Source organism: Malaclemys terrapin, chromosome 11, assembly GCF_027887155.1.
Source record: "Malaclemys terrapin pileata isolate rMalTer1 chromosome 11, rMalTer1.hap1, whole genome shotgun sequence".
Lineage (NCBI taxonomy): Eukaryota > Metazoa > Chordata > Testudines > Emydidae > Malaclemys > Malaclemys terrapin.
This window is the reverse complement of record NC_071515.1, coordinates 66616048-66737943: the sequence shown is the minus strand read 5'-3', so window position 1 is coordinate 66737943 and position 121896 is coordinate 66616048. Positions and strand designations below refer to the sequence as shown.

The following is a 121896-nucleotide window of genomic DNA, read 5'->3' as shown; positions in this document are numbered from 1 at the left end:
CCCACTTGGGTCATTTCTTTGAGATCCTCACAAAGCATGCTATGTAGATGATTATACTGTGAGGGATGGAAGGCTTTCTAATGGCTTAAATCAAGCATGCTTGGGTAAAGGGCACTAGCCATAGCAGAGTCAGTGTAGAAATCCATATTAGTAGGAATATGGAGAATGTTTTTTAACATTAGCTTTAATAATTTTTTTAAATCTGTAGTCTTAAGGTTAGCTAGTTTATCATGGACTATTGTAGCACACTTCCACGTATTCTAGCCTATAGTAATTGCAAGTTACCCATCAAGTGTCTCCTCTACACCAGAGATAGTAATTGTGGCCACAATTACTGTTTAATTTTGATGAAGCCAGTGTTACTTATTGCATTATGAAAGGTTATTAGAGCCCTCTAGTGGGCAGGACAGTTCTGGAAACAGATAGCTAGCAGCTTCAGTTTTGTAATGACAAACAAGAAGTACAAGAAACTTTTAAAGTGTTGCATCATAGCTATTCTTTGGGCAAAGAACTATCACTGTCAGTTATCAGGTGGAGATGAGCAAATGGTAGCCAAATCCCTGTATTAAAGTGGCCACCACAAATAAGTAACAAATGTACTTTAATGATTCACAGGGTAAAGCTACCCAATTCATTAGGTGTAATTTACAATTAGAAGTTTAATCTGAATTGCAGAACTCAAACTACAGTACACTACACATTCTAGTCACCCCCAGTAATCAGTTATCCCGTGTATTAAGAAATAAGGCACATTTCAGGTCCACAAGTGGGGAGTGGATGCAATTCTCATATGCCATATTTGCCCTTTAATTCTTCCACTTTTGCTATGTAAGCTTTCATTGCCTCTTCTTTGGCCATTCCTGAAATCAGAAGACATGCATCAGATGAAGACAAAATGTTCTAGTCATATTCCTCAGAGTACTTGTAATAGCCACTTGTTACACTTAAACCACCAAGTTCTCCCCACTTCAGTTGTCTAGTAAGATCTATGTTGCACTAGAAACCATGGGCAAACCAGTTTAAAGCAGCTAGAGGATACACGGCTGCTTCCTGGAAGTTCCTTCATGTCCATTACTTTGTATTAACTGAAGTGAATTGTGAAGTTACAGGGCTGGTGAGTAAGCCAGCCCTGTAAGCCTTGTACTGCAGTAGAGTAGTAAGAACTCAACTGGAACAGTAAAATATTACCAAGTAGTCAGAATACTTTGAGTATGCCACAGAATCATGAGATTAGTGGAGGCCGTAACCCATTCATAGCAAGCAATTCAGGGGAGACATTCTAATTTGCATGCTATGGCACTTTCAGTGAATGAAAGTGGGCCACTCACCTTGTAGCTGCAATTCCTCCTAGGGATTCATTTGTTTGCCCAGCCTGTGTGCTGGAATCTTTAAACCTATGTTCAACTACTTGGCTATTTAGTAGAAGCAACCTAAATGGTCACAAAATTAAAATATATTACACTCCTGCTTGATCTAGTGCAGTGGTTTTTAACCTGTGGTCTGCAGACCTGTGTGGGTCCACATATTAGGTTTAAGATTTCCAAAGGGGTCCACACCTCAATTTGAAATGTAAGGGTCTGCGAATAAAAACAAAGGTTGAAAACCACTGATCTGGTGAGACCATCTTATTCATAAGGTTAGCGCTATAGGCACAACCATGATGGGGGTAACCCCTGCAGAACACAAGTTGCTCCCTGAGTGTCACCCATCCTGTACCCTGCCCTTTCCCAGCAGCAGTCATTACCTGCCTCTCTCACCTCCACCTACAAAAGGGCCCTGGGGTTAGAAGTGGAGTTGTTACTCTTCCCCACCAAGTTGGCCCCAAGCAACATCAGCTGTAATTCCTTGCATCACAGGAAGTGTAGGTTGGCCTCATTCCTGACAGGGCCCTGGACTACTTCCAGGTGACAGGGCTTTCCCAAGCAGGGGTGGGGTTAAATTGTAACTGGAGAACAAAGCAGCTGCAGGACAGGAAATATTTAAAAAAAAACCCTAAATTTCAGTATATGTAGAAGTGGGATTTATATCCTTGGTTGGACAGTTTACAACACTTTTGTAGGTTATCATTTGGTATCACATGTGATCTGGTGTTGCCTTCTAGAGAAGGAGCCTACATTCCTTTCAGGTTTCCCCTGGAAGGTACTTTGATAAAGCATGCAGCTTTGTTCAGTTACAAGCCCGTTTACTGTGTCTACAAGACATCTTAATGCCAAGTTACAATTCCTTGTTGTGTGACTAGGTGGGCATGCAGTCTTGTAAGGAAGTTATGAGGGACACTCCAGGCTGTTTGGATCTAATATTAGACCTGCTCTGATTTGTTTTTAGGGGCATCTGTCATTCTTTCTGCAATGACTGTTGAGCAATGACTTGAGACACAAGCTTACTCTCCAAAGCAACATTTGGATATAGTGCAAATAGCAGCAATACATGTACCCCTCGCTGTGTTAGGAGAGGGTGGCTCAGCAGAGCAGTTTGCATTTTAGGTATAATGCAACCTTAGTCTGGGGGACTTCACATCTGTGAAGTGATGAGGTGAACTCAGGGCTCAAGGATAATCCCTCTTGATTGGAAGAGGAATTTAGTTAATGCAATGGAACATAGTAACTGCATCAACAGTATATGAGGGGAAGAATGATCCAGTTGTTTGTGTGCTGGTCTACCAAGTGCCAGGCTAAGATCAATTTCTTGTCCAAGCTTACACAAGAAGTCTGTTGCAGAGCAAGTCAGTCTGTGCCTCAGTTCTCCATATGCAGAGAGGGCTAACAGTACTTCCCCACCTCAGAAGGATGGGTGAGGAAAGGTTAAAGACTGAAGTGATCAGATACTATGGTGATGGCTATATAAAGATCTAAAATAGACATGTATAAATAACCTGGGGCACTTTTGTAGTTAGGTATTGATTGGAACAGTTCAATGCCAACACAGAAGTACCACATTAGAAGTGTTAAGTCTGTTGTCCTACAGTGTTAACTATCCATTAATTACATCAGAGTATTTAAGTGAGCCTGAACCTGCCAGCAGCAACTCCTAATGCTCTTGGACATGTAGTCATAGGGCTTGGCTACACTTGCGAGTTACAGTGCAATAAAGGAGCTCCAGGCACACTAGCTCACTACCCGTCCACATTGGCAAGGCATGTAGAGCGCTCTGACTCCACAGCTACAGCACTGCTGGTATGCCACCTCAGCAAGTAGAATAATGTTTGCTGCGTCCCTACTGGAGCGCCACGGCGCCAGTGTGAACAAGGTACATTACTGCGCTCTGATTTACCTCTGGAAATGTTCCATAATCTCCTGAAGTCAAGTGGCCACTCTTGTCATTGTTTTGAACTCGCTGTAGGAATGTGGATATGCCCTTTCAAAGCTCCGTTTGTGACCGCTGACTGCTTATCTGCTCTGGGACAAAGCAAGGCTGCTTGCTTTGAGTGAGAGAGGTGGGGGGGATAGGGAGGTCTGCTGCTGCCTGAACTTACAAGACAGCATGCTGACATGCTCTCAGCCCCCCTAAAAACCCACTCTCTCTCCCTCCACATACACACAGTCCATACACCCCGTGCATTTGAAAAGCACGTTGCAGCCACTTGCATGCCAGGATAGCTATCACAATGCATGGCTCTTTGTGGCATTGCAAGAGCTGCTAATGTGGGCACACCAGTGCGCTTCCAGCTAAGAGTGTAAACACTCGGCAGCATTTTCCCTGCTGCCGTCTCCGAAGGCTGGTTTAACTCCCAGCACTCTACAACTACAAGTGTAGCCATGCCCATAGAAGACTTCTACTCATTCATTAAGTAGCAAGTATTAGGATTTGTGACCAACCCTGCTGTTTTCATGTCATCTTTATTAAAAACTTACCTTTTAATGCATCCCAGGCATCCCACTTCGCTTTGCCTTTGAAGTCAAGAAAACCAGGGCGCTCTACGACAGACAATATTATTAGCCACAGAAGAGACAGTCAGTGGATACAAACCACACTGTTGGGAATCTCTCATGTCCTTTCAGGAGATTGCACTTGATGTGATGGTTCTGTGTAACATGGTCTCTCATTTCAGACATCATACTTCCTGAATTAGAGTGTACTCAAGAAAGAGCTATTTTGTTCAGATGCTGGAGAAAGCACATTATAACTTTCTATTGTTAGCAGCACTCCACATGGTCATCTCTGCTAGGTTTATTATCTATTGTTGGTGAGAACTCGTTTACTATAAATTTACAGCCTTCAGTTTATTTTGTGAACTTGACAGCACTGTCAGTTTAGTCATCTTATGATGTCAGTTTCCCTATTCCCTAGAGTTTTCTGCTACATCAGCAGAGGTGCTGAACTGTATCTTTCTTAAGAGATGTGAAAGATATTGTAGCAAAGATGGCATAATAGACAAGAGAAAGGTGATATGAACCTCTTCCCAGTCTCAAGAATAACTTCCAGCTTTTGGTCTTCTCAAAAGAGGCAGAGTTCTCAATTAAATGTAATATGGGTAAATTTAATATGCAGTCATGGGTAAGTGCTATGAGACCAGTGGCTAGATGTAGAGGTGGAGCATTAAACTCATGCCAGCCTTACAGCAGGGGAGTGACTTATAGCATTAGTTGGTAGTTCCACCCCTGTAACAAAATGGGAAACTAGGTTATTGCTCCACATGAACTGATGCTTCATAATAACACCACTAAAAACCATGCACGTTGTAATGGCATGCCAGGACACTTCAAGACCACTAATTTGACTTGGAACAAAAGTAATTTTGCATTCCAAGCTGTGCCAGAAGCCTAAGCTTAGAAAACTGCTTGGCTCTTTTCCCCTCTGCTCCTTTGCAGAGTCAGGCCTACAGTGCAGTGCAAGTTGGTCTATAAAAACATTCTGTGTGCACACTTAAAGCTACAGTGTGCCAACTCCAGGCAGCTTGGAACCAGACCCATGTCTGATAGCCCTCACCACTAACTGGTTCAGTAGGCCAGTGCTTCAGCTGGTATTTTTCCATTTCTAGATTTAATTCACTTCAGATGTTACGCAAGACCACTAAGACCATTTGCATCATTAGACTGGGAAACGATGAAAGTCTGCATCGCAAGGTAAGTAAAGCTGTGGAACAGGCTTAGCACTTTACCTCTCATCTGTGGGAGGATTTGTTTCTCATCCAATCCCACAGCCAGCTCTGACTGAAGTTTCTCGTTTCAGTACACACCTGCTTTAATTTTTATGGCTTCTGCTGCCTTTGGTTTTCTTTAGTTAGGCCTTATCTACACTATTTTCATACCAGTACAGTTATGTAAATGCAGATGTCCACTGTATGTTGCAATTTACCCTGGTAAACCACACCAGTTCAAGCCCCATTTCCATAGATGCAGCATCTACATCAGTGCTATTCTAGTCTAGATAGCCTCTTAGTCACAACTGCCCCAAAACTGAAAATTAATGCAGTTTCACACAGCAGCTGTATAAAGGATGCAGGATTCTTAGGGTTTTCTATAGTCACAAGTTGCACTGATTTAACCTCAGCCAGTGCAACTTCTGTGGTTTAACTAGTATTTGTTCAAAACTGGTTATCAGTTGAGTTAATGCTTAGCATACTCCTCTACATCTACAGGCAAGTATAGGCCAGATTTAAGTCAAAAGTGTCATTAAATTGCACTAGTCTAAACCAAACTAGTGAAAAACCTTTAATTACAACTTGTACTTGGCCTTAAAGGATCAGAAATAAGTTTACTTGCTTTTCACCTATTAGCTACCCTACTGCTAGTGCCAGACTATGTTGCTTTTCCCTACATCAGTCTACTAGGGGCAGCTACTTTAAGTTTTGAGAATAAGGACAATCAGTTATTTGCTTAGGAAAGCATTTACATAGCTATCAATACCCTATTTATTTGAATGAGGCATTGCTTAATCGAGTGCAATACAATTTACTGGCCAAATACATCTACATAAAGGGTTGAAACAGTACTGCTCCAGCATATAAAAATGGGAGGACCTGTGGTCAGGAGTAGTTAAGAATGCCAAGTGGAAAAAGTACATGATAAAGAGAATGAAATGCAGGGTAAGAAAACACCATTATTTTTATCAGCAAAAACAACGAAGAGTCCTTGTGGCACCTTAGAGACTAACAAAAGCCCACAAAAGCTTATGCCCAAATAAGTTTGTTAGTCTCTAAGGTGCCACAAGGACTCCTCGTTTTTGCTGATACAGACTAACATGGCTACCACTCTGAAACCGGTCATTTTTATGTTGTTCAAGCAGCTCTCAGCTGAATAGTAGAGGGTTGGGTCATGTCATTTTGTACATTTCTATGTAAAGGTTATGCCAAAGCAGTAGCACTCCCAAACTTTCAGAAACCCACTCTTTGCCCACACCAGAGAGATTTTGGCTCAAAAAAGCAGGAGCATAGTTGTTTATGGTCAGTGACTTGGGAGCTAGAGGTCAGGGTCATGTTGCATTACACGCCACTCAGTTTCACTACTTAAAAGTAATTTACAGAAAGCCTGACGTACATCTAAAGCCATTAGGAGCTAGTGTTAATTGAGCACCTCTCTTTATTGAGAAAAGTGTTTGAGCATTTTTTATTCCTCAAGCCTAGAACTCCTTTCCAATACATACCTGTGTTTATATCTCCAACTGTAGCTTGTTTGAAGTGACTGTAGATGTACAGCATTTCTTCATCTGTCGGTTGAGACTTCAGTTGCTTAACTTCTTCAGCAGCTTTATCAAACTCAGCCTAAACGAAAAGATCAAAAGTTTTCTATGTTGGTTTTCACTCTTGCCAGTAGATATTAGTTTAAATCTTGAACTGACAAATCTAAGGTCTGCTTGAAGATGACAAAATAGCAGGAAGAACACAAAAATTAAAGTTGAAACCAAGTCTCATGACTGGAGTTTACATGAAGGTGAAACAAGAGATTATAAACATTGCATTCTGTGTAGCTAGAAATGCTAATAATTGTAACACTTACATTAAAAGTCAATTGAACTATGTTACTAACCAGTTTGTGCTCTGTAGGATTAGGAGTGAAAGTCTACTATTGTGAAAGCAGGATCAGAGATGTTTGCTACAAATATTGCATGGGAAAAGAAGTTGAGAAATCTGCAGTGAGGATTTGGCAGAAAGGAGGCCTTGAACACAGCCCTAAAATGTTAAGCTTCCCCACCCCTTAACTCCTCCAATTAAGAAAGTTCACTTGGTGATTCTGAGATTATGTAGTCAGACAGCTGGCACCTACCATTTTTGGTGGTAATTACTGGCCATTTCCCACCCTATCCATCAAGCGAATGGCCCCTTTCCTGCATAGTCTCTCCACCCCCATCAGTTTATTGTCTCGACATGTTACACAGCAGATGTTTATACAAGTGTTTTATGGGCCACTTGTGTAAGGGAAATGCTATCCCTTATTTTATAAAGCTGCACCTGCACACAAACTTAAAGTAGTTAGCATGTCCTCATACTCTTTAGCAAGCTACTAACTCCACAACTTGTGTCCGAGTAGTTACCAAGCCATCAGAGCTCTTGGATGTGTTAAGAGAAAGACTGCAGCCTCCGGGAAAGAGTCTTCTTTCCCTTGACACCAGCATAACGCCACTGGCTTCAGCAGTGCTTCTTTCAGTTACACTGGTGTGAATCTTGATAATCAGGCCACTTGTTCTTCACCATGGCATCTTCACACCATGCCCTTACTAGCCCTACGGACATTGGGCTCGCTCAGTCTCCACTACCACCCAGGACGCCCTTATGCGACCCTCTGCACCCATACAAACGCCTTTCCCCCTATAAGGCTAATACCACCCCCCATAACTACTTGCAATAGCAGCACTACACAGGCCTCGGGTTAGTGGGAGGTGGAGAACAAGAAGGATGCAGCAGACGTGACCTACACCGTCTATAACCTCCGTGCTGGGCATGCGTCCCCTCCCCACGAGCCCCCCAGGGGGGCGCTCCACCCAGTTTCAGAGTGGACGCTCGTCGGAGTAGGGTCCTGCCCAAGCGCACGGCCGCCTGCAGACCCAGGGCTTAGCGCTGCAGCGGCTGCGGGGAAGCGGCAGCTCCCACTTGGCGCGCTCCAGCCCCAGCAGGGCCTCCGAGGAGCAGGGGGCGGCGGGAGAAGCCGCCTGGGTTCGGGCTCGGCTCGCTATCGCGCCCCAGGCCCCTCGCCCTGGGAACGGGGAGGCGGGCGGAGGGCGGGAGCCCCGGGAGAAGGGCGGAAAGGGGAGGGGGCGTCGCTAGCGCCGAGCCAGAGCCGCCCCCTGAGCCGGGGGGAGGGGAAGGAAAATGGAGGGGCTCCCAGCTACCAGGGGCGAGACCACGCCAGTGAAGCGACCCCCCCCTTGCTGAGGGGAAGGGAACGGGGAGGGGGCGCGGACAGCTCCCCCCGCCTTAGCCCCCCCAGCGCGGGCGCCCCGTACCTGAGACATAGCAGCGGCCGGCAGCAGCGAGTCGTTCGTTGTGTGGCTGATTGACTGGCTCGGACCCTCCTGCCAACGTGCAGCAGCGTTTCCGCCTCCGCCCACCGCACCCCTACTTCAGCCCGCCCCAGAGCGCCCGCCGCCCAATCACAGAGCCCGGCGGGATAGGGGCGGGGACGCGGCGTCCAGCGACCAATCACGGTTCCACCGGGGCGGGAAGGCAGGACGAAACCGAGCTCGGCCCACACCAATCCCCCCGCGCGGGAGGCGGGCTCAGGGGCGCCTCACGGCCAATCACTAAAGGAGGCTCGTGGTCAGATCGCCTGACGCCAATCCAGGAACAGCGAGGGGCGAGGCAGAGCGAGACCTGCGCCCAATCACACGGAGCAGTGAAGGCAGGCGCGAGGAGGGGGTGGGATAGAGTCTCGTGCGGCCAATCGCGGAGCCTTGCGCGTTGAGAGAGGCCCCGCCCTTACGTCGGAAAGGGCGGAGGCAAGGGAGTCACGTGACACTGTCGGATGGCGTGAGGGCGGTGAAGCCGGAAGTGCCCGGGCAGAGCGTCGCAGTAAGAGTTGAGGGGGGTAGCGTCTGCTTGATGGGCGGGGCCGGGCCAGGGGGCGAGGGAGCGCGAGCTCAGGGGAGTGTGGCGGTTGGCGGGCCTGTGGTGGGGGTGGGGAAGAGGGAGCAGTGGGGGTGGCTGTAGTATAACCTCCAGCCCCTAGGGGGTGCTGTGTGTCACATGGCCCGCCGTGGGGGCGGGCCAAACACGTCTCTCCAGGGGAGCGCGGGGGCCAGTCTGAGTCTGGAGTAGACGCCTGAGGTGCTTGCAGCGTCGCCGCAGCTTGCCGGTGGGAGGAGTACAGGCCGTGGGGCCAGCCCCACTGGTGCCACAGGTGGGCAGCAAAGGTTGCAGGCTCGATGGCATGAGGCTTTTCAGTGCCCCCGGAAGCTCAGCTGTGCCAGGGCTGGCAGACGACAAGACACTGCTGCGAACACCACCCGGAGCCTGGAGACGTCCCGATGTCGTCTTTCATGTCTGCTCCGGGGAAGGCCGGCAGAGCATAACGTTAAATCTATTGCCTTTAATGACCACAGTCACAAAGATAATGGTGAAAGAGTTCTGGCAGTGCTTGACGCCTACTTTATACCTCGGAGAATTGCGGGCTATGAAAGGGCGCGTTTTTGCCAAAGAAGTCAAGAACGAGGGAAATCTGTTGAATCTTTTATAGCAGTTTTGCATGCCTTGACAGAAAGCTCTGATTTGAAGGCTATAAAACGTGAAAATATCAGCAGTAGACTGGTTATTGGTCTTATAGATAAAAGCATCTCACAGCCGCTATAATTAACGACCGATTTGACCTTATACACAGGCTAACTACAAAACCTTTCAGACTAAATGCACAACATATGGAAAAAGCATAGCCCATGAGATGTGTGTTCAGCCAAAGGTGCAAGGTATAACAAATACACAAAATAGGGACATTTTGCCGGCGTTTGCTGCACTGGGGCAGTCAAGAGGCATTGTTTCTGGGATCTATCAAGTGTGATGACAGAGCCTGCCTAGAGAGTGAAACTGAATATTCATGGAAAGACCATTGAGTTTAAAATTGACTTAGGAGCAAATGTGAAAGTCATACCAGAAGGGATGTATAATCACCTTGAAGTCCTCCCAGAGCTGAAATCGCTTGACACAATCCTGACTAGCCCTGGAGGTATTGTGAAGTGCATGGACCAGTTCACCATAGAAACAACTTACAAAGACAAAAGCTTTGCATTCAGAATGTATATGATCAAAGACCAAACACCAACAACCTTCTCAGCTGCAGCATAGAAGCCATGATGGGCCTAATTAGAAAAGTGGCAGAACTTCTTGGAGTATTTGGTATTGGAGTTTTGGTAGGCGTCTGAGTATAAATAACCTTAAGAGGCAGTGTTGAAACATATATTGTATGTACACCTCTGAGGATTCCTATCGTGTTGTTTAATAAAGGGGAAACTGAGTTAAAGAGAATAGAATAGATTGGCTTAATCAAGAAAATCTTTGAGTCAACATCATGATGTGCCCAGTGGTACCAATTATAAAGAGAAATGGAAAAATACAAAACTTTGTGTAGGGCCTTATGAAATCTGCATTAATGAGAACATGGATGGAATCATGAAATTAAAACATAACATGAAATCTGGGCTCTTACTGGCATTAGGACCACAGTGGCAGGCAGGCAGGCAGGGCGGGCTGCATGGCTGAGCTACGTGCAGCCACTGGAGGTAAGAGAGCAGTGGTGTGGGGAGGAGGTGCAGGTGGCTAGGGCCACAAGGGATTGCAGGGGTTAGGGGAGAAGGGTCAGCATCTGGGATTTAAGGGCAGCTTCTGAGAACTCAGTTCCTTGCTGTGTCAGTTCCTCTGGGACATTGGCATCACATTAGGGAGAAGCCGAAATACTCTCAAGACGCTCTGTCAATAAAAGTATCCATTGCGCAAGTGAAGATAGGTTCATTTGAAAGAACCTCTTCATGCTCCTTTACAGAGGCAACATGTAGCTGTGGCTAGTGAGGGGACACAAATGAAAGGTTCTCAGGAAGCCCAGCAGTGAGGAGGCAGTAGAACTCTCCCTATGTCCCTGCATTGTGGGGAGGAAGGAAACAGCAGGGTGGCTGGCTGCCGGCTGAGCAGCAAGGACATAAAGAATAAGTATCTCCATGTGAATGTTGCAGAATTAACAACACAAAGTATCTTTAATAACAACACCTCTACCAGGCAGATGTTGGAAGAGACTAGTTGCAGATTTATGCAAATTCAGAAGACATAAATTACCTGATCATAGTGGACTATTTTCTTAACTACATATAAATAAGGTACTTGAAAAACCTGACCTCTTGCAGTGTTGTCAAGAAACTGAGGGTACGTCTATACTTACCTCCAGGTCTGGCGGTAAGCAATCGATCTTCTGGGGTCGATCCCGGAAGTGCTTGCCGTCGACGCTGGTACTCCTGCTCTGCGAGAGGAGTACGCGGAGTCGACGGGGGAGCTTGCCTGCCACGTGTGGACCCGCAGTAAGTTCGAACTAAGATAATTCGACTTCAGCTACTTGAATAACGTAGCTGAAGTTGCGTATCTTAGTTCGAAGTGGGGGGTTAGTGTGGACCAGCCCTGAAGTGCGCTTTTGCTCATTTCAGTTTTCCAGAACAACTAGTGATGGACAATGGACCACAGTTCGCTGCAGTGGAATTCAAGTAATTCCAAATGAAATATAATTTTGACCATATTACTCGCAGTCCACATTACCCACAAGTGAATGGAGAGGCTGAGAGGGCTAACAGACATCCAGGAAAATCCTACAACAGGAAGGTTCATTTGTTGATCTTCTGAGCTACAGATCAATATCAATAGCAGTCACTGGTACAGCACAACTCCTGATGGAAAGACAACCCAGAACTACTGTTCCAACTTTGGAAAAGAATCTACAGTAGAACCTCAGAGTTATGAACACCAGAGTTATGTACTGACCCGTCAACCACACACCTCATTTGGAACCGAAAGTACACAATCAGGCGTAGCAGAGACAAACAAACAAAAAAGTAAATACAGTACAGTATTAAATGTAAACTACTAAAAAATTAAAGGGAAAGCAGCATTTTTCTTCTGCATAGTAAAGTTTCAAAGCTTTATTGAGTCAATGCTCAGTTGTAAACTTTTGAAAGAACAACCATAATGTTTTGTTCAGAGTTAGTTATAAACAACCTCCATTCCCGAGGTGTTCGTAAGTCTGAGGTTCTACTGTATCTCCAAAGTGACCAGATGTGAAGATAGTAGCCAAACTGGATAAAAAGACAAAAGGAGTTTATGAACGCTTTTATAGCAGATGTCATTCAGAGAACTGCCAGATCTGGAACCTGGTGACTGTGTTTGTGTCAAACTGGATGGAGAAAAAGGATTGGCAACTCCAGCTGTTGTAAAGAAAAAGAATTTGTTGTCCAGACCATATGTGATTGAGACGGACAATGGAGAGTTCAACAGAAACTGTCGACATTTCAGTTTGTTCCTCAGAAGGAACAATCAGCAGAGCAAACTCTACAGATGGTTCATGCAGAACAAGAAGATGACCACTCAAAAATTCTAAACTGATCAAATACAATCACTGCAACTAATAGACAACCAGATGACCAAGTTGTTACTTGTTAGTGTTGTGTAATTAGAAAACCAGTATGACTCGGAGAGACTGAACTTTAGAGATAGTATGATAGTGTAATTTTATAAATGGTAGGAATGTAAAACTTAAAATGGGAGATGTTAATGGAATGTTAAACTGTATTATACTATTCAGCCACTACGTGGCACTGTGTGTAAAATGCCTTTCCTGAGATGCTAACAGTAATACGAAGAAGTGCTTTAAAGCAGTGTTTCTCAAGGACTGGTCTGTGAACTGGTGCCAGTCCTTGAGCTCTCCCTGACACAGTTTAGGAAGGCAGCAAGCCAGTCCCTGATATCAAAGAGTTTGAGAAACACTGCATTTAAATATCTTTAAGAGAACATATTACTTTGCTTGTATCTCCATGATGGAAGTTCTGTAGCCAGGGGGAGAGCTTTCCTGGCGATAAAAAAAATCCCACCCGAACAAGTGGTGGTAGCTTTGCTCCCGGCGATAAAGCGCTGTCTATACTGGCGCTTTTCAGCACTAAAACTTCTGTCGCTTGGGGGGGTGTTTTTTCACACCTCTGAATGATTAAATTTTTAGCGCTGAAAGTGGCAGTGTAGACGTAGCCTTAATCTGGTATAGAAGCCTGACCTACTAGTAGCAGCCCTACAACCTACTGTGTACAAGGAGTACATAACAGTGACAAAGCAGGTCGGGGGGTGAAGGATGGGAGGCTGCCTGTAGCAAATTGGAGGCTGCCTGTAGTGGGCGTGCGGGAGGGATGAACGGCAGTTGAGGTGTGTGTGAGGGGTAGGGGGCTGCCTATGGCAGGTATGGAGGGGTGAGGGGCAGGGGACTGTCCGTAGTGGGGAGGATGAAGGACAGGGGGCTATCTGTAGCGGACACCTGGGTGTGAGGCAGGGGGATGCAGTATGAGGGAATTTTCGGTGAACTGTCACTTGGAGTCCTCATCCATTCTTGGGCTCTTTGATGAGAAACAGAAAAGGGATTCCCTGACTTTTGGTTTCCTTTACGCTGTGGGGCAGGGCTTTAGTGCAAAGCTCTTTAGTTAGCCTTGGTGATCTTATATCTGTCTTGGATATGGAAGAAATATCTAAGCTCAAGTCCAGGAATGATTTGGTTAACACAGAGAATAATTGACCATCAGTATGTCTGCATTGGACAGTTTGCTGGTTTTCTGGGCTGCACTTTCTGTGTCATGCCTCCTGAAAAGTGCAGCACAGAATCTGGCCCATCTCACTATTAGATCAGTCTAAGATATCAGCATTTCCTCATCTAGGTGCTGAATGCTAAACTCTGTGGCTTCTCTTCCTCTCCATCTTAGAATCTGCTTCCCCCAAGATGATCTTACGTAGTTCTGGGGGCAGTGGTTCCCAAACTTTAACAGCCCGCGAACCCCTTTCACTAAATTGTGAAATCTCGTGAACTCCCTCCTAAAAATGAATATTTTCAGGGATTTAAGTGTAAATTTCCTCAGTGTGAATTTCCTCGGGCTTGGGCTAGTGTTCGGGCTGCCGGCTCCCCCGCTGACGGGGACAGGGCTCGGGCTGCCAGCCCCAACTGCCCGGCCCTGCTCTCCCTGGGGCTTGGGCTGCCGGCTCCCGCGCTGACCGCCGGGACTCAGGCTGCCAACCCCAACTGCCTGGCCCCACTCTCCCTGGGGCTTGGGGTGTCTGCCCTGCAACCGGGTCCCACCTGCTGTCTCCAGTGCCCGGGGTCCTCTGTCCGCCATTAGTGAAATTTTTCTGGCGAACCCCCTGTAACGTTCTGCGAACCCCAGTTTGGGAACCACTGTTCTGGGGGTAGAGTGCGTTCAGAACCCAGCAGGGTCCTTCTCTGTGCTAAGGGTCTTTCAACTTTCGGTCCTGTGTGGAGAAGGACCAGGATAATGTTCACCTCTTTTTAGCATAATTAAAAAAAACCCTCTTTTCAGATACAAAAGAATGTGATTTTGTATGTACATGTTATATAAATGAGATACTGATGTACTGTGTTTTAACTTGATTACTGTGCTTCAGGCATAGAACTTGTGTCAAAAACTTTAAATGTGACCCCTCCCCCCACCTGCAAAAGTTAGGTAGGGTTACCATATTTCAGCAAGCAAAAAAGAGGACGGGAGGAGCCCCGCCCTAGCCCTGCCCCTGCCCCTCCCACTTCCCGCCCCCCCAGAACCCCCAACCTTCCCCCCGTTCCTTGTCCCCTGATTTCCCCCTCCTGGGACCCCTGCCCCTAACTGCCCCCCAGGACTCCACTCCCTACCTAAGTCTCCCTGCCTCTTGTCCCCTGACTGCCCCAACCCTTATCCACACCCCCACCCCCAGACAGACCCCTGGGACTCCCACGCCCCATCCAACCACTCCCCACCCCCTGACAGCCCCCCCCCAGAACTCCCAACCCATCTAAACCCCTCTGCTCCCTGTCCCCTGACTGCTCCGATCCCTCTCCCCACTCCTGCCCCCTGACAGCTCCCCCCCAGAACTCCCAGCCCCCCACCCCCCGCTCCTTGTCCCCTGACTGCCCCCTCCTGGGACCCCTGCTCCTAACTGCCCTCCAGAACCCCACCCCCTACCTAAGACTCCCTGTTCCTTGTCCCCTAACTGCCCCCTCCTAAGACCCCCCCCTCAACTGCCCCCCAGGACCCTACCCCCTACCTGTACCCTGACTGCCCAAAACTTTCTCCACTCCCCCCAAAAAGCCCGCTCTGAACTCCCGACCCCCCCCCCCCCCGTTTCTTGACTGCCCCCTCCAGAACCTCCCTGCCCCTTCTCCTGCCCCCTGGCCCCCTTACCCTGCTGCTCAGAACAGGGTGTTGGGCTCTGTGCGAGCCGGACACGTGGCTGCGCTCCCCAGCACAACAAAACCCGGTCCCTGGCTCTGCACAGTGCTGCCAGAGCCGGGCTGCAGGGGAGAGCTGCCGGCTCAGAATGCAGGGCAGAGCTCCTCTACAGCTGCTCTGGAGTCCAGCCTGTGACTTTCCTGCAGCCCTCCCAGCCGCTCGCTCTGCTCTGCCGGGGGAGGGGGGAAATCCCGGACATTTTGAGTTATTTACAAATTCCCCCCGGACGCTATTTTTAGCACAAAAAGGAGGACATGTCCGGGTAAATCCGGACGAATGGTAACCCTAAGTTAGGTAAAGTCAGGGAACAGAAGGATCCCCCTCCAAACAAAAATGGAAGTGAAGCCCTGTGAATGACTTAAAAGAAGGATCGCTCAGGAGTTTAGTACACTAGCTTGGGACTTGGGAGATTTGTGCCTCAGTTCCCCATTGGATAAATAGCACTTTCCTACCTCATAGGAGTGTGAGCATAAATGCATTAAAGATTGTGAGGTGCTCAGATACTACGGTAATCGGGATCATATAAGTACAATTGATTGATAAAGACTAAATAAACAATTTAAAACCTTTCAGATACACAAGTCTCTTAGTTATTGCAGAGCAACAAATACATAAGGAATCAGTACGTAAGAGACAAATAGAATGAGCAAGAGAGAGCGAAAATATTGTGCAGATAGTTGGAGATAACTGCAAAGGCAGCTGAAATGTAGCTCTGTGCTAAAGACAAACTTCCTGGCACTGAAGCTGTGGCCCAGTGTCATTGTTGCAGAAAGCTAATGAACTAACGGAAATGGAGGAAGTGGAAGAGCATCTACCACTGAAAACTGGGGATATTATCAGTGGTAGGAAACAGCTCTGCTGGCTAGAGACACAGGAAATTGACTATGAAGGTGCTGAACTAAAATCTCTGTCTTCCTTTGCTTAAAGGGGAAGAAGGGGAGAAAAGCAGACTTAAGCCAAAAAAAACCCAAACTCCCACCTACCAGATCATATTCTGCTTTCGGTTACAGAGGTGTAAACCCAGAGGGGGTTACTCTGGATTTACACTAGTGTAGAGGAGAATTTTGCCCCCTAATTCCTACAAAAATGACGTTATCTCCATCACCATTATTTTGTTGGATTTAATTTGAATTTGTTATACAATGTAAAGACGAGCCTTAGGTGGTAGCACAGGCATTTTTCTACCTGGTGTGTCTGTGCGATACTGATGTATTATAAATAAGCTTTTATTTTTGTTTATGGTGTCCAATTCTATCTTTGGCTCATAGAGGACGGGCAGACTTTTCAGTGACTTGGACTTACAAATAAATTAAAAGCAAAACATGTCTCACACAGCTTTAAACCATTTTTCTGCCATCTTTTTTTTCTTCTTAATATAGGGCCTGACCCTGTGGCTCGTTCCTGGAGCTGCTGCTGTTCTCAGTGGGAGTTCTGTACATGGAACAACTGCAGAACTGGGCCATCTGACAGATAGAGTCAAATTCTACCCTTAAATTCTGGACAATCCTATGTCAGTGAGGAGGCTATGGTTCTGCTCTTGCTCCCATTGTAGTCATGGCGAAAGGGGTACAGAATTGGGCCTAAAGTGAGGGCACAGTATGTTTAAAAGTTTGTACATTTTTAACTCTTTGGGACTGTCAGACTAATGCACCTGCACCTAGTTCTTTTAGCTGTTATATTTGTACAAAGCGAGAACTCAGTAATTACTCTCTTTAATATCTTCTAGGGTGCTTGCAGTTAATTCACATGTCATCAGAAAACTCAACCATTACTGTTCGCCTGGTTCGCTCCTTTGAGCACCGTAATTTCAGACCTGTGGTGTATCATGGAGTTAATTTGGACCAGACTGTAAAGCAATTCATTACATTTGTAAAGAATGGTAAGGCACTGTTATTCTTACACACTTATTTGGTCCCTGTACTTTGCTGTCTGTGCGTAAGCAGGTGTAGAGGAGCAAATTAATGGGAAAACTCTTGTGGCTCCATTAAAGCTGCCAGCTCCACATGTTCCCCCTTTGGGCTGCTGGGGGTGGAGGGGGCTGGGGAGCCAAGGATTCATGGGGGATTTGGCCCTTGATCCCACAGAGGATGTCCAACTACATGTAGGCATTACCTCCCTCTGCCCTGCACTGGAAATCCCCATGATCAGTCATGGCAGTGCTGTGCTGCAGTTCGCTCACTGCCCCAAGCTGCATGGGCTGCATTGTTGGGCAGCTACTCAAAAAGCATTAGGGACGTATGCCATCTAGCGAATCTTTGGTCACTGTTTCTACATGACTTGGGGCTACACCAATATTTGGCAGAGAAGGAAAGCAAAGCGGGTCTCAATTGAATGGGGAGGAAGTGTTCCGCATAGTTATTTTCAATGATAGAAGGTACCACTATATGAGTGTGTTCTCTGGGATTTGTTTTCTTCCAGGCTGAGTATTGTCAGCCAGAAATGCACACAGACACTCAGCATCTCTTGGAGTTGCTCAACACCAAGCCCATAAAGGGGCTAATTTTCAGCAGTGTGGTTTTCTTTTGGGAGCTGGTTAGCAGACTAGTCTTCCACATCCAATTCATTTGTGTGTCAATTGTTTGGGTGCAATTTGCAAATGGGGATGCACGACTTCTGCCCCTATGAAAATGTTAATAGGATACACATGACAGTAGAGCTATGGAGGATCAGACTCCAAGGGTCTGATCCTGCACACCTTTCCTGAACATTATGCATGTGGGTAGTCCACTGAAGTCAATGGGGCTACTCACACAAGTAAAGTGTACCAGAGAATTTGTAGGACCTGGGCTCAGATTTGTACCGGTTGCTCTTCAACTTTTGATGTTAAGACAAGTTTCCTGATTTGAGATTTATTTTAAACTTCAAATTCAGAGTGAAAGCTTCATGACGTAATCATTTAAAAATATAAAAAGAAAATTGTTACAATCCTTTTCATGTGGTCTCTTTATTTTTAATAGATGTGTCTTTAAGAACAGGACTTCCACCTCCCTTTAAAAAATACAAATATGGTATGTGATTTTTTCTTATTCTTTAAGAAATGTGTGTACAGTACGTTATACCAATTCTCACGTGATTTAACTGCATTACAGTTATTTCCATCTAAATATAGTAAGTCAGGACTAGTCTCCTGAAAGGAGATGTGACACACACACTCGTACTTTGGCAGCTGCTTTCAGGAAACAACTAGTCAAGCTAATGGTTAATTTGGCACAGCCCTATTGCGAATGTCGTACACACACCATTAGCTTTACATCACGTGTCTACAAAACCCAACGATTATTATGAACTTCTGTATTCACTTCAGAATTAGGCAGCACATTACACATTCTGCTGCTAATTGGCAAAGGCATTTTGGGATATTAATTTTTTATCATTTTTGTAAGTGCCTTTTAAACTCTGTTCCCATTCTGCAGAGCAGCTTGTGACCCACAGTACTTTGAAATCACAGTCCTCTTGGTGGTTATGCATTTCAATACCCAGCTACTAATTGTGAGGTCACAAGGGATGGCCAAGAAGGAGCTAAAGGCACCGAGTGGAAAATATTTAGATTTATGTACTTAAAGAATTTACATAATATTAAACAAGACGAGGAGGAGGAAAACACGTCTAAAGTAAATAGGAAACCTCCTAAATGTAAGCTTGGGATGAAATGAAATGGAATGAAATAGCCTGGGGTAAGATTTAAATCTGATTCTGTGCTCTAATGATTGTTGCAAGTAATGCTGCTCACATGCAAGTTTCCTTGGTGTAAGGAGGTGGAGAGTATCAAACTTTGAATAGAACATGCTCCAGATTTATCCCTTTTCTGGGATTTGGCTTTAATTATGCTGTTTGGTGACTAGAGCAAAAGTGGTGTAATGGATGACTGCAGGGTCATGCAGTTATACAGCATAAAGAATAACTCAAATGACAATAGAACACTTTCCCTGAGACATAAACCTCTCCCAAGATGAACTGTTCCAGGGGTTTCCTTACAGATGCCTCTCTGCCATCAGTGCCATTCCCACCTCCCTCTGTCCAAGGTGGAGTTAGCAAACCATATCTACCACACTGATGAAGCATCTCCCTGAGTGGGGCGCACATATAATTCCTGTGAATGGTGCTGGGAATTATACGCCTATATCAAGAGACTAAACTGGCGTAGGGCCTGATTCTTCATTCACACTGATGGGGAATCAGGAGGTGCAAAATGGGAGCAAGTGGGAAATGTATCGGGGATTAGGGTTTAATTTGTTAATGTCTCTATCTTCAACTTGTTTCTCTGAATTTAGAGGACAGATGTGAATATTGAATTATTTACAATTCCAGGGATTTGAAACATCTGTCTCTGGAGAGCCATTCTTCCCTTTTGTGGCAAATGAAGGAGACCTGTGCTATCATTTTATTCTTTATGCTGTGGTATACCTGCAGCTCCATGCACAATTTTTGATCTAGTCACAACACATGGCATCAGGGGAGATTTGCTGTGTGCATGTGCTTGTGGACATGTGGCTAATTGCTATTCAGAGGACTGAACAAAATACTGTACAATCAAGGGAACAGAACTACGCCCGGGCAGCAGTTTGATTCCTGATACACTAGCTCAGTCTTAGCCTCTCAGCCGTAGGTGCCAGTTATGCTGAGTTTGAACGTAAGGAATCAAAACCGAGCTCCTGATCTTTCCTCTGAGCCCTACCCTCTCTCTTTCATTTCTCTACCATGGTGGTGGGTAGCACCACCATCCTCCTCATCACACAGGCCTTTAATCTGGGCTTCTCCTGTAACTCTGCCTTCTTTTGGTTCTCTCAGCCCATCACTGTACAAATCTCGCTGCTTCTTCTTGGCCAGCATCATAAAGGGCCAACCTTATCCCCGCTCTGACTCATCCCATCTAGACCCTGATTGCCCCTCACCTTGACTTACACGTTTCTTTGTATTACTGTAGCATCTAGGAGCCCCAGTCATGGACCCTGACCACATTTTGCTAGGCGGTGCCTGCCCCAAAGAGCTTCCAGTCTAAGTTGTGCAACTTCCACCAGTCTGGCTCGACTGTTGCTGCCTCATTTCCTCAGATTCATTAAAAATGCTGCTGTCAAACTCATCTTCTTGGTGCTTCACTTGGACTAAGGCCCCCTCCTCTTTGTCTCTCCATTGGCTCAACCTTCTCCATTGCATCATACCTAAAATTCTTGTTCTCACTGTCAGAACCCTTCACAGTTTAGTTTCTTCCTGTCTGTCCATCCTGTCATCTTACTGTTAAGTGGACTGTGCCTGCATGGCACCTACAATGTCAGCCTTGGTCGCCCACTTGTCTGCTTCTTTCCTTTTTGCACCTTTTTCTGTGCATATGAGGCAATATGAGGAAAGTTCCACAAAGCCACCTTATTATCCTCCTTCGAATCCCCCTTTAAAACGCACCGCTACCATGTTTCCCACAGAGAACTGTCATCAGATAATGGCTGGGCAGGTAGCAAGCTGTGATTTCTGCTTCTGATTGGCTTACTACATCTACAAATTGTGCAGACAGCTAGTCTGTACTAAAGCATCCCATTATTTTTACTTCATTCCCTCCATCCTTTTCTTTGTCTGACATGTGTCACCTTTTGTCTTTTAGATTGTAAACACTTTGGGGCAGGGACTGTCATTTACCACCTGTTGGTACAGTTCCTAGAACAATGGAGACCCAATCTGGTGGAGTCCTCTAGGCCCTACACCCAATACAAATAATACAAAGAATTGTCATTGGAGTTCAGTACAGTTTAGTATCTCATGACAGTGTTTTATATCAACTGTCACAAAAGGCCTGTTACGAGGAACACCAGGTAACATTTATTTATGTGCTCAAGTGAGATTGGTTTGGGGTTAGCAAAAGCAAATGGGAGGAGGTGAGGCTTTAGCCCGGATTTGAAGAGGCTGATATTTTATCTACATGGCGGGGTTGGAACAGCGTCTCCTTCATAGGGCAAATGGTTAAATGCAAAAATTTCCGTGGTCAGTGGTGGAGCTGTGAACACATAAAATCAAAAGTGACTCCGAGACTGAATGGGTAAGTAAGAAGTCAGCTCAGAGAATGGGGATGTGAAGTTGTACTAGGATTTGAAAACCAGTAGGCTGCTCTTGGACTCCATTCATTGGGAGTATAGAGCTGGCTGAGGTTAGTAAAGGTCATTGATAGCTCGCATGTTCACTTCCTAGAGATGAAAGCTTAGTATGTTTTCAGTGTGATTATGTGGTCTTCTTGCAGTAATTCTATGTAATGGTAAGATTCCAGTAAGTGTTGTTTAATGCATGTCTTGCTTCTAAGATATATGGATAGTACTGCAACTGGCACTGTATGCTGAATCTTTAGTGACCTTTGCACTGGGAGAGCAAGGCAATCCAAAGCTCCTTAAATGCTATGAATAAAATGTACAAAATGGGCCGAAGTTGTGTGTATGTTCATGGATTAAAGCCTTGGATTAAACCTCTAATTGAGAATGTGATCTTTATTGTACCAGAGCTCTGAATACTCAGTCACACCAATTTGAAAGTTACTCTAGTCCACATTCTCTTCCTCCCTCCCCCCCCCCGACTTACAAGTGGGTAAATAGCATCAAGTTTCTAGCTCCTTTGCTGAAAAAGCACTCGTGTCCTATTTTGAGTTTGTTCAAACATAGATGTGTTGGAATTCTGTTTTAATATTAAAGTGCCTATATATGTAACAGTGGCATCCTTTTACTGACTCTGTTCCCTGTGTGTGCGTTCTGCCATCTCTGCTTATTTTAGTGACAAAATTAAGTTGTTACTACTTTTTTCTCCTGCTAGCAGAGCAGAGCCAACACCGCCGTGGGAGAGCAAGTTGGGTTCGCTTTCTTCTTGTGCAGCATCAACAGATTTGTTTATTAAATTCCAGTCACCTTCCGTGCACTTGTGCAATCTCATTGAAGACAGATTGCAAGGGTATCCCAGAGGGCATAGGATGAAGACAGTGGGATGGAGTAAATGTCCTTGAGACCCTAATTTGCGTGACAGAACTTCTAACACAGGTGGTAATACTCACGAAGAAAATAACCTAGCTTGATTCTCAGATTTCAGGTTTGGATTGCAGGGCTAGCTGCTAGTGGAGAGAGTTTTGTTTTTCCCTTTTTGAACAGAGAACACTAGAAAATTCTCAAGAGATGACAAACATGGAACCCTCACAGTGCCATTGTCCAGTGTAATGAACCACATCTTAAGGGAAATTTTGTATTTTCTTCCAGATACGATGAAGATTATTCACCAAGCACATGGATCTAAGGTACATTTGCTATCTGTTCCTTTCCCCCCCTTTTATGTGTGGATACAGCAAGATCTATGTACTTTTAGAGAACATAATGGCAGAGCTAATAAAACCTGCATTTATCTTTATATTCCTGTTTACTTATTTCTAGACCAATGAACTTGTAGTGAGTTTGGAGGATGATGACAAACTCATTTTAAAAGAAGACAGCACTTTGAAAGCAGCTGGAGTAGGTAGGAGTACCTTTATATTGACTGACAGAACTGATCATTATGCTTGTCATTATACTGATAACTGGCTGATTATGTTTGGATAGTCTGCTGAAAAGTAAATGCTATTCCTGATGCTCTTTACACTACCTGATAATTATCCAGGGAAGAAGGGGGGATAATGTACATTCACATCATTGGGCTGAGGGCGGCAGGTATGTGCACTCCAAATGCTCAGAATGCAAATTGTGATTTTTAGAAGGTATGCTTAGAATTCTGCTGTGGGTAATTTTAAATGATTGACAGATAAGATTAAGCAGACATAGTACTAAATAACCTATCAGTAACATTTAAACTGATGTTTTGGTTAGAAGTTTAAGTAGTGGAGCTAGTGTGGAATAATGAAATGAGATTAGGTTTGTTTAATGTGCAACACAATATTCAAATTGCTCAGGGCAGCACAAATAATATCGTTTAGAAGTGAGCTGAACATGACGCGTGGTTAAAATCAACCTGAGTCCTTGCTTTCTGACAGAAGAATGCATATGGCCAGGGCCGGTGCAAGGAAGTTTCGCGCCCTAGGCGAAACTTCCACCTTGCGCTCCCCGCCCCCTCGTCCCCCCCCCGCGGCAGCTCCCCTCCCCGCCCTGAGGCTCCCCCGCCCCCGTGGCAGCTTCTCCCCCCGGGGAGCTGTGCGGCAGCTCCCCACCCCAGCTCACCTCTGCTCCGCCTCCTCCTCGAGCACGCCGCCCCCGCTCTAATTCTCCTCCCCTCCCAGGCTTGCGGCGCCAAACAGCTGATTGGCGCTGCAAGCCTGGGAGGCGGGGGGACCGTGCACTTGGAGAGGGGGCGTAGGAACGCTGTAAAAAAAAAAATTGGGGGCACCGCTTTTTGGCACCCCCAAATCATGGCGCCCTAGGCAATCGCCTAGTTTGCCTAAATGGTAGCACCGGCCCTGCATATGGCGCATGTCCTGTGCTAATAGTGTAAAGAAATGCCTATGTATGACAAATCTCATAGTCACTGGATGTCAATTTTGGCTCCATGCAAAAATGATTATGTGGCAGCAGAGCAGCTGAGACTTTGAGGCCCAATTTACAGGTTTTGAAACAGCACTGATTAGTTTAGAATGTCGCTTATTTAAATCTGGTGCACAACAATCTTACGCTCTGGGTGAAATATCACAGAGGAAGTTAGAAATAGAAGAACCCATTCAGCATTAGGCCACCTAGCCTCTCCCCAGCCAATGCAGGATTTCCCCCTACACAGTACTATTTAGCACTTTGTCTGATCTAGTTTAAAATCCTTCAATCAGTGGTGCTTCCTCCACTCCCCTTAGGAGACTATTATAAATCTTACCATTGGAAAAGATAAATGGAACATCAGAAAATACTCTTTTGATTTCATTCCTTTACTCCTGGTTAATCTCATTGGGCCACACTAATCAATTCCCCTGTTTCCTTGGTATTTACACCTGATACTTCTAGTTTCTCCCCCTTTCCTCTTCGCACACCACCCCTTATTCTATACTGTAATCTCTCTGAGGAGAAGACAGTCTCGTACTGTATGTATCTATTGTGCCTAGCTCAATGGGCCTCTGCTATAAGGCCTTATAGAGGACTGGGCATTACTGTATTATTAATAATAAAAGTCATTCTTTAGCCTTCCCTGCTATCCAAATCCTTTTAATCCAGATGAAAACCAGCTCTTTGGGAAGGAGGGTTATTGGCAGTCTGAAGACTTCAAAGTCTTGTAATTTAGTTAGTATATGCTTCGTCAGCATGAGTCTTACCTACCTAAGACTTGAGGTAGCATGGCCTAGAGCAGTGGTTCCCAAACTTGTTCCGCTGCTTGTGTAGGGAAAGCCCCTGGCGGGCCAGGCCGGTTTGTGTACCTGCCATGTCCGCAGGTTCAACCGATCGCGCCTCCCACAGGCCGCGGTTCGCCGCTCCAGGCCAATGGGAGCTGCTGGAAGTGGCGGCCAGTATGTCCCTCAGCCCGCGCCGCTTCCAGCAGCTCTCATTGGCCTGGAGCGGCGAACCGCGGCCTGTGGGAGGCGCGATCGGTTGAACCTGCGGACATGGCAGGTACACAAACCGGCCTGGCCCGCCAGGGGCTTTCCCTACACAAGCAGCGGAACAAGTTTGGGAACCACTGGCCTAGAGGTCTACGCAAGGGGCTGGGAAACAGTGGCAGATATTTGTTTAGAGCTGCCCTCCTCCAGTGATGTCCTTCTTCAAGACAGTATTGATGAATGATTGTACATTCCTACCTTTGAAACAGGTACCATAGTCCTAGTGGTGGTATAACTTGATGCAATCTCAGTAAACTATCAGCACACCAGAGTAATCTTGTTCTGAAAACAAACTGCGATAAACTAGACTGTTTTTATTTCTCTGTATGTAGGGGAGGAGGGAATGGTTTAAGGATGGAAGAAAAGTAATTAAAACACTACCCCATAATTATTCAGGTTAGCTATATACTTACAACAAATGCTAACTGCGTCAATGCCTAACTGCTGTATGAGGTAGAATGAAGTTCTTGCTGTGTAATGAGGAATATCCTCTTACACTTGCCAAGTTTTGAGGTTTTAAAAGAGCAGATTTTGTGTTCTCATATACTAAAGTTTACCTCAGTGTGAAAAGCTCTCTTCCACTGACTTACAGAAGCAGAATAGTGTAGTAAGACCTTTGGCGACTCCTAATTTTTATCCATTCAGAGTAGATTTGCATTTCTGGTAAGTAATAAAAATGTAGCGAAAGCTCTTCGGGATAGGGACTGTTTCTGTTCTGTGTTTGTACAGTGTTTAGCACGATGGGGTCCAGGACTAGAGCTCCTAGGCGCTATGGTAATATAAAGAATAAACAAAATAAGTGATGTACAGTATCATGTGATATTAGTTCTGCCTTCATTGAAATCAATTGCAAATCTCCCATTAATAGATTCAGATGTTAAATACGTAGGCTGCACAACATTTGCTAGAAGCAAACACTAGAATTTCCCTTTTAAAAAAGCCAGGAGCCCAATCCTGCAAGGTACTGAGCACCCTCCTCAACTCCAAAGGATTGATTTTAGCATTGGGCAGATTGGGCTGGAAAGATGTAAATTAGGAGGGTATTAGAGAAGCATCTTTAGGAAATCCTCTGTGGTGGTGATGATTATTACAGCTATTATCTAGTCAGCAAAGTTAATGTGTGCGTATTTCTAGAGCAAGGATGTATGTTAATAAAGTGTTCAGCATTCATTGCAAACAATCTTGTCAGTTTCCTAGTCAAGATTCTAAAACCTCTCCTGCTCCTTTGTATAAGACAGGCAGACTTCATTAAATTCAGGTTTAATTTAAAAAGCAAATGCAGAACTTATTGGCTCAGGACCTTAAAGAATTCCATCAGATTTGTCTCCACTCTGAATTAGTAATGTTGCTGACTTATTGTTTTAGAAGAGGAAGTCCTTGACCTGCTGGGTTGAAAGAATTGTGACTGCTCTGAACCTTTGTGGGTCCTTTAGCTGTGCCATATCCCCTGTGAATAATTAGAGGTATTTGAAAGTATTGCTGGAGAAGCCAATTTGTGTCGTTCACTTTGCATATTGTTGAAGCCTTATGAATTAATCATTAGCAGGGCAAAAAATTAACTTCTCCAGACACATATTTTGATGGGCCATGAGGGAGAATGTAAAGTGATCTGTAAAATATTCTCCTAATCCTCTAAGTATTAAATTATTATACCTGCAGGCTAATTTCAGAAAAAAAGAGGTTTTTTAAGGTTGCTTTCCTTAGCTGAATAATGGACTGGGGAAAAAACAAGCGTCGTTGTTTTCTAGGATTCTTAGAAAGAATAAATGTCCAATCTCATAGGTTGCTGAATGCCATCCAGATTGTTTTGTAGCCTTTGGTGAAATTAGTCTTGAAGGTTTTTGTAGATGTTTGTTTACATTTACATGACAATGTTCTAGTTCTTTTTAACCAGACTAAAACACATGGTATTTGGGTCTAACGTAAAAACAAACAAGGTGGTGATTAGTGATTGCCTTTAAACAAAAAGGCACTGAATGCATTCTGAGGTTCTAATTAATGTTAATAGGCTGCTATGTGGTTAATACAATAAGCATATGCTTTTATTGGGTATGCTGAATATTTATCTTTTTATCCCTTTCAGCAGATGAAACTGAATTAGCGTTCTTCTGTGAAGAAGATTACAGAAACTACAAAGCTAATCCGGTTTCGGCCTGGTGACGATCCGAAGAGACCTGGATTTTTTTGTTTTCTCATACCCGTTTAAAACCCTCTTTTTCTGTTTAATGAGATTTTTTTTAAATCAATAAATCCTAGAGGATTGCCTCACAAATGCTGAAATTTCTTTAGTATAGAAACTCATTTCTCTCAGGATGCTGAGATGCAGGGGGAAAAAATCAATGACCCAAATTTGCTTTCCTTTCATACATTTTCCCTCCCCACCCCCCTTACAATGTAAGCAGTATAAATGAACTCGGACCTGTAACATTCTGGTGGTGTGATTCTACAGTGGTGGATTAAGTATAAGAGATTAAGTATAAAAGATGTTAGCTATGTATGGAAATTGTACAAGGCAGATGTAAAATCCCATCATGATGGTATCCTTTCTTTATGGAAAAAGGAAACTTTCTATGACCAACTGACTGGATATTTTAAAGAGTTTAGTGGTGGAATCCCTAGGTTACAAATAATAGATTTATTTCACTCATCTTATGTTCAGTCTGTCTTGTTTGAATGGTGCAGGCTGATTCAGGTTTCATATTCTTCACTTGTGAATGCTTTCCTTTATACTCTATATTCCAGCCTCGGTTAGTGTGATGAAACAGACAAATGACTGTTTGGAAGCTTTTGTGTTCAAGGACCAGCCTGCCTGTTTTTAGCATCGTTTCACGGAGATGCCTTGGTATAAGGCATAGCAACTTGACTTCTTGTGTGACATCAATATGCATAAGCAGACATCAGGCATTTCTCCAAATGGTGTGAAAGCCAGTGAATGCTCCTGGGTTCAGTTCAGTATTAAAATAAAACCAGAAGGATTGCATTTCTTGTGATGGGAGGCACAGTCTGTGGGCAGCTGTTTCCAGGACTGGGAGTGATTCTTTCCCACTTTCTTGGAGATGAATACTCCCATAGTGTCACTATCTATTAGTTCCTGGAACTTCCATACTCTTCTGCTACATTCACCAAATTAAGAACAAGTAGAATAGTCATCCTAGAATGATTAGATACACTTGCTCCCCAGGAAGCATTAATACTGCTGTTCCATGAAATTGCGGTGCTAAGCCAGTGGCCCTTCATGGGTTGTGTTGTACAATAGCACGACAGGGCCTTTTGTTATACTCTCGAACACTGCTTGTATACTGTGACTCTTTCTGAAATACTGTTAGACTTGTGTTACTTTCACCAGCTCTTTAAAGAACTTCAGTCTTCAAAAAAAGGCATAGAAAATCACTAAGACTTATTATTCAAACAGAGAATGTTGGAACAGAATACCAGGAGGATTGGTAATGGAATATGGGGCCTTTTGTCGCTGGAAGCTGGTTTGATTCTGGAGCAGTTGAGTGGTGAACAAAAGTTGTTAGCATCCATTACTTCCAGTAGCCACTGTGAAATGGGTTAGAGGTCTCTGTTCAATTCCTTATGGAATGGTCAGCCCATCACAAGAAAAGGCCACCACAGTTGGTACCCTGGTTTGTGGTCTTAGCAGAGGCCCTGACTAAATGGGTATGGAGATTGAACTAACATCTGATCAAAGGTGATTTCCCCATGGCAGTGTGGGCTAGTTTGTACTGATTTCGCTTGTGCTCTTAGCCATTATGGGGATAATAAGGACTTTACTTTCCAGGGTTATCAACCTGTCATCTCTCACCAGCTCTAAATTAAACTATAAAACAAACAGAACTGTAGTCTTTATCTTGAGTTGCTTTGATTTTAAATCAGCCTGAGGTTTACTGTCTGAAGGTGGTGGAATGAACTGACCCTCCTGCAGAAGAAACAGATCCAGGACTTTGTATGGATCACAATAGTTGGGAAGGGATAGCTGCAATGGGAGAGGGCAGAGCTGGGGAATTTCTCACGGAGGGAAAAATGGCATCAGGGAGCGGAGGCTTAGTTAGATGTTGATATGGGAAGATGGCTGCAGTGGGAGCAAAGAGGAAGTTTGAATGAGAAGGAATCGCCAGCATGAGCAATGGTGCCTGGCTGAATAAATTCTCAGTTATAGCTAGACAGCTGGATACAAAAACAGTCTTCAACTGTCCTAATTTTTACAATTAAAACTGTCACTTTGTTCACTTAAAATACCTTTTGCAAATCTTGCTTGTGCAGGCATCTGAATTTTCCAGAGACAATTCTGTTATCTCTTGACATTGATGCTGCTTTTCTATTTGTTAAGAAAAAATTGCTGGCATGAATATTTATAATGGGTATGTTAAATGCTCCCAATTGTTATTGGCTTAGACCCCTTCCTAGGTCTTCAAGGAGGAGTCTAAGTCTATGTTGTGCAGTGTCAGTGTTACTTAGGGGAACTCTTTATCCTCTGAAAGTTATTTTGTTCTAGAAGAGATTTGCAAGTATTGAACGTAGAAGGACGAATGTTCCTCATTTGGTTTTGTGGGCATTCAGCACACTACCTTACATTTAGTTCATTTGAAAAAATATTTGCAGGTAACCTTTAGCATGTAGCACTTGTCACTGGTCTAGAACAGCTGTGGATTCCTGTCTTACTGGGCAAGGAGTAGGGAAACTGACTTCAGGCCTTGAGGAAGAGGGATCCTTAAAGGGTGAGAATGTGATTATAGGATATGCTGTACTTGTCCATGCTTGGTCACATCAATAAGAAAATACAGGGCTCTCTCTTTGAAGTTAGTGGCAGAAGGATCACTATAAAAACTTAGGCTATGTCTACACAGGCAGAGTTTTTTCGCAGAGAGTTTGGTCACTGATAAAAAAGCGCTTCAAGAAAATTGCTGTTGTGTTCACATTGTCTTCCACTGGTGGCATAGTGCATTCACACTTGTGGCACTTGCATCGGCAATAAGAGCAGTGCACTGTGGGTAGCTACTCCACAGTGGAGCTCTCCCGCTTCTGCTGCTAGGTCTTGTGGGAAGGCGCAGGGGATCATGGCGCATCATGGGTCCGGGCTCAATGCCCCGTGATGCACTGCTTTCCATCCCAGCATTCCATGTGCTTCTGTCATCAGTTCATGGCATTTTTCAATGTCCCTTGTGTGACGTTGCACCCCATAATGCTTTCTAGAAATATGCTTATGAGTGTAAATATGATGTAACTGGAATATGCTTCCTACAAAAGGTCTCTTGTAAGGTATCATTACAAAGCTTATGTTCTTCTGCATGTATTCATCCTATTCGTATGCATGTATCATTTTTATATCTGAAGTTATGAGCCTTGGCTCTATGCTTGTATTTAAAGTGTTTGCTGTAGAAAGCACGTAAGGCAGATGTGGTCAACATAGTGTGAAGGGGTTATTCAAGTAATTGGGAGTATTTAGTTAACAATGGACCTTGATAGACACCAATCCACATCTGAGCTTTCTTGGGAAGTCCTGCAGAAAACGGACATGTGACTTGTCCATGTGACTCCAAAACTCCATTTTGTAGTTGGATTCTACATGGGGGAGAGGGGGGTTTCCACCCACGAGAGAGAAACTATATAAGCCCCTGGGGAAAAAACCTCCATTTTGTCTTTAGCTGGCACTAGAGAGAGCCTCTCCACCCCAAAAGGATACCTGAAAGAAACTGGAACAAAGGACAGTAACCACAGGGGTGTGAGTGATTGCTGGACCCAGACTAGAAGGAGGCTAGTCTGTAAAGGAAGCTTACTAGAACATCTCTGAGGGTGAGATTTCATCTGTAATCACTTTCTTACTGTATTAGGCTTAGACTTGCATGTTTTATTTTATTTTGCTTGGTAATTCACTTTGTTATTACTTGGAACCACTTAAAACTTACTTTTTGTATTTAATAAAATCACTTTTTACTTATTAATTAACCCAGAGTATGTATTCATATCTGGAGGGGGGGGGGGCAAACAGCCGTGCATATCTCTCTTATCAGTGTTATAGAGGGCGAACAATTTATGAGTTTATCCCGTATAAGCTTTATACAGGGTAAAACGGATTTATTTGGGGTTTGCACCCCATTGGGAGTTGGGTACCTGAGTGTTGGAGACAGGAACACTTCTTAAGCTGTTTTCAGTTAAGCCTGCAGCTTTGGGGGGAACGTGATTCAGACCTGGGTCTGTGTTTGTAGCAGGCAAGTGTGTCTGGCACAACCAGGCAGGGCACTGAAGTCCCAAGCTGCCAGGGAAAATGGGCTTAGAGGTAGTCTCAGCACATAAGTTGGCAGTCCCAAAGGGGTTTCTGTGATTCAACCCATCACACCTTGTTTTCTGCTTGCCCTGCCACATCTATCGGCAGGAATGGATCCCGCGCTGATCTCCACTGCTCTGCTAGCTCTTACTAGCACATCGCGAATAGTAGTGGAGTTATTCTTGAAGTTATGAAGGCAATGACAGTCAAAGTTGCCTGACGCAGTGTCCGACATAGAAAGCAGCAACATTAGATTGCTTTTGGCATTCATGGAACAGCTGATCACAATGGAACGTCGCTTTTGGGCTCTGGAAACTAACACAGAGTGGAGGGATTGCATCATTATGCAGGTCCGGGATGATGAGCAGTGGCTTCAGAACTTTCGGACACGGAAAGCCACCTTCTTGGAATTGTGTGCTGAGCTCGCCCCAGGATGTGACGCAAGGACTCCTGAATGAGAGCTGCCCTCTCAGTGGAGAAGCACATGGCGATCACGGTGTGGAAGCTGGCGACTCCAGACTGCTACTGGTCGACCGTGAACCAGGTTGGAGTGCGGAAGTCGACTATTGGGGCTGTGTGAACGGAAGTGTGCAAGGCCATTAGTCATATCCTGCTGCAAAAGACTCTTGGCAGTGTGCGTGAAATTGTGGATGGGTTTGCAGAAATGGGTTTCCCTAACTGCGGAGGGGCGACAAGGGATTCTCGCAACAAATTCTTTGGTGGCCTCACCGTGAGGCCACCAACTCTCACTGGTGGCTGCACTGACACTTTTTTTCCTAAAATACTTAATTAACTTTAGGAAAAACAATGAAATATGCACAGATTCACATCCAAATCTTTGTAATGTATATTTGTAGGTTTTTTTGGGGGAGACTCAATAACAAAAATAATGCTACCTCCCCCATCCAGCGCTTAGTGGGTCCTGGGGCTTGCTGTGAAAAGTGATATTTGTATATTTGTTAATATCACAGCACACTTAGTAGCTACCTGCCAGGCTGTGATAAGTGATATTAACAAACATACACTATCACTTTTCACAGATAGCTAGTAAATCTGCTGTGAAAAGTGATACTTGCATGTTTGTTAATATCACTTTTCTCAGCAAGCTCCAGAACCCATTAAGTCCTGGATGGGGGGACCGAAGAGGGAGGCAGCAGGGGCCAGAGGCGATGGTGGGATCAATGCATTGCCAGGGGAGGCAGCAGGGGCCCGGGGCAATGCGGGTGGGCGATGAGCCCCTCTGTTGCGTGGCCAGAGCCAGGGCCTGGTGTCTGCTGCCATGCGGCCAGGGCCGGGGCTCAGTATCTGTGGCCGGAACCTAGAGCTGGGGTTGGAACTGCATGGCTGGAGCCAGGGATTGGAGCCCGCTGCCACACAACTGGAGCTGTGGTCAGCACCCAGAACTAGTGCCTACCACTGCATGGCCAGAGCTGGGTGCCAGAGCCCAAGAGTGCATGGCTGGAGCCAGGAGTCAGCACCTGCTGCTACATGGCTGGAGCCAGTGCTCATTGCTGCACAGCCAGAGCCAGGGGTCGGCACCTGGGGCCAGTTCCTGCCACCACGTCCGTGTGGCCGGAGCCTGGGAACAGAGCTGTGGGTTGGCGCCTGCTGCCATGCAGCTGGGGCAGGGGATCAGCACCAGGGGCTAGAGCCGTGTGGCTGGAGCCAGGGGCCAGTGCCCGTCACCGCATGACCAGAACTGGGGGCCAAAGGCTGACAGAAGCTCCACAACCGGAGCCAGGGATTAGTGCCCAAAGCCCTGTGTTCGGAGCCGGGGCTGGGGGGTCAGCACCTGCGGCCAGTGCTTGCCACTGCACAGCTGGAGCCCGGGACTGGAGCCGGGAGCCAGCGCCTGCTGCCACGCAGCTGCAGCCAGGGGCTGGAGGCTGGAGTCCTGCAGCTGGAGGCCAGTGCTGTTTGGTCAGAGCCAAGGTGTGTGGTCAGTATCCACTGCCCTGCGGTCAGAGCCCGGGGCCACATGGCCAGGTTCCTGAAGTCCCGCCGCTGGAGCCTGCCGCTCAAACCCCCTCTCCTCAATGTGGATCAAAAACTCACCTTGCTCCTGCAGCCTTGCGTCCCCACCTCTCTCCAGAGGCAGTGCAGGCGGTGCATCCAGGAGCAACAAGGAGGGAGGGGGAGGGGCCCATGCTTTGCCCTCCCCCCCACCTCACCGCTCAGGAGGCTGTCGTGGCTGCATGAAAATCCCCTGGTGGCTGCATGCTGCCATGGTGGCCGCATTTCAGAAACATTACAATAGATGGCGTGCATATTCCAATTCTGGCACCGGACCACCTTGCAACGGAGTACATCAATTGGAAGGAGTATTTCTCCATGGTTTTGCAGGCACTTGTGGATCACCCTGGGCATTTCACTGACATCAACATGGTCCAGAAAGGTGCATGACACCCATATCTTTAGGAACATTGGCCTGTACAGAAAGCTGCAAGCAGGGACTTTCTTTCCAGACCAGAAGATCACCATAGGGGAAATCGAAATGCCCAGTGATCCTGGGAGAGCTGGCGTACCTCTTAATGCTATAGCTCATGAAGCCATACATGGGAAACCTAGATAGCAATAAGGTGCAGTTCAACAACAGGCTGAGTTAAGTGCAGAATGACAGTTGAATGTGTGTTTGGCCAATTAAAGGTGCGCTGGCGATGCCTGTATGGCAGGTTAGATCTTAATGAGGAAAATGTTCCCATGGTTATAGCTGCATTTTGCACACTGCATAATGTTTGTGAAGGGAAGGGTGAAAAATTTACTCGGGATGGACTGCCAAGGGCTATTAGAGGGGTGCAATGTGGGGTAATAAGAATAAGGGATGCCTTGAGACAACACTTCAAAGATGAAAACCAGTAATATTTGTTGCTATGATTGGGACTGCAATGGTTAATTAAATTTGATATGCTAGGAAGCAGTTGTGATTGTCTAGGATTCAATGTAAGGAACTGATAAAAGTGCCTGTTGATTTGCAGGTGCCATCTGCTATCATGGAAACAAAGAGTGCTTATAATTCAAAGAACTTTTCTTTTATTGCCAAATAAACCACAACCCAACACCACACGCACACACATAGACACACAGATTCTTGGTGGGGGAGAAGGTACTGGGGGGGGGTGACTTTCAGAGCTGAGCATAAGTCCAGCTTTCATTTGAAACGCTGTCTACAGGGGGTGGAGTTTAGAGGAGAGCACAAAGTGTCAGAAAGCAGAAAGGAATGCGCCAGGAGAATTCTGAATGTGCTGAAGGGGAGGGCGAGCACGCATCTGCTCAGTCTGGACCATTACAAGAGACTGGAGCATGTCAGTTTGATGCTCCAAAACTTTTATCAGCCTCTCCGTGGCGTATCTATTGTACGCATCATTTTCTTTTCTTTCCTGCTTGTTGCTTTCCCTCCACTTCATGCATTCAGTCTTTTGTGCCTCTGACTGCAGCAGCACCTCCCAGAACATATCTTCCTTGCTCCATCTCGGGCGTTTTCTTATCTGGCGCAGATGCTCTCCTGCTGTTGGAAGGGGTTCTCAAGGTCATGTCTAGAGAGGCATAATTAACAATAAACAGAAGAACTATTGTCAATTACACACAGAGCATTGAAACACTGCATTAAAATAAACAGCTGGTAACATATCTATCACTTTCTCGGTGACCCTAGGCAAGCACCCATGCAGGAGAACACCCCAAGAATGGTGAGTGAACCCAGGGGCAGGGGCATTGTTCACTGCAGAAAAGCAATGTGAAAGGGTCGCAGGGCACTTATGGGGGTCAACACTCTAAACTCTCCCACCGTTTTCCACAGGTGGAGGTCACTTTTTGGAAAATATCTCACTCCTGAGGAAGGAAGCAAGGGTGCATCTGCTACACGCTTGCATCCTCTGCCCCAGTCCCTTCGCTGCTTGCCTGTGTGCAGCTTTGGTCCCTGCCTAAGTAATTGCAGAGTGGCGCGGGAAAGTGTCTCTCAATGGGGGAAGGAACAAAGCAGCTCTGCCAAGGAACCTCTGGCAGAGGATCACTGAGTGCCTCCAGAAAAGTTTCTCTCTGGAGGAGTCTCATGAAATCTTGGAGTGCGTCAACTCCCTGTTCCGTCATTCTGCCTAGCTGTGGAAATGCCTAGCACACAAACACAGCCAACCTTGTACATTTCTCTGCCCTCAACCCGTTTCAGAACTTCACAAAGCAAAACCACTTATCAGGGGTCTCCTCTCCAGGCTTGCCAGAGAGCGACTGCCAAGACTGGCGATCCACCGCCGGAGTGGAGAACAGCTCCTGACTGGATGTACCATCCGCCGGCCCTGCCGTGGGCTCCACATCTTCAGCCTCCACCTCTTCATCAATGACTTCCTCCTCGGGTTACGTCCACTTTCCACTGGCCCCAGACCCGACGAAGTATCCACGGTGCTCTTGGCGGTGGAGGTTGGGTCGCCACCTAGGGTAGTGTCCAACTCTTTATAAAAATGGCAGGTCTGGGGCACAGCACTGGAGCGACGGTTTGCCTCCCTTGCCTTGTGGTACGCGTTCCTCAGCTCCTTCACCTTTGCGCTGCACTGCAGTGTGTTCCGATCATAGCCCTTTTTACGCAAGCTGCATGCAATCTGGCCGTAGATATCAAAATTCCTACAGCTGGCGCATCGCTGGGACTGGACAGCCTCCTCTCTCCACTCATCAGATCCAGTAGCTCCGCAGTAGTTGAAATGGGAGATTGTTTGCTGCGTGGAGCCTTATTGGAAAAACCTGGGAGGTGAGCGCAAGCCTGCCCACGTCTAAAGACCCCTCCCCCAGCCTAGTGGGAGGGACCACTGGATCCAGGTTCCATTGAGTACTTGGGACAATTAATGAAAAACAGGGTCAGGAGTGTGGAGCCACCATGGTCACCAGGGAGGATATGATGTGAGCTCCCCACGCTGAGCAAACAGGAAGGGGAATTTCAAAATTCCTGGGGCTTTAAAGGGAGAAAGGTGGAAGGTTGTTCACCTGGCAGCAGGGCAGCAGAGTTGAAACTGCTGACCAGAATGGTCAGCATGGGCATTGTGGGACACTTTCCAGAGGCCAAATACAGCACTAAAATCAAGCATGGTGTCTACACTGGCACTATGGCGATAAAACTTTGGTGCAAAAAAGCCTTATGATTCTTGTCAACGTGGGTTTTTTTACAGCGCTGCAACAGAGGAGTGTTGGCGCAAAAAGTGCCTTTGCAGTGCGTACACTTCTGCTGCCTTTTGGTGAAAAAACTTGGCAGCGTAGACCAGCCCTTAAATGACATAGAAATGCAAAAGTTGTGTGTCTGTCTACATTGGCTTTATGGCTTATAACAACAATCTATAACCCACTAACAGCTACCCCACAGCTATTGCCTCCCCCTATCCTCCCTAGGACTGGAGGTGTTAATAGGCCAATTCACCTTGAATGGTCTCTTACAATATGTGTTAACTACTCATGCTAAACGAGTCTGCTCCACCTCGTATTTAGCTGTGACACTCGGTATCTACCCTAGAGTTTACAGTGGCATAGCTATCCAATGCAGCTGCGCCGCTGTAAGATCTCTGGTGTAGCTGCTCTGCGCCAACGATGGGAGAAAGCTCTCTTGTCGGCATAATTACTCCACCCCCCACCGAGTGGCGGTGGGGTGTGTTTTAGTCACACCCCTGCGTGATATAAGTTATACAACATAAATGGTAGTGTAGACATAGCCTAAGTTTCCCAGACCTGAAGAAGAGCTCGGTATGGCTTAAAAGCGATGTCTCACCAACAGAAGTTGGTCCAAAAAGCTATTACCTCCCCCACCTTGCCCCTCTTTATATATTGTCTGACAGTGTTTCAGGAAGGGCTCTGCTTTTCTTTGAGACCAGATCTTTTCCCCATTATTTCTTTTTGCTGGACTTCTGCACATAGACTTTCCAATTATGAATGAGTCTAGTAAAGAGGGGCAGGAGAGGTGAGACTTCTTTTTGCTGTTCTTTGTGGCACTGGCCTGGTTGTTTCCTACCTTAGATAAGGTAACTTGTCAAGCCTTCCCCTTTTCTAGCTCAATCCATTCATCCCTTCCTTGTGCTTTTCTTCTCTTCCCTTCTTGCCAACCCCCACCCCCACGTCTTCACTGCAGCAGGTTTTCATGGATGCAGCATTTGCTGCACAGCTGGGACAGCAAAGGCTCACTCTAGTGGTGCACAACTCTTTTTTGCACCCAGTGAGGGATGCGTGCCCTTCCCGAAACAGAAGCTATGTCCCAGCCGTGACCTGAATGAGGAGAGTGTCAAAGGCTCCTTCTGAAACAGGTTCTCAGAAAATCACGCATAACATAACCCTGTCCACTTCTTGGTTTAAACAGAAATGTAGTTTCACCATAGAGTTGTGTGCAATGAGTGGGGAGAACTATAACAAAGCCCAAGAGCTACTCGCGTGATGTATCTTTGTCTGAAAAGAAAGCCAGCAGGTGTCAGCATAGCCTGTTCTTCAGTATTCCAAAGCCTGCATGAGCAAGGAAATATTTAGCATTTGTGAAGAACAGTTCTCTGTGAACTAGTTTAACTTGCAGAGCCTGTGCTAGCTCTCTGGGGCCGAGCGCAGATGCTTTCCTTGCAGACAGTGTTGCATTTTAAATTGAAGTCAAAACGCTGGTGTCAAATCTTACATTCATCCTGTTAGATTAAGAGCATTCTTCGCATAGCCAGTTCCAGCGTGTCTAAACCTTTGCACAGCCTGGATGTTAATCTCCCCATATCAGTCATTTGGTGTGTTTGGAAAATACCAGTTTTACTTTGCTGAGGCATATTTATCTAGCTTTAAAATAAGTCGGTCTTAACTTCAAGGTGAAGCACCCAGAGCAAACACAAACATACATGCAAAATCCTTCACTAAAACTTCAGCAATACAACATAAGCCAGAACACACACATTATCTTAATGCCCTCCACCCTGCCCTCCCGTTAGTCCCCCTGTGCAGCGAAAAAAGGGGAATCTTGCATTGTGTCTTCCAGGCCATCACATCTGAGCTTTGATCAACTCAGGTGGGATGTGAATTCCAGTGCACAGAGGTGACAGGCTGTAGTGTTGTGAATTGATTCACTCATCTATCATGGCTGAAGTGGGCTGTAGTCCACGAAAGCTTATGCGCTAATAAATTTGTTAGTCTCTAAGGTGCCACAAGTACTCCTGTTCTTCTTTTTGCGGATACAGACTAACACGGCTGCTACTCTGAAACCTATCATGGCTGAGGTTCACATAGATTATGCCCAGATAATGGGCAACAAGTGGTGCGTAAGGGGGTGTAATGGACTTCCTTACAGTTAGGGTACGTCTATACTTACCTCCGGGTTCGGCGGTAAGCAATTGATCTTCTGGGATCGATTTATCACGTCTTGTCTAGACACGATAAATCAATCCCGGAAGTGCTCGCCGTCGACACCGGTACTCCTGCTCCACGAGAGGAGTACGCGCAGTCGACTGGGGAGCCTGCCTGCCACGTGTGGACCTGCGGTAAGTACCTTGTATTTCAAACTAAGATACTTGGACTTCAGCTACGAAGTTGCGTATCTTAGTTCAAACTGGGGGGTTAGTGTGGACCAGCCCTTAGTCTCCCATCTATCTACATGCATTAACTTACCAGTGGAAGGCTGGCTACAGAGGAGATGAAAGAAAGTAAAGTTGAAGTGTGGGTGCGGGCTGGTCTGTGTGATGTTTTTTCCTTAAATCTTCCAGTTTTGTTTCTCTTGCTTTACTCCTCTCTTCTGCAGTCTCATACTGTGGAAATTACTCTAGGGATTTTCAACCTTTTTTGTGCATAAGCAAAAAATTGTCCTAGGCCATTTAGTTCCCATTAGGGATTCATAATAACTTGTCAAATTTCATTTTATATCAATCACCCCAATGTAAAAATGAGGTAATAGGGGAATGTGATGGGTGGGTTGCTGGTGGTGCCAATGGGGAGGTGAGGAGGATGGGGGTGTGTTCTCTATTCCCCCAGCAACAGACTTGCTGCAAGAGTGTGGTGGGCCTGGCCCTGTTGTTGCGTGAAACACAGCTCTCCTAAGAGCTGGGAAGGAAGGAGAAGACTGAGGAGCAGATGTGAGATTGGGTTAGGGTTAGAGCAGAGAGGGACAGCAGGAAAAGTGGAACTTTTCATATCTTCCTACACCCTCTGTTGCACCCTAGAACCCACATGATTTTGCTTCACCCCACCAGCAATCCATGGGGTGCAGCCCAGCAGGCTTCCCTCATGAGCCATTGGTGGGTTGAATCTTAGGGCAAGTCCTGATTTACAGAAATCAATTCCTTTATAATGTAGGGGCCAAATTCAGAGGGGTGGGGGTTGGAGTGTAAATTGGATGCAAATCTAAGTTGGTTGTGGCTACACCGAAGAGACCAGAAGAAGGTGCAAAGTATATCAACTTAGACTCATCTCTGCATTTGTCCCTAAGCCTCACATTCTGCCAGATGCGGCATGTAGTGCTGCACAGCTGAAAGTTTCCCTATCCTCTAAGAGCTTGTAGGCTCTCATTTTACATCACACTTGGGTCTAATTTGGCCAACGTTGTTATCTGCACCTATAGGGATGAGGGTGCAAGTGGGCTGGGAAAACATGCCCAAGGCATCTATATTTCTCCTGTTCTGTACTCCACATGTGCTGCTTAAGAGGCCAGATCAGGAAGCCCCTTTGCTTGAATGGCCTTAACTTTAAAATGTCAAGTATTGGGCTATTCCCACATTGGTGTGCAGTCAAGCAAGCCTCAGGCTCAACGACCGTCTAGCCGGCATGAACTAAATCAGATCAATGGTCTTTAGTCAATGACTTCATCCAGAGTTAAACAAGTGGTGTAGAGAGGAAGACCCCACTATAAGTCATTAGTGTTAGCTGAGCCTCTCATTTTCTTTTTCTATTTTATCAGGGGGAATCTGGCTTAGCAGAAAGCACATCTGGCTCTCTTCTAGCATCTGCTTTCCTACTGCTGCCTCTAGGGTACTGAATGACACATCTATTTAAGAGCAAATATTTGATAGTAGATGACTCTTTAATCCAGGAGAAAGAGGCATAACAGCTGATTTTGGCTAGAAGTTGAAGCTAGATAAACTCAAATCAGGGGCAAAGGCAAATATTTTTAACAGTGAGGGTAACTAACCAGTGGAACAGCTGGACATGGTAGATCCTCCATCACTTGCTGTCCTTAAATCAAGAGTGGACATCTGTCTAAGAGACATGCTCTAGGTCAATTACAAGTCATTGGGTTTGTTGCAGGAATCATCAAATTACATGGCCAATACTATACAGGTCAACTTAGATTGTCATAATGATTCTTGCTAGCCCTACATCTATGAAAAGTGATTAATTTGCTCCATGAACAAGAACAGCAAATAAGGTTATATTGTACCCACATATTGTACATCACATGTTCAATTTAAATTATCTGGCTCTGAGTTTCACATAAGTTCTTGGCAGTGGGAAACTAGTCTGTATAGGAGTTCTGCAAAACTGTCACTCACTAAACAATAAATTGAACCAAACCTCTTTAGTGTAACAAATCCATTGTTTCAAAGCTAAGGCACAATCTACAGATTCCACTAACTTGATGCATGAAATTTTGCGATCCAGAATACACAAACAGTGACAAAACTTTCAGCTGTAACAGCTAGTATACCTGTGCTAGTCTTCTTGGTGACTTGGAGAGATTTTATGAAATACACCTTATAGCAGTTTTCAAGCAATTGCATCCCCCTTAAGATTTAACCATAGTTTGATAAATCACTTTGTAAGTAAATCCCTGAAGAGCAGGAGACCAAACACATTGCTAAAAGCCCTGTATAATAAGGAAGGTGTCAGAGAGCCGTACCTGCAGAGGCTAAACGTTAGCACAGGAATTTAAATTAACTCATTAAAATCAATTTACAAACTAGCTCATTAAAATGCTACACTGCGGATGTAGAAGTGGTGGATCTGTTATCCCACTTCCTTGAGGTAGTGACTAAAGGAACTGAGGCCAAAGAGACCGTGTTAAAGATTGCATCTTTCCACTCTCACTAAACTCATCCATTGTCCCCTTCTTCTTTAGCTCTATATTAAGGCAACTTTTTGCTTACTGAAGTAAGCTCTGCTATTCCTGAACTGCAACAGCTTGTACAATATCCATGGTCAGCACCCACAAAGGCCTGTATAATTAAATATCTCTTACAGCTGTAACTAATACAAATATGTGGAATATTCCCTCTTCCACTCATATGACATAGAACTGACAAATCTATCAGAGCATTGGTCCTTCTAGGTAGTATCTTCTCCCATCACAACAGCAAATACCAGCTGCTTACGTTAGTGGGTTTTGTTTCTTACATTTAAATCCTGGACAATCGCGTGGCTTTATTGATAGCTTTATTTAATAGAAAGATACTTTAGATTAACATTGTATTGTCTATAGAAAAAGAGACAGCACACAAGAATGAGTGAGTAATGGTGCCATTATACAGGCACATTCATTCTAGCTTTATAGAGCTATAATTGTAAGACTAAGAGGCCAATGATGAAAGAGGATTAAAACTGGCCCTGTTCTCACAGCTTTACAATAGGTTCTTATACCCCAAAGGCACAAAGTAAGCAAAACAGAAAATAAAAATACAAACAGCTTGCCATTTCAGCTATAAATCTTGCAACAAATATACAAACACCAAGTACAAAAGTAATAACAGTAACCAGGAAATGTTTAAGCTAACATTCCTCAACCCCCTAGCTACATCAAATAATGCAGTGGGGAAAGACGTTAAAAAGGCAAAGAGCATTTCCAAAGTTTTCTTAACACTTTTTAAAAATTATTATTTCTACAAAGTCAGAATAAATTATTCAAAATTTTAGTATCGAGGATTTAGGATATAGACCCCGAAGGGTAGAGCCATTCTGAAAGTTGCACGAGTTAGGACTTACGTTCTGTAGGTAGAGAAATTGGTCCCGGGGTAGTCAATTTTATTTTTTGTCAAGGTCCAAATTTCTTGGTCAAGGTAAAGGCAAGATCCAGACTCCAAAGAAAATAATAAGAAACCCAACAATAACCATAATAAGTAAGTACAAATATTTTGGGGTTCAATCAAAAGTGACTGGTGGTCCGGATTTGGCCCACGGCCCACCTATTGACTACCCCTGACTCTACAGGTTCAGCCCTACCACTTCTTGCTCTGTGAGTGGTCCTGTTGATGTCAAACCCTATGTCTCAGTGCAAAAGTTATCTTGATATATAAAAAAAAGGTTTTTTTGTTTTTTTTAAACACACACTGAAGACAAAGCCTAAGGCTTTGCCTCTGAAGAAGTGAGGTTCTTACCCACAAAAGCTTATGCTCCCAATACTTCTGTTAGTCTTAAAGGTGCCACAGGACCCTCTGTTGCTTTTTACAGATTCAGACTAACACGGCTACCCCTCTGATACCTAAGGCTCATGCAACTTTCTCTCCCTCTCCTCTTTTTTTGCTAACAGTGTAGCAGTCTATCAGGTTGCCTGCTGCAGAGGAGTGAGAGGAAGCACAGATGTGAGAATAAGCATCAGAATCAGGATTCTTTACCTTAGCCAGAAAATGTGAAAACTAGTGATTTTATGTTGGCTTTGCCTGATGATGAAATACAGCAGGAGGCTGGAATGAGTAAGTGGACTGAATTCAAATCCACTTCCAGGAGTTAAATTGAAGTGGATGGAATTACACCAGAGGTGATTTTGGCTCAGACCTCTCGCAGAAGCTGTAATTTGCCATTCAGTTGCACATATTACTGTCAAATCTATCTGCTTTGTGAGTAATGTTAGCAGATAATGATCTGGGCATGGAGGGGTTCTCGATAATTCTCCCTGCCCTGAAAGGCACAACAGGGACACACAATAACTCCCTTCTTATTGAAGGAATTATCATGTGATTGTGAAATCCAGCACACTGACTCTTGTCTTGATTTCCTTTTATTTAGCAGGAAGACATGGTGTTTTGAGATTCCAGGGTGATTCTTACACAACAGCAGAAATACCTGAATATCATCGGGGGACTATTAGTAACAGCTTGTAAGTCTTACTCTCCCCAACAGTTTAAGGCTGAACTGCAAGTTCTGATCAGCAGCAACTTTTAAAAATTCTCGGGTGATTCAGGTATTGACACCTGTCATATCTTCAAGGCACTGTCCAACAGCAACTTGTGTACTTTACTCCGTTGTAGGAAACAAGGCTATTACAACCAGATCCTAACATCACCTAGATGGTATTTGGTCCTGCCATGCGGGCAGGGGACTGGACTCGATGACCTCTCGAGGTCCCTTCCAGTCCTAGAATCTATGAATCTATGAATCATACTTTGATGTAATTCTTCTATTTCCTCTTGATTCTCCTTTTTAAAGGATCTGTTGTAAAGTATGGCAGTCGTCGTAGACAGACAAGTTGTAATCTCTATGGGGCAAAGACTGTGGATTTGTATGTGTTGTAAAGCATCTACGACATTGGTTTGTTTTCAATCAAGAGTGGTGTATTAATTTAGACTGTGGACAGTCTGAACAATCGTTGTGATAAAGAAAAACAAATATAGTCTGATTCTCCACTGCCTTGCACAGAGTGTGGGCATCATTCACCCCTGTGCCAAGTAAGTGAGAAGTTTTGCCAAACAATGCTAGTATTTTTATTTAGCGTGTGCATAGTCATCTAGCCAAGCGACTGGCATCTTCAGTGGCATGATGCAGTTCTTCTAAGCCACCTCTGACCCTAGTCAGCAGGCATTCCTCGACAATGTGCGGCATTGTCTGTGTTGTGCCACAGCTGCACAAAGGGCTGTCCCGAAGGCCCCAGTGATACTGGTTGGCTGCACAGAGACCTTGCCCGGTCTGGAACCTGTTCAACAGGGACCACTGGCGACGGGGCAGGTCAAAACCAAGCGGGCAAATTGTGGGGTTGGCGACAAGGGACTGGTTGGGGATTATAACAGATATCCATTCCTCTCACCAGAACATTTCCGCCCTAACATCCTGACATGGCAGATGAGACCATAATGGGTGACGTGACGGCAAACGTGCAGCTGGTGGTTTGAAAAGGTCATTGTGCAGCGGCAGGCTTGAGTTGGCATATACTTTCTCCAGTAACCTGCCAGTGGTAACCTCTTGTCTGATAGGAGGAGGAGCAATATTGCTCAGAACTGGAAGCCATGGGAGTGGAGTTGGTCACAGGGTGCCAGAGATGATACACATGGCGGCATGTAACTGCGCATGATGCCAGTGTATGATACTCACTTTGTAGCTGAGTAAATGACTCTTGAAGGTGCAAGGCGCTGGAGAATCAGGCCCATAATGTGTAGCTGCGTTGGTGTCCATTCCATGACTGAGACTTGGTCAGAGACAGATGAGTTTTAGCCTTTGTGAGAATGTTCACAGATGTAAAGTCCCATTTTTTGGAGGTACTGGATCTGTCACAGAGAGGGAGATGTGTCATTGCTGGTGGTGAAACAAATACACCTGATAGTTGTTGTTGTAGATGTAGTTGGGCACATTGATTTGAGTTTAATAAGAGTAGTTTCAAACAGTGTTGCCTCATTATTTACTGCTAATTCAGCTGGCAGCTGTCGTTTCCCCAATGCCCAGAGTCAATATCATGAAGCTGCGAGTCCTTTTGGAGGTTATCTTTACACTCCTTCCATTAGGGGATGCACTAAACTTTGGTTTCACATCGCTGAGAACTTGTGGTCGCAATGACCACTGCAGATTACGCTAAGGTGTAAATGCACTTCAGGCACAGTGCTGTCTTCAAAATCTATTATAACCTTTGGAAATAAATCAACTCTTCCAACGGTACAAATATGCACATGCATCGCCCACATCTACAAGACCAAAAAATGCACTGTCCACATTTGAGAAAGTCGTGAATACTGAGATGTGCCATCCAATTTGTTGTGTCCGGGGGTCAGGTTTGGAAACACATCCCACAGTTCTCCAAGTCACTGGATGTTTCTGCTGTGGTGGCAGGAGTTAAGTAGTTTGCGCTGAGATTTATACTGCCCTCATTCAGCTTCAGAGTCGACTTCCCATGTGGAAGAACCCCAGGGACTGCTCACACTTCTCAGAACCATTGTTTTGGTTTAGCAGCAGATTCCGATGGTCCATCAGGTCACATGCAGAAGGATTTCTTCATAATTATATGGGATACAAATTGTCCCCCCAGCTATTTAAAAAAGAGAGCAGCTGGGGCCCCAACAGAGAAGCATCAGTACAGAGTACCACCAGCTACTGTCTCAATTGACCAATATGACCCATAGAATTCCATTTGTTTTCTACATGTATTTACAGCTGCTCTCTCAAATGTCATGATGATTTTTTAAGGCAACAATCATGCTAGCAAATCAGCAATATATTTTAAATATTACTGCACAAACTAATTTAACAGTAACTGATTTTTCTAAAGTCACCAACTATGAATATCAACCCACAAGGCAATTATACCAAACATACACAATTATGAAAAACCTCAAGAAATCTTCATAGTGCTTTGAAATTCTCCATCAATAAGAGAGGCTCTGCTACACATTACTGGAACTTTCTCCGCTTGAATATTCACCAGTTGCACTGGGCAGTGTGAATTTCACGTACCTTCCCTTTTCCCAGCCGTTCCGAATGCGCCGCAGTCTTTGGTGGATACAGGGCAAATGGAAGAATATTTTCGCTAAGATCACAGTACATGGCACCAGTAGTGTGAGTGTGTAACTTGGCGGCAGATAGAATTTGTACTGGTTTTCATCAAAGGCCCTTGTCCATCCAAAGGTGAGGGTGTGTAGGGTGCTGACTACCAGGGCAATAAATCCAAGGGTGGACTACAAGGAAAAGAAACACGCTATTTACTGAGGTGCCACACTTCTCACAGTAGTAATACTTAGCGTAAATAAAGCCCTGAACACTTACATGGCACTTTGCTGAAGTAAGACATTCCCTGTCTGCAGGGCATAATAGCTAAGGATTCGAAATCTGTTCCCACTAAAGTCAATGGGGGATTTGCCATTGGCATCGCTGTGAGCAGGACTGGGCTCTAGCCAAGACAAGCATCTTCGACGCGCAGTATAACCATTAACGAACTCTCACCACTTCTGAATACGTGCTAGCCTCAAGTTAGTGGTGGGGAAACTGGCGTACAGAGGTTGAGTGAATAATTGAAACAGAAACAAGCTGGTGTAAATGATAACCTACAGTGGTTTCCCTGTCTCCACTCTGGGTTTGTGCAGGTCCCGCTGACAGCTGCAACTGGGGCAAATCCCAAGTGTATGCTGTGGTGAAAGCACGTATTCAATGGCTCGTTTTTAAGAGGCCTGCACAGCCAGCAGCTGCTGCAGGGCCACTTATTTAGGAGCCTAAACATGGACTTAGGCGCTTAACTTTAGCCCCCCAAAATCCTGATCAATGCTTCTTGTTAGTCATAGCCAAGAAACACTGCCTTCCAGAAGCCAAGTTGGGTGATTGAGGGGGGAGGAGGGCAGCAGGAATGATGGGGTGGAGTAAAGATCAAATCATCTTATTTGGAAAACAAAAATCAGCTGGAAATTGCTGCTTCTAAAATGTTGCCTCCTGGTTGTGATTGTTAGTCGACAGTTATACCAGATTTCTCAAAAGTAACCTGGTTAATAATGACAAACAGACCAACTGTACCTGTCCCGCAGTGTAATTAACTGGGCATTTAAAAGGATTGGGAAGTGGAGAAGAAAGAAGCTCTATGGGGTCTACTTCCCTATAAGTGGTATATAGTTAGCTACTTAAATGACCCACATCATTCTGAGCACCTTAGAGTCATTACTGGATTTCATTCTTACAACACCCTTATGATTTAGAGAAACATTATCCCCACATTACAGATGGGGAACTTATCCATGGTTCTACAGAAAGTCTGGGGTAGAGTTAGGACTCAAACATGTGTTTGCTGAATGCCAGTGCAGCACCTTATCCCCTAGACTAGAGCATCCTTCATACCAAACCCATCCTTCCTTCCTACTCAAAGTCTCATCAAATTCCTAAGCCTAAGCGATAACAAGCCCCCCCAACTAGATGAGGAGAGGTTCATCTTATTTGGAAAATTAAGAATGATAACTAGCCGGAATGTGCCCTGATTGCAGTTGAAAGATACAGTGCTCCTAACAGCAGCAATCGAGTCATCATGGCTCATACATCATTTATTGGTTGTTAGCTCTCACCGGCAGCCAAAAATCCCTGGGTGAAAAGTGGCAGGAAATACCAGCTTATGACTAATCTTTCAGAGAAAAGATTTAAAATGGGGAGGGGAAAAAATGTACAAAGTGAAGCAATACCATTCTGCATTAGGCAAGGTGTTCTTTTGGAGAGTTAATCCAAAAGGGTTTTCACATAACTTATGGCACTTGAGGCTGAAGTTAATTATTTTTTTCCCTTTAGTTTCTTTTTAAACAACTGCTGGTAGAAGTGAAGCAGAAGCAAAAGTTAGGACAAAGCATCACAGTGGATCAGTTAGTATTAAATGAAAAAAAGCCTACCTTTAAATGACGTTAATTTTGTGACCTGAAACAAAACACTAATAGGCAAGGAATTCCTAGATAAGGCTATAACTCCGTCCAGAGTCAGAGTAGAAGTTCCTTAGAATGCAACAGTGGGCTAATTCATTAGTTCTACAAATGAGCATCTAGATAATAACATGATGTTTGAGCCTGATCCGACTTCCACAGCAATCAATGGGCCTCTTTGACTATAATGGGAGTTGTATTGGGCCTGCTGTCCTCCTGCAATGTGTGTGTGTTGTGTGCTACTGCCCTCCACTGGCTAAAGTGTCAGTATGTGGGATCAGCACTGCCTCGTGGCTAAAACATGCACATCAGCTGAGACACCAAGTCATTCTAGGGCAGTGGTTCCCAAACTGGGGTTCGTGAACCCCTGGGGGTTCGCGAAATGTTACAGGGGGTTCTTGGGGGAAAAAATCCCTAATGGCGGACAGAGCTGTCCCTAGGAACCCCGGGCAGCACGGGGCCAGCAGCCCGGAGCCCCTGAGCTTTCAAGAGCTAAGCAGATCAAAGCAAGCCTATCTATCACACTGAGGAGATTTAAACTTCAAGACTCCTTATAAGAAATGGAAAGGGAGGTGGATATTTTTTGCTGATTTTATAATTAAATAGGCAGCTAGTATTGTTTTTTAAATTATTATGAAGAACAAGTTTAAGCTTTGTTGTAACGTGCGTTGTTTGTCTGGACTGCTCAAGACCTGAATGCTTATGGAAGGAGGAACTCTTTGAGTTGGCTTCTTAAATACCTTTATGCTGTTTCACATCTGATACTCCTTGATGAAACATAGGAGCCTGGTCTTATAACAGGCTTATTCAAAGTGATACAAGCTACGAAAGTGAGATCTTGGAAGAGTGTTGCCGTTTTCATAATGTAATAAAAATACTGTAATGATAAAGAATAATTAATAATAGTGTGGAATAAGCATGTGATAAAAATAAATGTTATATTTCCAAGATCACTGCTTTTATAATTTATACTCAGATAAAGGAGAAAATCCCTGGAAATATTCATTTTTAGAAGGGGGTTTGCGAAACTTGACAGTTTAGTGAAAGGGGTTCACAGGTTGTTAAAGTTTGGGAACCACTGTTCTAGGGTACATCTACACAGCAACAAAAGACCTGCGGCAGTGAGTCTTAGAGCCCGAGTCAACTGACCTGGGCTTGCAGGGCTCTTGCTGCAGGGCTAAATAGAGCAGTGTAGACATTTAGGCTTGGGCTGGAGCCTGGGCTCTGAAACCCGGCAAGCGAGAGTGTCTCGGAGCCCGGGCTCCAGCCTGAGCCCTAATGTCTCCACGGCTATTTTTAGCCCCACAGTGCAAGACCGAGTCATTTAACCCCAGCTCTGAGACTTGCTGCCATGTTCGTTTGTTTTGCTGTGCAGACGTATCCCTAGAGGCTGCTAAATGAATGCACAAGGTTGAAAGTCTCACAGGTTACTGGCCTAATAGGATGAAGAAGCTGTCAAGCATCCTGAAAACACTAGTACTAGTTTGCCAGCGTTTCTAGCCCTGATACAATATTGGATCTTGAAGTCATGTAATTCTTGCTCTCTTTCTCAGTTCAGTTTCTAGCTAAGAAACTATCTGATTAGCAATACAGTTTTTTATGCTGATTCCATATGGGTTTACTGCCCACGTAGGATTCCATTAAAACAGCATATGTTGAAGTACTCTAAAAAGTGCTATGTAAAAATAGTACCTCCTTACTCAATCAATCAGCTTCCCACGTGTCTTCTATTGTAGATAGGTTCTTATACCACCCTCATATCCATGGTACCTGGAGCCTCCCAGTAATGAGGCATCAATGACCATGGCTAACACCTGTCCCATATGCCTTGTTTAGACTTGTCTGTACGCTGCAGTGTTCAGAGTGATCTTTTGCTTCCTGGCAAGTCTACTACTTTTACTCCCGTTAGCACTGCAGAGTCAATAGAGGAAGGGGCAGTGAGGTGGATTCCACTCTGGCTCTCTCATCAGCAACAAAACGGTTAAAGAACTTCTGAGAGCAGAGTCTTGATTTCTGGTGATGCATGAGCCAGAAAGAAGCCAGGTCACACTGACGTTCAGATTCCAGGAGGGGTCTGCAGGGCTAGAAGTTAATAGGCAAAGACATCCCCCCCTCCTCCACACACACCCCTTTTTCAATCTGGAAGTCATTCCATGATGACAAAAATGGAAGCCCTGTGTGCCATTTGAGTCACAGTTTTAAAACTGAAACACCCTGGGGAAAACAAAACATAAGGGAAGATGAAACATTTCTCCATTTAAGTCAAGTTACGCACATGTACCATTGTGAAAATAAAATGCAACGTCTATATCATGTATAGTTCCTGTTAATCTTAAATATTGAGATATGCAGGGACTACTGAAAAATTGAACATTTAAAATAGTAAATCCTCTGGGTTTGTGCAGCAGCACAGGTGTGGTGTTGCTACTTTAAGGTTGCACATGCAAGCAAGTTTTTGGCCAGTTAAGCACCAAAAGCATATTTTAATAGAGTAGAGAGATCAAACACTACAAATATATGATGCTCACACTACTGAATGAGGCCTGAAATGATCCAGATGAGAATTGGATAAAAATAATGCCTGGATTTATATTTTTAAAAATTGCTGATGGATAGAACTCTCAAAAGACTCTCGGCCAATTTTATTTGCCTCAAGGCAGGCAAATAAAGAGCATTGAACTTGAAATTTCATTTTAAATACATCACTGATGAGGCCAAGATGGGAGCAAAGCTTTGATACTGATAGATGCTCAATTTGCACCTTTTCAAATCTTTCAGTCTTTTCAAACATTTTGTACAGCATTTTGAATATGAAGAACTATGTAAATCTCAAGTTTATTATAACTCCTAAACACTTTGGATAAAGTGTTCTGCACTGTACAATGCACAGTACAGTGATTGCTTCAAAGGGACAGTGAACAAGAATATATTATATTCCACCATGCATTCATTTAGCAGGAAAAAATAAACATCTGCACATGCACTTTCACTGCTAACGTGCAAGGATAATAAATGCATCTATTACTGTTGTGTTAGTTTCTCCAGCTATCAGGAAATGCATTGCCAATTTGCTTAAACACTAATAATCCAAAAATTCCTCATTGGAAAATCTAGAAATTAGCATTTCAAAAAAGTTTAAACTTGCTTCTCCAACAAGATATGTCCACAGGAAGTCTCAATACCTTCATTGCCTTTTCTGCATTCTAATCAGCTGGGTAGCTTGTATTGCAAAGTCGTATTGTTATCCTGCACTTACAGAAATAGGTGTAAGTGTAGAGTTACCATATTTGAACTTTCAAAAAAGAGGACACTCCATGGGGGGGTAGCCCCATCCCCTATCTACTCCCTCCCACTTCCCGCCCCCTGACTGCCCCCCACAGAACCCCCAACCCATCCAACACCCCTGCTCCTTGTCTCCTGATCACCCCCTCTGGGACCCCTGCCCCGAAGCGCCCCCCGGGACCCCACCCCCTATCTAAGCCTCCCTTCTCCTTGTCCCTGACTGCCCCCTCCTGAGTAAGTGAGCCAGGATTTCCATACACTAAGCCAGCCAATCATAATGCAGGGGAGCCAGGAGCTATTTTGGAACAGGGAGTCATTTATTTGTTTGATACCAACGCTAACACATTGTTAGAATGAATTGAGAATGGTTGCCAAAGGGCCTGTACTATGCTCTTATTAAATGCACTAGTAAGAGACAGCTGTGCTGGCTTCCCGGACCGTGTGTGCATGGTATGTCTACACTGCGATAACAAACATGAGGCACCAAGTCTCAGAGCCTGGGTCAGCTGACAGGGGCTGCAGGGCTAAAAATAGCATTGTAGACATTATGACTCAGGCTGGAGCCTGGCCTTTGAGTAGGGTGACCAAGTGTCCAGTTTTCGACCAGAACACCTGGTCGAAAAGGGAGCCTGACAGTGCTGACTGGGCCTTTAACTGTCCGGTTGGCAGCACTGCGCAGGAGGGCTGGCAGGCTCCTGCTAGCCTCTGCGCCACGCAGCTCCTGGGAAGCAGCTGGCATGTTCCCCCCTGGCTCTTACGTCTAGGGGCACCCAGAGGGCTCCTCCTGCTGCCCCTGCCCCAAGCGCCGCCTCCACAGCCCCCATTGGCTGGGAACCGTGGCCAATGGGAGCTGCAGGGGCAGGGTCTGCAGACCGGGCAGCGTGCAGAGCCGCCTGGCCGCACCTTCGTGTAGGAGCCGGAGGGGGGACATGCTGCTGTTTCCAGGAGCTGCTTGAGGAAAGCGCCGCTTGGAGCCTGCACTCCCGCCCCCATCCCAGGCCCCAACCCCCTGCCCCAGCCCTGATCCCCCTCCCACCCTCCAAAGCCCTTGGTCCCAGCCTGGAGCACCCTCCCAAACCCCTCATCCCCAGCCCCACCCCAGAGCCCTCACCCCCTCCCGCACCCCAGCCCCCCTGAGCCAGCCAGGTGAAAATGAGCAAGCGAGTGAGGGTGGGGAGAGCGAGCGACAGAGGGAGCGGGGATGGAGTGGGTAGGGTCTCTGAGAAGGGGTGGGGCATGGGCAGGACCTCAGAGGAGAGGCGGGGCAGGGGGCAGGGCAAGGGTGTTTGGTTTTGTGCGAGTAGAAAGTTGGCGACCCTGTAATTTTATATGTCTGCAGTCTGAGTCCCAGGGAGCTGAGCCAGGCCAGCCGTAGATGTGCTGTCGGTCTTTTGCTGCAGTGTAGACATAGTCAGAGACATACCACCACGGTGGAGGGGAGCAGGCATGCAGCGTGGTTCACGACTCTGGAAGGAGGAAGGTCTGACCAAGGGCAATGTTTTCAAAAGTGAAAGTGGGAGCCCAAGTCCCATTTTCAGAAGTAATTTAGGCACTTAGGAGGCTCACTCTCATTGCACGTGAATGGGACTGAGGCTCCTGAGTCTTTAATGACAGTGGTTCCTCAGCACCTTTGAAAATTGTATCCTTAGACTCCTCAGTCCCGTCTGAAAATGGGGCTTGAGGGCTTCTGAAAATTCTACCCTGGAGCTCTGCACCTAGGAAAAGTGCCACTGGCTCATTTATATTAGAGCGGAGCAGCCCAGACCTTTTGAAATCTGTCTACTCAGTAGTCAGGATATTTATTTTATGCTTATTCTGTTTTATTTAAGTTCTTCCACTGAGCCCATCACTTTCCTGAGGCCATCAAAGCCAGACCCTTCTGGCTATTTAAAAAGGAATCCCATAGCTACTGGGGGTTTGCAATGGAGAGACTCCTGTATGTTGATGATCCACCTATGTGACAACCCACAATGAAATGCAGATCAAAGGAGTGAACTGACCTGTTCTGCTCCCGTTCTGATGAGAGGCAGTGTGGTCTAATGAACACAGCCCTGCAAGAGGAATTCCCCCTCAAAGCCTGGCTGTATCACTGACTCATGGGGTAGCTCTGGGTAAGTCACAGTCTTGCTGCCTGCCTTAACCCACTTGTACAATCAGGATTATGCTTGCTTGCTTCACGACATTGCGGCTGTGAGGCTCAATTAGTGTTCGTTAAAGCGCTATGTGAGGGCCAAGCATTAGTAATAGAAATGCTACGTTATTCCCTTATGTGCTTCCAGTGTGTTCATCTCCATGGGCTCAAGGTGCCATTACACAGATTACATAAGAACATAAGAACGGCCATACTGGGTCAGACCAAAGGTCCATCTAGCCCAGTATCCTGTCTTCCGACTGTGGCCAATGCCAGGTGCCCTAGAGGGAATGAACAGAACAGGTAATCATCAAGTGATCCATCCCCCTTCGCCCATTCCCAGCTTCTGGCAAACAGAGGCTAGGGACACCATCCCTGCCTCCATTGATGGACCTATCCTCCATGAATTTATCTCATTCTTTTTTTAACCCTGTTATAGTCTTGGCCTTCACAACATCCTCTGGCAAGGAGTTCCACAGGTTGACTGTGCGTTGTGTGAAAAAAGATTTCCTTTTGTTTGTTTTAATGTACCATCAGCAATTCTCCAAGCAAAGGACTCAAATCTCAACTCCTCCTTCTATTTTTAAGATGCTGACATTGCAGTTAACTCCTCCATGCCGGCAGGACTCAAGTTAGCTGTTTATTAGGCATTTTGCAGGAGCACTTAACATTAGGGAATCCTGACTTATATCTAAGCCCCTTTACTTTCATAAAGCCCTCTATGTATTTGTCACTATAGCTATTAGGATGGATAATATTAGGCAAAAGTCCCTTAGTTAAGACTTTAGTTAACATTGCCAGCCTATGCCCCCAGCACACTACCTCTGCTGAATGCCTTTAACGATCCGTCTTTTAGAAGCACAATCACGGATCGCTGCTTGCAGCAATCATAATCGCTTGCATTTCTATAGTGCCTTTCATCCTGACGTGTCCCAATGCTCTTTGCAAGCTCTACACCGCACGATCATCACATTATGCATGACTGAAACGCAGCCATCTCTGTGGGAGAACAAGCCAACCGGAGGGAACGTTTCTACCCTGGCAGGGAGAGGGACTAAAATGACCTAAAAGGCATTTTGCATTTCTAACTACTATGAGAGCTTTTTAACAGGGCAGCATTATGCAAGGGTGCAGGCTGGGAAGGGAAGGGGAATCCAACTGAACAGGCAGGAGGGATTTTAGGCAGGCAAAGCCTTTGCTGGAATGTTGCCAGGAAATCAGAGTTAACCCCTCTAAAGTGGCAAAGGAAAAACCAAAGGGAGAAAGTTTCAGACAAGGCATTAAATGAGTAGCAGAGTCGCTCATGCGCACAAAGCCTGCCGTTAATCAGCATGCAGCTCACTAACAGACGTTACAGGATTGCACAGGGACAAGAAGAAACCCGACGCCTTTCAAAATAAAGGCTAGATCCTCCAGCCCTCTCTGCGAGAGACCAAAGCCCCAAACAGAGTGGAAATGTTTCCCCAGGCTGGCGTGCAGGATGGCCATGCAGGCAAGACTCCACATCATCCCCTATGGGCCACAGAAAGCACTCACTGGGCAGGAGTGCGATGGGACTGTGCATGACTCCACTGGCCCAAAACGTCATGTGGTGGGCGGAGCAGCAGACTCTGCCCCAGTTCTTCTCTCCACAGCCCGCTGTAGCAGCAGCCCGCTGGCACTGCTGGCTGCAGTGAAGAGTCCATTTCCCAGCCCCCCACGCTCAGTTCCTGCAGACAGGGGAGCAGGCTGCGTGCTCCGTTGGCGGATTTGGCTCTAATCCTGCCTTTAACCTCTGGAAAAGGCAAATATTGACTTTACCTGAATGAAACTGAATTCCCTCCAGTTGAGAGAGTTTGCGATGGAGGGAAGTGAAGTTATGGCAAGTAATGACAGTAGGCCTAGGGCCATTATTCCAAAAGAGACGTAAATCTCCATTCTCCAGACCTCCTCCTCTATCCAGGCATCAGTCTTCTTCTCCATGACCTAGTACAACAATGAAGATTAAGCAGCTTTTTCTACAGGAAGTGGTTAGTGCCAGAGATCATTATTTGACTGACTGATTCATTGAAAGCAGTCATCTTGGCTAAATGTTTGATTCTCATTAAATTAGACTAGTACATTTAATGAGCTGGCTAGCGTAACCGCAGCACTGCCTTCTCATGGATGGAATCAGAACTGCTTAACAGCATGTGTCATAGACCTCTCTACTGCGAGCAGAGAATCTCCTTTAGCTTTGAGTTTTTGAAGCAGTAGGAGTAGAGATCTAACCTCGTGGTCATTCAGCCACATAACAGATACAGGACAAGCAGGGGAAGCTCCCCCACTCTGCCCTACCAACATGCCTCGTCTGGAGGAACTTTATTTGGCAGGAACGGGATAGGTTAGCCTTCATGATCCACTAAACTCAATTTACGGCCTGATGTTAAGAGGTGTCAAGTCTCTACAACTCCCATTACCCTCCAGAGGACTTTCAGGTACTCAGCACCTTCAGGATCAAGCCCTGAAGTTGCATTTAGAACTGCAATTAACATGAAAAGTCAGTTTAAAGCCAAGAGCAAAAGTACAGATCTTTGAATACTTGAATACAAAGTGGCCTCCTAATGGTATTCATTTTAAGTGCACTTACGAGGAAAACTGTTCAAGCTAATTGAAGCCAAGATGAGATTTATACTGTATGGCAGAGGTCAACATTTAGAACAATCCATTTATCTCATTAAATGGTCTTAATTCACTTAGCAAGGACATTGCTAGAAAATAGGAGGTGTAAGGGAAGTGAACACAGAAATCCTGTCTGGCATTTATTTGTGACTGGCACAGATGTAAAGCACAGGTGAGAGTGAGAGCACCTCACCTCCCAAAAAGCAAAGATCACGGCACTGCCAGAGACACCTCCCAAATAAAGCAATTTCCAATGAGTAGAGTTAGTTTACTCTAGCATGAGTTTGCCCACTGGAATTAGTGCAATAGCTTCTCCAAGGAGAATCAGAGTAACACTTGCAGGATTTTCCCCACCCACCCCCATCTCCTACCCCCCTACACTTTACCTGAAAACATATTAAAAAAGAAGCAGTGGAAAACCCCACAAACGTTTTGTGAACTCAAAATTACATAGAACGGCACAAACAGTGTGTCCAGAATTAAAAGCCTGCAATCCTGCAAGTAACACGCAGTGGGAGAGAGAGCAATTTTCAAAACCTGGGGGAACCCCCGCTCTCCTCCATTGGGTTAGGATTTCTGCCCCCACTCCGCCTCCAATACTTCCCCAACCTTACACAGGGCTCAGCAATCCCTGAAGACAGGAGGCGGATTCGGCTGACTTTATTCCTTTCAGGAGCAATGGGAAGCTCGACTCTCTAACTTGACACAAGAGACTGGGAACCTCTTGCTGGGAATGGCACTTATCATGGCTGATCAGAGTTCCAAGTACAGCGATCAGCTGGGCAGGAGAGCACCAGCCAACCTGACCTATTCTTCCACAGTGACCCAGTGTCACCATTGGGAATGGGGCGTATGCACAGCTAATAACTCACATGAGACTGGGCTCATTCTGTGGGAAACATCGAAAGCTAAACATATGGCTCAAATACTAGATCTGCTCCACAGGGTTTGGGCAGATGTATAAGATTATGCCATGCACTGATTGGGCGATGAAGGTACTACCTGCTTGACGGCTGCGTTGATTAACTGATACCGATGAGATCGGCGCATGGGCAAGCAGAGGCTGTACACGGCATGCAAGGCTGCGCAAAAGAAACTCAGAAGACCAATCTGCTTTCTGTGCTGCAGCCACTGGTCTAGCCAGTCTGGAAAGCGTCTGTACTTTGTGCCATAGTGCAGCTGGAAAGAGGCGGCCAGGACCCCGGGTAGATAAACGAGAGAGAGCATGACGTAGGCTACGCAGGGCAGCGTGCTATTGACCACCTCCACTGGAATCTTGTAGAACTTGTTTTTCTGTTCCCGGATGTAAGGGTGTAAGACTTGTCTGATGAAGTTGTAGGTGTAGAAACAGAGAAAGAGACCCAGGGCCAAAAAGACAGGGATTTTCCAAGCTGGGAGGAGGCGCAGGGGAATGTTCTCGATCTCGCAGGCTGAAGACAAGGAGCCCATGTCCACAGGGGTGAACCCCATGACTTGAGCAATTTCAGCGACTATACGCTTGGCTTCTTGATTATCACAGCAAATCAAGACCTGCAATGAACCAAAAGATACATTAACAGGCAAACAGAGCCGTGAAGCGAAGGAAACACACACTTGGGAAGGAATCTGGATTAACAAGGGCCTAGATTCCTAACAGCAATGTAGTCATGTCATATTGTATTTTTAATGGATGCCAAGGGTGCAGAAAGCCCAGGAGAGGCAGTCATTTAGATGTGTGTTTAAGTCCAAGTAAATACATACATAAATAATGTGTTGCACTTATATGGACCATTCTATCCTAAGATCACAAAGCACTTTACAAAGCTAATTAAACCTCACCCCGTCGCTGTGAGCCAAGTAAGCCCTTTTATTATCCTCTGATAGAGGAGGCACCAAGAAGATACAGAAGTTAGGAATCTTCGAGTACTTTTGGTCATCTTCCTAGTTACTAAAATTGGCTGACAGAACCGTTTTGGCCTAGATTGAAAAAAAAATATATGTACATCTCACGTTAAAATAGCAATGCTACTCAGCCACATGGTGTTTTTAGCAGCTGCTCACTACCTTACAAAATTAACAGATCACACAGCTTACTTCTGTGAGGAGAAATAAAATGAATTTGTCCCAGGCCACAGACAGTTTCCACACTAGTGCTAGGATTAGATCTTAGCAATTTCTGGTTGTTGTCCTTGCCCCATCCTGTGTTCCATCCACTAGATCTCACTTCTCTCAGTAAGTAACGCACTTAACTAACACAGTCAGATCCCAAATCCTGAAGTCCAGGTGAGTTTTGCCTGAGTAAGGTCTGTAGGATTTGGTCCTTAATAAAAGAAAACAATACCTGCTTATTCCCGTCTCTGGGACCTGACTGTAAGGTCCATGCGGATATCACGTTAAATCCTTTGACGACAGTGCAGGCTGGGAAAAGAGAAGCCAAGTACTCGGCATTTGATTCTTTGTGATGGTTAATTTCAGTGTTGTTGCTGACATCCACCAGTATTTTGCCAGCCAGCACATCCATCAGGTCACAGAGTGTGGAGTAATGTTCCCTGAAAACTGCCACAAAAATAACATCCGTCTTCTTTGCAGCATCTGCCTGGGCAGTTACTTCAGCTGCTGAAGGAAAGAGGCCCGCGCAGCGCTTTGGATTGCGGCTTCCGACCACCACCTGGAAACCTGAGTACACCAGACGTGTGGCCAACGAGCGTGCAAAGTCTCCACTTCCCAGGATCCCTACGGTTCGGCCAGCAGCCGGGGCGAGATCTGGATTGCTCTCCATATTCCGGCGACCTAGGAGTGGTTTTGCCATGTCTCCTCCTGGCATCCCTTTAGGCAAAAGCACAAAGGACAAGTTCACTGGAAACAGCATTTTCAAAACCTTATCTCCCTGTCTCAATCTACGTGCGATAGAAACAAACCCGCAGTAATGTGGCGAATGCTACATGCCACACACACAGCCATTGCAAACGGGGTCTGTGTGGGAACCCACCATAGACTCAGGGAGGAAGGAATCCCCTAAACCTGCAAACCAGCTGTATAATGCTGCACCCCTGCAGGGCTCATTGGCAGCAGGGATCGAACCCAGAACCTCTGGATGTAAAAGCAGAACTGCTATTGCGTGAGCTCAGAGACCCACCTCTACTCGGCAAAGCTGTAGCAGGCTCATCCATCTATCTATACGCAGACCAGCCACTGCTAGTGGAGGATAGAGTGCCAGACCAAGTAGGTATGAGTTAAAGGAGCAAAGTAGCTATATGACTCCATTGTGGCGGCCTCTAGACACGTGCAGTCAAAGATCCACTGACCACTCCCCAACGCTGTCCTCTGCCTGCCTCTACCCTTGCCCCAAACTTACTCTCCGGGCTATAAAACCACAGCAGCCTTGACCCCTGTGGTGCGTGTGGGCCTTCCACACCATAACAGGGTGGTCTGGACCCTCTCTGGAGCAAGGGGGCTTGGGGCCAGCCAGACCTGGTCCATGGCGTGGCCCCTTTAAGAACCTGGTGTTTAAGGGAGGAGTAGACAAGCTGGTGACTTGGGGGGCCAGGTGTAATCAGTGAGCTACTTCCTGCACAGGATAAAAACGCAGCTGTTTGCTGACTGGGGGGAGAGAAAGGGCAGGGGGTTTGGAGTGTGCCTGGCTATGCAGCCTGGGCTGGAGGGCTGTGAGATTCTTTAGCCAGGGGGAAGCTGGAGGTCTGAGCCTGGGAATCTGGACAGGGGGAGAAAACAAAGCCTCCCCAGAGAGAGTCAGAAGGACTGGCAGAGCTCCCTGGCTCAGAGCTATCTGGAGGGGGAGCCAGGGCTGAGGGTGAAGCTGGAAAAGCAGGCTGCAGTTCCTAAAGGCGGAATAAGCTGAACCCCAACAAGGGGAGCTTGACTTTACATAGTGGGCTGTGATCATGTAACTGCGGTGCAAGGAGGGGACGGAGGGTGGGTGCCTGTAAGGCTGTGCCTTGAGGGGCTGTGCTCTGGGAGCGCACCCTACCCCACAGAGGGCAGGGGACTCAGCATTTCCCTTACTGGCAGCAGGGAATGCGATGTTATGATCTACATAAGAAAGACAGCAGGCTTGTTGCATGTAGGTGGACACCAGGCTGGTGGCGTCCTCCGAATCCACAGTTGGGTACTTTGGAAGAGCATCAAACAACTCAGCCTGGTTATTCAGATTGAGAGCTGGACTCTAGACGGGGCATCTTGGGTCACGATGAAAGGGTCTGGGTTGAGGCATGGGATGCAGCTTACACAGCCCTTGCCTGTTCCAATTTCAGTCAAGTGCTTTTAGCTCCAGACCTTGAATAAGCAATACAAACGTACCCCCGCCCCCCAACACACACATTTTAAAAAATCCACACATAGGAAGGGCTTTACACCACCCAGGTCTCATTATTTGGCACGTCTACAGCACCTTCCATCCAAGCAACTCGCTAAGCTTTACAAACACTAATGATTCACTGGGTTTTATCACCAATGGGGAGACTGAGCCCCAAGAGGCTAAATGACCTGCCCAAGGCTACCCAGTACGACAGCAGTGCCAGGAGTAGAACCCAAGTCAGTGCCAAGTCTGCTGCCTTAGTCCCCAAACCATCCCCTTTTCCTAATAAAATATATGTACAAAATGTTACTCTACAACAAAGACACATTTCTCTGGCTCTTAGGCAAATGAATAGAAATTAACATTCAGGGTGACAGAATGGTTGTTACCTAGGGACTCATTTCATCATAGGTCTAAAGCACCTCAAAAGCATTCCGAGAGCTCCCAAAGGGATGGTGAACTGTGCTGGAAGATAATCTTTTTGTAGTGTGACATTTCTGTCCTGTAACTGCCATTCAAAACAAACAGGGACATTTGCAATGTTCTGGGATAAACAGCATCTCTGTCTCCCGCTACTTGGGTTCAAAAGGAAGAGAAAAATAAAAGCATCACAGAATTAAACAGCGTTTGAAAATAAGACAGAGCAGAATATTTTAAAAACAAAGATATTTTCTAAAATTAAGTGTGGAATTGGGCCCCGCTATTTCAGTCTTAGATTGTAAGCTGTTTGGGGCCAGGATCATCTTTTTGTTCTGTGTTTGTACAGCACCTTACACAATGGGGTCCTGGCCCATGTCCACGACTGGGGCTGCTAGGCACTATGGTTGGGATCCATGAAGGTATTTAGGCACCTAAATCTGATGCTTAGGCACCTTAGCCTCAGATTTAGGTGCCCAGCTCCCAGTTTTGGCTCCACTGTGATCCACAAAACTTTCACTGATCCCTGTAGGTGCCTGAACTCACTTGGTGCCTAAGTTTTTCCAGAGTAAACATTCCCTAGGAGTCTAGATTTCTGCCTATGGGCATGCACACTGCTGCCTCCAGTTAAGCATCCAGACACCTATCTCCTGCCTAAGCCCTAGAGCAGTGGTCACCAATTGGTAGATCGCGATCGATTGGTCAATCATGGAGCCTCTGCCAGTTGATCGCAGTCTCCGTCCGCCAAAACTCCGGTGGTGCAGCAGGGCTAAGGCAGGCTCCCTGTCTGCCCTGGCCTCGTGCTGCTCCCGGAAGCAGCCAGCAGCACGTCCTGCGGCCCCTACAGAGGGGTGTCTCCGTGTGCTGCTTCTGCCTGCAAGTCCCACCCCCGCAGCTCCTACTGGCCGGGAACGGGGAACTGCAGCCAATGGAAGCTGTGGGGGCAGTGCCTTCAAGGAGGGGCAGTGTGCGGAGCCACGTGCCCCCTCCCCCCCAGGGACTGCAGGGATGTGCTGCTGGTCGCTTCTGGGAGCAGCGCGGGGCTGGGGCAGGTAGGGAGCCTGCCTTAGCCCCGCTGACTGAGGTAAGCTCTGCCCAGCGGGAGCCCACACCTCTCATCCCCTGCCCCAGCTCTGAGCCCCCTCTCAGAGCCAGCACCCCGAACACCCTCCTCCACCCCAACCCCCTGCTCCAGCCCGGTGAAAGTGAGTGAGGGTGGGGGAGAGTGAGCGACGGGGGTGAGGGTGGAGGGATGGAGTGAGCTGGATGGGGCCTCAGGGAAGGGGCAGAGCCTTGGGGAAGGGGTGGGGTAGATCCTGGGTTGCACTTAAATTCAAAAAGTGATTTTGTGCTTTAAAAGGTTGGAGACCACTGCCCTAGAGCAATTCACGAACTGTGATAAGACAGATGCTCGGCCATCTAAGTCATGTGCAGGGCCCTATCAGGTCCCATTCAACATAGGGAGTAGGGAAGAGGAGCCCACCATAAACTCTTAGCCCACTAGCTAGAGCACTCACCTGGAATGGTCAGCATCTTCCATTGGTTAGTTTAGGCAGCTTGGCACCTAATGCGCTGGCTTTTGCAGATCACATTCTAAGGCACTTCTCTCCCCGCCCCCATCCATTGTCTAGGAGCCTAGGTGCCTAGCTCGGCTTTGTGGATTGCAGTGTTGTTCCTTCTATTTGTACATGCCTACAAGTTTAGGTGCTGTGACACTCAGCATTGCACATCTAAGTCCCTTCATGGATCCCACCCTACCTCAATAGCACATCTAACAACAGTTTGTGTTTAAATACTGGCGGGACGGGAGGCAATCTCTCTTAGATCTCCTGGTAAGCAGATTTCTCTGAGAAGTTCTAAATCTCAGACAAACGACATGACTAGGAACGGATTCTCTGAATAGCAATTGGGATTTTTGTAACTTCCATATCTCCCCTGAACACACACCCATTGTTCCCCTGTATACCTCCACCCATGCTCTCCTTCCATCATCCCTTCTGCGTGTTCTCCTGGGCTTTCCATAACTCCTGTGCTTCCCAGTATCCTGCACCTCCTTCCATGCCCTCTCTTCTATTGCCCCATCAACCCCGGTACAGTCCACCTCTGCACAATGACTCCCTTTTGTCCCCTATACACCACTAGCCATGTCTTCTCTATTCTCCTCCACCCCCCTTCATTCCTCTTCTGGTCCACTGCACCTGTGTCCAATCTACTCCATGCTCTCTCCCCTCTCTCCATGATCCTGTTGGCCCTTGGGATCCCCTCATACTCCTCCGTGTCCTATCAGCATCCTGCCCCCACTTCCTCTAACATCCTGCCTGCCCACAGCCCCCCTGTTCTATGCCCCTGGAGCATGGCTCCAGCCCAACTTCTCCTGTCCCCCTCTCCATACACCACTCCCAGACTCCCACTGGGAGTACCCGGTATCACTTACTCTTCTCCACCACCACCACCCCAGCAATCCTTGCCCCTCACCTTGCCCTGCAAGTCAGCAGCAAGTCTGTTTCTGTGTCACAAACCTTTATTATACTGACAGCATCAATGCTGCTTTTTATACAGGCATGAACGGCTTGCACCTTTTTTAAACCACTCCACTAACTCTGCCCTCCAAATAGGTACCCAAGGTCAGCACAAACAAAACAAACAGGCGGTTTCTAGGCTAGCCTCACCCTGCAGATATCCAGAGCCAGAGAAAGCCAAGATCAGCTTGAAAAAGGGAAATAGATACATGTGCAGAACACTAACTTGAAAACTCCTTTGTCAATTGTCACCACACTTGCCAGAAAACAATGCTACCTTGGGGTGAGATATGATGTGAAATTTCAGGAAGACCAGTTTCTTATTGAGGAAGTTACAAGGTGGGGAGGGATTAAAAATCAGGCTTGTTGTGGCAAGCTAAACTGTGAAGCAGCTCCCACTCTTTCGTTACCAAAAGCCAACTCAACGCCTCCTCTAGCTATGCTATTAATGACTCTTTAGATCGTTAGATATGAATAACTTGAAAAGCTGATTTGTCTGTCCCTTTCTGCTGTGAACTTATTGCATTTCAGTTTTTATTTGTACCAGCAGCACAGAGCCTGGGGGCCCCATTGGGCTAGGCACTTCACAAACACATAGTAGGTGACACTCCCTGATGCAAAGAGTTTACAGTCCAAATAGATGAGACAGCAAAGAGTGAGAGAAACTAAGTATTGTTATCCCCATTTGACAGGCGAAAGCACAGAGATAAAATGACTTGACCAAGGTCATGCAGGGTATCTGTGGTAGAATCAGGAAAGGGATCCAGGTCTCTCGAGTCCAAATCGAGTTCATTAACCAAAAGACCAGGCCTTTTTCCACTCATCTTGGATAATGAAAATAGGCTAGTCAGTTTCATTTTTGTCTGTAGATTTTAATTAGTATAACTGAAGGTCCTATGCACTGGCAGTGTGATGCAATGTTCAGATTACAATCCCCTGCAGTGTTTGGATGTTGGCTATAAACAGGATCTACTTGGGGAAGGGGGGGGGGGGGAAATCAACACACACTTCTCTTGGTGCAGTGGCTTGTAAAAATAAAGTGAAAGATCTTAGTTTTAAAACATGTCACTTTAATAGTAAGTTCAGTGTCATTCTACATGACAATGAGCCAAATTGTGCCACCAAAGAACTTTGCAGTGATCTCAGTAAGTTCTGTTTCAACACAATGATACAAGAAGGCCTAAGAAAATCAACTTTACTTTTTGAAATCCTGTCTCTTACTATTGCTTTTACATAATTATCTTTGATTCAGCCTCTTGTTTCAAGGGTGACGTGTAATGTCTTGGCTAAAATGCCTGTATTCGTCTCCCCCACCCAGTCTACTGAAGGAGATAAGGGGAGGGCATTTTCAACTGGACATTTAAAAGTACACAGAGCCCCAACCACAGGTGTCCGTTACCCTTGGACCGAATCAAATATGCATAGCTACAGAGCCTCATCCGTGCTGAGTCAGACTCTATTTCTAGGGATCATTTTAGATAAAATGCTTCATTACGCAGATCTGCTAATAAGCACATTGCTTGAAGCAGAACAACAAAAGTAAAAAGCAACCACTGTAATCTAGATCAAAATCACTCTAAAAGTGCACCAAGATGGTCCCTCTCAGCTATCAGATCATTTGCACTACATCAATTCCTAGAAGCCCTGGTCAGGATCATAGGCCCATTATTAGGGTGACCATATTTTCCCAGAGGGAAAACGGGACACCACACATGGCCGGCTTGAGGCCCCACCCCAAAGGACTCCCTCTCCCTGCCCATCCAGGGCCAGCCCGAGTGCTAGGTGCTGAACAAACACAAAGGAAGACATGATCTCTTCCAATCTAATGCCCCGATCCTGTGATCAGATATGTGTGGACAGACCCCTGGACCCTCATGGACTTGATTGCAGAATTGGGACTTTTTATGCCCCAACTAATTCAGATTGCAAAACATCAACTTTCAGTATTAGCTTCCCTGGTATTTACTAGCGAGTTAATACATAAAGAAGTCAGATCTGGAAAGAGGCATTTGGATCCTAACGTTTACACTCATGAAATTAGCTTTCACTGTTTTCATTACCAAACGAAAATATTCACTCCTCACCTACGGCTGTTTTGTTACAAGTGAAAAGAACCCAGGTGGTTTCTTTCCCATACCTAAAGAGGCTCCCTCAGACGAACACAGCAGGTGCCATGTACCTGTTGAAACTGGAATAGATTTAGCTAAGAAAAGGGCTTTTTATACAAAGCTGCTTGATCCTGAACTCTGCTATACATTCCAGGAGTCCTTTCACTTCCAGTCATGTAGCAGGGCAATAACATGACTGGTATGCAAGAAGCTCAAAACATGAAAAGGCACCAAATAGGGGGAAAGCAATACTTATAATGGGAAGAAGTAACTTAGCCCTTCCCCACCCCCCCCCCCGCATCACAAAACGTCAGTTGCCAAACAGTGCAAGTCAGGGAGGTGAAGTTAGGAAATGTCAGACTTGCCTGTGCGACTTTCATTGTACCCCTTGTGCGTGTGCATTATGATACAGTCTTTGATGATAAGATCACATACCATGTTTTTTCACAGGACCCCTGCCTCATTCAGTCCAGTGTCTCAAAGAAAGGTTGCCAGAATTTTTTAACAAGGGCAAAACACATTTTTTCCCTAGCTTTGTTCTTGGAAATGGCTGAACTGTTTCGGCTAAATTTTTCCAGAGTTATTCACCCCTAAGTAGACACCTGGCATAGCAAATTTCAGCCCAAAGAGTTCAAATTTGGCAAAGTTTTGTAAGCAACTGAAAACAGGGTCTCATAATGGGAATTAACAGGCAACCTGACTAAGCAGCCCTACTAGCCCTGCCTTAATAAAGGCGGGTGACTAAGCAAAACTGGAATAATGGAAAACAAATAGGCAGTTTATGATTTTAGAGGGCTTTTTTTCTTTTTAAGCAGGGTTACCACCAGGCTATACCACACATCCTGAATCTGCTCTGCCAAATTCTGCTCAGAAAACTGATTCCCTTGATAGCCTGCACAGACAGGGGAAAGGCAAAGGTCTCACTTTTATTCCTTTATGACAAAGGAGATGTTTACACAGTTTCCTGTGCCGCTTCACTGTAATGAAAGCGACAGTCTGCTGGATTTGCTGTGGGCAGCCGGCGTACTGATATAATAACGAAGTGCCTCCCCAGGATCTCTTTTGTAATAAACGTTTCATAAAGTTGGAATCTGAGGATTTGGGACGCACGTGTCTGGAGTTTAATTTTCTGGTTAATGCAGCAGAATGAGTTTTGGTAAGGAGGTAAATGATGATTATGGTGCAGTAGAGTCTACAAACTGAAGAATGGTGGATCTAATGTTAATGCCTGTAATACTCTAACTCATCTGGCTGATGTAATGGCTAATAAGAAGGTTATTTCCATGACTATTCTCATCTCACAGTTCTTAAGAGGCTCAGATGGATATTTTGCAAGAGCCTTGAGTACTGTACTTAAGTCCCATGTGGCTGATATCATTTTCTTCTGTGGTCTTGGTTTCTGTGCTGCTCCTATCAAGTTCATTACTGTCTAATGGTGACTCACCCCTTTCTGAGCTTTTCCTCTGCAAAAAGCAGGAATAGCAGCTAAATGGCAGCATGGTGTACCAGGCTGACTACCTGAATGGAAGAATCCTCTCAGAGGGATCTAAAAATACCCTGCAGTCTGTAGATAATGGGTGTGATGCAAGGATGCACTCCTTCCTGAGACAATAGAGAGCAAATCTTTTCCACTTTCATGCATGCAGATTGTGTTTGGAGTCAAGTTACATGCAAGCCTGGAGTCCTGTCATTATTAGCTGTAGAGATTTCAGAGACAGTGAAACTTGTCTTCAGCAATCACTCAAGGTATTTCTAGTAAAGATGCAGAAAATCTGCACTCAGTGCGTTCTTGGTGTGGTTATTTCTTGGTGGTCTCTTAAGACTGGAAGTTTCCATAACCGGGTATGCCAGCCCTTAGACTTGTGAGGAAATGCTCCTAGACCTGCACTACCCCACATGCCAGGTTTTGTTTCTTAAACTTCCCCGGGGGGTAGATGCCATGGAAAGAAAGGCAGTGGTTTGGGGGAGGGGGGGGCAGTTTGGGGGCATTGCGCAGGAAGAAAACTGTGCTGCTGCCTCTGCTTTTAGGAGAGAGACCGTTGTTCCATGAGTAGGATCTCCCTCCCCATCTGCTCTCACTGGTAAGGGACCAGGCTGGCCCAGGGCAGTTCCCGCTGGCCCTCTCCGGGATCCCAGGGAGCAGGCTTGCTGGGGAAAGTAGTTCCGGGCTGGGGGATGGCATCCTGGGAAATAAGCCGGGTGGAGGGGAGGAATAAGCCTGGTCTTCTCCCCTAGTGGAGGAGGCGGGTTGAAGTGCTAGTTCTCCTTTGAAACCTATGGGCATGTGACTCCCACCTTTTCTTTGATTTGGAATAGCTACGGGGCAGACCCATGAAGGAGGGTCAGAACCAAGTTCTAAGAGACTGTAGTTACGTTGAATTACCCTGCGTGTCTAACTGATACAAGGACCCTGGCAGGGGAAGGGTAATGACCTCCTCTTTTGCTTATGTTTGACCTGACACTGTCTCTTATACAGGTTTGGCCCTGTTTTCAGGTTCCTTTATGATGCTCCAAAAGGGCACAGCCAGATCCCTTCATTTGGGAGGAGCAGCTGTCGCTTCTGCTCAGACACAAGAATCAATCTGATGTTGGCTGATTTGGGATGGCAAACCAGTGTTTCCTGAGCCATCTTGGGGCTCAGAGAATCACTTTATTATTCCCTTTCTCAAGCTTGTGGAGGATATGAGACATCAATAGGAAAGAAGGCAGGATTTCTTCTTGGCCAGTCTACAGTGAAAACACCTGCTGAGTAAGCCACCCACCCAGAGAGGTCTCCATGGTCAGACTAGGAGAAGAACGGTAGCTGAGAGAATCTGGAGCTGTTCCGTTATGCAAAATGTGTTCAGGAATACTGCCTCTTTGCTCAATTACATCAGAACCTTCACTGGGACACTTATACCAAACTGCCAAATGTCTGGCCCTCACTCAGGAGCTGGGATCCTATGTACACTTATGACTACAGGATTACCTGTTTCTTTATCTCTATCCCTCTCCCACCCGTACTTAAGTGCATGATACAACTGTGTGACACCTAAACACTACATCTATAAGGACATGGGGAGAGGAAGATTATTGACATGGGGAACCATTCAGGGGAATCTAACTGGACTGAAGCAACGGAAAGTGGAGGATGGGATTGGAAAAAAAAAAAAACAGAAGGAAGGAGAGAGGTTACTCGGATTACATTACCTTCTAAACAAAACCCTTATATTACCACTCACTCTGTCTGCTTGTGTACTCCATCCATTCCCCGTGTCTTTCTCTATATAGATTGTATGCACATCTGTGCAAGGATCTTATCTTCGTATGTGTCCAAGAAACGCCCTGCACGCTTTTAGTGCCAAATCTGCTTTGCCATACTGCTATGGGCATTTACCAGCCCAGACACATAACCTCCTTGTTCACCCATTCCAACAATGATTAAAAAACCCCAAGCTCTAATATTTTACTCACCTGCCAAAAATATCCTGCCATCGGTGAGTTTGGCAAGGCTGTGCTACCCATAAATAAATGATGACTGTAGCGGTTGCCACGGTGGGGCGTTGCCGCAATGGCCGTGGTACAGCAGTCCTTTCTGCGTGTCTGGTAGCATGCTCTGTGTACTGCAAGATTGGAGTTCCTATAGCACGTGCGTCCCAGAACCAGACTCTAGTCTTTGGTGCTACCCATTAACCCACTCAATGCATTTTGAGTAAGTAACAGCACCGGGACTGCCTGTAACTAAAAGGTGCAAATACTCTAGGCACAACAACGTCAACAGTCATAACGAAAGATCAACCCAGACTCTAGGGGATGTCCATTGTGAAATAACTGCCCCATGGGATTCCCCAGGCCTAGTGCTAAGGATACTCCCTCCAGTCCATCCATTGCCTAGACAGTGGTCAAGCCCTGGCCTACAGAGCCCACTAGAATTGACCTCTGGCTTTGCCAGTGGTCTCCTGGTATCCACGTGTGCATTTACCCCACTCCTGCTTGCACAATGCTGTCCTATATCCTCCTGCTTCTGCCAGCAGCAGGCTGATGCTTTGACTGGCTCTTAACTTTTTAGTCCCAGCTCTCCGGCTGCCTGCTACCCAGCCTTCCTTCTGCAGCCAGCTCCTTCTGGTTCTGGCATGCGGCTCCTGCTCTCACAGAGCCCCTGATTCTCTGCAGAGTCCACTCCCCCTCAGAAAGTCCACTACTTTTACCTGCTCTCTAGTGTTGATGGAGCTGTCTACTGCTAGCAGTTGGACTGTGCAATATAGCGCCCTCTGCTGGCTACATTTCAACACAGCACATTCAAGGTGGTGGTTACGACCCAGCAATTTCATTACAACAGCTTTCCATTTTAGGCTCTGGACTTTGAGACTTTTCAGCCGTGAGACACAGGTACAAATAGCAGAACCCAAGCCACCAGACGTATGCAAAAAGGACATCTCGCTACTCTTTGTACACTCTTCAAAGGCTGTACACATGCCAAACCCCACCAGACAGAAGCAGCACCATGCCCAGTAAAATACCCTCAGCGCCGAACAGACAGCGCTTTAGTCTGAGCAGTTTCCTCAAAGTTCACCTGGTGAAGAGCGTCACTTGCCATTCAGATGGGACTTAAATCAGGGGAAAAAACAACCCAGAAAAACTGGTACTCCCTAGCTTTCTACTGGTGGCATCCATCTCGCTGACTAATGATAGATCTTGAGTATATATATCGTCTTTTGAGCCAGGAGATGCCAAAGCCCATTACTGATATGCAGCCAACTCTGAGGCGGAGAGCAGTTACCAGCTAGAGCCAAGCAATACAATGGCACAGGGAGGGGACATTTTGGCCAAGGATCTTATATGGCAACCCCCTGTTGTTATGAAAAGTGCTATGGACGGAGGCTGTTTAATGCCTACACAAAAGACAGAGGGCCTTGATGTTAAGGTCTCATCCCAAACACTTCAGCACAACCCTCTATTTACCGAGCCCAGAAGGGGGAAGACTGAGTCAGCCTGGCTGGGATGGGGACTGTGGTTCAAGGGAGTCCAGGTGTTTCAAATTTAAAGCTCTGACCATTAAGCAAAGCATCCTCTGTGACAGCAGCACATCCATACATACAAGCTTATTAGAGCTCCTCTAGCCTGCTTTTTAGTGGCTGTCTTTGTATTGTCCAAACAGCCAACTTTTCCGAAGTTACAGTCAAGGGCGAGCGAGGGGAAAGTGTAGCGAGAAAGACATCCCACAAGGAAAAAGGGTATGTGGGGTAGGCGGGTTGAACAGCATGAACCTAGGGAAGAGAGATAAGGGATATCAGAAGCAGCCAGAGTCTCCTTTCTGTCTCTCAAAGAGCGGATTGGACAGTGCAGGGGCACGCCGAAGGAATGAACAGTTCAAAGGCAGATCTGTTGGAAGACAAAGTTAAAACTCAGTCTAACTTTGCTGAGTTGGGGGGCAGGAGGCGTGGCTGGGAAGGAGGAAAACTTAGTTTAAAAGCAGCAAATAATACTGAGGTTGTACGTTCTTTGGGGCAGGGATGAACCTGAGATAAAAGAGCTCTAGAGGCACTGTGCTACCTATCTGACTACCGATGTGTGGAACTACTGGCTAGATCACTGCCCCGTCATTAAATGGGCAATGGATTTTTCAGTGTATAATCCAGCTTCTTGTCCTCTACAACACAGCACTTGCCTACCACTCTACTCTCATCTCTTTAATCAGCCGACTGACCTACAAGACTCCTGCTTCCATCACCACCTCTGCTACAGCAGGGAGCGGGCAAACCAATTACCAAGACAGAGAGATCTTTGGAGTTTTAACTTTAAAGCCCTTGCTGGAGTGAGTCCAAACATTTTACTGATCATTTGGCTCCCTCTATACCACCTTGTCCTTAGGTCAGAGGGCAGGGCGCTGCTGGAGCCTATGGTTTGCAGAGACTGACAGAACATGGACCATACTTTTGTAAGCTCTGTGATCCCTTTTTTTGTGAGGCAAAAGGCGGGTCATAGACCTCTTTTAAACTCTATTTTGTATTTCAGAGGGTCCTTGGCAAGATACATTAATTGGTGCTTTATTGCTTTTAGATTCTATCCCTCTGGTATTATTTTCTTGAGTCTTTAATACATATTTATAGTTAAGTCTATTGGAGTGCTCCCTCTGGGAGATAAATATCCTGAAATAAAAGTTAATTCATTCTAAATAATAAGTGATGCTTACTGATATGTGATGGTGCTTTATATTATAAATAATTGGTGCCCAGATACTTCAGTGATGGACACATTAGAAATGCCTTGTGCCTCAGTACATGTGAATAACTTTACATATCCAGTGATTTCAGTGGAAATGCTCATGTGGATAAAGGTGAACATGTATAAACGGTTTGCACGATCAAGGCTTAAGGTAGAGAATTTGAAAATCTGTTAGGAGAAGCTGGGGACTAAAGGTGAATTGTGCTTTCTGTATTATTTTCTAAGACCTTGGTTAAAATGTTCAGAAGCTCCCAGGTGACTTGGTGCTTTTGAATATGTTGCCTTTGTCTACACTAGGCTACACTGCTAATGCCCGTTCAGCAAGAGAAGAGCCCTAGTCAGTGTAAGGAGGGAGGAGAAACCACACCATGAAGAACATTAGTATTTCAGTTTGAAAATCAATTAGCATCTGCCTCCATTATAAGTTTGGTTTGGGGAATGTCATAATCAAGGATGATAAACTGATTCCTAAAAAAGATGGTGCTTATTTATTCTTGGAAGGTCAGATTTCATCACCATAGCAACCAGCATCTTTTCCATTTCTCCAGCAAGTTGGTTTCATTAGTAACCTTGGCCAAATGGGTTTGAGAGAAGAAAATTTTCACTCCTTTTACTAGAATCTGAGGGTGTTTCTATGGGGTTTTTATGTCATGTTGCAAAGCCCAGTTCCTTATGATGCGTGTGTTTTTTTAAAAAAGCTTTTCAAATGGCACATTTTCCTGTGATTTCCTGCATAAGTATCTTTAAGTCGTCACTTGCAATTCTTTCCTTTACAATTACACAGCAAATCAAATACGTATATTTAATATCAGATCTGGCTTTACTGTACCTGGTTTTTATGCCAACTGTGGTTTGTTAAAAGAGATGAGGAAACTAAGGCCTGGGGTGGTATTTAAATCTTATTTTAAAAATCCTAAACCTACAGGAATTTTGATACTATAAGCTACTTTCTTCCTCCCCCCAGCATGTTTAGGTTTTATTTCTCTCCATAGGACGGCACTTTGCAATGCACAAATCTCATTTGGAAGATACCGATGTAAATGCCCATTGGTGCATTGTGATATGCTTGTGCCACACCCAGCTGGCAGGAGCAGGCCTCTAGGTGCTACTACTGCAATATAAATAATATATTGTGACAGACCCAGACCAGTGGGGTACAGGAGTCTGGTAGAGGGCAAATATACTGGTCACTGGATGAGTAGTTTTCTGTTTCCTAAGTGACCAGAGCAGGGGATGCACTAGAGTAATCAGGAACCTGCTAGAACCAGTTAAGGCAGGCAGGCTAATTAGGACACCTGGAGCCAATTAAGAAGCTGCTAGAATCAATTAAGGCAGGTTAATCAGGGCACCTGGGTTTTAAAAGGAGCTCACTTCAGTTTGTGGTGTGAGTTTGAGGGGCTGGGAGCAAGAGGTGTATGGAGCTGAGAGTGTGCCGCTGGAGGACTGAGGAGTACAAGCCTTATCAGACACCAGGAGGAAGTTCCTGTGGTGAGAATAAGGAAGGTGTTTGGAGGAGGCCATGGGGAAGTAGCCCAGGGAGTTGTAGCTGCCATGCAGCTGTTACAGGAGGCACTATAGACAGCTGCAATCCACAGGGCCCTGGGCTGGAACCTGGAGTAGAGGGTGGGCCCGGGTTCCCCCCCAAACCTCCCAATTGACCTGGACTATGGGCTCTTCCAGAGGGGAAGGTCTCTGGGCTGTTCCCCCACCCACATGGTGAATCTCTGAGGCAAGAAAATCTGCTAATGAGTGCAGGACCCACCAAGATAGAGGAGGAACTTTGTCACAATATGCTTTCATGAACTTCCTGCTCTTTAACCAACAACTCGCCACACCTGGGCTTGGGTCCTGCAAACTCTTATCTATGTGCTCAGCTCTGCACGGAGTGGTCACTTCTCTGAATGGTCCCATTGAAGTAATCTGAAGTGCACACATGTCCTGCATGTTTGGCTTTCTGAATCACAGTTGGTTCTGTGATTCCTGCCTCCACCCAAGTTAGTGTTCTATTGTTACTATACAAGGACAGCCCTGTGTTAACAATACATTTATGTATACACAGATGTAAGTAGGAAAAAATCTTAAAGCCTATGTACCTGATCCTACAAATAGTTTGACCTGCGCAGAGTCCCACTTAAGTCCATGGGGGCCTGCCTGCATGGAGCCAACTGCAGGATCAAGGCCTATATTATATATGGTGCCCTTTCCCTCCCTTTTCTTGGAATATTTTTCCTTCAGCACATCTAACCTCCAGACAAAGGTTGCTCTCCTTGAGGATCCTGAATAATGGTTCTCAACCTATTTACCATGGTGGGTCGCATCCAATACTACCTGTATGGCATGGGTGGTGGGTGAACCCCCACTTTGGGGAGGCTAGCTTGCTGGCCCCACCCCTTCTGCCTGAGGCTCCACCCTCCCGCATGTCGGAGCCCTGAAACCCGCTGCCCCATAACAGAAGGAGCACTGAGGCCCCACGTGACCAGAGGAGCCCCAGCTCACCCACCCCGAGCCAGCCCCTCCAGCCTCAGCGGCAGGCCGAGTGCCACACTGTGCCGCTCCCAGTGCCAGGCCACTCCCCCCACCCCCTGCCTGAGCACCGAGCCGAGCTGCTCCCCCATCCGAGCCGGTGGCCCCATTGCCGGCGGAGCTGCCTCACTCCATGCCAGACCCCTGCTCCTGCCGCTTGCTCGCAGCATCCCTCCTCACTCCCCTACCCCTGAGGAGAAGCGATGCAGCAGGGAGCTGGGGTGGGGAGGTGGAGTGCAGGTAGGCAGGCAGTGGGTGGGGGCCGGAAGCCTTGGGGAAGGGGCGGGGCCACCACAGCCCAGGTGTCCCATAGGAGTGGCTGCGCCAGGAAGGCTTTGTCTTCCCTGGCCTATTGTACCTGCCGCCCATGCATGGGTGGTGCGTATAATAGGCTGGGGAAGGATGTGCCTCCCCAAATAGCCCAGCATGGCCCCGGCTACACCCTGCCCTGAGGCCCCCTCCTGCTGCTAGTTGGCCCCAGCCCAGGCAGGCTGCTCCTATTCTGGGAAGGGAAGCCTGCTGGGGCTTGGGCAGCTGAGACTTGGGGTGGCTGGAGCTGCCCAGCGCTGGGGGGGCTCCTGACATTGGGGCCACATCGCCCAGTGCTTGGGGGGGGGGAGCACAAAGGGAGGGCCGCGTGCCGCCCACCTGTCACTTTGGGGCTGGGTGGGGGGGGATGCGTGTGCCACCCGCCGGGTGCTCTGCGGTTGGACGTGCTCGGGTGACCTGGGGCTGTAGGGGGGCTGGCGGCTGCGGTGGGAGGGCCTCTGGCCTTGGAGGGGAAGGATGGGCTGGGCCTCAGGTGGAAAGGGTGGGCTGGGCCGGGGGCTAGCCTCCAGAAGCCCATGGCTCACCCAATGCCATGCTGTATGGCCCTGAGGATGTCACATAGGCCACAGCTCTGTGCTATGCTGATTGGCTGAGAATGACTGATCCTGAGGAACCCTACCTGGTCCCCCATTTCTCCCTTCTTTCTCTTTCAGTGTGCTGCGAACAAGGTGTTAATCATCTGACAGGTAGGACAAGCAGCCTACTCAAAGGCCAGTACCAATCCACTCAGTGGGTGTTCTGGAAGGAAAAAGCAACAGAGGGTCCTGTGGCACCTTTAAGACTAACGGAAGTATTGGGAGCATAAGCTTTCGTGGGTAAGAACCTCACTTCAGATGCATCTGAAGAAGTGAGGTTCTTACCCACGAAAGCTTATGCTCCCAATACTTCCGTTAGTCTTAAAGGTGCCACAGGACCCTCTGTTGCTTTTTACAGATTCAGACTAACACGGCTACCCCTCTGATACTGGAAGGAAATGTTTCTATAGCTAAGTGGTAAGCAAACTTCCTCCTTTCCCTGGATCACAAGCATGGCACTCAGAAACCTCCTGAGTTTCTACTGGCCTGGGCAAGGAACAAAAGTCATTCCAGAATCAGACCACAACTCCCATGTCGATTCTTTAATTTATACCCTGATATATTGTTCTTCGTTTCTAACTAATCTGAGACTGAACATAAACTAAACTCCCCTGTGGCCTTCAAGCATTCTTCCTTTTACAGACCAGCTATGGTGATAATATAATTATTGCCATTATCTCTCTGTTCAAATGGAATTTCTGTTCCTCCCTCTGACACCGACGTGACCTTGGACAAGTCATTTCACTTCTGTGGCTTGTTTCCTCATCTATTACATGAAGACTGTAAAATTTGCAAAGCACTTTGGGGGTCCTGCACGAAAGTATATATAGTATAAGGGTAAATTATTGTTAAAGGGACACAGGCAATTTAAAATGTACATATCTGTCTAGTGGATTTTTTTAAACCAACTGTTGACACATCTAAGATGGCTATAGCTGGGCAGGAGAAAAGATATTTTATCTGGTTTCAGTCTGTTTTCTGAGTCCATTTGACAGCACTTAATGTAGAGTCAGTTTCTCTTTTTCCCCAGTATAGACTGTCAATCTCCCCCGCCCCCATTTGTGTGGGCGTTTTACACACCAACAGTGAAGAATTAAAAAAAAAAAAATGGAAAATGTAACTGTAAAACCACAGAAGCTAGTAGGAGGATTCAGGGCAGATACTTCCTGAAAGCATTTCTAACTCAACTTCGTTTGAGAGGCTGCTGTGAGCTGAAATAAAAACCAAATACTTCCATTGCGAAAACCACGGACACCAGCTGACGTCCCAAACACCCCTGGATTAACGCACACATAACAAAGCAATTAAAGTTCAATGCCATCTCCCTGATTTGAAACAAGTTACTTGACTACACCGACTAGACTCCCGGAGAGAGAAAAATCAGACTCAAGCTGTCCCCTAGCGTGTTGCTTATGGCTCGTCTTGCCCGGGGCGGTGCATGACCCAGACGCCCGGTCCCACCTGTTTTAAGAAAGCCAGGCCCCGAGGGAGTAACAACAGGCCATCATGCTGGCCATGCGAGCGCCTAGGGAACAACGCCCCCGGGCCGGAGCGCGAACAGGGGGTGGCCATGAGCGATCCAGTCGCATTGTGGACGCAGGGTCTGGCCCCTCCATACGTGTGCGGGGGCAAAGGAGAGGGGGCAAAGGAGAGGGTGCAGCGGGGGCTCCGGCGGACCCCGGGCTGAGAAACTCCCCAAAGCCCCCCTGCCTGTGGGGGGAGAGCGCAGCCCGGCCATAGCTTCCCCCTCCCCGCGCGGTCAGGTGATCGGATGGGGGCCGGGATCACCAGCCCCGCTCTCCCTGGAGCCCGGCACGGAGCCGCGCGCTCCAGCCCCCCTCTCCCAGCCCGGGCAGTAGCAAAACTCCGGCTGCTCCCGCCCCTTCCCCATTTACCGCCGGCAACTGGCGCGTCGCCACGCGAGGGCGGGGACAGGGACCCGGCTGGGGCCGGAGCGGGCCCCGGGGCCGTGCACTCACCTCCGCCGGGGCCGGGCAGTGAGCGGGCAGCGCGGGGCGCCTACTTTGGGTAGTTGCGACTAACGCCCCGTGATGCGCGGCGCGGAGCTCCTCCTCCCGGGCCCCATGTGCCAGCCGCCGCTCCCGCTTCCCGAGCCCGCCCCGGGCTCCTGCCCCTCGCTGCGGGCACTGGGCCAGGGGACTCGCAGGGGTCCAGGCCGGCTCAGCTGGGAGCTTGGGCTGGGGAAGGAGGCAGGCTTCCCTGGGACCGTCTCCGCCTGTTTCATCGCAGGGGCCAGCTCGTGGCTGTGAAGCCCGGCTGCTCTGCTGCAGACCGGAGACAGCCCGCTGTGAATGGAGCTTTTCCCTGTCTTCTCATGGTTCACTCTGTCTGTGGCAGGAGCCAGGACCTCAGTGTGCCAGGCACTGTGCAAGCCGCACCGAGAGATGGCCCAGGCGTCTTTCCTTCAGGTGGCCCAGATCAGGTGTGCAGCATAGAAGCCCAGGCTGCCTCGAACTTGCTGCAGTATTGAACACAAAACACCTCTCAAACACATCACACTGGTAGGATTGCGATTTTAGAGGCACAAAGGCCAGGGAAGGCTTTTAACAGCCCCTGTATTTTCCCCCTGCATTCCAGTCTTCGCTTGATAACAAAGCTATTGTTCACGAGCCATGGACGCTACCCAGAGTGTGTGTATGACCCCAGGTGGTTTTAAACCTGGTGTTTCTTTCCCGAGATCCAAGACGGGGCATTTGGAGCTCAAACTTTTCAGGACTGGCCAAACTCCTCTTCTCCCGCACAGTTGCAAGGAATGTGACTTGGGAAAGTTTGGGGCCTGAGTGGGCCTCCCCTTCGGTCCCCAGCCTGCAGGTTTCACAGCAATGACTGGCTGGCATGTTTTCCTTGAACTCTGGATTTTGGGCACAAACTGTTCAAAGCTGGTCACAGCCCTGTTGATCTCAAACCTTCTCCAAATGTGGGCTTCCAATATCTCCCGGAGCCTCCCTTCAGATAAAGGGCTGTACTCTGCTGTGTATTACCGTGTAATGCCTAACCTAGTAGCAGATCCATGGCCATGCAGAATTTCACATAGTGACCAACTAGAACTTAATGTGAGCAGCAAGGATGGGAGCTGGAACTTCCTGCTCCACAAGCATAAGCCTTTGCTACTTACTAAAGGAGAATTGCTGTTAGCAGTGTGAGATCTATGTGACATGAGCAGTTCCATTCAGTAGGGGATAGTGGCACACATGTTAATTACATGTGGAATGGGGGTAATGAATTTTATTTTTGAAAAAAGAGGATTGAAGCCCTGCATTCTTTACTAGAGTTTCTCTATTAACAATTCAGACTAAATGATAATAGATGATTTGTCCCTGACCTAGGTTAGACTTTACCATGTCCCTTCGTGTTTCCTTGATTTCTACACAAGGAATGTGGGGATGTTCTCAAGTCCAGGATGGCTATATGAGCACATAAGCAAAAAGCCCAGACTGCCTGTCTGTCTGTGCGTGCCTGTCACTTTTTTTTATTTGACAGGAGGCAATAAGTAAGAATTCAAAGGGGCCATGATAGATTTTGAAGAACAAATACCCACAGGTAAACAAGTAACAAGAGATTCTTTAAGTGTATGAGAAGCAGGAAGCCTGTGAAAGAATTGGTGGGTATTCTTGATCCCTTGGGCTTAAAGGGAGTAATTAAGGCAATTAAGGATGAGTAATTAAGGACATTGCTGAGACGCTCAATGATTTCTTTGCATTAGCTTTCACCGCTGAGGATGATGGGGGAGATTCCTACCATGGACCTGCTCTCGTCTGGTAACAAAGATGCAGTGCTGTCAGAGACTGAGGTGTCAGGAAAAGAGGTGCTAGAGCAAACTGATAATTTAAAGCAGTAAGTCACCAGCCTCACGTGGTCTATCCAGCAGTCCTTAGGATCTTAAGTATGAAGTGGCTGAGCTGCAAATGAAAATATTCAGTCTGTCATTAAAAGCAGCCACTCTTCTAGTGGATTGGAGAGCAGCCAAGGATGTCTCTATATTTAAAATTGGTTCTAGGGGTCATCTGGGGAATTGTAGACCCACAAGCCTTACAGCTGTACCTGGCAAATTGGTTGGAAAGATAATTAAAAACGGAACAACAAAACATCCGGAAGATTGATATGATAGGATCTAACCGGTATGGATTCTGCAAAGGAAAACGGTGTCTAACTAATCTATTGAATACTTTGAATGTGTCAATAACGTAGTGGATAAAGGAGAACTGGTTGCTATAGTTTATGTAGATTTCCAAAAGGTATTGGACAAGGTCCTGCAGAAGAAGCTACTGAAGAAGCTAAGTAGTCATGAGGTGAGAAAGTATTGCTATGGATCAAAAATTGAGAAGAGATGGACTCAGGTTTGGTCCAGTTTGGCAAGTGCTTTGTTCTCGCTGGTTCTCTTTCAGTTTGATTATTTACTGAGAATGATGCTCGAGTGCAATAGTGGAGGGACTAGTCCCCTCTCTACTTGTAATATGACTGATGCAGAAAACCACCAAATATTGAGCCAGGTGCTACCCTCTGACTGAAAACCTGGAGGGTGAGAAAGAGAATGCCCCCAGCGCTCTGGCACAGCACTTGCAAAGTTAAAGTGATTTCTTGGGGAGGAGATTGGACCAGCCTGGAGGGCCCGGGGGTTCCAATCTCTGTGAGAAACTCAGAGGCTGACAGCACTGAGCTGGAGTGGAAGGGCATGCACAGCGTGTGAGTAGGAGTCACTGTTCCCATTTCGCCAATTTGCTGCCAATCCCACTTTGCTCCCCTCTGCAGCATGGGGCAGAGCAGAGGGGAGTATGGAGCTCAGTGAGGCAGCGAGAGGAAAGCCATGCTTCTTGCCGGTGTCTGGCCCTTTACACGTCTGCAAGCGGGAGGATGGGAAGAGAGCACAGAGGGCCTTGCCGTGCTGTTCTCCTGAACAGGCAAAGGGCACAGTCAGAGACATGGCAGGCATTCAGGGAGCACCAGGAATACACCAGTCTCGAGCCACTCCCAGCAGTCTAACGGCCCCTCCACTCCCCCACAGAGAAGCAGAGCACTCTGCACCCTTTCAAAGGGTGGCACCAAGGCCATGCCCTCCCTCTGGGTCTGGAGGCATCGTGCAAGTGCCAGGGTGGTGTGCCCCTCTTCACTGCACCTGACCACAGACTGGGCCTGGAAGGCACAACATGGCCCATAATATGGCATTTGTTCTGATTCTACTGTGTTATGCTCCTAGCTACCCAGTCACTTCGGGGAAAGGGAAATAGGTTGTTTCCAAGGACCAGATTACATGATACGGAGTCTAGTCTAAAGTGCCCCCCCCCCGGATGTTAAATATTGAAGGCCGGATTGTTGTCCTGTCAGCGTACTGGGGTCGGACAGATCCTGTACCCGATACAAGCGAGAGGCTGAAGCAGGCCTTCGTTTTCTGTTAGCAAGTGCATTTTACAGTGCCAAGTGTTTTGTTTGGATGGGAGGGTGTGGTTTAGTGAGCCTCTGTACATGCTATCTATGGCCATGCACTTACTGGCTCTTAAAAGCCCTGCAAGCAGCTGTGGGTGGAGATAATAGGTTCTCCCTCTAGATGGGGAGAGAATTGGTGTATTAAAACAACCGCATGTCGCTAACAACTCACAGCTCAGTTCCATTATCCCAAAAGTTGGCACTGAAGGGAACCTTCGTGGTTCAGACAGAAACTCAGTGTCTTACCCTCAGCGATTGCAAAATAGTCTAATGAGAAATGAGTCTGATATAGCGTAGTCAGGCTACTAGCAGATTAGGAGGCCAAATAGCACCAGCAGAGAAGAGATCTATTTAAAACCAGTGGCAGGGTATGACCCATAGAATAAGGAAGGGAGGAGAGGGTTTTCCCCCAATTTTTGTTCCTTTCTGTCTCTATGGCTCACTCCGCTGCTCCCCCAGCGGAGCTGGGGAGGAGTCTCTCTCCTCCAGTAGGATCGAAGCAGTAGGTGCAGAGAAAGAGCAGCGTAGTGGGGCTGCTCGGAAGCACATTACCCAAGGCACCTACAGCTGAGTGACGTTGTCTAGCTCTGTGCAGTCGGCCTGCTTTGCATCATTATTTTCATGCAGGAGTCAAAGGTCGCCGTATAAGAGTGCTGTTCTTGGTAGCACTGGGCTAAATAAAGCTTGCCCATGGAACAGGCCACAAAAGGTGTTATGGGTACATCTACACAGCAAAAAACCCTGCAGCAGCAAGGCTCAGAGCCTGGGTCAACTGACTCAAGCTTGTGGACTAAAGACAGCAGTGGAGATGTTTGGGCTTGGGCTGGTGTGTGGGCTCCGAGACCCTCCCCCCCACACTGGGTTTCAGAGCCTAGGCACCAGCCCAACCCCAAATGTCTACATTGCTGTTTTTAGCCCCGGGCTCTGAGACTTGCTGCCATGGGTCCTTTTTTTGCTGTACCCTAAAACACATGTGCATTTGGCCAAAGAACTCCAAGAAAAAGGAAAGTCATTCTGTTCTCAGAGAACTGACTCGCAAGATGGCTTAAAAGGGTTTGCATTATTAAATTATCTGAGCATTTTAAAGTATCTTCCTGGAGCCAGTGGAAGAACGTTCATGCTGATTTCAGCTTTTTCGAAGTGACCTAACAATGCTCACTAGCAGGAGAAGCAAGGCCGCTGTGCCTCCCCCCAACTATGGCTCTTTGTTATTCCTCCTTCCACTGCAACTTCAAAAGGAACATCAAAATGCAGTTGTGCTCTGGAGAGTCACTGTGAAAAAGATGTCCCCGTCTTTCTGAACAGCTCTGCTCTGGGTGTATTTGTATATATGCCCATTTTTGTGATTAAACCGTTTGCCTAGCAGGGCCACTGCGGTACCAAGAGAGGAGGCTGGATTCTTTCCTTCTTGTGCAGCAGCAACAGAATGGTTGGCTAAGTTCCCAAGAAAGGGTCAATCAGTCAGACCTGTGCAAATGTTTTGATAGCAATGGAGTCGCACAGGTGTCTCTGAGGGCTTAGTTTGACTGGTGAGATCTTCATTATTGGGGAGCCTATGCTAGAAGGAAAGAACCCAGCTTGACTTTCAGGTCTCAAGATGCGTTTACAGGCTCGTAGTTGGCAAGTGTCTCTCTATTTGTAACCGGATATAGAAAATCATTGAGACACAATACATGCGGAATCATCACTTTTCAGAGCCAGGCTGCATTTCGGACTAACTTGTATCTGGTATGTAAATGAGTTGACTGCCCCCCTGGTTCCCTGTTGTGGCCAGGGAATGCCCTGCCCTTTATTCTCCCTCGTCCAGGCCCTTTTTCAGGGACTCCATGCATTGCTCTTCCAATCCCCACCATTATTGGGGGTTCTGGGTTCATCCAGACAAATAACTCAAAAGTAAAACTCAGAGTCCCCCAAATCTGCCCTGAGGCAAGACTCTTACCTCAGAGCCTGGGGGACTTAAAGGGTTCTGCCAGAGAGTCCTTCCTAGAGTCAGCCATCTCACACAACTGCTTCAGCTCTCCTCTAAGGAACCAGCTGCTTGAAGTTCCCTCCCCACACCAGGTGTCTGGTTTAGCAAGCCTGCTCCAGGCTTCTCATCTCCTGCAGGCAGCTTTATCATCAGGCTTTGTCTACACGGGCAACTGAACGACAAAACTTTTGTTGTTCAGAGGTGTGAAAAACATACGCACACACACACACACACGAAAGACAAAAATTGCGCCGGTGTGAATAGCTACCACTGCTCTTTGGCGATGGAAGTTTTTTGTCGGTGGGAGAGCTCTCTCCTGCCAACAAACAGCAGCTACACTGTGTGCCTTTTAGTGGCACGGCTGTAGCGGCACAGCCGTGTGGCTAAGAGCTGCGTAGTGTAGACAAAGCCAAAGCCTCATTCCTTTTGCTGTCTCACAGGAACCAGAGACATAGTCGAGTTGAAAGAGAATTTGCTGTTTGCCGGTGACAGCAGCATTAACTCCCAGAACTGTGCATTGGTGCATGGATTCAGTAATAATAGTTTAGAAAGAGGCGGAAAAGCTAGAAGTGGGTGACTGTGATTCAGACAAAGAGTAGGATCTAAAGTGTGAGTTAATTATTGCCAGAGAGGAGAGACGGGACATAAATCTAACTCCAGCCAGGAAAGAAAGAGCATGTGCAGAACGCGTGAACATGAGGTTAGAAATCTAACGTGGGAAGAAGTGCAATGCCTCAGCCTGGCTCAGAGCCTGGGAAGTGGCAGCTCAGTACGCTGGCAAGAAATAGAGCACGAATGGCAGAGGAAGCTCCTTCCAAACTAACTCTAAAGAAGATTGCAGGAATATTTGGAAACCCTGGAGAATATACTCTGACCCTGGTGACATCAGGGACCTAACTGCAGAGGGAGGGCAACCCAGATCGACATGGTGAGCCTGACCAAATCTGAAAGAAAACTAAACCAGGAACAAGCTAGAGGAGAGAAGCCCTGCAGTTCAGCTGAACTCTGCATGCCACATCTGCTATGGTATGACCTGCCTGCTTCCATTTCCCCATCTGTAAAATGGGGATAATACTTCCACACCTACCTCACACGGGAGCTAGGAGGATTAATTATGTTTGCACAGTACTTAGTACAGATTAAATGTCTCCACTCACACAAATCACAGCTCCCCCCCTACAAGCTGAAGAGGCAGTTACTCGTACTCAGCTGCAAGTCTCCCGGTGTCAGTCCACTAGGCTGAACCTGGTGTGTTCTCAGTATGTGGGTCTTGGCTCTGGAGTGTGTTCCTTCAGGGTCTGCCAGAACTCACGCTTGGCATCCTTTAGGATTCAGTACAAGACTCCTCTTTTCAGGCTGGCTTCTGAGCTAACGGGCCCAGTGCTGGATAGTGGTGGCTTTTCGATCATCGGATGATTTATTGTCAGTGGGTGGGGATGAGAGGAGGGGAGACGTCTCAGGTGCTTTTCATTTTGAGACACGTGCCTCATTTAGGGTCTGCTCCAACCCCACTGAAATCAATGGACTTTCGCTTCGGCCCATAACGTTGAATGTAGTAGTGTAAGGATAAGGCCTTTTCCTGTAGCCATCCAAATTGTAAGGCCTAAAGCCTAAGGCCTTTGTCTGCAGCCAGATTAGAAGGCAGCAGCCACTAGTTGAGAAGCAGGAAGTCACATCCTCACATTCCATCTAAATTACATTAAAACAATGTCATATCAGGCTGGTAAGAAGGAGACCCCGTCCTAATAGCACCCACTAGCACCAGATAACGAAACAGATCTTAAGATGGTTAAAGAAAACTTAGTTTAATAGCATTCTGTCTGGCAAGAAATCACTTATCAATAGTTGTGGTTGTGAAATCCTCATTTCTTTATTGTTTTGTCATTATGGTCCCCACTTTGATTGTTTCTGTCAGTTACACAATTAATTTACACCTAGCAAAATTAATTAAGGTGGTGGGGTAGGATTGGTTAGAGAATTTTGTTACACTATGTCCAATTGATTAGTAAAATTTTAGTATAATGATTGGTTAAGTTTATAGCTAAGCAGGGCTCAAGTTTCACTACATAAACTGGGATCCAAAAGGAAGTTCTTTGGGAAACCAACTCCAGGACAGAGCCCCAAGCTCAGAGCTGCCAGACCTCAACACTCTGCCAATGACACCGTGCAGAAACTGGAGTCCCCCAGATGGACCCGATCCTGACTGGCCATCAAGAAAAGTTCATCTGTCTTATTGGGAGTGGTGAGCATTGTATGTGTAGCGTGAGCATTCTGGTTTTTGCTGATTGTTAATAAATAGAGGTTACGTACGATATTATTGTGTAAGGCTCTTTCACAGGTAAAAGACCCTGTACACCCGCAAAATATTAAGCTCTGAGTCCACAGGGAAAGAGTGTTTGCTCTGAGTCCACAGGGAAAGGGGGTTTGCCCGGAGCCCAGGGAGGAGTAGAGCCCGGAGCCCACAGAAAGGTAAAGTTAGGTGCCTTTTGCCTTGAGCCCTAGGAACTGGGTAAGGGTGGGTGCCCTAGAGTGTGTGAGCAACAGAGAATTTTGTTAGAACAATGAGGAGTCCTTGTGGCACCTTGGAGACTAACAAATTTATTTGGGCATAAGCTTTCGTGGGCTAAAACCCACTTCATCAGATGCATGGAGTGAAAAATACAGTAAGCAGTATATATATAAAGCATATGAAAAAATGGGATTCTTGACTACAATCCCCTGCTTTAAGGGAGGTAGCATGACCTATTGGCTGAAGAACAAATCAGGGTTAAGTGATCTGGGTTCTTTTCCTAGCTTTGCCACAGAGTTACTGTCTGCGCTTCAGCTTCTTTTTGTATGGTGAGGATTATATTACTTCCCTACCACACAGGGCTGTTAGGTGGGCAAAGTGCTCTGAGATCCACCAATGGATCACACTCCATATAGTTTCAGGCAAGGGTTATGGGTGTCTGACACCATTTCTGACCATGTCTTCCAGGAAACTGACTCTAAAAGGGGTATAATGTCAACCTATCAGAAATTGGGCCTCTTAGACTAATTGGCTGCCTTCTTCAGCTAATTCCTTGCTAGCCATGATTACTCTGAGCTCCTCTTCAAGGAAACTAAACATGAGTCAATAATATGATGCAATTGCAAAAAAGGCTAATATCATTTTCAGGTGTTTTAACAGAAGTGTTGTATATAAGATATGGGAGGTAATTGTTCTGCTCCGCTCAGCACTGGTGAGGCTTCAGCTGGAGTACAGCATCCATTCTGGGCACTATACTTTAGGAAAGATGTGAACAAATTGGAGAGAGCCCAGAGGAGAGCAACAGAAATGATAAAAGGTTTAGAAAATAAGACTTATGAGGAAAAGTTAAAAAACTGGGCATGGTTAGGACAGTGAAGGAGCACCTGATAACAGTCTTCAAATATGTTAAGGGCTGTTATAAAAAGGAACCGGTGATCAATTATTCTTCATCTCCAATGCAGGTAGGACAAGAAGTGATGGGCTTCACCTGCAGCAATGGAGATTTAGGTTAAATATTAGGAAAAACTTTCATACTATACATCTAGTTAAGCGCTGGAATAGACTTCCAAAGGAGACTGTGGAATCTTCATCACTGGAGGTTTTTAAGAGCTGGTCAGACAAACACCTGTCAGGGAGGCTCTAGGTTTACCAGCTCCTTCCTCAGTGCAGGAGGCTGGATCAGATGACTTCTCAAGGGCCCTTCCTGCTCTACCTTTCTATGAGACTATGAAGTTTGATAGTGACTGCTTTGTGTAGTGCTGTTATGTTGAGCACCACCTAGTGGCTAAAGTGGAAATAATGGGTTTCTTTTAGGAGCACTAAAGCAATTGTATGTTTCACTCTGCTGGTGACCCAAAGACGTATCCAAACGTAAAGCCACTCTAATATGTAAGAGTTAGAGTTGCTCAAGTACAACAGCTTCCAGCCCAAACATTAAAAACTAGAACGCCACAGAAACATTATGTCAAAGACCCTACACAGCGACCAGGTAGCACCTTTCAGCTTATGGAAAGTGAAATCTTCCTGTGGCCCTATTCGAAACTGATGGATGTTGCATTACATACATAAATGGAGCAGGGACGTTGGCCTAGCATATTTTGGGCATTATATATGTAATCAGAGCTGATCAGGATAAACAAACTGTGAAAATCGCAATATTTTCCAGCCAGGCCTATAATTATCAGTGTTGGATTAGATTGGAAAGCCCTGTGGGGATAATTGTATCACCCTGGCTTTGGCTGAGTGAAAATGTGGGTGAGCACGAGGGGATGATGGGCCTGGCCTCTGCTAGCATCTAAAAGAGCTGGCCTGTAGCTCCAGGCTTGTGCTTTTCAAGCTGAATGTCCAGGGTTCCAGTCCTTGCTTCCCAGGCTGGGGAATGTGTGATTTTAACACAGTTGATAACTGTTGTATTAATCCACTGGAATAAATGGGCCAAAGGTGTTACTAAAACCCCATCACTTTCCAACATGAAACAGTGTCGGACACGGTTTGGGGTTTGGTATACAGAGACCTCAGTGCGCTTAGTACCATGGCAAACACACCATTAACAATCCTCTTAACCTTGTATTAAAGATACTTAAAAGAAAGAAAAACAGTTACAGCATTTGAAATGTGAAGTATTACGTAAGGCTTTCATGTTAACAACATCCCTCGTTCCCTTTCCCTTTAGCTGGAGAGAGTTTTAGAAGGAAATACCCCTTGTCTGACAGACTCTTAGATGTTATTAAAGATGGTATGACTGGCCTTTCAGGGGAAAGAGAGGAAGTTAGCTGAGATGAGCTGGACTCTGGAGCTGTAGTTGTTGCTGCTGTTGCTAGAATCCCATTGTAGCCTCTATTTAAAATTGAATTGATAGTTCTGTGTTAAACCAGTGTCCCTAATGAGTGAGTCTGGCTCCTGTGTTGCTACAGTTTTAAGATCAACAGGGTGAAAGTTACCTTCAGTCATTCTCTTAGATTGGGAGGCTCTAGGAACACACGAAAAACGAGGACAGTGACCACAAACAAAGTTAAAAGTAAGAAATCTTGTTTGTATTATAAGTTATACTCACATGAACATATACAGAACCGGAGCAAGTCCATGCAGCAGCCAATGCCATATTCATACTCACATACCCCAAGTTATCACAGAGTCTGGTGGATCTCTCAACAAGTGGTTGTCGATAGAGGGCTGATTCCTGCTGGAGTCTTCCCTTGGGGCCGTCTCACCCATTCCATACTAGGGAACCCTTTTATCCTGTGTTACGACCACCTTATGCATGTGGATGAGGGTTCCAACCCCCTGTTCCTTATCTATACTTCCACACCCCAGACATTTTGGGGTGCCCTGCTTTTCATAGGTTGTCCTCTTAGTTCCCCTTATTCTCATTAGCATCTCATTCGTATTTATGTAAACATGTTCCCATGGTAACCTGTGGTGAGAGCAAAACTTTCCATGATGTTACAATCAGATGTACTGTGGTCTAGACAGGTACACTGAGGCATATTTTCCTGAACATCACCTGTTGACACAGTAATCTTGTAACTTTGCTACCACAGGCTATTTCCTGGGTCACCTAGTTATGTCAAGCCTTCATAAACCTGAAACCTGGCATGGCTAAGCTTAAACCTTACAGACCTCAGCCTGTAGGCCTTGCATTGCCACCTTACTTTACTCATATACCTAACAGACATTCATCTCTCCTAAATACTTATCAGTCTTATGCTCCTTATGACATCTTCTATGTTTGCACAGGCCCATGCTCGGCTATGATGCTCAGTACAGAATACTCTGGTGTTTGATAAATATTTTTCTTGGTTGTTTTATGTCAGAAGGCAAAAACTGCAAATGTGTGTTTGTAGTTACAGGGACGTTCTGGAGTGCCTTGGAAACAGAAAATCTCGCTGTGCCAGGGACTGCTTCGGAGCGGTGGCACTTTGCCCAGAGCACAATGTTAATTCAGCTCCACTTTAACAGATAAAAAAGCCTGTATTAATTAAAGGAGGGAATGGGAATCACTTTGATTTCCTGCACAGCCAAAACTCCTAATTATAACAGCTCCCACAAGTTCCACTGTAACTAAGCAGCTATCAGCATTTCTATTGTAAACCTGGTTTTTGTTGGAATTTATAAATGAGCAATAAATTGTGTGGTAGACAAGGGTCCAGATTCTGAACTCACTTTGTAAATTAGGGGCAATGCCACTGAAGCAGCTTCATCACCTCCAGGGCTGGCTCCAGGCACCAGCCGACCAAGCACGTGCTTGGGGCAGCACCTGGAGGGGGGCAGTGCTCCGGCCGGCCGGGGAGAGCGGGGCCCCGGCTGGGTTCGCTGCCCTCCCCCTGGTGTTCCGGCCGGCTGGGGAGAGCGGGGCCACTGCCGGGCTCTCCGCCCTCCTCCCGGTGCTCCGGCCGGTCAGGGAGAGCGGGGCCACAGCCGGGCTTGCTGCCCTCCTGCCGGCGCTCCAGCCGGCCAGGGAGAGCGGGGCCGCGGCCGGACTCGCCGCCCTCCCCTGCCGCACTCCCTGCCAGGGTGCCGGGGGCGGCAAAAAAGCCAGAGCCGGCCCTGATCACCTATCACATGGATTTCTTGTTAGAACTCTACAGGGTCCTAAGGGCAGCAGACTGCAGACAGTGTCTGTTCTCCAATTATACGCTGACTGCCCTGATCTACAGAATCTTGTGTGTGGATGGGGCTGCCTAGCTAACTGTATAGATGGGGGTGAGATATGCACATCCTGGAACTGGTGGCTCTCCTGTCTCACTCCTCTTTGCGGTTCCCCTCCACCTGTGTAAATGCAGAGGAACAATGGCCCCTGAATCAGATGTGTAGCTGCAGTCAAAAAAAGCTAACAGACTGTTGGGAACCATTAGGAAAGGGATAAACAATAAGACAGAAAATATCATAATGCCATGATATAAATTCATAGTACGCGCACACCTCGAATACTGCGTGCAGGTCTGGTTACCCCATCTCAGAAAAGATATATTAGAATTGGAAAAGGTACAGAGGAAGGCAGCAAAAATGATTAAGGGAACTTGGAGAGAGGAACACAGGTTGCAGGAAGGAAGAGTTTGGAGGAGGCATTAGAAAGTCACTCTGTGTGTACGTGACTGGAATGCTAGCTGCAGCTGTAGCATCTCTGCAAATAGTTTTCTTCATAAAGATCCAGTTTAGTTTTAGAAATGTGAGGTCCTTCCATGTTATTACCCAGCACATGGTACTTGAAACACTGAGCTAGGATGATCAGGTAGCAAGTGTCTATCATACACAGAGCTCTAGTTTATGAATATAGAGAGGATGAATAACAAACACTCCATCTTTTTATAAACAGTTTAAGATCATATAGTAGCTTACAAGCCCTTGGCAATTGTGTCACAGCACAATAAATCAGAGACAGAGGGACTCATTTGGGACACTTTGCAAAACAGAGGGAAGTTTGCTTTCCTTTAATTCCATGATGACAGATCAAGGCAGAAGGCTTCTAGATTTGTAGCTATATTTGAGTTTCGGGGTTTATTTAAGCAACTCTCATTGCACTTGGGTAGCCATAACTGCCATATGCTAATTATATGCATTCATCCAATAGAAAATAGATTCCACCTCTGAACATCCTTAGTCTTAGTATTTACATGTACATTATGCAAATTATATCCAGATAAAGTTGAGTCATCACCATTGCACGTCTGAAAAGTGCCACAGAGCCTTTGGTAACATTGGGATGCTAGAACGACACTTTTGTCTCTTCCAGAAGATGGTCTTTTTTAAGCAATACATCTTCCAATTTTTTTTTAAAGTAAAGGGAGAAATACAAAATTGGTCTCCGCTCTGAATATGCAATGCAGAGAAGCAAAGGAAGTTAAGAAGATCACAGACAATTGAATTTAATTGAAAAAGAAGATTAAATAAAATGAGAATTGAATATGAAAAGCTAATTTGAATTAAAGAAACAAGCCACTTGCCTGAAGAAAGAAATCATAGGATGAAAATGATTTTATTTTGCATCTGGGTATTAGTATTGTGTAGATCACTATGGTGGTGAAATAACCCCCCCCCTCCCCCGAAAGTGTTCTTTTTACATTTGAAATTGTAATGTTTGGAAGAGTGTTACAAACTGCAGGGAGTAGGGATCTGCTTTGATTTGTTAGAATTAGGGGATTTATCCTTGTGAACCTTGACTTCCCTTATCAATTGTCTACAGTACTAACTTGTGATTTATATTCACTACTATCAACTTCCCCTTTGTTTTCATTTGTTAGATACATATTTAATTTTACAGCTGCCTTCGCTTCCCCTCTAAGCCAGGTTGTTTGTTTGTTTGTTTGTTTATTTTTAATGAATGCAGTCTTTTTGTCAATTGGGATATTTTGGCTTTTGGGACATCTAGTAAGGTGATCTGAAATGATTCCCAATTATCATTCATATTTTTCTGATTAAATTTTTTCTTCCCAGCTGATTTGGCTTATAACTGTTTTCATCTTTGTGAAACTGACCCTATTAAAGCATCAAGTGTGTGCGTATATATATATATATATATATATATATATACTTGATGCTTTAATATATATATATACATAATTACTGATATGCTGCTTGCACATTATAAATGTGCTCACGTCACAATCACTTGTACCTACGCTACCACAGACTTTTAGTTCTGTGATCAGCTCCTCTTTATCTGTTAGGACTAGGTCTGATATAGAATTCCTGCATATTGGCTGCAACACTTTGAGTTAGGAAATTTTCATCTATAATGTTTAGAAATTCCAAGGATGTTGTAGTACTGGCACCATGAGACCGCCAGCATATGTCACTCAAATTGAAATCCCCCGTGATCACACAGGTTTTTTTTTCCTTACACATTTTAGACAGGTGAACTGCATTCAAAAATAAAACAATGTAAAATTTTAGAGTCTGCAAGTCCACTCAGTCCTACTTCTTGTTCAGCCAATCTCTCAGACAAACAAGTTAGTTTACATTTGCAGGAGATAATGCTGGCTGCTTCTTGTTTACAATGTCACATGAAAGTGAGAACAGGCGTTCTCATGGCACTGTTATAGCCAGCGTTGCAAGATATTTACGTACCAGATGTGCTAAAGATTCAGATGTCCCTTCATGCTTCAACCACCATTCCAGGGGACGTGTCCATGCTGATGATAGGTTCTGCTCGACAACAATCCAAAGCAGTGTGGCCTGACATGTTCATTTTCATTATCTGAGTCAGATGCCACCAGCAGAAGATTGATTTTCTTTTTTGGTGGTAGTTTCCGCATTGGAGTGTTGCTCTTTTAAGACTTCTGAAAGCATGATCCACACCTTGTCCCTCTCAGAATTTGGAAGGCACTTCAGATTCTTAAACCTTGGGTCGAGTGCTGTAGCTATGTTTAGAAATCTCACATTGGTACCTTCTTTGTATTTTGCCAAATCTGCAGTGAAAGTGTTCTTAAAATGAACATGTGCTGGGTCATCATCCGAGACTGCTATAACATGAAATACATAGCAGAATGCGGGTAAAACAGAGCAGGGGGCATACAATTCTCCCCCCAAGGAGTTTAGTCACAAATATAATTAACACATTATTTTTTTAACGAGTGTCATCAGCATGGAAGCATGTCCTCTGGAATGGTGGCCGAAGCATGAAGGGGCATACGAATGTTTAGCATATCTGGCATGTAAATACCTTGCAATGTCAGCTACAAAAGTGCCATGCAAATGCCTGTTCTCACTTTCTGGTGACATTGTAAATAAGAAGCAGGCAGCATTATCTCCCGTAAATGTGAACAAACTTGTTTGTCTTAGTGATTGGCTGAACAAGAAGTAGGACTGAGTGGACTTGTAAGCTCTGATGTTTTGTATTGTTTTGTTTTTGAGGGCAGTTATGTAACAAAAAAAATCTACATTTGTAAGTTGCACTTTCACAAGAGATTGCACTTCAGTACTTGTATGAAGTGAATTGAAAAATAGTATTTCTTTTATCATTTTTGCAGTGCAAATATTTGTAATAAAAAATAATATACATTTTGATTTCAATTACAACCCAGAGGACAATATATATGAAAATGTAGGAAAACATCCAAATTATTTAATAAATTTCAATTGGTATTCTATTGTTTAACAGTGATTAAAACTGCGATTAATCAAAATTATTTTTTAATTGCGATTAATTTTTTTGAGTTAATCACATGAGTCAACTGCGATTAATCGACGGCCCTAATTTTGTGTGTAACAGCCAAGTATCTGACTATTTCTGTAATCCCCTCAGCCCATCCTGTGTGTCCCACTTGTTACACCGTATCTGCCATTAGATTGTTAGCTCTTGAGAGCAGGGCAGGTCTGTGCGTTCTGCAAGGCACCTAGCACTCTGTGGGCAGCAATGAGACCTAATTCTATCTCAACCCAGTATTAACCTGTCAGTGCTGAATCTGATTCTGTGTTTCCTGAGCCCAAAGTGGTCATGAAAATGTCTGGGGGCGAATCAGGAAGGAGGTGATAAAATATTTGAATCAATGTGCCCTGAGCAGAAAAATTGCCTATGTAAATTAAAGGCATGTTCAGTAATGAAGGGGGAAACAGAAAAGAAAAAGAAAGAGAGACCCTACATTTCAGAATGGATTTTGGCTAAGTCAGGAACGTGCAGTAGGGCTCTGATCCAGCAAAGCACTGAAACACATGTGTAACATTAAACATGTAAGCAGTTCTACTGACTGTGATAGGACGATGCAAGTGCTTAAAGTTATGCATGTGCTTAAGTGCTTTGCATCATGGCCTGAGAACAATTTCAATGAAATTTCTTTATAATTGCCATTTCCACTTTGGGCTCAGTAAATAATCGAGGTGACTAATGATTATTCATCAGTGACAACTTAATACTTGGCAGTTATTATTATTAATATTTAGCGAGGAAGGATTGTCCAGTGGTTAAGGTGGTAGTCTGAGACTTGGGAGACCTGGATTTCAATTCCCTGCTCTGCCACAGACTTCATACGTGACCTTGGGCATGTCACTTATTCGCTGTGTCTCAGTTCCCCACTTGTAAAATGGGAATAGCACTGCCCTACCTCACAGGGGTGTTATGAGGATAAATACATTAAAGATTGTGAGGTGCTCAAATACTGTAGTGACGGTGGGCCATATAAGTATACTAGGTGGATGCTTTTACTGATTTTTATTAGTGAATTCTTCCCCCTCCCACACAAATACTTATAAAAATAATAATGTAGGAACATGTCAGTTCATGATAACTTATCTTGCAGTTGTTGAAAATGGGGAAGAAGGACCATAAATTTAGCAGACCATATGAATGTTAAATAAGAGCCTTTAGATACCATTTTAGATATGATATCTGAGATTCCTTGCTATTAGCAGTTGGTATTTTTCAATTTAAATGCACCCTGTCATATAAAATTTGGCCTGGAATTTAGATCTAGTAACATATAAGCCATCTGACAAAATTGAAAACAAACAGGAATAGTTCCATGATTTTAAAATGCCAATGTAAACAATTTTGAAAACAAATTATCATGTCCGTGCAGTGTTTGCAATCTATATACTGCATTTGTATTTTTAGCTAGTGCCTGCAATACTGAAAATGAATTTTATGAGAAACTGGTTATAAACCGAGAGTGGAATGGAATAGTTCGTTTTCATTGTGCAGGATGAGAGAAATGCAATAAGGAATCAAAAAGCATAAATAAGTGGAAAGCAAATTTGTTTTTTTAAATCAGTTTTAATTGAAGGTGTTGTTTGTAATATAGAGAAATGATTTTTAAAGAGATTCTCATTTACATTTTTCTTTAAGATAGTGAAGTACCTAAGTACAGTATGAAAAAGCCTATTCATTTTAGTTGGTGGTGCTAAACTCTTCTGTGGTACATGCTATGACCTGTGCCCCTTTTGAGAAACTTGTACTAAGTTATATTGATATTGAATACGTACAGTTGATTTGTTAGAACCAGGAATGTTTTGTAATCTCTGACTTTGTCCTGTTTTTGCAGTGACTGTTGCATAAATGCTGGCATCTATAGAGGCATGCGAAAAGGTGGTGTCCCGGGAGAAATGTACTAAGCAAATCTCATCTTTTGACATGATGAGAACACAGCACACATAATAAAGGCTGGGTTGGTTTTCTGAACTTGCATCATACCTGGCTGTTGTCTACACTAGGTAAAGTGCATGTGATGTTCCTGGTATACCGGGCTAAAGCAAGTACTTCTCTATTGTAGGGTGTGCAGCCAAGCATGCGGAGTATGGAGACAAAACTGTGAAAAGATCATTTCCAAGTCCTGGCCCTTAACAGCGTTTAACTCCTTGGGCCTATGTGACTTAGGGAAACAACACACAAGCCACTGACACCGATTCCTCATATTGCAGGAGTATATTGAGGCTTGGTGAATGTTTGAGGTCCTTGCATGAAAGGCGCTATGAAAACTTGGTTATTGACAGAGCTGGTTAAGAAAAAAAAAAAAAAAAATCCTGATTTCTCCCCCTACACCCAGCTTGAATTTTGAAATTTTGTCAAAGTTTAAAAAAAAAAAAAAAAATCATCCAGGTCTAATCGTTAGTGTTGGTGTCACTACTGGGCTGGAATCTGTTTTAGTACAAATGGAGGGCAAAAAATTAGTGCATTATCTTCATGACATTAGCTACCGGAGAGCTACAGTCTCCCCCCTTGGGCATGTGTGCGAGGTGAGTAACTGTATGATCCTGGGGTAGCCCTTCCCCTTCCTCATCCATTCCTCTCCTTTCTTTATCCTCTTCCTATTCCCTGACTCTTACTAATTTGTGCCGTTTCCCCTCACCCCACTTCTAGCCAGGACTGGATTACACACAGACAAACTAAGCACTTGCCTAAGGCCCAAATGCGTTGAGCAGGGGGGGCTGCTGGGACCCACCAAACAGCCAGACAGTACTCACTGTGGCCTGGCTAGCTGTACTGTGGATCTGCCAGGACTGGCTGCTCTGTTCACTATGACAGAAGAGCAACTGGGCCAAACCTGAGTGGTGCTGCACCCACACGTGCCAGGTCACAATGCCACTTATCCAGATTGAACCGGGGTGCCCCTCTGTCATGGTGAGCAGCATCTCAAGCAGCAGCAGGATCAGCATCCGGTCCTGGCCGACCCCCAGAAAGGCCAGCCCGGGGAGCAGGGAACGTGCTCTCTGGCTGATTGTGAGAGGATAGGAGCCCAGAAGTGTATGTTTATGTAGGGCCCAGTGATGGGTTAATCTGGCCCTGCCTCTATCTGCAATTTAAAATAAAATAAAATCCATCAACCCCACTGTGTAATTAAGGACATGGTTCCAATCCTCACGGTGTTCATCTGCCGTGGGGATATATGTCCAGCCCTACCCCTCTGTCTGCCAGTGACAGGGCTCGTCTTCACTGCTTGAAGCTTCATTAGCTTGAGGTATAACTTGAGTGGTGCCCTAAGGCTGTCTCTTCCCTGCATGCTGAGCACGGGCTAAGTAATTATGGAGTAAGCTAAGCCATGGTAGCCTTGCCTGGGTTAGCTTGGCCCCTTACTGTGCCGTCATGCCCTGTGTTCACTCTGGTGCTGCATGGAGCCGTGACAAGCAATACAGCTAACTGGGCACGTAGCCCGAGACTCATAGTGCTACCACTCGCTTTGCCATTCTGTGCTCACATTTGCTGGGTGTTGTAGGACAACCTGTCTGCTCATCACAGGCAAAGCTGGTCTTAACCAAGCACTGACTTTGGGGATCCAGTTACCCAGTGCCAGGTGGGACATGCCCTCTCTGGGGTCTGTCTTTATCCCCGAGCTGCATGCATATGAGGAAAGCAGCTGCCCTCTTTGGGATAACCCTACGTTCCCCAGAGACGGATTGCTCTCTCTGCCCCACTTCTGCGAGTCAGGGTCCCTTGAGTGAGATGTCCCCAATCTCTATAGCCACTCTCTGAAGAGGATCTTCTACTATAGGCAGCAGCCTTATGGATGCTGCATACGTATCTTGGGCTTTTCCCATCCTTAGGTAGGAATCGCATTATGCGGTATTCCTTACTGCCTCAATTTCCCCACTTTCAGCTGGGGCTTAGCCACAGCCCCTCTGTGGAGGTTTTGGGCCTCCCAAAATTGCTCGTGATTGCCCCAGATGCCCCTTCTATACTGCCCTATTCCGATCCAGTGGGGAGAGCCTTGCTGAAGCACACCTACCCTGCATGTCTATTCTGCCCCTGCTACCCTCCCTGCACAGTTCCACTTGCCAGAAGCTGGGATTGGGTGACAGGGCATGGATCACTTGATGATAACCAGTCTGTTCATTCCCTTTGGGGCACCTGCCACTGGCACAGTCGGAAGACAGGATACTGGGCTTGATGGACCTTTGGTTTGACCCAGTATGGCCGTTCTTATGTTCTTATGTAAGGTGTGTCCCAAATGGCGTTGCATGAATGCTCTTCACCTGGGCAAACCTCACCGCAAATGAACTATTGGTGCAAAGGAATCCAGGCTGAATGGAAAATCTCCAGCAGTGAGCACAAGAGCACGTTTCTGGAGCTCTGCAGCAATCCGTCCTGTGTCACAGGATTATAATCTGACCCAGTACTGCATGTGTCAATGTGTTAAGAGCAAAATTCTGCTGCAATTTCCTTAACAAGGATCCAGTTTCCTTGTGCTCAACATTTAATTCAGTGTGTGTGTGTGTTGTGAGTTCAGGGTGTTGATTAATGATGACTCCAAGATACGGGGAAATTACTAATGTGGAAAAGTGCAGTCAGTGTTTCACGGCAAAGAATAATTGAGCTAACAGTTGACATATGGAGTTGTGTGGGCAAACTAATTAAATTTTACATCTTCCCAAGCATTTGTGAATTTTAGAAGAGGTTGATCTATGTATTAATTAAACCTCAGAGCCAAAGGAAGAGGATGTAACTATTTATACCATGAATGTGTCCCGCAATAGGAAGTGCTTCACTTGTATTTAGAATCACACACAAAAATAACTTCATGAAATCCTGGGGGTCAAGCCTGCCTCTACAGCAGAAGCACACAGCTGGGGGTGCATCCAGGACAACTCATCGCAGGGCAGGAGCTCTCTCCTGCAGCTGGCGAGCTGTGCTGAATGTGGTGGTTAGGGCCCTTCACAGCAAGGGTAGTGTGCATGTGTGCTTATGGAGTGCAGCTCATGGCATGGTAGGTGTAATCACATGATCAGTATCATGTGACTAAGATGGAAATAATTCTGTTAAGCCTTTGAGTTCGTTCAGTATGAATCAAACATTTTCAGAAGCCTGAGTGGGCTCAGCCTAAACCTGCAGTTAAAAACAACAACAAAAAACGCTGTCTCTTCTCACCAACCCTCCAGAGTCCTGAGTGCACAACACACACTCACTAAGGCAGCCCCTTTTCAGGTAACTATAATCTTTTGCTGCATGGTGCATGTCTTGCTGCACGAGACGGGTGTAGCACACAGCACACTGCAGCATCCCTGTCCATTTCCCCTGCATTACGTGCAAAAGTTGCTCGCATGTCAAAGCCTATTTTCCTGCACCCTTATGCATTCATGCCTCCCGGGGCAGGGTATTACGTGAAACCCATTTTAAAAATAGAGCGATTACTGGGACGAGAACCAGGAACATCAGAGTTCTTATCCAAGCTCTGCCACTAGCTGTGCCCTTGAGCAAGTCACTTAACTGCTCTGTCCCACTTTCATCACCTGTAAAATGGGGCTAATAGGGCTTTCTTAAGTAGCTCACAGGAGCATTGTGAGGCTTAGCTGGTTAATGTCGCTTCCGTGCTTTGAACATGAAAAGCACTACCTGAGAGCTGAACATTATTATTGCATTGATCTGGGTGCACTGTATGTAGCTAATGCAGCGTCTAACAGGCAATTTAAATATTTATCCAACCCCTTAGTGAGGCATTAGAAGCAGTTCCCGGTTGTCCTACAGTGACCTGGCTGTGAGAAATTGGGAAGCCTTCTAGAACTGTCCTATTAGTGTGATTTCATCACTATAGGGACCTTCTATTGTGTCTGTTTAACATCTGAAAGGAAGAGCATGCGGAATGTTTGTGATTAGGAAAATCATTTTCTGCCTGACTGCTGTTCTGACAGAGAATTTCCTCAGATTATGGCAGTGGTCCCCAAACTTTTTACCTCACCCCCCCCCCCCCGTCTGTGTCTCCCCGGCACCCTCCGGAGCCAGGGCCAGGATGGGGCCATGGCTCCAGGAGGGGGGGACATGGATAGGTAAGGGGTCTGAGGCTGCGACCATAGCTGGGGGTGGGAGCGGAGGTCTTGGCCAGCAGTCAGGGCCCTGGGGGCAGGGCCGGCAGCTGTGGCTGGAAGAGGATCCCAGGGCATGGGGCCGGAATCCATGGCCAGAAGCGGATTACTGGGAATGGGGCCAGAAGCCAGAGCTGGGGCCAGGAGCGGAACTGGGTGGCATTCCCTTCCCGCCTCCCGTGGGGGCTGGCCTGGGCCCCAGCCACACCCCCCAAATGTTCCTCTGTGCTCCACAGATTGGGGACCTCTGAATTATGGACTCAGTTCTACTCATTGGGAGTTGTGCATGGGGATCTCTGACTTGGCACTGTAGCTGGCCCAATACAAGTGCAGCCATTGGGGTGTGCAAAGCCTAGGTGGCCCACAGCAGACTGGCTTGGTCAGCCTGAAGAGCTAAGGAGGGGTGAGAATGCCTAGCAATGCCTCAGCCAGAGTCGCAGGCCTGCTGAGATCTAGTCCTTCCTTGCACTCAGTGGGATGACTGGAGCTAGTATGGCCCTTCGCCAGCAGTAATAGCACTGCGCATCTCCTGGAGCGGGCAAGTAGACACGACTTAGGCTCCCAATAAATAGGCCTTAAACAAATAGTCAAGCACAAACTAACTGGTGACTGGGGCAGTGGGATGGGGGCTCTTCCACCCCGGTTGGTGGAGAGGGACAATTGTTGGGAGGAGGAACTTGTGCTTCCAGTTGCTGGAGATGGTGGTAGTGGAAGTCCCTACCTCTGTGGATCTCAGGCGGGGAGGCTAGTTACATGCATAGGTCATAGAAGACATGTCTCCTCTCCTATGTAGATGAACACTCACCTTACGTGCTGGCTCCAGGTGCTCTGCATGAAACTGGAGGTTACTGCTGGGTGCAGGGGCATGACAGTTCTGAGGGTTGTGGGTGCCAGCTGCAGATGAGCAGTGCTGGTGGGGTAGAGCAGGGATTGGGGGATCACAATGTTGTCTTTCTGATCACTGCTGCAGGACCAGCACTCACTGCTACTGAAAGTATTTATACTGGTCGGCCAGCAGTTTCCCTTGTGCGGGCAAGTCACAAAACACTGAATGTTGCTGCATGGATGCCTTCTGACGTGTGTGGCACTGCTTGTCCCCAATAGTTTGTTTCCAGCATTAATTATGGTTAGGGCCCTACCAAATTCATGGCCATGAAAAACATGTCATGGACCATGAAATCTGTTTCCCCGCATGAAATGTGGTCTTTTGTGTGCTTTTACCCTATACTATACAGCTTTCACAGAGGAGACCAGTGTTTTGAAAATTGGGGTTCCTGACCCAAAAGGGAGTTGTGGGGGTGGTGGTGTCACAAGGTTATTTTCGGGGGAGATCATGGTATTGCCACCCTTACTTCTGCGCTGCTGCCTTCAGAGCTGGTTGGCCAGAGAGCGGTGGCTGCTGACCGAGGGCCCAGCTCTGCAGACAGCAGCGCAAAAGTAAGGATGGCAATACCATACCATGCCATCCTTCCACGCTACTGCTGGCAGCAGCTCTGCCTTCAGAGCTGTGCTCCTGGCCAGCAGCCACCGTTCTCCAGTTGCCCAGCTCTGAAGGCCGTGCTGCTGGCAGCAGCACCACAGAAGTAAGGGTAGCAGTACTGCAACCCCCCTAAATAACCTTGCCTCCCCCCACTCCTTTTTGGGTCAAGACCCCTACAATTACAACACTGAAATTTCAGATTTAAAAAGCTGAAATCATGAAATTTCTGATTTTTAAAATCCTATGACCATGAAATTGACCAAAATGGACTGTGAATTTGGTAGGGCCCTAATTATGGTTATGAAACTTCCATAGTTTCACAAAATATGAAGAAATATTAGTATTTGCTATTCTGCTGTGATTCCTTCTCCCAGCAAAGTCTGAGGGGTCAGTTAGGTCCCACATCACTCAGATCTTCTGTGTCCATGGTCAAGCTCCAGCAGACTGATGAAGTTAAAACATGAAACTATTCTTTATTTTCTAAATCCAATCTTTTCTCCTCTTAACATCACTTGACCTTTTGTAGCATCTCTCGAATGAGGAAACAGCAACTGCTTATGACGTCAGACTAAGAAAGCTTATTAGACCCTGCTAGGAGATGGGATTGCAGCTGATGCACAAATATTAATATTTCCTTAACTTTAGTGAAACTATTCCTAATCTGTACATAGTTAGGATTCAAACCCAACCAGGGCCGGCTCCAGGCACCAGTTTACCAAGCAGGTGCTTGGGGCGGCCACTTCGGAGAGGGGCGGCACGTCCAGCTATTTGGCAGCAATTGGGCAGATGGTCCCTCACTCCTGCTCGGAGCGAAGGACCTCCTGCCGAATTGCCACCGCAGATCGCGATCGCGGCTTTTTTTTGTTTGTTTGTTTGGCTACTTGGTGTGACCAAAACCCTGGAGCTGGCCCTGAACCCAACAAAACTACTATAAATTAATGTAATAAAACACTTTAAAAAAATCAGGTCATTCTGAGTATACAATCTTGGTTTGTCTCCTCCTCCCACCCAGCACCTCCTTCTCTCCCACAAAGAAGAGCAAGATTTTAGTGGCCAATGTCTTGATAAATTCCTAGAATTCCCTTAGAGATGGGGTGACAAGCTTTACAGTGATATAGACTGTAAGTTATCAGTTTTGGAGATAGTAGGTGCTAAAATCAGGTTGGAATTGAAGTGGAAGGGAAAAAATAAGATGGTATTCAGAATGATGTGATTTTAAGGTCCATAACTTGCAAATGAAGAGGGCTAGAAAAGTGACTATATAACATGGGAAGCTGGAATTTCCAGCTTTTCCCTGTTGTCTGGCAATAGTTTCTAAACCTAATAGTTCTTAAAATTTCATACTTTGAATCGGTCACTGAACCTTCACTCAGACCAGGAAGAAATGCAGACCACTTACCAGAGAGACCAGGATGCTTCCAGTATCCCAAATATCCCAAGGCCATTCCACCTGTGCAGTGCCTGCACCCAAACAGCTATTTACCCAGAAGAATCTCTCATCCACATAGAACGAGTGGTTCTCAAACTTTTGTATTGGTGACCCCTTTCACACAGCAAGCCTCTGAATGCTACCCCCCCTTATAAATTAAAAATACTTTACAAATATTTAGCACTATTATAAATGCTGGAGGTGAAGCGGGGCATGGGGTGGAGTCTGACAGCTCACAACCCCCAACGTAATAACCTCCAGTTTGAGAACCCATGTCCAGGGCCGGCGCAACCCATTAGGCGACCTAGGTGGTTGCCTAGGGTGCTGCGATTCGGGGGGCGGACCATGGTGGTATTTCCGTGGTGGCATCTTCCGCCGCCTCTGGGGGGAAGGGGGGGGCGGCATTTCGGGGCGGGACCTTCTGCCACCTAGGGCGGCGGAAAAACTGGCAGCACTCCTGCCCATGTCACAGATCAACGTCTGTAGAAGCTTGTTCAGATCTATAGTCCCAGTGGCTTGTTCATATGAATGTTCCTTAAATTCATTCATTGTGAGAAGGATACTTTCACTTTGAAGGAAATTTAACATGATCAATAGGACTTCTCAGGCACTTAAAAGTTACACCCAGGCTTAAATACCGTATGTGTGTGTGTGTCCATGGGGGGCGGAGGCGAGCCGTGGCTGAGGGACCCATCAGAAACTAGGGGTTCATATTAGAAAGGCTGACAAAGCTCATTGCGGTGTGTGTGACGGGGGTTTGGGAGTTGTGGGGGGGAAGAGGGAGGAGGTGCAGCACTCAGGGAGTTAATGATCCCATCACGGTTTGTCTTGAAAACCTTGGAATAAATGCAGACTCACTAAAGATAAGGTTACAATCAAGTAAAACAAAACCACATCAATACCACATACAGTGGAACCTCAGGAATTACCAACACCATAGTTATGCACTGACCGATCAACCACACACCTCATTTGGAACCGGAAGTACACAATCAGGCAGCAGCAGAGGGGAGGGGAAAAAAACCCAAAAAGGCAAATACAGTACAGTACTGTGTTAAATGTAAACCACTAAAAAAAAAAGGAAAGCTTAAAAAAGATTTGACAAGGTAAGGAAACTTTCTGTGCTTGTTTCAGTTAATTAAGATGGTTAAATGCAGCATTTTTCTTCTGCATAGTGGTTTCAAAGCTGTATTAAGTCAATGTTCAGTTGTAAACTTCTGAAAGAACAACCGTGACATTTTGTTCAGAGTTACGAACATTTCAGAGTTACGAACAACCTTCGTTCCTTTGAGGGGTTCGTAACTCTGAGGTACTACTGTACATGATCCCAAGAAAAATTAGAAAACAGCTATCTTTCCCCCCAGTTCAACCTGGAGTCTAACTATGACTACAGTTGAGGACAAATTGCAATTCTTTACATTGTATTGCATTTTAGTTACAATGTATCATCAGTTTGTGCATTTCCCATGTACAAATCAATGTAGCTAATACAATGCCCAGCGTCTTATGCTAGATGGCTCTTGCTGTTTTGCTGACAGTGCAAATACATTTACATTTAGAAATGTATCCAATACAATGAATTTTAATATAATGTAATAATGGGACCTGCAGATCTCCTTGGTGCGTGTTATTAGAATGCAGCATCAGAATACAGTGCCTTAAAAATAGCAATACAGTGTGCTCTGCAGAAGCGTATGGAATGGATCACTTTGAAATGGATCTAATTTAGTGCTATTGGCATATCAGAAATTGTCGTAACAACTCTGAAGTCGAGGGGAGTTCTGCTTAAAACCAATAGCGTGATAGGGACCCACACTGAACACAGAATTTAATATATAAAGCAGGGCAAATTCTATAGTGCATTGGACAAAACTGACCACTTCAACCTGAGCTGCATCAATGGTTTGGATGGGTATATGCAAGGCTACTCCCCCCATCGTAGCCTGCTTACTTACCACTGGTTGTCCCCAAGATGGCCATGTGACCTGATGAGCTGGGTGTTCTGCAGGAAAGTGAAGTGGGTCAATACTAACTGACCAGACCAAGGGGGTGCTGCTGTCTTTTATTTCCCCTACCTCGGGATGTCATTGCTCCAATTTCCCAGCATTCCTTCAGCAGTGCCTCACTGATTTAAGGTAAATTACAAAACAGGCATTGGGAACTGGAAAACTTACACCATTCTGCTACAGTGAAATTGAAATGAAAAGGAATGAAATGAAAACTTACTAAAGAATACATTTTCCCTGCAGCAAACTGAATATAAATGATAAAAGACCAGAGTGAAGAATGTGTTTCCTGGATGCTTATCAGATTTGGGGGGTGTACCATGACCTCATTTGACCTCTTAGATTTGTTTTCTGTCCAGATTTTGATGATGGAGTTGTCAGACATCATTTATCCAGATCTCTACTGTGCAATTTTAGAGATGGTAGTGGCTTTCCCTACACCCACACTGTGTCTTCCCATTTTCCATATATTTTTGTGCTTTATAAATGTGTCTTTCAGCCAAGATCGTAGATAGCTTACATCTTGCTATTGATATGTTGGATAGCCCTGGCAGTCTTCAGGAAATTTATGATCTAGTCCTAGCGTCTTTGACAGATAACACTCGAAATACAAATGTCAAAACGTATTTAGATTTTTCCCTTTTCCTAACTAGCCCTGAAGAAAATACAAACCCTTCTTGACAGAATCAGTTCAGTAGCCTCCTCTAGGTCATGCCTTAAGTGTTTGGGAGAATCTGCCTCTTAGAGCCATATAGATCCAGCATTGCTATATTAAAAACAGGGCTCTCCAGCCTGAGGCAGAATTATTTAAGAAAATCCCAACAAGGTTAGACACCACTGTATATTGGGGGGGAAAGGAAATACACTCTTAAAACATAAGAGAGAAATTGGCAATATTTTAATTAATTTATGTTACATTCTTGGATTGTAACACAGGATGGGGGAGGGGGGAAGCCAGTTACTTTGATTTTTCTGAGTTACAGTCTAGTCTGTTCATTTACACTTATGTTTATTCACTGCAGCGTGAAAGTGCTGTCAGTCAGAGCTAATATTTATAGCTGCTTTCTAAACAGTAATGTCAGCGTGGGGTATATTTAGGCCCTTGTTCAATAAAGTCCACAAGCATGAGCTTACTCTAACCCTAGGCCTTGATGCTGAAAAGACTTTTAGTCGCATGCTTGAATTTAAGCATGTGAATAATCCCATTGCCTTGAACTATCGTTATTATTGGTTTGGGTTAGGCTAAGCCTCCTTGGTACTGGTGAGTGTATCAACTACCCTTTATTACAGATAAATGTAATAAACAATTAAGCTCCTATAAGGGACCAGATAGCTGAAACAGCAGCAGCGTCCCCTCAAATATAGCCACGTCACTCTGCAAACCAAAGACCCAAGCAAAACTTATGTCTGCAGAGAGGTTTTGCTGGCTATTGTTTGAGTAGAGTGTGTGTGTGAGAGAGAGACACATCACAGAAAAGGGGCAGAAAGCCAAGGACACAACCAGAGCATGGCTGAGAGAGAGAGAGCGAGTGAGCATGCGCAAGAGCTTTTTGGGCTAAGTCCCAACTAAAGGAGGCTTGGAACTGTGAGCAAAGAAACTATCTTCTGTTTGATTTCTGCTGGGTTCAGGGAAACATGGTATTCAGTCAAACAGGATTGCATCAAAGAAATTCCTGACTCCAAAATCAGTTTCTCCTCCTAACTGGAACAACCTGCAGGACCCAAAATTTCTACTAACCTGTTGTGTCACAAAGAGGTAACATTTATTATATATAGTGCAGTATCATCTAGGGACTCTCAGTCATAGTGCAAGACCCCACTCTGATTGGCCCTGTAAACACAGAGGGAAAAAGACAGTCTCTGCCCCCATTTATCTTACACTTTGAGTATAAATGAAGGAGCCTACACACATGCTTAAAATGAAGCACATGCCTAAATGTCTATGGGGTCATGGTGTTATTCTGCAATGCACTTAAGCATGAGCTTAACTTTATTAAATCAATAGGATTTCAGCATGTGCTTAAATGCTTTGCTTACTCAGGGCCCTAGTCAGGGATGTAGCAGAGATATAGGATCTATATGCAATTGCAAATTATTTTAATAAATGAGTATGTTAAGTGTTAATATCATAGAGTGGATGTTTAAATACTTTTGAAAGAAATAATATTGTGTGTTTGTCTCCAATATTGTATACTTATTTATCAAAAGTCTACATCATTTAGCCTTTAACAAATATCGAGCATAAAGGGCCAAAGCCGCCTTCCTTGAATTATCTAACTTCCCATTGACTTCAATGGGTGTTCTGGGAACACTAGGATGATAGGATTGGACTCAAAGAGCATGATTAAGGTAGAACAGGCATCAGATTTCACATCAAAGCAGATCCGATAGCTCTAGGGAAAACATACCTGTGATTAACCAGTACAGCCACAATATGTCACCAGTACTCCACACAAGCTATATTGCGAATGCAGAGTGAATAAAATCTTTGTGCTGGTGAAGGAAGAGAACATCATGCAGACAGGAGAGAAGAAAAAGACTTGATGAGTGGAGGATAGAAGAGGAGGAAGAAATTCCTGCTAAACCGAGGGTGCAGATATGATACCCAGATGGTGACAGTAAGGAATCAGGTTTAATGAGGTCCTTGCTAAGGGAATTAGCAGCTGAAGACACTGATCTCTATCAAGCAGTTCCAGCAAGAGTAACGAGAGAATGGGGCAAACGCAGGGCCAGTCACTTGGAAATGCAGGTGGACATTGTTGGACCTGGCTAAATATATTACCTTGGTTTGAAGAGGTGGATCCAGTCTCCAGGCACGTGCAGATAATTGTATCAGTTGGGATCTTTCTGCAGCACACTGCTTCTTGTGATTTTTTCTTAACAGCATGGTGGGTGATTCTGATCTTTCCAGCAGTAGCAGCTGGAGAGAGTAAGGGGGAGAGCCACATGCAATAGGTACAGTGAATTTACTAGCAAAACACCTTTGTCAAAAATGAAATGAATGGAAATAACTGCACCTCAGCAACGGTTTACTACTGAAAATAAAACAAAGCCAAAGGGAAAGGGCGGGGAGACCTGATAGAGAATGACCTACATCAGGGGCTGGTTATCACTCCTGGCAGAGTTTGCTCATGTGGATTGAGAATCCTGTACAGTCTATTAACCTGCACGGTTCTGGTTCCTCATGACTGAGCGCTGAAGCCTGGAATAGCCATAGAAGCTCCATGTAGAGATTTGGTTCATGTGTCGAGCCTCTAGGTGCTGCTGGGGATCATGCTATCTGATGAGGGTATTCAGTCAAGGTCCTTTCAGCGTCCGTCAATGACCACAACTTTTGGCTTATTCTACCAACATCCTACTTCATTGCCTGCATATTGTGCAGCATCTGTTTTTGGAGAGGCTTCTTTAGCTGCTCATAGAATCATAGATCTGGAAAAAACCTCAAGAGGTCATCTAGCCCAGCCTCCTGTGCTGAGGCAGAACCAAGTAAACCTAGACCCATCCCTGGCAGGTGTTTGTCTAACCTGTTCTTCAAAACTTCCAGTGACGGGGATCCCACAATTTCCCTTGGTAACCTATTCCAGTACTTAACTGTTCTTATAGATCGAAAGTTTTCCTAATTTCCAACCTAAATTTCCCTTGCTGCATATTAAGTCAATTACTTCTTGGCCTACCTCCAGTGGATTTGGAGAGTATAATCCATCACTGTCCTCTTTTTATAACAGCCCTTAACATATTCGAAGATTACTATCAAGTCCCCTTAGTCTTCTTTTCCCCAAGGTTAAACATGCCCAGGGTTTTTAACTTTTCCTTATAGATCAGGTTTTCTAAACCTTTTATCATTTTTGTTGCTCTCCTCTGGACTCTCTCCAATTTGTCCACATCTTTCTTAAATGGACCCAAAATGGACACAATACTCCAGCTGAAGTTTCACCAGTGCTGAGTAGAGTGGAACAATCACCTCCTGTATCTTACATATGAGATTCCTAATAATACACTCCAGAATGATAATAGCCTTTTTTGTAACTGCATCACATTGTTGGCTCATATTCAATTTGTGATCCACCAGATCTTTTTCTGCAGTACTACCACCTAGCCAGTTAGTCCTCATTTTATAGCTGTGCATTTGATTTTTCCCTTCCAAAGTGTAGTACTTTGCACTCGTCTTTATTGACTTTCATCTTGTTGATTTCAGACCAATTCTCCAATTTATCAAGGTCCTTTTGAATTCTAACCCTGTTCTCCAAAGTGTTTGTGACCCCTCCCAGCTTGGTGTCATCTACAAATTTTATAAGCACACACTCCACTTCATTATCCAAGTCATTAATGAAAATATTGACTAGTACCAGCCAGACCCCTTTGGCACCCAACTGGATATGTCCTCTAGTTTGACGGTGAACCATTGATAACTACTCTTTGAGTATGATTTTTCAACCAGTTGTGCATCCATGTTATAACAATTTAATCTAGACCGCATTTCTCTAATTTGCTCACGAGACTGTCATCCGGGACTATATCAAAAGCCTTACTAAAAATCAAGCGATACCATGTCTGCTGCTATTCCCTACTCCCATCCACTAGACCAGTAACCCTGTCAAAGAAGGAAATTAGGTTGGTTTGGCATGATTTGCTTTTGACAAATCTGTGTTATGTTCCTTCCCCCAGCAGCTAGTGAAGTGTGGAGTCTTTTTGTGGAGGGATAGATACACTTCCAGGAGCAGGTTTCAGGACATATACAGGAGCATGAGCAGAAGAATAGGGGTGTGTGTGGGTGTGTGTGTAGGGGGGGCAGAGGAGGGTTGAAGTGTCCCACTCCAAACACACACTCTCTCAGTCAATCTCCACAAGGTGCACATGCAGGTTGACAACTTCTCCCTGAGCCCTCTCCAGCATGTATTCCCTGTTGCCAATGAGGATGGGGATTCTTAGGCCTGGTCCACACTAACCCCCCACTTCGAACTAAGATACGCAACTTCAGCTACGTGAATAATGTAGCTGAAGTCGAAGTACCTTAGTTCGAACTTACCGCGGGTCCAGACGCGGCAGGCAGGCTCCCCCATCGACTCTGCGTACTCCTTTCACCGAGCAGGAGTACCGGCGTCGACGGCGAGCACTTCCGGGATTGATCCCAGAAGATCGATTGCTTTCCGCTGGACCCGGAGGTAAATATAGACCTACCCTTAGAGGAGGCTGACAGCAGGCCCCATCAATAAAGAGTAGCGGTGTCAGGAAAGGGTCTCTGTGGGTCATAGACATGTCAGCCAGAGTCTGAGACCCGGAGAGAGAACATCCTGGGGGGTACTGCCTGGAGCAATGGAAAGATCACTGTCCCCAGGGCGCTAATTGCAAAGTTGCAGAGTGAGATGTGTAGGCAGACTGAGGAGATGAACTTCAGCTCCTAGGGATCAGGAGGGATGGCACGGGAGGGCATGGCATGGCCAGTGAGGGAGGAGAGTTGCTGTGAAGTCTAATGAGGAATCCACGGGCACGGGTGGAAGTGGCAGAAAAGGGGCAGATCCAGGTTTATGGGATCTCCGTGGGGTCTTGTTGGAGGATCCATAGCGACAACTTCAGCTGCTGACTCATGCAAGGTGGGGGTGAATGGTGCGGACACAGATGCTGGGTGTTGTCCTTCTGCTGTGGACTTAGAGGGGAGGTTGGACTGATGTGGGGGCTGCAGTCAGTCAGGAACCCTCCGGCTTTTGTGTTTAGAAGAAATGTGCCTGGTTAATACTGTCTGTGTAGCATGCACCATGTGACAGCAGCAGGGACCTTTGCCTAGGTAGGCTGTAGAGGCAGAGCAGAGCTATCTCACACCGGGGTCATTTCCAGCCATGTTTCACATTTCCACAGTGTCTATGCTGAAGGCGTACGCGCTCAGTGCAAATAGAGACATTTTCAGAGGGGAAACTGTTTAGCTGCAATATGTTCCAAAAGGCACCTAGCGAATGGGAAGTGCTGTGCACTGGAGAGGCAATGCAAGGTAAACTGTGCTTGGAGAAGCCAGAACTGTAAGTAAGTAGTATTTGCCTCACCTGACTGTTTGACACCATTTCATTTGACATAACAACAGAGCATTAGGCTAAGAGCAAAGCCAGCTTGTGGTTCTGAATGACTGCAAAGTAAAACCAATGCTTTATCTGACTATATGTACAGTACTCTGTGGCCAGTTAACTGGGAAAAGGATTACACTGAGCAACCTTTGATACATTCAGGAACGAATTGCTTAAAAGTCTGGTTTTGGGGTGACACAGGTTGAAAGATGCCAATATCTGGGAGTCTGTAACTTCTCATTGGCTCAGTAAAACCGTGGGTGAGACTCCGTGCTAGTGATGTAGATGTTGTAAAGCAAGGCAGAGTTAAGGAAACCACCCCTCTTATAACCAATCGAGGAAGGGGAAGGAAGTTTTACAGCTGCTGTTCTGGATATAACTCTGGCCGGGGTTCCACTGAAAATGGACTCCTGGATGTAGGAAGGCACGTTACCGTGTCGGCAATGAGGCACACTTCTTTAATTCCCTGGGGAAACTTCTTACAGAAACTGGAATGCTGATTGTTCTACTTTTGGGTCTAGATTGTGCCTAGAACTGAGTGGGCACAAAGAGATGCAAGACTATGCTCCTGCGTGGCCTCCCTGGATCTCGAGTCTGGGGGTGCAGGAGCAAGCAGGTGCTGTGATCCTACTATTCCTCACTGGGAGCTGGTGCATGAGAAACAGGGGCAGAGTGTTGGCTAGTGTGGTGTGTTGAAAACTGTGTTCAGATTAGGAGCTAGCATTTTAAACTCTCAGGGTTTTTCCTGGTCCTGCTTGCAGGCTCGGGGCTCTGTAGGGAAGGGTGAGATCTGGGTCCTCAGCAGTCAGGTTGCAAAGAGCTATTCTCGTAGCTGAAGTTGCGTATCTTAGATCGATTCCCCCCCCCCCCCAGTGTAGACCTGGCCTCTGGGTAAGAACTATCCGGAGTAAGGATACCACCATCTAGCCCTGTGTAAGGGACAGATGCTACCACCTTTCCTTGCATTGAGTAATACTTTACTTTTTTCAGAGCATAGTCTCATTTTCTTCAATGGGACCATTGCTGGGGGAAGGTACCACTCAGAGTGAGTAGGTGAGGGGAGTCTGGCCCTTGGAGATCAGACTGTATGTAATGGCACATCTACCCTGGAAGGTTCATAGATGCTCTCTGGGCTGCAGGCAGTGGCTATCCACTGTGAGTACAATTGCAAAGGACAAACTATATCATATGTTCAAACAACAGCATAAGGGGGTGCACTCACCACCCATAGCAGACTTTTGTGTCAGGGTCCTTATCTCCAGTGCCTCCTGCTGGCCATCTGCCTTTCACCAATTCTGCCCTGGCTCACCCCCTGACCAAGTCACAAAGCGAAGTCCCCTGTTGGCATAACAAACTATCCAGCTGAAAGGCCAAATCAAATGCCCAAACTAATAGTTCTGCCCCCCCAAGCACCACGGAAGTCCCCCCCCCTTTTTTTTGGAGTTCTGCTGCCTTCTCTGTAGTCTCTCCTCAGAGGTTGCCCCTTCCAAGGACCACTGCAGGGATCAATTCTGTCCCTGCAGCCTTCCTCAGTCTGCCTACCCCAGACCCTTTCCAGAGAGGGAGAGAACTCCCTACTTCCCCTTCTGCCTCTCAACTGAGCTCAGTTCTGTTTAAGTAGTCCTCTGCCACTGTGGTCAGGCACTCTACTTCTGTTACACCTAACTGTGATTGCTAATTGACCCTAGGTGGCTATATCGGGGCAAGACTGAGGGGTAATTGCTAGGTCTGAGTCCACCTTGTCGTCAAGGTTTCGGCAGCCTGTGACAAACAGAAAATGACAAAGCTGAAGCACTGTTTATCTTTTTGTGTCTGTGTTGACAATGCCTCGTGCAAGTTATTTCTTCATTGTAGGCCTGTCACTCAAAGACAAACCTAACATTCCTTGCATCACTTTTTATACAGGGTACCTGACAAGCACCAGTGGCTTGCACACAGCTTTGGGACATATTAAAGCCTTCCTGAAAAGTTGCTTTAAGTCCAGTGCAAATTCTTCAGATCTGGCTTATTAATAAATAATATTTTGTAATTCTATTGTACCTTCCATCTGAATATCTCAGAGGGTTTGTACCACTGTTAATTGATGCCTCATAAGAACTCCATGAGTCAGTGTTATCTGCAATTTATATATGGGGAAATGAAGGTACAGAGCGGTTATGTGACTAATTCCAGGTTGCACAGGAAGTCTGTGATCCATTTGTTGTCTCTTGTCTTATACACTTAGATTGCAAGCTCTTTGGGGGCAGGAACCACATATTTGTTCTGTTTTTGTACAGCGCCTACCACAATTGGGTCCCTGTCCGTGATTGGAGCTCCTAGACACTACAATAAAAAACAACAATAATAATTCAGACATTTTAAAGGACCTGTGACGTGTCACAACTCACCACTGCGGCACCTCCTGCTGCCAGCCCGGGGAATTAGTGCTGCACTCTTTTCCGGTGGTGTCTCACCCGCTGTCACCTTTGTTCCTCAACCCACATCACTCCCAGGACTGCAGCATCCTCTTCAGTGACACAGCCCTCCGGCTGTGCCACACTCTGTTTCCCCCACTTCCGGAAGGACTGCAGTCCACGGTCCAGCCACTCCCGTCAGTGGCTCCAGCGCCCTCTTTGCCCTTCATCAGGGCCTCAATCTGCAGATCCCTGCAGCCTGCTGGGAGCTGTCTTTAGGTCTCTGCCTGCAGCACTGCTTTGTCTAGGCTACTTGCTGCTCTCCGCCTGCAAGGCAGCCATCCTCCTCCCTTCTCAAGCTCCAGGGAGTGACTGCTCCGGCTCTAGTCTGCAGCCCTTCTTATATGGGCCAGCCCAGTCCTGATTGGCTGCTCCTATAAGCCCTTCTGTGATTGGCTGCTTCCTGAGCAGCCTCCCTAGGGCTGCTTTTAACCTCTTTTCTGCCAGTGTGGGGCAGATGCCCTATCACAGGACCACTGTGATCATCTAGTCTGACGTCCTTTATAGCTCAGATTACAGGAGCTCCCTAAATTAATTCCTATTTGGACTGGAGTGTATGTTTTAGAAAAACAGCCAATCTTGATTTAAAAATTGCCAGTGATGGAGAACCCACCAAAACCCTTGGTAAATTGTTCCAAAAGTTAACTAACCTCACTGTTAAAAATATGCGACTCATTTCTAGTCTGAATTTGTCTCGGTCAACTTCTAGCCATTGGATCTTGTATACCTTTGTCTGCTAGAATGAAGAGCTCTCTATTATCAAATTGCTGTTCCCTATGTAGATAAGTATAGACTGTGATCAAGTCACTCAGTAACCTTCTTTTGTTAAACTAAGCAGATTGAATGCCTTGAGTCTTTCACTGGAAGGCATGTTTTAGAACCTTTTAATCATTCTTGTGGCTCTTCTCTGAACCTTCTCCATGAAACCATCTTTCGTCTCTTCATTAAAGTCCTTATGTTGCTTGAATTGCCAATGCTATTTCTTGTCTGGCTATCCAAATATGGTGCTACTCTAACGTTAATGGGGAAAAAATGCTGAAGGTTCTTGGCGGTGTGGTTGTCTTTATTAATTTTCTTCCTCCCTTTTTTTCGTTCCTGCCATAAAGAGATTTACATAATAAAATGGATATTTAAAGAGTCCAGGAGATTTTTTTTTTAAAAGGCAAATCACTGTTTAAAGATACTGCTTTGGAAATAATCATTATCGAGCTTCAGTTTTCTCTGCTTTTTCCTCTCTCACAAATATGAATAAATGAAGCTGGTCCTCACTTTTTGAGCTGTCAGGTGAAATTCACGCTGTGCAGTGAGCGAAAGCGAGGTCTGTGCACCGCTCAAGTCCCACGTAAGCCCTATTTTGAGATCTTTAATAATGCATAGGCTATTTGTTTGCCCTGTGCACAGGGGGGAATTTCACCCTTAGTATCTTATTCAGCTTTAAATCCGCGAGCAGTATGTATGGCAGAACATATTACTGAAATTCAGTTCAGCATTTTTCTTTCATCGGGAGTGTGCTCCTGTGTAGTTTGTTTCCTTCTAGTCTTTTCTCTTGCTAGAGAAGCAGCAGTATTTAAGAAGCCCGTGAGCCCAAAGAAAGGGGTCATTATCACTTCAGAAATAAACATGTGTTTGCAACAACTGGCAACCACGGAGTGCCTGCAGGACATGATCAGCTGGTGCATAAGAAATTGCAGGCAGGAGTTTGACAGCAAACCCAAACAGCGTGATCATAATGAAATCCAGTAGACAGAGGCTTGGCGAAAGGGAAGCTGAACAACAGAGCATTTGAATATTACAATAAGATGCAGGGCAAAACATGTAGATTAGTAGAAGCCTGTCTGAATAATCTGGTGGTGGCCAAAGGCATCATTTAAAAACTCTTTGTAAAATGTTGTTCTTTTCATTGTAGCGATGTATTACACTTTATCATTCATACTGCTCCACTGAGTTGTTATTGTTATATGCCCTCCAATGGGATTATAACTACTGGGACAAATCCTGGGTCCTCGCTTGTTTTTTGTAATCCTTATTCAGACAGGCTGGCAGACTCAGGCTTGAGTAGGAACCGAGGCCATGTCTACACTACTGGCTAAATTGGCACTGCTGTGATCGATGCAGCAGTATCGATTTAGCAGGTCTGGTGAAGACATGCTAAATTGATGGGAGAGCACTCTTTCGTCAACATCTGTACTCCACCACCCCAAGAGGTGGAAGCTATGTTGACGGGAGAGTGTCTCCCATTGACATAGCGCAGTGTAGACACCGCTGTAAGTTGACCTATGTTACGCCGACTTCAGTTACATAATTTACGTAACAGAAGTAGCGTAACGTAGATCGAATTACAGCATTAGTGTAGAGCAACCCTGAATGATGTCTTCAGGATTTGACCCATTATTATTGTAAAACATTTACATTTACCCAGTGCATAATAGAATATGGGCAAGACATCATCCCTGCTCTGCAGAGATTAACAGTCTAAATAAAAGCAGACAAGCAATCATAACGCCTAGGTCCAAGAATACAGCACAGGGAGAATCTTAGGGTTGTAAATGATAGGTCAGATCCTGACACAAAGCCCAGTTGTGCAGCTGTCGAGCACCTACTCCACCCACGTAGTCTCACTGGAGTCACTGGGACAAGTCGCATCAACAATGTGAGCAAGGGGTTGTATAATCAGGCCCTCAGTTTTAACTAAGGCTACCGTGGTAAGTCGACCTACGCTACACAACTCCAGCTACGTGAATAACGTAGCTGGAGTCAACATACCTTAGGTTGAGTTACCGCGGAGTCTACACGGCGGGTGGTCGACGGGAGAAACTCTCCCATTGACTTACCTTACTCTTCTCATCGGGGTAGAGTACAGGGATCGACTGGAGAGTGATCTGCTGTCGATTTGGTGGGTCTTCACTAGACCCACTAAATCGACCACCGGTGGATTGATCTCAGAACGTTGATCCCGGCTGTAGTGTAGACATAGACTTAGGAAGGCAAACTCCTAGAGAAGTAAGTCAATGGAAGTTCCCCTGAATGAAAAAGGAGTAAGGACCTCAGGATTTGGCCGAGTGAGAAGGAAGGATGAGGAATTTCCTGAAGAGGCGGGATGAAAGGAAGAGAGGGAAGGAGCTTGGCATATGAGGACCAGGAGAATGGCAGAAAGAGGCAAAGGAGGGGAGTAATGTGTGGGGATGAGAGGTAGGAATCAGGAAGGATGTGGGGCAAATGAGAGAAGAGAAGTATGTAGGGCCTTGTAGCCAAGGGCAAATAGCTTGACTGTTTTGCTGGAAGGAAGAATCAGTGGAGAGATTTAAAGTGAAGAAAACCATCTTGCTCGGATCATCATTTTTAGCAGCATATCCTTATGTAGCCTGATTTGGGGTGTGTTAGCAGTGTTGATTTAATTTATCAATTTAATTTAATTTATTTTAATTTAATTCAAATAATTAATTATTAATTTTTATTAATTTTTAATAATTTTAATAATAATTATTGTGGATATTCATTAGCATGGGTTTCGGCTCACCAATTTGTTTGATCAGAAGATAAAGTTCGTCCTGAATCAGGTTTCACAGAGTTTATAAAGAGAACTTCGGGGTTGTGACAGGAAGTTTACACGGAGACAGAAGTAGTTATAAAGACCTTTTTATTAAAATCAATGAAGATTGTAAGTAAATGGTAAAACAGTTAGAATTACAGAGTTACACCTGTATCACAGTTCTTTAAGAGAATATAAGATTATAAGATACAAAATTGATTAATACTCACACCCTGTTTTGATAATAATCTGGTGTTGACAATACCTTGGGCGTTTTTCACACCTCTGGTAAAGGAAGCTACAGCAGAGTTATTCGTTTTCTAACTTAACTCTATGTGTCTTAACTAAATAAAATATAAATGAGATTAAATCCCTTTTTAATTTACAGTCCTGGAAAGAATGAAGAACGACCTATCAATAGTTAATAGCCGTGTAGGAGATGAGAAGTATCGATACGTAGTTGAAAGGTGGAGGCAATGAAGGAGTAGATAGGTGGGTAGATTGCCTGTCTAGTGGCGAGCTGCCTCGTCTTTTTATAGGGTATTAATCGGAAATCCTTCCTCTTATGCCCATATTTCATTCCTCCCCCACGGAAATGTTAGGGTACACCTACCCCATAGGCTAATATGCATGTGCGTATGGATGACAGGTATGTATGCACTTGTGGTGAATTTGTTAGAATGTGGGCAAAACCCCTTACTTTTCCACCCCATATTACTATTGGTTTAGGTAAAGGTCTCTAGACATCTGCGTGGGTGTTTTATCTAATTTTACTTTTCCTGGCAAGGGTCTCAAAAAGGTGTTAACTACGCATTAGCTTAACATACAGAGTTTTAGCCTGTAGGTAGGTTTCTTGCATTACAGCTAAACTTACTTTTAATATAAAATCTAAAAATCTAAAACATTAAATACTCATTTTATAAAAAAAATATATTTATACAGACAAGCAGATTAATTCTTAGGGCTACACTTATCAAATCCCAGCATTGCTTATTATGTGCAGCCAGTATCAGATCTCAAGTATAGACATGGTAAGGGCACTTCTCATTTGTTTTTTGTAAAGTGCTGTCTAAGTTTAAAGAGCTTTACACGTATTTAATAATAATAATAATTAATAATTAATAATGATACTGGAAACTGGCCAAGATGTGCCTTATGGGCCTGATCCTGCAGTCACAATGCAGATAAAACAGCCATTGAAGTCAACGGCAGTACTGGCTGGGTTAGGACTAAAGGATCAGGTCCTGTGTAAGGGTCCAATCCTGCTCCCATTGAAATCAATGGGAAAATTCAGTAGGCACAGGACTGGACCCTTAGTTTTTACAGCGTTTAGTAAGTAAACCCTCAGACTGTTTCTCAAGAAAAGCTTGGTCTATCCTTTCTGTATTCTGTTTCACGGGTTTCTCTTTTAATGGGGACAGGGATTCAAAATGGATTTCACAAAGGCTCCATGGAGCTCATTGACTTGGCTTCTGCAATAACAAAACCATACTGTCTCTGTGCTGTGCTGCACGGCAGGCACCAGATGTGATGTGCAAACAATTAAAACTCCCCAGTAACGCTGACGGATTGCTGATTGCGTTTCCCACCATCTTCTCCTCTTCCGTTTTTATAACTGGGAAGTAGACGAAAGCAGATTTTCCAGAAGTCCTTTCACGGGAGGTTTTAAAAAGCCCTCCTGCCTGCACATCTGTCTAGCTGGATTTGTAGAGAAGCTGCCTCTGGTGCCTCTTGTTTGGATGGGAATCCTCTAGACAACTTCCACTAAGTGACACTTTCAAAGACAGATATACATGCGCATCACATCAAACATTGTTTAGGAAACACACATAAAATTCTTGTTCAAAGAATGAAGCTTATCAATTGTTGTTTTTTTCTTTTACTCCAGCTAGCAGTGTAGCCTAGTGCAGACAGAGAGGAATATGTTGCATAGCTTGATACTACAACAACAAAAGAAAGGAATGTCTGTATTTAAAAAGATAGAGGTTGCTGAAATGTTATATAGGTGCAAAGGAAAATTGGCAGGGCATCATTAAAAATAACTAGCAATAATACCATTATGACAAAGCATAACCTAAATATGACAAATTCTAAAGTCCTTCTTCAGGCAAAACTCATTGATTTCACCTAGTACTGATTTCTTGATTTTAATGGGAGTTTTCCTGGAGTGAAGATTGAATATAAATTGAGAATCATTTCCATATTTCGGAATGATACAGCAATGACCCCATCTATTATATAGGTGGTGGAGATAGTGATGGCTGCAATTAAGATTGTCCAACACTTTCCATTATAAGACCCTGTTTTCAGTTGGTTATAACTTTGCCAAACATTAGCTTTGCCAACATTTCTCCGTGCTGTGAGTCTGCCTATGGCTGATTTTGCTGGGGGAAGAAGTTTCACTAAAATGGCTCAGCCATTTCCAAGAATCAGCTTAGGGAAAAATAAGTTGTTTTGCCCATATTAAAATAAAACAACGCAACAACTTACCGCTATTTTGTAGACAAACGGTAGCACCTCCAGGCTTTGGAGCATGTACGTGAAATTTGGTGAATGGGAGATTTGCCCTGCTGTCAGGGATGTGCCTTTTTGCTGTTCCTGTAAAAAATTGCCCAAGTTATAAGCCTCTGAAAAATCTCAGTTCACAGTTGCCAATTAGAGACTTGTTAGAGCTTTGCAAATTCTCCAAAGATTCCACCTGCATTGACCATCATCCAGCCTCTCCCAGGTCCTACATGTGCCATTCTCACAGAGCATGAGCATGCTCCAGCCCAGAGATACAGGGGCTGCGGGCAACTTTCCCTGCGATTGCTCTTGCTGGATGCCACCAGGGCTGCAGAGTTGTCAGGCACGGGAACTGAGAGAATGGTGACTGTCTCTTTTCTGCCTTTAGTGCCCCCACTTCAGGTGCCCAGTTAGCATGAAGGAGAAGGAGGAACAGCATGACTTGAATGCAGAGGGTGAGGAATGGAGGGCTGGGCAAACAGGGGTGGGGGGGGAGAGATGTAGGGAGATGGTGATAGGAGCAGGAATTGGGAAGGGAAAGGGTCAGGAGCAGAGGAGGGAAGAAGAGAGGGGGAGAGAAAAAAGGACGGGAGAAGGGCCAGAGTCCGAGGATGGGGGGACAGGAGCAGGAGCCAGGAGCATTCTCCCCTACAATTCCGGAATTGAATTCATTAATCTGGAGCCTCAACATTCCTTTGCTGTCTAGCAAATAGCTGTGAGTCACACTGAGAGGTTCTTCTGTTGCTATCAGTAACTCCGGCAGTCCAAGAGGTAGAGGGCTCTGCAGTGGAGCTATAGATCCCAACCCTGCTGACGAGCCATTTGGAGTCAGTACGGTTCCACATCATTTAATTTCTCTTCTTCCACTTTTTGTTTTAAGCTTAGGAAATTACACACACAAAAACTACATTAAAAGAGTGTTAACACTGCAAAGTCAAGGAAAAGTGCATAAGTTAAGAAATGCCAGAATTAAGAGGTTTCAGAGTAGCAGCCGTGTTAGTCTGTATCCGCAAAAAGAACAGGAGTACTAGTGGCACCTTAGAGACTAACAAATTTATTAGAGCATAAGCTTTCGTGGACTACAGCCTGAAGAAGTGGGCTGTAGTCCACGAAAGCTTATGCTCTAATAAATTTGTTAGTCTCTAAGGTGCCACAAGTACTCCTGTTCTTTTTGCCAGAATTAAGGTTGCCAGCACAACCTTAATTTGGCCCCCTTATGCATATGTGTTAAGATAACATCTTTAATTACACGACACTGCTTATTTTTTTCCCACTGGACCCCTGCCTCATTCAGTGCACAGGGCCAATTGTGCTGTTCTCTGTAGGAAGTTGGAAGGTGCGTAGTGGATGAAGCAGGGAACTGGAGGAAGAGAAAGGAGCGTCTTGTGCTTAAGGCAGTTGAATGCCATCCTACATAACTGGATTCTATCCCTGGATTTACCACAGAGTTCCTGTGTGCTGCCAGACAACTCACATCAACCAAAATTTTCCCAGGTGTGCTCTTTGTTTTCTGGGTACCCAACTTGCGAAACCCGGTGTCTGATTTGCAGAAGGGCTGAGCACTCACAAATGCAACTGAGGTCAAAAGGAGCTCTGTTCTGAACATATAACATGGTATAATATGGTAGGTACTTTGAAAAATTAGGCCTGGGTTCCCCACATTTAAAATGGAGATAATACCACCACCTCACAGGGATACTGTGAAGATAAATTCACTGGCGTTTATAAAGCACTAAGACGCTGTGATGAGAGCAACATCGAATGTAACAAGAATGGCCATACTGGGTCAGACCAATGGTCCATCTAGACCAGTGTCCTGTCTTCCAACAGTGGCCAGTGCCAGATGCTTCAATGGGAATGAACAGAACAGGGCAAACATCAAATGATTCATCCCCTGTCATCCAGCTTAGCATCTGGCAGTCACAGGCTTAGGGACACTCAGGGTTGCATCCCTGACCATCTTGGCTAATAGCCTAGGGTGACCAGACAGCAAATGTGAAAAATCGGGATAGGGGGTGGGGGTGGGGGTAATAGGAACCTATCTAAGAAAAAGACCCCAAAATTGTGACTGTCCCAATAAAATCAGAACATCTGGTCACCCTAGTGATGCACCTATCCTCCATTAACTTATCTAATTCTTTTCTGAATCCAGTTATAGTTTCCACCTTCACAACATCCCCTGGCAATGAGTTCCACAGGTCGACTGTGCCCACGAGAAAATGAATAATTTTGTAATTAGTGAAGGGTTTGGATGGTGTACAGTAAATACAGCATGGAGCCACACACTGAATGGTGAGGATAAAATTAATGTTGCATAAGTTAGTGTCATCTAGTCTGTGCACTGAGTGAGGAAGAGCTCCTGTGCAAAAATAGTATGTGATCATGTAATTAAAAACCATGTCATAAAGCATACACATGGGGCGAGGGGAGGCACAAATTAATGTTGCGCAGGGAAACTTATTTCTGGCATTTCTGAGTGCTTGGCTTTGCATCCTTAATGTTCCTTTAATGTAGATGGGGTTTTATTGGATGTGATATGAATTAAGAATAATCTTGTTGCATATTGAGGTCTTTTTTGCCTATCTACACTATTGCATAAAAACATGTCGTTTTTTTTTCTAAGTCGTTATCACCATTTTGCGGTAAACTTTAGGAAGTACAGTACGAGACTCCAGCCCTAGGACCTGATCCAAACCCCATTGAAGTCATTAGAAAGACTCGCATTGACTTCAATAGTCTTTGGATGAGATCTTTGGTTCTCCCCTAACTAACGTTGGTGTAACCCCTTTGACTTCAATGAAATTACTCCTGATTAACACCAATGTAAGTGAGAGGAGAATCAGGCCATGTGAGTCTGTAAATAACATGAAAATTGGATCAGACAGCATCTCTAGTACTTTTCTGGCATTTGCCCTGCATGAATTGAGACATTTCCATAAATAAAAAGAAAGCTTAATAAACCTCAGAAAGGTTAGACTGCTTCCACTGGATTTTGTATGGCGGTTGAGTAAATCCTCCAAAGTAATTACATACCTTGTATGAAGACAGTATTTTTTACACCAGAAATTTCATTGTCACTCTCATGCCATATGTGCAGTATATTTACAATGAGTAACCTCTTCTATTCTGGCAAATCATAGACACACATTTCCACTTCCTGACTCCAGTCAGTATTGACCCAATAACCCAACCTGGTGCCAGGAGGCCCTGCACTGATCCATCTGTCAGATACGATGCAAAACTCAGATCTACCCTGGGTATGGTCATTGCATCCCGGGTAACTCAGTGGTTCTCAGAGCAGGGTCTGCCAAGCACTTGCTCTTGTTCCACGGAGAATGGGCTAGTCATGTGATGCTGGCTGCTTCTCCTCATTTCTAACTACTAAGACAGATACAATTACATTAAATACTTTTCTAATGTTGCTTTTCCATAGAAGTAATTGCTGCAGTTGCCACAGGGATGTTATGTGATGATGAGATGAGTGATCTTCGTGGTCTTGAATGTGATGCCCTTTAGGATTAAGTCAATATAGGGCTCTAAACACACTTCAGACAGGATATGGGCTATGGGCCTGCCCCCATGCTGTGGCCTCAACCCTCCCTGGGGTAGCAGTGGATGTAGCCACCTATATGTGCCATCTGCCGAGCTGCTGGATAAATACTACCACCCATGCCCTCGATCACTGATCCCAGTCTTCAGGCAGCCTGGGATCTATCCCAGAGGAGGGAGGTCTCAGCCCCCATCCAACCAAGCAGAGGATTCTCTGTGTAGAGACCTCTGCTGGTATGACCCCAGCAGAGCTGTGATGGGATGGCTGGAGTGAGCTCCCCCTTTCTCCCCCCCCACAAAGTCCTGTGCAGGAGTGCTACCAATGGAGGGACCCCAGAGCAACAGCCATCAGTGCCAACAATCCAGCTTCACTCCAGTGGTGGGTTTATTTCAGTGGTGGATGAAATTATCTTTATCCGTACCAATAGGAACAACCTCTTATCATGACTGTGTACAGCCCCTAGCACAATGGAGCATGGAGGTGCTATTGTCATGTGAAACACACACAGAGACATATTCAGAAAGTTGCTTGTATGGGAAAAGGCAAAATGTGTTTTAAAAAAAATAAGACCAG

General features: G+C 45.7%; 3 protein-coding genes across 15 annotated transcripts; 1 reads left to right on the top strand and 2 right to left on the bottom strand.

The window, feature by feature from the left end:
- Positions 1 to 584: 584 nt before the first annotated feature.
- DBI (diazepam binding inhibitor, acyl-CoA binding protein) lies at positions 585 to 8488 on the bottom strand. The gene is made up of 4 exons (XM_054044257.1): positions 8380 to 8488; positions 6583 to 6700; positions 3852 to 3914; positions 585 to 860 (listed from the first exon to the last, which is right to left on the bottom strand). The coding sequence occupies exons 1-4, from the start codon at positions 8386 to 8388 to the stop codon at positions 787 to 789; spliced, it is 264 nt and encodes an 87-aa protein (XP_053900232.1). The 5' UTR covers positions 8389 to 8488; the 3' UTR covers positions 585 to 786.
- A 305-nt stretch (positions 8489 to 8793) lies between these two features.
- Positions 8794 to 30838, top strand: C11H2orf76 (chromosome 11 C2orf76 homolog). Of its 7 annotated transcripts, none has more exons than XM_054044253.1 (7): positions 9088 to 9272; positions 16749 to 16954; positions 17096 to 17248; positions 18327 to 18377; positions 22587 to 22624; positions 22758 to 22839; positions 26973 to 30838. In XM_054044253.1, the coding sequence occupies exons 3-7, from the start codon at positions 17116 to 17118 to the stop codon at positions 27047 to 27049; spliced, it is 381 nt and encodes a 126-aa protein (XP_053900228.1). In that variant the 5' UTR covers positions 9088 to 9272; positions 16749 to 16954; positions 17096 to 17115; the 3' UTR covers positions 27050 to 30838. The 7 variants fall into 7 exon arrangements, with proteins under 7 accessions (XP_053900231.1, XP_053900228.1, XP_053900229.1 ...); XM_054044251.1 differs by lacking the exon at positions 9088 to 9272 and adding an exon at positions 14310 to 14610 and having other exon boundaries at positions 15664 to 16954; XM_054044256.1 differs by lacking the exons at positions 9088 to 9272; positions 16749 to 16954 and adding an exon at positions 8794 to 8944.
- Positions 30839 to 34196: 3358 nt separating this feature from the next.
- Positions 34197 to 76757, bottom strand: STEAP3 (STEAP3 metalloreductase). 7 transcript variants are annotated; one of them, XM_054044038.1, is made up of 6 exons: positions 76653 to 76756; positions 58024 to 58508; positions 56706 to 57233; positions 54864 to 55028; positions 45723 to 45943; positions 34197 to 34690 (listed from the first exon to the last, which is right to left on the bottom strand). In XM_054044038.1, exons 2-6 carry the CDS (start codon positions 58504 to 58506, stop codon positions 34639 to 34641), a joined length of 1449 nt encoding a protein of 482 aa, XP_053900013.1. In that variant the 5' UTR covers positions 58507 to 58508; positions 76653 to 76756; the 3' UTR covers positions 34197 to 34638. The 7 variants fall into 7 exon arrangements, with proteins under 7 accessions (XP_053900013.1, XP_053900016.1, XP_053900009.1 ...); XM_054044041.1 differs by lacking the exon at positions 45723 to 45943; XM_054044034.1 differs by lacking the exon at positions 34197 to 34690 and having other exon boundaries at positions 41491 to 45943.
- Positions 76758 to 121896: the final 45139 nt, after the last annotated feature.

Bases quoted from the DNA above. Each gene is read 5' to 3' on its own strand.
- DBI (XM_054044257.1), bottom strand. The intron at 3,915-6,582 runs GTATGTATTGGA...TGTCTGTCGTAG, and splicing joins AGTTGGAGATATAAACACAG to AGCGCCCTGGTTTTCTTGAC. The intron at 861-3,851 runs GTAAGTTTTTAA...TTCTGATTTCAG, and splicing joins TGCCTGGGATGCATTAAAAG to GAATGGCCAAAGAAGAGGCA.
- C11H2orf76 (XM_054044249.1), top strand. From the start codon at position 10,025: ATGTATAATCACCTTGAAGTCCTCCCAGAGCTGAAATCGCTTGACACA. The intron at 18,378-22,586 runs GTATGTGATTTT...ATTTTCTTCCAG, and splicing joins CTTTAAAAAATACAAATATG to ATACGATGAAGATTATTCAC. The intron at 22,840-26,972 runs GTAGGAGTACCT...TATCCCTTTCAG, and splicing joins TTTGAAAGCAGCTGGAGTAG to CAGATGAAACTGAATTAGCG.
- STEAP3 (XM_054044034.1), bottom strand. From the start codon at position 58,506: ATGCCAGGAGGAGACATGGCAAAACCACTCCTAGGTCGCCGGAATATG. The intron at 57,234-58,023 runs GTATTGTTTTCT...GGTTCATTGCAG, and splicing joins CCAGAGACGGGAATAAGCAG to GTCTTGATTTGCTGTGATAA. The intron at 55,029-56,705 runs GTAGTACCTTCA...TTGTTGTACTAG, and splicing joins TCAACGCAGCCGTCAAGCAG to GTCATGGAGAAGAAGACTGA.